A 108,582-nucleotide genomic window follows, 5' to 3' on the forward strand; every position below is an offset into this window, starting at 1 on the left:
GATGATTTTATATTGTCAACTTTAGCTTGTGTTCCAATACATTTGGGCTTGACTGTATGTCATTATTTATTAGTTAAATGTTTATGATTGCTTTTTGTAATGTCTGCACCTTCAAGTGTCAAAGTGTCAATGTAGTATATAGTTCATGAAATAAAAGTTTTAAATGCTACGGAATGGTCTATTTTTCTGATCCCCAAACTGATTTCTCAATTGTAACTCCTCCTTCTCAATAGTGTCTCATAGCAATGTCTCCTCATTTGCTCTATTATTTCTCCAAAGGAGAAACAAGTTATAAATGAGACTACACTCAAACATATCGGAGATCTCCACTAGGTCTCCCCTATTTCTCCAAAGGAGAAACAAGTTATAAATGAGACTATACTCAAACATATAGGAGATCTCCACTAGGTCTCCCCTATTTCTCCTGTGTCTCAAACGAATATCTCTTTTGTGGCTCCTTCTTGTCTCATTAATATATGTCTCACCTATTTCTCCTAAGGCCATTTTAGGAGAAAGAACTGAGACAAAAATGATACTTCAATGATCCTAAAATAATCCTTAAATGAGAATCTCAATTTTGGCTCCTGAGCAACAGAAGAGATACAAATGAGAAACAATTTTTTCCTCTGGGTTGGGAGCTGTACTAGAATCGCAGCGCGCTCCCGTCATCTAAATCGTTTAGTGTAAGGTGCCAATCTTAGCAGTTTTAAGTCCGTCGGAGGCAGTCTTTTTCTAGTTTTGCCGTTACGACAATATCAAACATTTTTGATATTATCGGAAGTCTTTTCAGTCGTGGCTCATGCAAATAGTGACGTGAACATTAAAAACCAATAGTAACCTCTCGCGAACACGAAAACAGGAAGGGGCAAAATAGGCGACAGCTGTAGCCTATATGATTATTTGTTATTTCATTTCTTATAATTTATTAGTCGGCTATTCTACGAGACAGAACAACTCTATCTGTTAGTGATGTCACACATCAAACAATGCTGCAGAAACGCGAAAAAATTACTTTGATATGAGTAGGCTATCATGTGAGTTCCTGTTAATGATGACGTGTAGCCTATTGCACGATTGAAATAATTTGAAGGAATCTAGCAGCAGTCTTGTAAATAGTGACCCACAGTCTTTGCAAAATCCTAATCTGAGACTGGCTTGTGACTAGACTGTGACTAAAAACTCAATGAATTGTCTTTAGATGTGAGAGGGTCTGAGACTGTAGTCTTTCAAAAATCTTTTCCAAATCTTTGCAAAGTCTGTCAATGTAAGGTAGGCTTAAGGTCCAGTGGACCGAACGGAAGGGGCGGAGACTTAGGTTCCCTAATCTATCGCACCCACTATTATACCAGCAGTCATACGTGTTTAATACTTAACTCAGTTCTAGAATAGTTCCTTCTTCTTTTAAACAGGCTAGGATTACGCCTTTGCCAAAGAAAAGTACACTTAATTCAACTGTGAAGAATTACAGACCTGTCTCCCTTCTTCCTTTCTTGACAAAGGTTTTGGAGAACGTGGTCTTTAAGCAATTGTGTGACTTCCTTTATCAGAGTAACCTACTAGACCCTATGCAGTCTAGTTTCAAAAGTGGTCATCAGTGATGGGCAGTAATGGTAATCCAATTACTCTTTTTAAAGTAACGAGTAAAGCAAGGGATTACAATAGCAAAAACAATTTTTACAATTTTTGCAAGCAGTCTGCGCTACTAAACCGTGATTTTTTGGTAAGAGAATTTGGTATTTTGCTTTGTGAGACCGTCTCGTGACAATGACGTATAGCAGTGCGACGTAGATGTAAACAACAGACATACGTGTGTAAGATGGAGATATGGAGTGCGGGAGAGAGCATGAACACGGAGCATTTAATTCATGGAAGTTCAGACATTTGAGTTTAACTCGATAAAAGATTTAGATAAAAAACATTAGCATCCGTTGTATATTCTGCGTGGGAAGAAAAATTTTGTCTACGCCGAAAAATTCCACCTCAAATCTGACCAAGCACCTAGCAGGCCGGCACAGGAATGTGAAACTTGTCGAGACACCCCCAGATCCCGACATGACCGCTGCAGCAACCTCCGAGGGCCCCTTTCCTCCTAAACAGGTGGAAATAGACTTAAAACATTGTTGACACATTGTTGAAAAAATACCGACCAAAAGTGGTGTTAAACTGCCGCTGAGACAGTCATTTGCAGGATACCTTCAGAGAGAATACGACATAATTATAAATAAATGGAGATTAATTTGAAGGCTTCACTCGGAGATGTAGAGTTTGTTTCCACAACTGCTGACATCTGGACGATGAATAATAAAAGTTTTATGGGAGTGACAGTTCACTGGATTAATTCCACTTTACAGTGCAACAAGGCCGTACCATGGGCAGTGTTGCCAGGCTTTACTAGGAAAACAAGCTACCTGGACCCTGAAAACAAGCCCAAAACATGCGACTGAAGGCTTCTGAAATGGCCAATGACAGAGACAGGTCGTCCGTGAGTTATTAAAAAGGCTGTTACGAGATCCCTTGATCGTTGTCAGAGCTACGTGTACGCTTGTGTTTGTGCGTGGTGAATAGGAATTGTGTGTATGTGGTGCAATAATATTGTATGAGGGCAAAGGGAGGCGGTATACGGAGCAAATTATAAACAAGTCACAACTCGAAAAAACAAGCCCAAAAACCAGCAATTTCTGATTTTTCCAAGCGACTTCACAAAAAAGCAAGCCCAAAGTCGCTTATAATAAGCGGAATTGGCAACCCTGATCACTACGCCCATGGTACGTTTTCAACTTACCTTGATCGTCAGAGCAGAGTGTAGTTCCAGGGCTGCCAAGTTTCAGAAAATGGCAAGCGTGAGTTCATGAAAATTTTTTGGACTGTCACACTCAAAGCGTGACATTTGGCAGCTCCGATTAGAGTCGATTTTTCAAGTGTGAACTTATCAAGAAAGAGGCAAATACATGTTACACAGCTCTGCAACAAGTATAGGACAATGATAGACTTAGCAGCCTTAACGACTTGGAAAATCAAGGAGAAACAGCTAATCAACAGTGAACAAAATGTAGCAAGCAGGAGAACGTTTTAAATCTAATTGTCGGGAGTCGGTGCTGTTGTGTTTGAGAGATAAGTTAGAGGCACCAAGACCCGCCCATTGCTTCTGATTTGTTTATATTGTGTGATGTCTTCCGTGGTTGGTGAGATTTAGGCACAAAGGACTGATGGATTGGTTATTGCTGTCTGTCAATCAGAGCTTGAACTACGGCAAGGCAATGACCAAAGTTTATCATCATGAAAAAAAATATATAGTGCACTGAATGTGGAAATATTTTGCGTGAGAAATGTCAAGTATGGCATGTGGTGTGAGAATGGGTCAAATTGCGTGACTGTCACGCTCAAAGCGTGAGACTTGGCAGCCCTGTAGTTCTGTCAAATCATCCTAGAAAAACGGTAGGTTTCATTTTTAGTTGGTCTTATTGCACTTTCTAACTTCAGAAGAGACACGTTTTAAATGGGAAAATTACCGAAAATCTTAGTCACTTTTAAGCATGATGCTAGCAGGCGAGATGCTAATGGTCTAATCCAATTCTATGATCTATGCTAGGCTGAAGCTAAAAGTTGTATCGCCAGACTCTCAGAATGGCTGGATGAACGGGAAAAGGTAAATATTGATTGTTTTGCTCGAGGGGAGGAGGAAAATTAGCTTATTTCCAAAAATGCCTGAATTTTCCTTTAACCCAGTCCTTCATAGACAATGGTTACTGTACTAGTGTTTGTCTAGCTAACAGAAAATAATAGTGTGTAAAACTGAGAAATAGGCTTTAACGCCAAGAGTGGCCTCCAAGGTTTCACATCACACATTGCACTCAGACTGCCAAGGATGTTGTAACCATTATTATTCACAAACTGAAAGTAGGTTCCATACATTAGAGTCAAAGAAAAGGTCTACAGCGTAACCGTTTTTATCGCGTTTAACCCCTTCCTTCAGTTGCAGCGTCCCCATTTGCTAACGCTGGTTCTTAAGGCTGGCTTACATTGCACGATTTTGGTCTGTTTTAACAGTCGCCGACTACTTTTCCAAAATCGGGCGCAAATCTTGCCAGTTGTACTAGAATCTCGGCGCGCTCCCGTCATCTAAATCGTTAAGTGTAAGGTGCCAATCTTAGCGGTTTTAAGTCCTTCGGAGTCAGTCTTTTTCTAGTTTTGCCGTTACGACAATATCAAACATGTTTGATATTATCGTAAGTCTTTTCAGTCGTGGCTCATGCAAATAGTGACGTGAACATTAAAAACCAATAGTGACCTCGGTCGACAAACACGAAAACGGAAGGGGCAAAATAGGCGACAGCTGTAGCCTGTATGATTATTTGTTATTTCATTTCTTATAATTTATTAGTCGGCTATTCTACGTGACAGAACAACTCTATATCTGTTAGTGATGTCACACTATCAAACAATGCTGCAGAAACGCGAAGAAATGACTTTGATATGAGTAGCCTATCATGTGAGTTCCTGTTGATGATGACGTATAGCCTAGTGCACGATGGAAATAATTTGAAGGAATCTAGCAGCAGTCTTGTAAATAGTGACCACAGTCTTTGCAAAATCCTAATCTGAGACTGGCCTGTGACTAGTCTGTGACTAAAAACTCAATGAATTGTCTTTAGATGTGAGAGGTTCTGAGACTGTAGTCTTTCAAAAATCTTTTCCAAATCTTTGCAAAGTCTGGCAATGTAAGGTAGGCTTTAGCTAACGCATTTCTACGGTAACATCAGTCTGACATCAACAACAGTCTTACTCACTCCACCGCACACCCAAGACAAGTCAATTAAAACGTCAGACTATTGATACACGTGTCCGTGTTGATAGAATAATTTTAGAAATAAAACTAACATTGCAACTCAATTATTTATTACATTTTGAGGGACTAGTTTCTCAATATCAATCCGCCACTGCCATACAGGGAACAAAGTAGGCTATTGCAATGCGATGCAAGGTTAGTTTTATTTCTAACATTGTTCTATCAACACAGGCATGTGCATTGATAGTCTGACGTTATCATTTATTTGTTTCGGGTGTTCTGTGGAGTGTTTTCAGTGGCAGGCTGGATGTTACCGTTGACTTGTGTTATCTCGGCACCTAGGTTAGCACGAGATGAACGCTGCAACTCAAGGAAGGGCAGAAATTCACTGAAAATGGTCTTCACCGACCTATATCACCCCGACTAAGTTAGAAATAAGGTCCTATGTCCAAAATTTCAAACTATTCCTTTAAAGGGATATTCCGCCATTTTTGGAAATACGCTCATTTTCCACCTCCCCTTGAGCGAAACAATCGATATTTACCTTGTTCCCGTTCATCCAGCCATTCTGTGAGTCTGGCGATACAACTTTTAGCTTCAGCCTAGCATAGATCATTAAATCGGATTAGACCATTAGCTTCTTGCCTGCTAGCAAGATTTCTTGTAATTTTCCCATTTAAAACGTGTCTCCTCAAGTTAGAGTCAAGTGCAATAAGACCAACTGAAAATGAAACCTGGCGTTTTTCTAGGCTGATTTGACGTGGAACTACACTCTCATCTGGCGTAATAATCAAGGCAACTTGCAAACTACTGGCACTACTTGCTTGTTGTCTATGGGGACTATTTTCAGATGCTGCGTACGATATCACTGCGCCTATGGTACGTTTGCAAGTTGCCTTGATTATTACGCCAGATGACAGTGTAGTTCCATGTTAAATCGGCATGGAAAAACGCCAGGTTTCATTTTCAGTTGGTCTTATTGCACTTTCTAACTTGAGAGGAGACACGTTTTAAATGGGAAAATGACCAGAAATCTTAGTCACTTTTAAACATGATGCTAGCAGGCGAGAAGCTAATGGTCTAATCCGATTCAATGATCTATGCTAGGCTGAAGCTAAAAGTTGTATCGCCAGACTCACAGAATGGCTGGATGAACGGGAACAAGGTAAATCTCGATTGTTTTGCTCGAGGGGAGGTGGAAAATGAGCGTATTTCCAAAAATGGCGGAATCAAAGCCATCGATATCTCAAAGTTGCAACACCTACCATTGACTCCCGTGTACAAACAATGGCGGCACATCCGGGAACTATTCCATTGAGAATGAATGAATATCTAATAAGACTTTTCTACATGATTTATAGTCGTGTGTATAATAATGCATTTTCATTGAGTAATATATGTATGTGGAAATGCAGTTTATAGTAATTTTCATCGAGTATTTACCGTAAATATTAATGCGATCGCTGCTGTCAATCTCGTAGTAAACCAGGGACCGAGGGAACTACTGAGTCTACCCACTAACCACGTGACCGCTCTAATCTGGCTTTAACATGGAAGTCAATGGCTGTCGCAACTTTGAGATATCGATGGCTTTGGGCGGAATATCCCTTTAAGAGCAGTGCCGTACCGGTGGCACAAAACTTGCATGCATGGTTTTTCCGCGCAGAGGCGCAAGGGGGAAGCGAGACAGCCGTCATTCAACCCGAAATAAGTCAAATAACCATCCCAATGACTCCGAAGCTGATTGGTTGAGGCAAATTAAGCTAAAAACATGTGCATAGTTTACCTTTAAAAATGAACATTTGTAAGATTATTCATGGGAGTGATGAGTTCATGGCCAAAAGCTGACCGTTTTTTCTTCCTCCGTCTCCATGGCTTTGCTTTGCTCGTCACTGTTTTTGTCTGTCTCACTGACAAGGCTCTGCCACTTTTCATCTGTCTGTCTGACATTTTTCTGTCTGTCATCATGCATATTCAGCTCGTCTTTCAGCAAGTTGTTTTGAACTTTGGCGTCCAGCCCGCTCTCCTGGCGTTCCATTGCCTTCCAAGTCTCCATTTCCTTTTTGTCCATTTGTCTGTCTCCGGTTCTCTCATCTTTTGAAGGAATGTCTCATTCGTCTTCAACGACTCAATCTGCTGTTGACACTGCAGTAGCTGTTCCTTAATTTTGCTGTTAATTTCCAGCTCCTTCATTTTGCTATTTAGCCATTTCTCTCTTGGAGTTCTCTTGCCCTCCAAGTGTCCATTTGTTGCTTCTGTCTCCAGTTTTCCATCTCCAGTTTACTCATCCTTTGGCGCAGTTTGTCATTTACCTTCTGAAATGATACAATGTGCTGTTGAGTCAACAACTGTTGTTCCTTCATTTTGATATGAATCTCCAGTGTCCATTCTTGTTTCTGTGTCCAGTTTTGCATGTTTCAATGCGTGCACTCACTGGCTCTGGTGCGCGGCGCAACTTTGATAGCACTTAGCTAGCCCAGGTCATTCATTAGGATCCAAACAGAGATTAAGTTAGAAGCGACCAAACACCTCCATGTTTTCCCTACACGAGTAGTCACAAGACCAAGGCTCAATCCCAATACTCTATCTTGCCCCTTCCCCTTCCCCTTGGTGTTGCGCGTTCATGTGAGATCAAGGGCCATCTCAATTCTCATTTTGATCGAGGGGGAGGGGTAAGGTTAAGGGTTAGATACCCCTTAAAACCAAGCAAGTATGCGGGCTCACTTGAAACCAAGTGGAACCCACAACACACGACGAAGCCGGCAACAATGGCGGCCAAAGCACCGAGGGAGTCCCACAAATGTAAGTATTTTGTCTTCAATAGTTGATTTTAAAATAACGACAGTCTTATTTTGTGCTGTATACAGTCGTATACATCTATATTGCAACCATGTTCATAAGTTTAACTTTTTTTGAAATTGCTAGTTTGACAGGTAACAGCTGTGATTGAATTAAGCATATAGGTCACTCGAGTCTGTAATTTACGCTGACTTTGAAACAGCTACAGGGTATTTTAGGCCAATGACCAATCTTCATTTATGTTATGCCATTTCAAACTACTTGTGGCATAACATAAAGCTAACGTTTGCTAGTTTAACCAACTTGTGTAGTCTTTAGGCCTATTCGGACGGGATTTTTTATGGGGTGACGTCAGGTTAAGTAATAATTACTAGGTAATGTAGTCCCGTCCGGACGCGCAATGTCAGTAAACATAATGGAGTATGTCGGTGACATTTACAGACACTTTTACCTTCCGTAAAACGTTGCGAACGTGACCCTCTGTAAAGATGTCTGTAATATTTCGTCACATCCTGATTTGAAAACATAACATGCTGTGCAGCTCCTAATAGGACGTTAGCTAGTTTGCCTAAAAGCTTGATATTGTTAGCCATTTCAAACTACTTATGGCATAACATAAAGCTAACGTTTGCTAGTTTAACCAACTTGTGTAGTCTTTCAAATCTGAAAATGCCGCATGTATATGGTATAAAATCCTCGCCAATAGTTTTGTGTCTGTAGACATATTTTGAGGTCGTAAAAATGTTTAGTGCACATGCAAAAATATTTTGTAGTTGTAATTTTTTTTTGTGCATGTAAAAAATATTCGTACATCTGCAAATCCGTTTTGTCACTGTGTGGAAAAAAGTTTTGTGAGTTTGCAAGCAGTTTTTGCACGCTCAGATTTTCCATTTGCAAGTGCGAATCTGTTTTCTACAGACACAAAACCTATCTGCGGGTACGAAACGAATTTACAAGAGTGCAAAACGTTTTTACCAATCGCCAAAAGTCATGTGACCTAAACAGCCAATCACAACACTGCTTACTGAACAGCCAGTCAGCCAATCGGCTCGCTTCGTTTGACGTGGAAAGTCAACAGATGTGATCATGCAAGTCCTATGTGCAAGTCTCATGGATAGTTTTAGCAGGCTACAGTGCATCATTATCTATAAACATTGTATTGCATGAGCACTAGTAACGTTAACAGTTTTAATCTAGCTAGCTAAGGATATTCCTAGCAAGGACGGAACAAATTTGTCTGTTTCTTGTACAGGGCAAAGGGAGAAATTAAACCTACCACAGGCTTTTAGGCGGCTCCTCCCGAGTGTTCACACTGGAGTCAGCTAATTGGCGACTGTTCTTTGAAATGTCAATGGCGAAACTCGCCAAACATCTCCGTCTCCGTCGCTTCAACATTTATTTATTCATTTGGTAAAATATTGGGAAAAACATATCCTGCTTTATCTACAGACAGGATAAATTAGGCTACACATTGGCTATGGCTAGCTGCCTGGTTAAGGTTACCCAAGCTTGCTCAAATAACCATTGACAACGTCTCATCCGTTTGAAAGTGCATTTATTGACTCTTGTTAGTTTAGAAATTCACGTGTGCTGTGCTTCACTGCCATCCATTCAGCATAGCATCCACAGACCACTCGACACCTATCAGAATCAGAAGGAAAAAGATGATAGTTAGATCAATATGTTCAACTGATACGGAAGGCTACTTATAAGTGAAACTGTAAATTATACACATAAGAAAGTGTAACTTACTGATAACCAAGGCAAGCCTAATTATAAATGAGACATATACTGTAACGTTAACCTAGCATGATGAACAGCCATAACTAACTTAGAACATTGATTTGACAACAGCAAGTAGCCTAGCTAGCTAGCATAATGTTACTTATCATACGTTGGCCCAACAAGCACAAAATGAGCTTGTAAGTTAGACAGCACGATGCACATAGACTGTAAACATGCCAGAATTTAATTTAGTACAATTTCACAATAAGACATTAACGTTAGATAAAGAAATGCCTGCTTACCATTAAGGTGGAGGAGCAGCCAACTTGACAGAGAGCTGAACACCGTAGCTTTGAGTGTTGTGAGAATTAAGCAAGTGAGGCGTTCAGTAAGCGGTGCTGGGATTGGCTGTTTAGGTCACATGACTTTAGGCGATTGCACGTGACTTTTGGCGATTGGTAAAAAAGTTTTGCACTCTTGTAAATTCGTTTCGTACCCGGAGATCTGTTTCGTGTCTGTAGAAAACAGATACGCACTTGCAAAGGGAAAATCTGTGCGTGCAAAAACCGTTTGCCAACCCACAAAACTTTTTTCCACACAGTGACAAAACGGATTTGCAGATATACGAATAATTTTTACATGCACAAAAAAAAAATTACAACTACAAAATATTTTTGCATGTGCACAAAACATTTTTACGACATCAAAATATGTCTACAGACACACATAACTATTGGCGAGGATTTTATACGATACACATACCTGACGCAAAGTATCACGTGCACGGAGACGAAGATGTGACGGCAGAACGTAAACGTAGTTACTCCTCCCATGTCAGGTAAAATGACAGAGATGTCTAGTCCCGTCCGAATTGGACATTTATAATACAGAGGTCATAGGATAAACCTGCATAACTCTGTCCCCCCATAAAACGAATCCCGTCTGAATAGGCCTTATGAGCAATATTGAGATGCCCATATTGCCAAACTGCAAAACAGGTTTTTTGTTTGTTGTTGTTGTTGTTTTTTTGGGGGGTGGGGGGGGGTTATACTTACTGAAATATTTATTTTATAAATATTTTTTTTTATTTAAGTAATTGTGACTACTGTGCCATATAGTAGCACACACACATGAACAGAAAGCTGGTAATTTATGTACAGAGTATGTGTGTCTATCTATCCAGATGACAGATCCAGATGATTTGTAGTTTGTCGGAGTGTGGAACCTCTCGTTGCATGGCACAGCACACACTGTTTGCACCTGTACTGTGTCTGACGACGACCTTTAGGGCGTCTACGATCAGAGCAAACGGCACAGTCTGGACGATCGTCAGCAGCATGGAGCCAGTGGCGCCCTGTAAGCCTCTGTGGCCTTTCTCCCCCCCTCTGCTGAAGGCCTTCCCCGTATTTTGTTTTCTCTCTGCCCTCAAGCAGAGAAGTGATTACATCCTGCACAAAGGCCTTCAGTGACTTGCGTGGACCGGCGGTCATGCTGCAGTAAATTATATGAGCATTGACCATGCTTATGCTGAGGATGGCGTTCACAATGCGATTGTGTCATTTCTTTGACCTACTTGTATGTGGAAAGAGGTAGGTTTTCATCCTCTGATCAGCAATTCTGCCCAATAGTCCTCAATCTCAGATTTATTTACCAACCCCATGCTCAAATGGAGTGCTAGGAAGGCTTTCATTTCAGATACAGTGATATCATACCATTCATGAAAACGGGAAATTGGCATCAGTTCATGAGAGGCTATGTACTGATGAGCATATCTATTTGTCTCCACTGTAATGTGATTCCTAAAATCATCAGACAGAAAGAGGAACAAAAACGCTATAGGCATTCATTGCTAAGCTCTGTGTCACCACGATATCCAGCTTGCTCATCAAAGGGCTTTATCCACTCTTCATACACTTCCTCATCTCTCCAGAAAACACAGCCATCATTATCATTGCAAGCCCTGTTCTGCCATCCCCTGTTGCCTCTCCCACGCACCCCTCTCCTATTGATACCGTGACCGCGAGTGGCTCTGCCTCTGCCCCCACTTACATTTAGAAAGTAGCTCTAGCCTACCTGCAGAAACTCCCGGCGATGGTTCACTGGAGTGTCCAGACCAGTGTCAGTCTCCTCGGTGTCTGAGGTGCCCGTGTTCTCCACATCAGTCACGTTTACCTCGGCTGATTCAATACCTGCCGGTACTGAGGTAGTTGCCAGCGAGCCTCCCCATATTTGCTGACCTAGCTCAGAGTACATCATTAATACTCGCCCATGCCCACTTCTACGCCTTCCCGGTACTTGGCTCGAATAGTTCTTAATTTTGTCACCACTATGTTTTTATTAATCATTCCCGGAGAATGAGGGAAATCTTTTTTGATCTTCTCCGCCTCCTCCTTGCTTGGATACGCCACCAGGAACGCCTCCATAATGTCACCATACTTTGTGAGAATTGACTCCCAATCCTTGACTAAGGCCGGGCCTGGCTTTGGCACGCAGAGGCACACAAGGCTTGCTTGCGGTCAAACGCCCCAGCCTGTGCTGCTGCTACTGGGGATTCGTTCGTTGTCCCACTGTGGACAACTCGATGGCTAGGCATTTGTCCTCAGAGAGCTCCAAGGAAGCGAGGATTACCTCTTGTCCCCTGCCTCTGTGCTCTTCCACCAACTGAAGGACAGTGGGCATGCCCTGATGCAGAGATTGTGGCTCTGGTGACAACAGCCATGCCATCCCACATTGAGTGCCCTTAAGCGCTTCCCGAAACCGATCCACATCCTCCTTGGTCACCTCTCTGGTAAGGGGGTTGTATGTGTCCTCCAGCTGCGGATACAGCTCTGCCACGGGCTGAGTAACTTTGGCAGAGGCAGGCTTTGGCAAGGGCTGCAGCATGGCTGCATTTGACATCCCCCACCGAACATCCACAGGAAGTGGCAAGAATACTGCCATCATCACGTAGGGAGATCTGATAAAACATGAGATGCATAGATTATTAATCCCATGACAAGAAAAGGCAAGTTAGTTTGTACATGTTTGTAGAAGGTTAGCATGTTTAAGTTACAAACAGCACGAAAGTAATATCTAGTGGTGGGCCGTTATCGGCGTTAACATGCGGCGTTAATCTATTCTCAAAATTCGGTCGGGAGCTGAGTCTATACCACGCAAGCTATGATCATTTTCACCTTGATATTTTAACGCCTGAAAAAATTGTAGGTCGCACTGGTGCACCTGACGCTGCTCGGCTGCTTTCTTTCACAGGTTTTCATTGTAGACATCATGCGTGCAACTTTACCAGTATTTAACAGTATAGAAGTAGCCCCCCTCTCCTTTGCCTGCTTTCTCTTGCTCTCCCTCTCCCTCGTGCGCTCAATGGACACCCGCCCCTCGACATGCACATTTAATCCAAATAAAACATTCACAATCGTGAAAGCAATGATGCATAGAAGTGATGCACGTCCTCGTTGCCGAAGCATACACTGATGGCAAGAGATGTCTTACTGAAGTCCTAAATCTCTAAATCTAACAAGTTAAGATTTTTTTTTAAACAAATCTTTTTGATGGAAACATGGTGCTAAATTCCCATAAACTTTGTTCGGTGAAAGGGTAGAACCGTCCATTTGTAAGCAAAATCAATAATTACAATCTTTTAGTTTGTTTACTGCTACCTAGCAACCACAACGTAAAGTCATTGAAGTAATAGTAGTCTCCTCTCAGCTAGTGATATCGTAAACCGTAGGGTAATGGGCTAGTGAGTAAGATACCAATGTCGGGATTATGAGTTTGAATCCCATACCAGGAGAGGTCATGACTTTATTTTTTCGTAAACCGAAAATAAAATATTGTGTTAGTTTGTACGAACGACTCTCTCTTCTCTTTGATGACGTTACCTGGCGGCAAATAAGATTTTCATCGTCCCGAGAGAACACAGGCGCAGTTGATTCCATTCTTTTTCTCATACTTCAGCTATGGAGTTCAGATAGGCAGAAAACTACTAAGCAGAAATCTCTCCTTACCTATACCTAGGAGTTCCGATAGGCAGAATCTCTCTTGAGTAACTTGTTCTCTATCCACACAAAACAGGGGTGTTTCTTGTGAAGTTCCACACTAGAAATTAACATATAAACGCTATAGCTACGAAAGGACCTTGGCCTCCACAAGGTATCTTATTATCACTACAAAGGGCAATGGTATGAACACAGACCATTTTCGCCTAGAACAGGAAAACATATTTACACTTATTTTACAGTTGTACAACTGAGACCCTCTTACTTCTGGGACTGGGACATTAAAAATGATACCAAACATATTATCATTTGTCATGAAACAGATACATTTCAGTTTTCAACATTAGTTCATCAGAGGAATGGAAAGGGGAAGTAGTGATGTGCCTGGCATGGGGGCTGGGAGCCCTGGCCATATGGCGGTCTCGAGGCAGTGGAGACAGTCAAATGTAAACAGGTAAACTGACCACAAAGGAACATCCAGCTGTGTGGTCGTCTCCCAAGCCTTACAGATGTAAACTTTAGAGAGGTCAGGATTCAAGGATGGAAAAATCAGCCTTATACTTTGAATTGTAAAGTGATAGAAAGTACGACTGGATATCTGTAACCTTTAAACGTACACTATGTAGTTTTTGCTCCCATCTAGTGGTTAAATTTGATTTTGCATGCACGCTCTAGCGCCACGCGTTTTTAAATGTGCGTTGCAAGATGGCTAGAACTACGGGAAGTTGAATGGGTCGAGATTCATTCAAGATGTCTTTTACCACTTCATCGAGTTTTCTTTCCAGTGATGATGTAAGCTATTCTAAAGTTCTTTGAATAATTTGTATGATCATGTATGAGTAATTACTCCTCGAGCAACATAGTGACTTACGTTGTCATGCTTATATTGTTTTTACATTAGCTTACTATCGTAATATTAGCATAGCAGCAGCTAACAACTTGACATGACAGTATAGGCTAATGCTTGTATTGCTCTAAAGGCATGAACTATGTCACTAAGTGCAGTGCTTGTCTGTAGGTTAAGTATTAACCGTCTTCACGCTGCTTCTCTGTGCACGCGAAATGCAAAAACGCGTTTTTCCCTAGCGGTAGTGTTTAGCGGTAGCGGTAGTGTTTTATGTCCCTCTCGGCAGTTCATATTTTTATATACACCGGAAAGACATGGAAGACTTCCTGTGAACGTCCCTTTCAATGTAAATGCCGGGAAGTAATTCTTCGGCCAGCAGGACGAGTCAGATCATTGGCATATGTTATTTTACACCAAAGAGGGTCTATTTATGAATGAAGACGTTGACTTGAGGTACTAAAACACTTAAAATCCTACATAATGTACCTTTAAGCACTTTTTCCTTAAAATACAGTATAAAGCTATTTGCATAACATCTGCACAAAGCATACCATCATGTACCATCCAGTAGCCATGTTTGCACAATAATTGCACAAAGCACTTTGGTCATGTACTGCAGTTTTGCACAACATAAGCACAAAGCACTTTTGGTCAACTTTATTTGCACAACACTATTTACTAAGAAAGCAGTCCTCACAGACTCCTCAGTCCAAAGAAATATGAAGTGGAATTGGCATTGATATTGTGTGCCACAGAAATATGTCATCATCCACCATTTCATATTAGGTTTTTACATTTTGTAAGACCTTTCATTTACATTTTCCTCAAAGTAATTTGTAGTACAGTATATCAGATAAATCGGTCAGATTCAAACAATGTATTTTTGTCATGGCAGTGTTTGAAGACTTTGATAGACTTTTATCAGTGCATAACATAGAATTAATTTATATAATACATAAGTTAGAAACCACGAACAACTGCTGTCCAAATCGATGCCCCGGTCCCACAGTACTAGGCCTACCAATTAAGAATGGAATACAAAAAGTGTGTCTATTCAAGAAATATCATATTACAATGTTGAGAAAGAAAACCATCCATACTATACACAGGACATGACAGAAATAGCATATAACAAACCAAAATAATAATAATAATAATAATAATATATCAACATATAAAAATGAAACTTGCATATTTATTTTCATGATAATTATAGACAACCTCTCTGGTCCCATAAAGGAGTTGTGGCCAAGTGTATGATGAAGCAGAGATATTTCTAAAGATATATACAAATATGTTTACGCTACACATGTTATAATGGTATGGAAAACAAAGTATTACATTTACCTCACACAACTTGACTTGAAATATGAACAGAGACAAAAACGATGTGTAACATAAAATAAAATGTGATAACATACAATATACAATCATTAATATCACACTGAAGATGATACATCATGAAAAGAAAACGACTTGTATGATATTTTAACAAGTATTTCATTTTGGCCAATGCTCTCCTCTGACTGAATTCATACTAATAGAAATATGCTGAATTATTATTATACAGTGAAACTAATTCTATACCACCTTCATCACAAAAATCAGAAAAAGTGACAGTCATATTTATATTATTCATATTCATATTCTCCATCGCACATCTGATTCTGACCTCTCTGTTGGGTCACATGATCTACTTTGATGGTGTCGTATACATCTGCAGTTCCTGTAATAAAAATACCATGTTTAGGCATCAACAATCAAATGTACAATACAGAAAGCAGGTGCAGATGTGTAAGTGTATAATGCATGTTCTTCTAAGCTGCAAATGAGTCATGAAACCTGTGCTAATGCCTGAAATGGGGAATTCCAGTGATTTTTCAAATATGTCTCTGTTTCTCCAGGTCACTGAATACTGTCAGTACAAATAAATAAAACCAATCTGTTCTACCTAACTTGAGCTGCTGCAGCCAACAGTTAAAGCTGCCAGACCACTACAGTGGTCGACAGTACTCTGTGACCTTGAGAAACAGAGACATATTTTAAAAATCGCTGGAATTCCCCAGAATTCAAGTTAACGTTTACACAATGTATTATGCAGAGAACAGATAATCTAAAGTATCCTATACATGATGGCAGATCTTTTCCTCTTGGGTTATAAAAAAAACATTTTAAAGCATTGGAAAGACACACAGGACACATCCATGCAGGTGTGGAAGGTATTGATGAAACATTATTTACATTTCTAAAACTGATAGTTTCGTTCCTTGATTATGATTGGCTGAATCGCGTTCGATGCCATTGTAAAATCCAATACAAACATACACCTTTAACGCTTTGCATCGGGCCTCTCGGGGCTTATTGCTTAGAAAACACAATGTGTGAGGACAAAGTGGCAAGACATACAGTATATGAATCAAACGTTTGGCAAATTATAAAGACCACACAGGAGAACCTTATGGAGAACAATGTATGAATGACTGTAGGGGTGTTAGTGTGACCAAGTGTTTGGGAGAGTATACAGTATGTGTGTTTGTGTGTCTATGTGGGTATGTGTGGAGGTGTTTGGTGTCATCCAGGTGTATGGAGTATGGAGTGTGCGTTGTACATGGGTGAATGTGAGTATGAATAATTGTGATTATTCCACTGCTCGGTTGAATTCCCCGTTGTCCTGCGTTCTATAAGGTATGCATTAACTTTCGATATACGCACGGCTTCGCGTCGGGCCGTATCACCGTCTAGAACGTGCATTAACTTTGAATAACCGCACAGCGTGTCGTCCATTATCCCTTACGTAACAATTGTGAGTAACAGAATGTCAATACCTAACCTGAGTAGGACTGTAAATTGATAAAGGTTAATGAGTCTGTACTGGTATAAGCAATTTCATGTATAAAATCAAATAAATATATTTAAAGGAGTCCTAGAATTCAAAACCACATTCACCTTGTTCCTGTTGAATTTAGGCTGCGAGCAGTGTCCAAAGGACAACACCAAAGACTTTACCGCGTCCCCCGCCTGCTTTCGTATGCAAATTGGGAAATAGAAACAGCCGTGTTGAAATGCTCCAATCTGAACAGAGCTCAGATAACACGTAATAGGCGCCCATCCCCCTTTAGATACACCCCCTCTCATTTGCATACCTTCGATTAATAATTCTTGTTAAACTGCTCTTACGATGCTAGTATCTAGATATGTGGTCTATGGCAGAGACGTTGTAATGCTAGCGTCATTACAGCTAACTTTGGAGAGTTACTATACTAAGAAATGTACTGATAAAACTTACCAATCTAACACATTCATTCTGTTGGGGAATCTGCTGCACTTCATCTTCGTCAGAACCTTCTTCTGACTCGGTTTATACATGTACGGCTGTATTCCTTATTTAAATCCATTGTTGATAGCTTTATCAAAGACTTTGGCTTTATTTACCAGCAGTAAACGTAGTTTCACTTTGCTCTAGCTTCAGACCGGTGGATTGAGCCAATCAACTTTCAGGACATATCGGCCAATAGACCAATCAGCGCGCATCTCATTTGAATATTCATGAACTTGCTGAGTGGGCGGGAAAAACAAACTGTTTCATTGCAAGGCTTATTTATGACCTTGTATTAGGCGATCTAGCAGTGCTCCTGGGGCGTTTTCAGCCCCACAAATTTACATACACTGTAAAAAATTTACTGTAAAATTTACAGTAACTTACTGGCAACAATTGGCCAGTAAGTTACTGTGAATACCTTTTACAGTAAAGGTACTGTATTTCCATTTACAGTATTTATATATTCACTGTAAAATGAAAAACAATTAAATACTGTGATTTCAGTCGTATTTACAGTAACTTACTGGCCAATTGTTGCCAGTAAGTTACTGTGAAAACCTTTTACAGTAAAGGTGCTGTATTTCCATTTACAGTAACTTACTGGCCAATTGTTGCCAGTAAGTTACTGTGAATACCTTTTACAGTTAAGGCACTGTATTTCCATTTACAGTAACTTACTGGCCAATTGTTGCCAGTAAGTTACTGTGAAAACCTTTTACAGTAAAGGTGCTGTATTTCCATTTACGGTAACTTACTGGCCAATTGTTGCCAGTAAGTTACTGTGAATACTTTTTACAGTAAAGGTACCGCATTTTCATTTACAGTATTTTATGTATTCGCTGTAAAGTGAAAAACAATTGATTTTAAATTAAGATTTATTTATTTTTTGTTGTATTTACAGTATTGGTTGTTTCCCTGTAGAAGCTAGGTCAGTTAAATACTGTGAATTCAATTGAACTTACATTAGCAATCATTAATAGAATAACTCATATTCCAAAATATTTCAGTTAACTGCAGACAATAAAACAATTTTAACTTTTGTTATTTATTTAAGACATTTCAAATGTATGACTGAAGTGGATGTTGACAGACAACAGTAGACATGGTTTGAACACAACCACAACCTTATCTGATTTGACACAGATAAGGGGGTTAAACGCGCAGCGTGTGTAAGTGCAGTATGGCAACTGGCAAGTCTATGTAATGTAGTATAAGGAGTTGTGTGTGTACAGGATGCGGAGTAAAGAAACTCATCCCCAGTCTGTTTTGTGGGTGTTCCCTCAGTCTGCCACGTGGGAACAGAGACGTCTGCTTGACCTCAGTGGTTTAAACAGTCCGTGGTCAGAGCGTGAAATGTCTTTTGAAATACTTTTGGGCCGTTGTTGTACTCTTCTGGTATAGGTATCCTGCAGGGTAGGGAGAGGTGCTCTGATGGTACCTTTCGCAGTAAATGTCAAGTGTCTGAAAAAGAGAAAGAAAGCATACATTACAATTGACCCCGTTCATGAATATACAGTAATTAATGCAAACTACTCCGGTTGTGTGACAAATAAAAGCAAACCCACACTAGTCAGGTGCAATAGATAGAAGTAATGCAGATGTGTACAATACACCACCATAGCAACGTTTGGGAGTTCACTTTGATATGTCCAGTGTTTTTTGTTTTTTTTAAGGGGACATCTCGAAGTGACCCTACACTTCTGAACAGAAGTATGTCTATAGGCCTATTCGGACGGGATTAGTTTTATGGGGTGACATCAGGTAAAGTAATAATTACCAGGTAATGTAGTCCCGTCCGGACGCGCCATGTCAGTAAACATAACGGAGGATGTCGGTGACATTTACAGACACTTTTACCTTCCGTAAAACGGTCCGGAGAAATTACCTTAGGTAAAATTAATCCCGTGCGAACGCGACCCTCTGTAAAGATGTCTGTAATATTTCGTCACATCCTGATTTGAAAACAATTCCACTGAATGTCTGAATGAAAACATAACATGCTGTGCAGCTCCTAATAGGACGTTAGCTAGTTTGCCTATTAGCTTGATATTGTTAGCCATTTCAAACTACTTATGGCATAACATAAAGCTAACGTTTGCTAGTTTAACCAACTTGTGTAGGTTGTAAACATAGGTTGTAAATCTGAAAATGCCGCACGTACCTGACGCAAAGTATCACGTGCACGGCGACGAAGATGTGACGGCAGAACGTAAACGTAGTTACTCCTCCCATGTCAGGTAAAATAACAGAGATGTTTAGTCCCGTCCGAATTGGACATTTATATTACAGAGGTCATATGATAAACCTGCATTACTCTACGTCCCCCCATAAAACTAATCCCGTCCGAATAGGCCTTATGTGATATCATACCTAATCTCATAATTGCCTGCGGCAACTCTGCCTTCATGCGAACACCACTTTTCTGATGCCTAACATACTGTAGGCCATCTCCCATCTGACTTGCAATAGCAGCCTCTGGCTCCAGGCTGGGACTTCTGGATGGCTCCTAAAAAGAATAAACAGCAATTGCCATATCATTTGTTAATAAACAGCAATTGCCATACAAAACAAATCATAGCTTTAAAAAATAAGCAAGGCAATCAGATGTAGAAATAGAAATGATAATTACCTTGCCATGAGGCACCCTTGCCACCCTTGTCACCATCTATGTTACTTCTTGATATCAGTTTATTTATGAACATAAATAAAACACAAACACTTACACCATGTTGAGGGCAGCAGCCATGGCTAACAGACATCATCAGGGTAGTGCCATCAGGTAGTGCCATCCGGGTAGACCGACTTCGCCCTGGACAGTTGTTGACAGTTGAGCCCACAAAGTCATAACAGACACATGAAAGGAGGGGATAAACTAAACAGTTACAGACACAAATACAGTACATGCACACATATTAAATGCTATATGCGTGTGTCTCTATTTGGTGAGTGAACTCACTTGCAGGCTTGGAACTTCTTCCTTATGGAAGTGACACACATTTGGAACATTCCAAAATGCACACAGCCTAAGTGTCTCTGACACAGCGTTCTCAGGGCAGCAGTCCTCACACCACCTACTAAAAGAGGGAACAGAAAGAGGCTTACATTAGTTAATACATTGCAAAACACACAGAACATGAAAAGACCATCACTGAAGCACTACTACACTCACATGCATCTTAAATAAACACATGCCTCAAAGTAAGTCACCAAACATTGGGCAAATGAAGGCTATAAAATATACCATTTAGCCAAACACTACCCTTCACAAACTAAAGATCCCTTTACTTATCGGCATGATATTTCTGGTAATTGAAATTCCCCAAATGCTCCCCTTTCACATCCACTATATGACGGATCTATGAGCATGACTATGCAAAACTACAGTTCCTAAATTAGGGGTGAGATAACCTACACATCAGCCTACTTCATTAATTTGTTTTACTGGTCCTCTTTCCAGTTATAGCAACACTACATATTATGCATCAACACTACATGTATTAAGTTTAATGTTAACTAACTACCCATGCCCCATGGAGTTTGCAAAGTAATGTTACTAACTAGCTGCTAACGTTAACAACTTTCACCTGTGTCTGTCTGCTAGCTAACTTCAGCCTTCAGCCCGCATGGTAACAGCCACTTTAAGCTAAGCTACTTGCGTCTGATATTTCATTCAAACTAAAACTCTACATTCATAACGACATATCAGACTGAATTATTGCTAGATATGATATTGACTATCATTCGAAAAATCCCACTGGATGGTTAAGTTAGTTACTGGAAAAGTTAACATTAACAGCTAACATCGCTAACGCTAGCGACGTTAGCTCGCTAGTTCTAGCTATCGATATGTGCTATGCTGATTCTAACATGACAATAATGGCTTTGGTTAACATTTCATTGTGAAAACAATACATTTCTAATAAATTCCCGTTTTCAATTGGCATACAAAAGTACTGTAATTCTTACCTTGAATATGATGTTTGTACAGAGTTGAAGATTGCAGTCAGATTCATGATTTAAAAGTGACGGTTAATGGTTGAAGTGAAGTCACTCTGGCTGGAGTTGAAAAGTCAGGGGTGGGGGGTGGGAATTACTGCGTGTGCGCATGCGCTTATCAAGAGGCGATAAGCAGCCGTTAAAAACAATCGTGGAAAATTATTGGGCTGAAATGTGTTATGCTTGCTCAATAGTGTGATCAAAGCCTTAATTCTTGACATCAAATTGACTTTCTCAACCGTCTCTGGTATGTCATTATGAGTTAAAAGAAAGATAAGATTAAAAAAGGGAAAACACAGTAGGCTAGTTTACTTAACTATTTATAGTAGCCTAGGCTACTAGTGGCTATATTGTGATTTGTTTACAGTAGTGTTTTGACTACTGTAATTTCTACGGTAACACTTACTACTGTAATTGTAGTTTACAGTAGAGGTACCGCATTTCCATTTACAGTATTTTATGTATTCACTGTGAAATGAAAACCAATTAAATACTGTGATTTCAGTAGTTTTACAGTAACTTACTGCCCAATTGTTGCCAGCAAGTTACTGTGAATACTTTTTACAGTAAAGGTACCGCATTTCCATTTACAGTATTTTATGCATTCACTGTAAAATGAAAACCAATTAAATACTGTGATTTCAGTAGTATTTACAGTAACTTACTGGCCAATTGTTGAAAAGAAAAAATACAGTAGTTTACTTTACTATTTACAGTACTATAGTGGCTATACTGTGTTTGTTTTACAGTAGTGCTTTGACTACTGTAATGTCTACAGTAACACTTGGACTACTGTAATTGTAGGGGCGTTACTGTAAATTTCACATCATTCTACTGTAAAAAGCATATACAGTAGTGCTACTGTGAAATTTCCTGTAAATAACTGTGAATTTCACAGCCATTTTTTACAGTGTATGACATTATTTAGGCTCAAAGATCAATTTGTAATGGTCAAAAAATGCGTTCTATGACTCCTTTAAAAAAAACCGCCAGAATTCTCCATAAATACATTAGCTTCTCAGACTCCTGTTTGGAGCAAAGCCATAACCCTGTCGACAGCATGCATACTACAGATCCCAGTAAGATGGATAAACCAACCTCTCTGCAGTGGCATGTACTCAGCCTGATCCCCTTCTCTTGATTGAATCTGGTCCTGGGTTGAACTCTGATTGGTGCTTTGCTGTTGCCCATCACTAGAGGGAGACATAGAAATATACTATTCTGAGCAGAGGCATGGTGCAAATACTTAGTACTTAGCCAAAGGCATCGGTTATGTATGTAAATTAGGTGAACCATGTTGTAGAAAACTCACAGTAAAATCCTGGAGCACTGAACACCTGGAATAGGGAAGAACCAGTGGTTGATAAAAACGAGGAAATTAGTAATCTTCTGTTGCATATTGATGATTGTATTTTTTTTTAAGAATGCTTTGTCTCATGTTAAATCCATACTCTGTTGTCTAGTGGCAGCTTGGGGTTTCCCAGTCCTTGTTTTAAAAAGTAATCTATCAAACCTGCATCTAACTAATGACTCATTATGTTATATTATAATATGCATACTATTACCTTTAAGCTTTTTGGATAGACACAGCAGTACGAATAGAGTGGAGAGTATAACGACCAGACCCAACCCGACTCCGATGCCTACTGCAAGCATCCTAGAGGAGGCTTAATGACATTAAAGAACAAGATTACCTCACACATATCAACACACACAATCTTTAAATGTAGTTTTCTGTTGAGGTTGGGTGAAAAAAACTGAGGATGCATTTCAGTAAGTATTTCCCTGAACTCTAAACAGCAACCTGTTTTTACCTCTGACTGTAATCCAGGTCTTTGGTGACTTTGCTTGATATGATCTCTGACACCAATATGACCCCTCATGTTCCTTTGAGACTGAATGGATGGTCATCTCTCCGTCTGACGTCTGATTCAGGGGCGAGTCGTCTTTGTAGAAGTCTCCTCTGAAGTGTAAGGGTCGTTGGCGGTGAATGCAGCGCAGGGTCAGAGGGTCTCCCTCCAGCACTGGGTGGGCAGGACTCTCCAGGATCACATCATCATCTGTATGAACCAACCAACAACATTAACAACTACCACTGAAGCATTATTGGAAGCATACCTGAACAGCATCTGATGCAGTATAAACTGACATTCAAAAGATGTCCCCTGTAAGTTAATCGTCAGTGACACTGAGTGATTGAAAAGGTTCACTACGATTGATAATGAGATAATGACAAAAGTGGGCTTGATTGAAAATGCCTACCTTGCACTGTGATGTTGACAGGGTTACTCTTGCTCCCCAACTGATCCTGACACCAGTAAACCCCACAGTCAGAAGTGTCCAGGTCGGCCAGAGTACAGGTGCTTTCTTTCATATCAGGACATGTTGATATTCTTTCTGATCTAAACTTGACCACATCCCATCTAGCAGAGTTCTCCTGCATTGTGCAGGTCAGTGTGAGAGACTCAGAGGAGAGGTGTTGATTTCTGTTGGGACTGATAACCAGAGACGCAGGAGGGGACTGGCCTGGATCAAGAAAAATGGAGAGATAATTGAGAGACATACTCAACCATCTCTATCACATTATGTAACAAACTTCACAGGTGTTTAAACTTAAGGTTTTCAACTTCTCAACACAGAGAATTGTTTTAAATGCCCTTGTACACAAACAAGACTTTTTATATCTCATTTGAAAGACTGTTCCTTACCAATGACCCAGAGAGGCTGAGGACTGCTGAACTCTGTGTGAATGGCTGGCTCTCCTCTCTCTGCTCTGCACACATAAACCCCTGTGTGTCTAAGAGCAACAGGGCTGAGAGTGTAGGAGCCTCCAGCTCTTCTGGTGCTCTCTGAAATTACTTCTTCACAGCGTGTGAGATCCTTACACATGCTAGAGGACACAGTGTCACTGTGAGGAATCATTTTGTACCAGTGGAATCTCCAGCCTGTAGTGGAGCCTATAACCGCACAGCTCAGAGTCACTGAGTCTCCCTCAGTCAGCCAAGACTCCCTGTTGATCTTGAGATCTGCTTTCCCTGCTTGGCAGACGTTAAGAGTTAATGGTACATAATTCAAATGTGCATTACTTTGTACAGATGTAATGGATATATTTTGAGATTCTTAAAATAAAAAAAATTGAATGGTAGCCTAGCATTTTTTTTACCTGATACAACTTTAATACTGACAGATTCAGTGGTGCTGAAGAGAATATTTTTGTGTGTTCCTTTACAGGTGTAGTTAGTTTCCCCAGTGCCAGACTCAATGGCAAATGTATACTCCTGTACAGAACTAAGCAATGGGCTTGTGAGTCCGTTTTTATACCAGCTGTAGTCCCAGTTGCTATCTCCCCCACATTGGATCTCACATCGAAGAGAAACATTTTCTCCCAAGAAAAACTCTGTCGAGTTTGGTTTAATGATGATTGATATTTTTGGTTTGTCTATTCATAAGAATAGATACACAGATGAATGGATCACCCCTCCATAAACCAGCAACCATAGACACATGAAAATGGTATGACAATTTTAAAATGTCACAAAATGTATTTTAAGACTTAACACACAACATTTGAAACAACAAATGCCACTGACCTGTGACACTGACCCAGACACCATTGCTGTACGGTGTGGAAAAAGGGTCTCCTCTCCCAGCTTTGCACCAGTACTGTCCTCCATCAGAGACTTTAACAGAGCTGATGCTGTAGGAGTCTCCATCAGTCTGGTTCACAGGATCAGAGGTCTGTGTGTCTCTGTACCAGTAGAACACCAAACCAGAGGAAACACCCAACTCACATCTCAGAGTCACTGAGTCTCCTGTGAGGAGCTGGTGGTCTGGACTTAAAGTGAGTTTGGGCTCTGATGCTAAATAAAGACAAGATGAATAAATGGTTATGGTTATACTCTGTGGTTGAGCAATGTCTATCTCTCTGTTTGTTCACATATACAAAACAAAGATTATTATTAGATTATTGAATGTGATACAATATAGCCAAAATGGACATCAATAACAATGAGTAATTATGATTTAGGAATAACATATGCCTGGACTCACATTTTACATGGAGTGTGACACGCCTACTTTTGTCTGATAATATGGGCCTGTCTCTCCTCTCCCCCTGGCACCAGTACTGCCCCCCATCAGACTCAACAGCTGCATTTATGTTGAAAGTGTTTCCTTCAGACTCAAACACTAGATTAGGACTCCAGTCTTTGTACCATTTAAAAGTCCAGTCACTGTAAGATTGTATTACGCACTTAAGCGTGACTGTCTCTCCAGGTAACACCACACTCTGGGGCTGAATAAACAGTGTAGCTGTAAGTGTACGTAGAGCTGTGAAAATAAGGCACAGAAGAAAATTGGTTTGCCTTCACCGGGTCAGTATCCGAGTGGGATTACACATCTCTAGGCCAGACCCATCTGGTCTCCATTCACATTCTATATTTTGTTTGGCTGTTTATGTCTCAATGTCTTTAGACTGCGCAGTCTAACAAACTCAGGTCCAGACCAAACAGTCAAGTGTGAATGCGCCTTTATAGTTTGGCTTTGGCTAAAACAATAATCTATCCAAAAATAAACAATAAAAAAGAAAACAATTAAATGAGAAATCTCTCACAATGCAGTCTCAGATCAAATGGTACTCTAGAGCGTGATGATATGGAGCTGGTCTTCCTCCTTCCCACACATGTGTACCTAGCCTGATGAAACTCTGCCACTTCTTTGATGGTTAATGTGTTCTCATCGAATTCTGACATGCTGAGGTAGTTATACCAGTCATGAAAGCTATCTGAGTATTCTGCCCAATATCTATAATGGCCGCTGGGTCTAATGTTCCATCTGTATGTCCAGACATTTTGATGCCCCATCTCACACTTCAGAATAACTGTCTCTCCAATGAAGACAGGACCATGTGGCTCTACAGTCACTAAAGGTGTGGGCATGTCTGAAAGAAACAATATAAAAAAACCTTCAATCACATACCGAAATACATTTTACCAGAACTCGGTAAGGTCCAAACACTCAAAACAGTTGATAACAAATATTTTAATCTATGAGACCACTGACCTAATGAAGTGATTGATAAGGCATCACTGCGCTGGGACGTCTGCGGACTACTGATCCGGTGCCCCTCACATCCATACTGGTGCTGAGCAGGATTATCGGGGAGAGTGACAGTGATGGTTTGATTGCTCTCAGAGGGAATAGCGGTGCCATTATTGTACCAGGTATACTGAAACCAATCTGTGTATTTTTGAAAATGACACCTGAGGGTGACTATGTCTCTAACATAGTATGGAGGCTGAGGAGATATTACTGATACCTCTGCTTTTGGTAGAACTGTGAAAAAAGAGAGCTTCATTGTTACAAATGTTCATATATGAATTAATCTATCTAATCTTTCTTAATTTCTTTAAATCTACCTGTCTAAATATTTGTCTGAAAATGCAGCATATAGAGAATCAAACACATTTTCAACTTTTTACCTTCAGTATCCACAGAGTCCATTTGTGTGGTTATTACTACAATGTAAAATGAGTGAATTACAGTACAGTATATATCACATCCACAATAATTGGCCTCCCCACCCCAACCCTTTAAACCTCTACAGTAAAACCACCATAAAGAGCATGGACCAGTGCACATGACCCCAGTCACTTAACCTTCTTCACACTACTCCCATTAGGCTACAGACATACAGTAGGCCCAGTGTGTAGTGGCAAAATAGGGTGATGAACTACAGTATAAATTCTGCAGTATGAATGACGTTGCATGGCTAGATGAGGAAGCACACATACGTGGGTGCATATGTAGGCTAAGCGTGCATTCAGTTGGTCTACTCTCGCCATTTCACAGTAAGTTATTTTGATGAAAGCTGTGAATGTGCGTGTAGCCTGAATACACACAGGCCTGGCTTGATCTCTTATCTTAGATTTCTTAATTCTGCTTTAGTGAAATACCCCTCAGATCTTGTTCCCTTTTTTCATTGAGAGAAGGCGGTAATTGCACTTCTTGGCCACTGTCGTTTAAAGCAGTGCTGAGAAACTCCTACATTTTGACAAGATGAAATAAGATGTCTGTAACCTCCAATTCAACAAACTCAAGCATATTAACATTGAAAAATGGGTAAATCCATTGTTTCCATCATAAGCATCCTAGAGATCACGCAAGAGAATCTGGAAACCAATTTTCTGCATGTGATATATGCTTATATGTCATTTTGTACAAAAAATCACTATATGATTTATATGGTATGTGGTATATGAATAGTATAAACCGTGGCCTACTGGTTAGGGCTTTGAGCTTATAACTGGAGAGTTGCCGGTTCGATCCCCGAACAGTCCACGGCTGCCCTTGAGCAAGGCACCTAATGCCTTACTGCTTCCTGACCGCTGCTGGTTGGGCATGCAGCTCACTGCTCTGTTTGTGAGTGATTCACCTCACTGTGTGTCCATGCTGTGTCTGTTCACTAATTAGGTTAAATGCAGATACTGAATTTCCCTCACAGGATCAAAGAAAGTATAGGCAAACGCAAAGACAACAGCAGCATTTTTGCAGGCCTACCATATAACATTGTTTCTTTATCAAAACAACAGAAGCAATATCAAAATAACACTTTTACTCACAGAGAAGTAAAGAGACAAGAGTGATCTCCATGGTGTCCTATTTCTGAGTGAGTCAGAGTTGATGACAGTTGGTCATTAGGTCACACCCACAAAGAGAAGTGTTTTTAGAAAACTAGTGGTGCACTACTGCTTTTCCAGCCAAATTTCTGTTAGGTTGTTGACCTCAGCATTCAGGGTGATACATTTACTATTTAGAAAAGACTATTGAAATAAACACAATTTTGTGCAAGCTGTTCACAGGGTTCCATGCCTAGCCAATGACATACAGTAGATGACATAGGTAGCATACATTCACATTGAGATTTGTGGCAAGAGATAAACAGGTAATCCTGGAGCTATTTATCAGATGGAATAAAATATACTGTAATAAATGTGTTAAGATGAAAAGAATGATCTTTTAGACTGGCACCACTTTTGCCAAATTGAACTTATATTATATTATATGAACATATATTCACTAGGGCTGGGACTCGATTAAAAAAATTAATCTAATTAATTAGAGGCTTTGTAATTAATTAATCGAAATTAATCGCATTTTAATTGTATATAAATATATGACCTGAGAACAGTGAGAAGTATTTTTTTTTCACATGGATTTTTAGTATAGCCTACTATTGGATAATGACTGAATACATAGGCCTAAGCTTAAGCAACAAAAATATTGTTTATTAATAAGTCCAACAGACCAGTGCAATTTTTGCCATAAAGTGTAGCAATACCATATTTAGAAATAGTACATTTTCAGAAATTCATGTAGCCTATAGATAGGTAGACCTTCTGTAAACTATAATACTGTGATATCCTGTTAATTGTGTCACCTGTTACCTTGAGTTGAGTTCATGAAATTGTTGTGTCCCTTTAAGGGGAACTCGGGGGCGGAGTTTACGTGTGTGCGTGTGTGCTTGTATGCGGTTCTGAGTGTGAAGTTTCTTTTAGGTCTATGAAAGTTGGACATGGAATTAGGTGCGGTGGATTACTGTTATAAGCGTGAGTTGTGGCTATAACAGCAACTCGGTTGCTATTTGTTTAATAAATAAAGCTCAGAGGTTTCCCTCAAGTGTCTGGAGTAGGCCTATCACAATACTTTGTCCACGCTAGCAGCTAGCTGCTTTATGTTTTGCACTGAGGTGATACCTGCGGTGATACGTCCTTGTTGCATAGGTTGCACACAACCATGCTCTTATCTACGCTTCCATCCGTTCGTTTTTTGTAACATTTCCCATCCACGGGGCCAACCAACGCGGTCACATCAGCTTCTTTGTTCATGTTCACTGTGCCACTGTGGTTTGTTTTGTCTGAACCGAACTCATGCGCGTTACTTGGTGCTCCAGTATAATCGGTCCGTCTGAAACTCATCCAGTGAGAAACGTTCCGCGGTGCAAAAATAAATAGGCATACGATTAAAATGCGTCAATTTTTTTAACGCATTAATGTTTGTGTAATTAATTAATCGTAATTAACGCGCTAAAGTCCCGGCCCTAATATTCACATACAGTATGTAAATTAGGCACTAAATACGTAATACACAAGATGTTTATTGACAAATAAGACACTTAATGAAATGTGTTTACAGGGGAAATGTTGGATTTCTATTTGTATCTCTTAAAATTCTTCATGACATGGTTTAGCCAACAACATTACCAAAAGATGCAAGTTAGCAACTTTTTTCTAGTGGATTGGTATTGCATTTTTACATGCTTTATAAGTCCAACTCTGAGACACATACTGTACAACACTTCACAAGGGGGTCAGCCCTATCCTACAGCCCGATGTTCCCACATTTCTAAGATGAAAATTGTGAAAATTAGGCCCTATGTTCCCACAACCATATGTTCCCACAGTCCTATGCTCTGTCAAGACTTTTCTAATTTCAAAGATAGGGTTGCCCCAGGGCTCCCTTGTAAAAGAGATTCAATTGTCTCAATGGGTTATCACCTGGTAAAATAAAGGATAAATGAAAATAAAAAAAGGGTTAGGGTTGGGGTTAAGTTGGTTAGGGGTGTGACTACCAAATTGGTAGAAATGGGGATAAAAACTTTTAAGAGTGCGCCGGGAAAAAATTCTACAGTAGGTCGCACTGGTGCAACTGACGCTGCTCGGGCGAAAGCATATATTTCTTTCACGAGTTTTCATTGTAGACTGCATGCAACCTTACCTGGACCGCTTTCTCTCGCTCTCCCTCATTCAATCGTGAAAGCAGTGATGCAAAGAAGACGACTAGCTAAATTATTATTAAATCCGGTTAGCATCTTTAGCGTGCTGCACAAATTTGATTAAAACTCTTGCATTCAAGTTGACTGATCATCTTACCAATGTTTTTAAACTCCAAGACTCAAAAGAGCCTGTCCCAAGGACAAAAAGTATTATCCTACCTCATCATCAATTCTTGATAAATAATGTATAGCCTATATATATATATTTATACAGTATATTGTGTTTCAAATAAAGACAAGCTTTTTGTCATTCACATTATATGCAAGGAGAGCGATAAAAAGGTGACCTTTTGGCGTTAAAAAATAGCTAGGCGCACCAGTGCAACCAACGCAAAAAGTTAGTCTTGAGCCCTGTTCACAAGTGTGCTCAGTTAGTCAGCTACAGTGTGGCTTTTGCAATAATAACCCAGGCTCTTTCACTTCTCTTTTTCCCTAATTGCACTGTGAAACAGGATGTGGTGTCTTCATCATGCCATGTGAACCAAATGTGACAAGAAGCATACAGCTCTCTTCCTTTCTCTTTTTACTTTTCACTTATTTGACTTATTTCAGCCAGAAGGCATTAGTTTAGGGAATGGCATGAAATTAACCACTTATAGTATACAGCATATCCACTAGCCACTGCTAGCTGCACAGCATTGCTGATGTGCGATTGCAGGGAGCCCGTGCTGCTCTCCCCCTGACACCAGAGGGCGCTGTCCTCTCCAGCTGCCCCCTTGAAAACATTCTCACTTTTTGCTGTATAGAGAATGGGAATGTGACGTCGCGGACATTTCGCGGTTGCGCCGCGGTGGCGTCTGGGATACATACGTGAGGCCACTTGTACGCTGCTGCCAATGCTGTACCATTGTAAACATCGTAAAACATTGCTAACTCGCTGTTTCTAACACTGTTTTTCACACATCATGGGACGAACCTGTTGTGTTGTTGGATGTAACGTCCGTGCCCACGATCGTCAGGTAAAAAAAATCAACAACGGAGTGTCTTTGTATTACTTTCAGGGTCTCACGTCCACTCTCCAGACGGTCTGTCATAGGGATCCATGTTACCGATCAAAGATATCTTTTCTATATAACGTTTCCTCGCGTCTGGCAGGAGCTTGTCTCTGTACGGTCCATTACTACTTCTACTACTAGTTTTTAGCATAGTAGCCTAAATGTTTACATCTAGTGTTACTGTTTTGGCTAGCCGATCTTGTTCGAAATATCATAGGTTTCCATAGGATTCTTGTTTATAATTCGCGCCGCGGCCTCACCTAATGGAGGAAAACACCCTTTTTGTCCCAGAATGCACTGCGCCGCTAACTTCCGTTCCCATTCTCTATAGAGAGCCGAAGTCACGCCCTTCTACTTCCGGTCTATGGGACCTATTTTACGATTTTTTATGCATGGGAGTCAATGGAAAGATAACAATTATTTTTTGGTCCCGTTCGAGTTGGACCGTGCATTTCACATATGATGTGTGGGAATTTAAAAGATAATTTTTCACATTAATAAAGTTCTGTTTTTCATTAGACTTTAAAAGTTATCTAAGTTTTGTGCGAATCCGTTCAGTGGACTACATTTCTCGTCTCAAACGATGCACGTCACCAACTGAGCCACCAACTAGCAAACGAGAGGCTGGCTAGTTAGCTAGCTATTATGCTAGTTAACGGTTACATCTTGCTGCCAGCTAAGTCACTTAACAGTAGTGTTTGTACAGTCTATGAATGAGATACAACTTATCTGATGTGTTTAATCCTCTGACTCATGATATTTTCATCGGCAAGGGGGAAGCTCAAATAAGACCTGTTGCTGGCAGGTTGCTGGCGCCCGTGGCTGTGAATTGGTCTAACGTCACTAACGCGACTGATGTGTTTGTAGTCGTTGGAAACACGATCTTTCATAATGTTGTAATTCACTAGTTACGACATACTTTTCAAATGTCTTTACATGAAAAATTGTCATTAAAATTGACAAACATCATATGGGTAATTCAAGGCACAAGACAATCGGGACCAGAAAATAATTTATATTTCTCCATTGACTGCCATTGAAAAAAAATCCAAAGATAGGTCCCATGGAGGCAATCGGAAGGGGCGGGACTTCGGCTCTCTGTTCCTTTTGAACCACTTGTATCTCCAGCCAATGTAGTACTTCACCAGGCAGGTAAATTTGACGGTCTCACCGCTGAACACAGGATTTATTGGCTCAACTGTCAGCCTAGCTTGTGACAGCACTGTGGAGAGTGAGCATATATTCTATAACAATATAGACTATAGCATGAAACAGCATAAAGCACAACATAAAAAACAAAACATTTAAAGGTTAAAGTATTTATTTAAAGCCCCCCTGAATAGAATTACCTTAAAATAACATTTCAAAACACAATGTGATGGCAATTAGGAGTTATGTGTATGCTTTGTTGCAAAAGACACTTATGGGTCATTCCACGTCAATTCAACCATGGGCCACGCACTTACGTCTCAAAAAATTCTGAAAAAATGACCTGGTGTACCTATTTTACTCAGGAGACACACTGTAAAATTAACTTTATGTAAGATCAACACTTTTTTTATTGACCCTTTTTTTTATTATTATTGACACTTCTTTTTGCAGCATGGCATCTACGGATTGCCAGTCACATGATAGCTAGGCCTCCCAAGCCCAGTCCGTGCATTGTCATCAGCCTGAGGACACAAAGAATCTTTCCCCAGATGCATCTCAAAATCAAATGCAATCCCGTCAGTTGTTGCAAGGAAAACATTATTCATCCCAACAGGATTTGGCTTCAGTGGCACATACCTGCTGAAATAGATAAGCACCAGTGAAAGGAACCATTTGCTCATCAATGGAGACATGTTCTGGCCGTGCCTGGAGCAAACAGCCTCTTCTGACTCTCCATGAAAGGCCTGACCTTCCAGAAACTTGCTTGCCTCTGGTCCTCTGTTACGTCTCCATCCACCACGACTGAGGCACTGCCTAAGTTTAAAAAAACCTGTCCCTCTTCATCTTCACACACGTCAGTAAACCAACTGTATACTGTCTACATGGTATTATGTCTTTTGTCCTGTCTATACTTTGTATATCACATTGTACTGGTTTTTGCACTTCTGGTTAGACGCAAATGGCATTTATTTGCCTTTGTACTCTGCACAATGACAATAAAGTTTAATCTAATCTAATCCAATCTAAAGGGACATTTCAGCACTGTTTACATGGACAGTACTCCTTAAGGAACTACTTGAGAGCAGTGCTTGTGCATTGACTCTCTGCTAGCTTTATTTGGGACAATTCATTCATTATTCATTTATTCAACCTTTATTTGAAAAGTATGTTAAAAATGAACATTTGTAAGATTATTCATGGGGGACTTGATAACGCGTGACTGACACGCGTTACACTGAAACCAATGTAATGCTCAAACATATTTTATTTGTTTATTTGGCTTTAAGGTAAAACATCAAATATAGCTGTCACTTGATAACACAGATGAATTTGGAAGACCAATTTCTCGAAAAAATAATCAGAAGGAATCCATAATGATGACATTGCTCTCAGGTCTGCCTACTTCAGAACACCTTTGTTCATCATTGCTGCCACTTCTGCCAAAGCCTTCAGTCTCTCCTCCTCCAGTCTCTGAATCAGTGTGGCTTTCTTTCTTTCTTCATCCCTCATCTCTTTCTCTTTCTCTGTTTTCTGCCTGTCCATCTCCAGTTGTTTTACTGCTTTCTCTTTTCTTTTCTCAGCGGCTATTTGTTTGTTGGTCTTTTTCTTCCGCTTCATTGAGGTCTCCATTGCTGCCTTTGAACCATCGTGTGGCTGATTTTTGCCCATGTCTGTTTTAGAGGATTATAATCTTATATTATTAATCTTATTGATCTTATTATTATTGAACAACATAGAATACAAGGTTAGCTTTTTCTAAGTCTCTGGGAGATACAGTAACATTGCAAATGGAACAGAAGACAGAAGTTAATAATACTGTGTGAAGTCAACTCAAACAACTCAACTCAAACAATAGTCTGTGAGGTTACCTTGTAAGGATGGCAAACACTTGGCTGACACATTTCCCACAATGGGAGAGGGGTGATCTGTGTAAGAAAATGAATGTAAATATGCACTCCATGTGTGACAGATTAATTTAGATTTAATATACATTTTCTCAGAGTTGTTAATTACCATGTAAAGGTGACTTGAGAGTGTTCTCTACGTTAGCTATAGCTGGCTTTTCCATGGCCAAAAGCTGACAGGTTTTTCCTCCTCCGTCTCCATGGCTTTGCTCGTCCTCAGTGATTTTGTCTGTCTCACTGGCAAAGCCCTGCCACTTTTCATCCATCTGTCTGCCATGTTGCTGTCGGTCACCATGCATGTTAAGCTTGTCTTTCAGGAGGTTCATATGAACTTCGGTGTTCAGAACTCCATGTTGTTCCTCTGTCCGTCTCTCCTGTCGTTCCTTTTCCTTCCAAGTCTCCATTTCCATTTTCTGTGTCTGTTTATCTGTCTCCAGTTCTCTCATCTTCTGAAGGAATGTCTCATTCATCGTCTGCAATGATTCGATCTGCTGTTGACATTGCAGTAGCTGTTCCTTCATTTTGCTGTTCATTTCCAGCTCCTTCCTTTGGTTGCATTTAGCCATCTCTCTCTCTTGGAGTTCTCTTGCCCTCCAAGTGTCCATCTGCTGTTTCTGCCTCCAATTTTCCATCTCCAGTTTGCTCATCCTTTGGCGCAGTTTGTCATTCATCTTCTGCAAGGATACAATCTGCTGTTGAGTCAATAACCGTTGTTCTTTCATTTTAATTTGAATCTCCAGTGTACTTTCCCGTTTCTGTGTCCAGTTTTCGGCCTCCAGTTTTCTAATCCTTTGAAGAAGTCTCTCGATCATCTTCTGAAAGGATGCAATTTCCTGTTGGCTTGAGCATTGTTGTTCTTTCATTTTAATATTAATTTTCAATTCCCTTTCCCTGCAGGCCTTCATCTCCTGATTCATAATGAGGTTCCCTGTCTCCAATTGTCTCAACCTCTGAGACATCTCCTCATTAATGGAGTGAAGTGAGGTTATCTGCTGTCCAGATACCTGCTCCAACATGTTCATCCTCCTCTCCAGCTCCAACATGTTTGATTGATGGACACGTTCCACCTCCCTCCTTGTCTCCATGTCCTGTTGGAGATGCTGGTTTTCTCTCTCCAGCTTCAACATGTCTGACTGATGGACACGTTCCGTCCCCTTCCTTGTCTCCATGTCCTGTTTGAGACGCTGGTTTTCTCTCTCCAGCTGTCTCATCCTCTGAGTGAGGTTCTCCATCTGAACAAACTCCATCCGCTTTTGACCTAATAATAGGCCTATAGGATCCTCAATTTTCATCATTTCCAGCCCTTCCTTTTGTTGGAGTTCCCTCACTACTTTCTCCAGTGAGGAGATGTCCTCCAGTGCAGCTGCGTGTTTCCTCACTTGAAGATTCATCTCTGCCGCTCGGGCTCTGTCCCATACGTGAAGCATGCTTCACGCGTCAGGAAGAGCAACTTTCACTGTTGAGCTGTATTGCTGTTAAAGAAAATTGGACATTTAAGAAAACGATCTACTCACCCACGTTACTTACGTTATTCGTATTACGTTACTCACGTTATACATTTAATTATGTTTTATTTTGGAACTGTTCTCCTTATAAAGTTGAGTTAGTTATAGTTCATATTATTTGTACTGTGTCCATAGAAGTCCATGTATAATTTGGATCTACAATATATCCATCACTTCAGAAACACCACAACTTTAACAGAAAAATAGCCAAAAGAACCTGACACCAACTCATGAAATGGAAAGAAAAAAATGTTACCTTACCTTAATAATCCAGAGAAGTCAGAGATCAACTTTGGCTAATTCTGTCAAGTTTCAAAACAGTATAATGTTTGACAATGCTGCTAGATGTAATTAAAATAAATTAAATACATTTTGTAGAGAGCTGATGAAGCTACTTACCTGTGCTGTGTATTCTGAAGTGAATTTGTATTTTGCTCCTCTGCACTTATAATGTAGAATCAGTGTGATGTCATAATAGCAGCATTGTTGTGATGTCATTACTTCAGCATGCAGAACAATCTGATGTTAAAAGCACAATGGGGTTCATACAGTACAGTCATTGCTGATATTTAGGATTTAGATATTTTGATAACTGAAAAACAGGTTTTTCATAGCACTCTAATGACTTCTCACACAAGCATTAATGTGAGTAAATTCTGAAATGTATTAATTCAAAAAGTGTTAACACAGACATAAACACACACAAAAAAAACATTATTTTTTATTAACATGTTCGAGCCTGACAGCGTATTTTGTTGACAGTGCATGCACACTGTAGCCAGAGTCCAGCTTAAGTTAATCAGTGCAAGATAGCTAGATTCGTATCAAAGGTTGCATGTGATTGGTTTATTCAGTTTCATTTCACCAGAGAAGGCTCGGGTCCCCAGCTTGACCCAGCTTCCCATACTTACATTTCCGCCGAACTCGGGCCCTAAAGTTGAGATGACAGATCTCTGACTCTGATCTATGAGTCCCTGCCGCTTAGGATAAGCATTTGCTAAATCCCTCTCACTTTAATGTTAATTTACATTCTAAAATTCTCCATGTACGTAATGCACCACAGTAAATGCAACAGTATTTCCCCCAGTATTTCGTCCCTTAATTAATGTTTATATCGTGTTATAGTGAAATAATGATGGGCTGAAGTGTCACATTTTGTGTCACATAGTGGTGGAATTTTGAGAAACCCAATGCATTTTTATACAGGTGCATTTTTTAGCTGTCTCCAGTATCTTAACAAAATGACGACTGGGCCTCTTTGAGCAGGGTGAAGACACTGATGGAAATGTAGGCCTACAAAACATTTCATTCTTTACTTATTTTTTATCCATGTATTTATCCAATGGGACATTTCAGCACTGTTTATGTGGACAGCGCTCCATACTGCTTGAGTAATTGCTTGTGCATTGACTGTCTGCTAGCTTTTTTGGGACAATTCATTCATTATTCATTTATATTCAAGCTTTATTTATTCAGAAGAAAAGTACTGTACGTTAAAGATGAAAATTTGTAAGATTATTCACAGGGAAGCATTGTAGCTGCTAAACTGCCAATCATCATTGTCTAATGTTTGCTCCAGCAGAGTCCAGCTTGACTCCTTTTTATGGATTTGATTCTGACTTCTGATGTTTTGGGGGACCTGATAACGTGTGACATTTCACACAATGACCGGTGTAACACTGAAACCAATGTAATGCTCAAACATGTTTTATTTGTTGTGTATTTGGCTTCAAGGTAAAACATTAAATCTGTAAGAAAGAATAATGATGACATTTCTCTCAGTTCTGCCTACTTCACAACACCTTTTTTCATCATTGCTGCCACATCTGCCAAAGCCTTCAGTCTCTCCTCCTCCAGTCTCTGAATCAGTATGGCTTTTTTTCTTGCCTCATCCCTCATCTCTTTCTCTTTCTCTGTTTTCTGCCTGTCCATCTCCAGTTGTTGTACTGCTTTCTCTTTCCTTTTCTCAGCGGCTTTTTGTCTGTTGGTCTTTTTCTTCGGCTTCACTGAGGTCTCCGTTCTTGCCTCTGAACCGTCATTTGGCTGATTTTTACCCCCGTCTATTTATAACACATGAAGTTATCAAATTATTTGCGTGCATTGGTATGCCATAACAGTATGTATCTTGAGCAACATAGAAGACATGATTTTACAAGGTTAGCCTAATCACTGGAGAGGTTTCTGGGAAATAGGGGGGTCTACAGTATACAAATGAAACAGAAAACTGAACTTCAGTAGCGGATGGATAAATGAATAATATTGTGTGAAGACAACTCAAACAATACTCTGTGAGGTTACCTTGTAAGGATGGCAAACACTTTGCTGTCACATTTCCCACAATGGCAGAGGAGTGATCTGTGTAAGAAAAAAATAATTAAATACACTCCACGTGACTGATTAACTAAGATTTAAATGGATACTTTTTCTCAGAGTTGTCAATTACCTCCATGTACAGGTGACTTGAGGAGAGTGTTCTCTGCGTTTGGTCGAGCTGTCTCTTCCATGGCCAAAAGCTGACAGGTTTTTCCTCCTCCATCTCCATGGCTTTGCTCGTCCTCAGTGATTTTGTCTGTCTCACTGGCAAAGCCCTGCCACTTTTTATCCATCTGTCTGCCATTTTGCTGTCGGTCACCATGCATGTTAAGTTTGTCTTTCAGCAAGTTCATATGAACTTCGGTGTCCAGCACTTTATGTTGTTCCTCTGTCCGTCTCTCCTGTCGTTCCCTTGCCTTCCAAGTCTCCATTTCCTTTTTCTGTGTCTTGTTATCTGTCTCTAGTTCTCTAATCTTTTGAAGGAATGTCTCATTCATGGTCTTCAATGATTCAACCTGCTGTTGACACTGCAGTAGCTGTTCCTTAATCTTGCTGTTCATCTCCAGCTCCTTCATTTTGTTACATTTTGCCATCTCTCTCTCTTGGAGTTCTCTTGCCCTCCAAGAATCCATCTGTTGTTTGTGCCACCAGTTCTCCATCTCCAGTTTACTCATCCTTTTGTGCAGTTTGTCATTTATCTTCTGCAATGATACAATTTGCTGTTGAGTCAACTGTTTTTCTTTCATTTTAATTTGAATCTCCAGTGCCCTTTCTTGTTTGTGCATCCAGTTTTCGGCCTCCAGTTTTCTAATCCTTTGAAGAAGTTTCTCGTTCATCTTCTGATAGGATGCAATTTCCTGTTGGCTCAAGAAATGTTGTTCTTTCATTTGAATATTCATTTTCAATTCCCTTTCCCTGAAGGCCTTCATCTCCTGATTCATATTGAGGTTCCCTGTCTCCAATTGCCTCAACCTCTGAGACATCTCCTCATTAATGGAGTGAAGTGAGGTTATCTGCTGTCCAGATACCTGCTCCAACATGTTCATCCTCCTTTCCAGCTCCAACATGTTTGATTGATGGACACGTTCCACCTCCCTCCTTGTCTCCATGTCCTGTTGGAGATGCTGGTTTTCTCTCTCCAGCTTCAACATGTCTGACTGATGGACACGTTCCGTCTCCTTCCTTGTCTCCATGTCCTGTTTGAGATGCTGGTTCTCTCTCTCCAGCTGTCTCATCCTCTGAGTCAGGTTCTCCATCTGAACAAACTCCATCCGCTTTTGACCTAATAATAGGCCTATAGGATCCTCAATTTTCATCATTTCCAGCCCTTCCTTTTGTTGGAGTTCCCTCACTACTTTCTCCAGTGAGGAGATATCCTCCAGTGCAGCTGCGTGTTTCCTCACTTGAAGATTCATCTCTGCCGCTCGGGCTCTGTCCCATACGTGAAGCATCGACATGCTTCACGCGTCAGGAAGAGCAGCTTTCACTGTTGAGCTGTAGCCTAATGCTGTTAAAGAAAATTGGACATTTAATTAAATGATCTACTCACCCACTTTACTTGTTGTTTTTTCTAAAACATTATACATTTAATTATGTTTTATTTTGTAACTGTTCTCCAAGTTGAGTTAGTTATAGTTTATATTAGGCCTATGTGTAGCCTGTGTCGAAACTGTCCATAAAAAAGTCCATTTTAGCTATTTTCGCAAGGGACATATATGCACAGTAAAATAATGTCTTAATTGGGATCTACAATGTAGCTTATCCATCACACCACACATACCACAACTTAGCAGAAAACAAACAAACAAAAAAAGAACGGTCATGCACCAACTCATGAAAAGAAAAAAAAAATTCACCTCACCTTAATATTCCACAGAAGTCAGAGATAAATTTTGCCTTATTCTGTCGAGTTTCAAAACAGTATAATGTTTGACAATGCTGCTTAATGTAATTGAAATAAATTAAATACATTTTGAAGAGAGCTAATGAAGCTACTTACCTGTGCTGTGTATTCTGAAGTGAATTTGTATTTTGTCCCTCTGCACTTATAATGCAGAATCAGCATGATGTCATAATGGTAGCATTGTTGTGATGTCATTACTTCAACCTGCAGAAAGATCTTATGTTAGAAACACTCATAGGCCTACCACAGACATAATATGCACTCACTGAATTGTGCTAACGTCCCTAAATGAATAATGTGTTAGTGAAATATAGGTTTCATATTTTGTGTCCATTGCGTGTTGTGAGGCAAAATTATATGTGCCATGGAATTTTGAGGAACCCAATGCATTTTTATACTGGTGCATTTCTAGCTTTCTCCAGTAGGCTAGCTTCAGTTATTCACAGAACATTTTAAATCCATACCTCTGATAGGCCTAAATAAACAATAAACAAGGGATAGGAGATTATGGATTTAAAACATGTCCACAAAAGGTTGTGTGTGACTTGAAGAAAGGGTAACCTATTTTGGATTTCACATGAAACTTTGGTTTTCTAAGTGATAGGCCTAGGCCTACTTATTTTATTCAAAATATGATCAAAGAATTCCGCGGCACCCCTGAACTGGGTTCACCTCGGGAGGCCCTGCTGAAGAATTCGAACGATAGAGGCGCTATTTCATTTCCTTTTGCTTCAACACAAGCTTGCAGTCGTCTTGCTTCTCATTTTAAATTTGTTGGTTGTGTGATGTTACCAGGGAAGTTTGTTATGATGCCTCCAAGGTAATATCTTGTTAGTAACATTGTCGCTAGCCAGCGTGTAAAAACTTTTTCCAATGTTGATTATTTGAGCAAAATGTAGATATGTGTCTCTCTTATCCATGAACCTTCAGTAGACTACCGCATGTCAGCTTGGTGTGCACTTTCCTATTGTTAGCCATGCTGCTTAAAAGTCTATTAGCCACTTCGATGAATTAGCTTGTGTTAAGTGAACGATGCTTTCCCCTTTTTTTGTTATTTTTAGAAACACTGATGCTCTGTATATTAGCTATGTGTTTGCATGCGTTCAGATGTTACTGAAGTCATAATCCAGTTCCTTTTCGATGCTTAAGGCACTAAATCTGTACAGCAAGTAATATATTGCTCCGACGTGTTGTTTTCCTACAGCTGGAGTTAAACCTTCCATTTTCTACTCCTTGGAATTCAAAGTTGCACGTTTGAATAGAAACCGCTCCAATTTAAACGAAGGTGTCGCATTTGTTATAGTTGGGGATGAGCTTGGCCACTGTTCAAACCCACATCTCCTGTGATGGAGAACAGTTGGATCCTGCCCATGCACCTCGCCCTTTTCTTTTGCTGGGGTTATTTTTCTTATGGCTTCAGGAACACAGACTCTGGCAAAAGTGGCAGATCAGGCACACATAAACATTTAAAAAGTAAAGCAGTGAAAATCGCATCCTATAAGATAATGCCCATTATGAATAACTAAAGTTTATTTAGTGGAAAGACAAATGTAGGCTATAAGCAAATTTACCTGAACTGACAGTAAAAAGGACTATTATAGCCTAACTACTGAACTACACACAACTTTTTGCATAGGACCTACAGGAGTCCAATGGCCTGGTAGTCATTCATGGCACCATGTTACTTACACACTTGCACTGATAAAATGGAGATGACATTCACTCTGTTGTCAAAGTCAGAAATTAAATTCCATAGAAACATAATGGATGAAAACCAGAAAAGCTTGCCTGAGTTGCATTCATATGAGTCAAGTTTGTTGTTTGTTGTTTTCATGTAGCGTGAAATAGAATTTGAAATAGAGTAGACTATGATGCAACGGCATTAGCAGCTTGTGTGCCAGCCAGGCAGGTAACAAAACGCTTAGATGTGTTTTTATTACTGACAGTTCAATTCCAAATGCCCAATGAAAAGGTGGATATTATCCAAACATGTGGGACGAAAGGTCAAAATAGACAGTTGGCCTATAACGATATAGGACTCAAGGTTGCCTACTCCTGCAAAATGTTTTCCTTTTAAGATGCAGAATATTCCCATGAGAGCAGCAAGAAATGATCTATGTTCACAGAAAAATAGTTGCAAAATTAGTGAGATTTACTATATGGAAACAAGTAAGAGCATTGCCAAAAATCTATCCTGTTGTTACCCCTGCAAAATTGTGTGCCCATGAGTAGCATACAATAGTTTTGTGAGACAGGGACCAGAAAATTCATGCCACACATATTTCTACTTATCCATGCCACATTATAGTCCGTGAGCCAGAGGGGTTGGTCGTTACCGAAAAGGTGGCAAAGGCTACCATACCTTTTCTGAAAGCCTGGAATCTCAGCTTTTCAATGATGTATGATGGCCATCTGACAAGAGTAGCTGTTTTGAGTTATGACGCATAATGTAAACTAAGGTTGAAGAAATAATGCGTATAAATCAAGCAGAACACTGAAATATCTTATTTTGTTATGTTTGGTATCATTTTAAAGGGGAGACTCTGAGCTTTCATTTAAATCCTTTTGTGAACATTTTGGATAAGTACAGCCAACCTTGGAGCTCTTCAAACCTTTAATCACACACATTTTCCTGCCATTTCCCTGCCATCTGTTGTCTTTTAATCCTGTGGCACCTGGGAGCATCAAAGAAACAAAATCCAAACACTGAAATACTGGCATGACCCTAAGGATTCAGAAAATGTATCATTTACCCATATTATCTGATTTGGAGGGGATGATTTTCCGTCTTATATCAGACATGGCGTTTTTTCAAAGACATAAACAGTAGTGTACTATTACCCTTAAGGTTAATTTGTTGATATGTTGAGTTGAAAGTCTGAGGTAAATATATTTGAAATAATAATTATTGATACAGATCATTTTGAAAAAGTTGTTATACAGTGCAACACACTGACATGAGGAGTGACACAGTCCCTCTTGAATGAGCAGGACAGAAACTCAAGTACTGCTTGTGGACCAATGGAGACATTGAACCAGTCTATGGAGAGCTGCAAGTCACCATCTTGGTCCAGTCTAGACCACCCATGCTCAACTGGGGAAGGAACTTCAGGGTTGTTCTCGAGGCATCTTCTCCAGATAGCACCTTGATAGTTAGCTCTGAGACCGTGCTTCCTGAGAGAATCCGAGCATGGAGCTAACTGCCAGGATTCTACGCCTTTCTTTGCACAAAAAAAGTGCATACTTCATTTCATTGATGTTGGTGATTCTGGACTTGGAGCTGTACATTTGACATGTGAACTCCTTTAAGGCTGCATACAACGCAGGTGTCATTGCCCAGTCTGCCCCAACCTTCTGAAAGGTCTCACAGAAGTTTTCGGGCTGACTTTAAAATGGCCTGCAAATGCACTTACAGTATCGCAGTCTGTGTATACGTGTATTTTCTTGCCTGAGAACAAGGCATTCATTTTTTAATATAAATTCCAAGAAAGTGGAGACCTGATATAAATGATATGTGGTGGATATGTATTAAGGACCTTTTTAACTATCTAAAAATGCTGAGAATGCTGAATAACAACTTTTTCAAAATGATCTGTATCAATAATTATTATTTCAAATATATTTACCTCAGACTTTCAACTCAACATATCAACAAATTAGCCTAGGGTAATAGTACACTACTGTTTATGTCTTTGAAAAAACGCCATCTCTGATACAAGACTGTAAATCACCCCCTCCAAATCAGATAATATGGGTAAATGATACATTTCCTGAATCCTTAGGGTCATGCCAGTATTTCAGTGTTTGGATTTTGTTTCTCTGATGCTCCCAGGTGCCACAGGATTAAAAGACAAAAAATGGCAGGGAAATGGTAGGAAAATGTGTGTGATTAAAGGTTTGAAGAGCTCCAGGGTTGGCTGTACTTATCCAAAATGTTCACGAAAGGATTTAAATGAAAGCTCAGAGTCTCCCCTTTAAAATGATACCAAACATAACAAAATAAAATATTCCAGTGTTCTGCTTGATTTATACACATTATTTCTTTAACCTTAGTTTACATTATGTGTCATAACTCAAAACAGCTACTCTTGTCAGATGGCCATCATACATCATTGAAAAGCTGAGATTCCAAGCTTTCAGAAAAGGTATGGTAGCCTTTGCCACCTTTTCGGTAACGGTTTCCATAATTTGAGGCCCTGGCTCACGGTCTATTAGATTGTTAAATAAATAAAACCATGTTACGAGAATAAAGGTTCATTTTTATTTGATATCAAAAACTGAACTCAACACTAAATTGTTGTTAGTATTTAATATGCATATAATATGTTTTTCCACTTGAGATGAGATTGTCAGGTGCTCTTAAAAAGATAATCACTGTATGTTCACCACAGGATAAACACGGTATTGCATCCTCATTGAAGAGCACTTAGGCACCTTCATTGGGATTATGGTTTAAGAACCTTCCCAACTGCATAGCCATGGAAACACTAGCATAATGTCAACAAGGGGAAAATCCAGAGCTTTTGCACACTAGGGGACAATTTACTTAATACTTTGAGAATAATCTACCCACAAGTCTACTAAGTACCTGTTCCATATTATTGGATTGTTTCACGTAAAAATCAGGTTTTTTTTTGTTGTTGTTGTTCTTCCCTTTTCTTTTCCTTTCACTTAAATATTGATGTTTGTGTATATAAGCATGTGTGTGTGTGTATGTGTGTGTACAGTATATATGTGTGTACATATGTGTAGATCCTGATAAGAGATACAGTATGTGCATTGTCGGTTATGTGCGTGGTGTTAATGGTGTGTCAATTTTGAAAGAAAAAAAAATCCAATAAATATCTTTCAAAAGGAAGAAAGTGAATGAGGGGGAAATATTGTGCTAAATCATATCCCTCAGTGACAATAATGCTGACTTTGTCATGATTTAAGTCACAATTTAGCCAAAATTGTACACAGGTAGGCTTTTTAATATTTCAGAATATATTTAATTTAATTATGGTGTATCTTACCCCTTGCATTTTCCAGGAGACTGTATGCTGAGGGTAGACACATGGAGACCAGGAGTCTTTACAGCATATGACTGGCTTTCCGTGACTTTAGAATGAATGAAAATGGGGGAAATGATTTGCCACTCAAGCGGCAGTCTGGCAGCAAGAAGCAGCACGTGGCCTCTTCTGGCTGTACTGACCATAGACCAGAGAAGCCCCCAGAGAGGCCCGTGCAGATAGACCAAAAACATCTCACCAACTCCGTAGAATTAGCCCAGCGTGAGCAAAAGGAAGAAAACGCGTCGAATACTTTTGATCCAAAGCCACCAGCTCAGGCCAGGCCGTCCTCTGTGACCGTTCCCTTCGAGCGTGTCCGAGGGAGGCGGTTGAAGACGAGTCAGGAGAGTTTGACCGACTCCGCTCCTCCGACAGCTACCTTCAAAGGCTCCCTTAAAGAGGGCCTGACCGATCGCTCCTCTTCCGTTAATGTCCCTGCCGCGCTGACCAACGGACCAAGCCATGCAGGACAGCTGGAGCATGTGGTCTCTCCGTTGTCTCCGTTCCGCGACCGCTGCCATAGTTTGCCCGTGACGCAGAGGAAGCACCGGTCCGTGGCCGACCAGCACTTCAGACACTCGAGACTAATTCTGTCCCCTCTGCAGCCCAGTAAAATGCCTCCAAGCCTGGAGTGCAATATGGCGTCTATGTCTTTAAGGACTGCTAATCAGATTGACAGGGATTGCATGGATTACAAAGGACTGGATAGGCTACACAGGAACTTAAGTGATAGCCGGCTACTGGAGACCATGGTGTCCGACAGCTCGTCCGTCAATTCCATGAAGTCTAACTTCAGTGTGCTGAACCCCATCACACCCAAGGATGTGAGGAACAGGTAGGCTGCGTTTACTTTTCATGCTGAAGAATTCAGTGCAGACCAGCTGTATCTGATGAATGGGGCTTAGTGTTTAGTGGCGGACCGTGCCTACCCGAGCCACTGTTATCCTGTGTGCTTCAGTGTGAAGAACTCAAGCAAATTGAATCAATACAAATTCTTGTACTAACAAACAACACATTTTATTATTAGATACTGTTAAGTCACCTGGAAACAGGGACTAGGCACAGTACTATGTGTGTGTGTGTGTGTGTGTGTGTGTGTGTATGACGGCCTATCCACTGTCTCCAGGAGCTTTCTGGAGGGCAGTGTTCTGGGGCATGGCGCTCTCCTTGGAGCAGAGGAGCTGGACCGCTACTTTCCCGAGAGGCATGTGGGAATCTACATTGCTACATGGAACATGCAGGGAGAGAAGGTGACTTCTCCAAACCCCATACTACCCCCCCCCCCCCCCTGTTCCTCTGTTTTATATTCAGTCCAATTCAATCATGGCTGTGGCTGCCACCAACAAAGATTTTTGTCTTTGGGAACGTTTAGCATGGATGTATATTTTGTAATCATATAGTATATAGATAGTATGCAGTGACAGTCTACTATATTCTATTATCGTGTTGCATATATATTCATGTTGTTAAGGCGGTATTTTTATGTTTAATTGTCCCACCAATATATGAGAGGAGTTTAAAGTATTAACGTCAAAATACTTAAGATGCTTGATCATTTAGCATTTTCACTTCAGTATGGTTTTGTATGATATACAGTATTATAAAACCACTGCTAGGAATGATACCTTATTATTTGTGATAGTTTTGTTTAGACTTCTGAGCAAACTAAATGTGGTGGAAACGTTCAAGAATACGAATGAATCCTCCACTCTAAAATAAATGTTTTTGAAAGCAAGCTAATTTGGTACTATTTCCTACTGTCCCCCATTTCCATGCTTAGGGACTTCCAAACAACCTGGATGATCTGTTGCTACCGACAGACACAGAATTTGCACAAGATTTCTACATCATTGGTATTCAAGAAGGGTGTCCTGATAGGCAAGTTTGAAACAGAATTGTATATGCATACCTTGACTTTCATTATCGTGCGTTTTGTGTCAGTCGTTTAATGAACGTGCATTTTTTTTGTGTGGAACAGAAGAGAGTGGGAAATTCGTCTTCAGGAAACCCTCGGACCTTATTACGTTATGCTCTACGCAGCTGCTCACGGTGTTCTCTATCTCACTGTATTCGTGCGAAGGGATCTCATCTGGTTCTGCTCAGGTGAGTGGATTGAAAATGTACTCCGTTAAGAGCAAAGTGAGAAGAAAGAATTACTATGTATGTCTAAAGCGGTTCAATTTCTTTTAAATAAAATTTCACTTTTTTTGGACCACTTTGTGGCCTTTGACACAGGATTTCCCATTCAAAGATGTGTTGATTGTGTTACTGTGATTGTGTCCTTACAGAGGTGGAGCATGCCACAGTTACAACTCGCATCATATCTCAGATTAAGACCAAAGGAGCTGTGGGTATTGGCTTCACTTTCTTTGGAACCTCGTTTCTCTTCATTACGTCCCACTTTACTTGTGAGTAGAATGAACGTTTTGTTATCGTTAATATTAACATCTAAGTGCATCTGTGCTAATGTGTCCCTTGAGAGGTTTAATACTGATGTATGTGACATTCACATTTCAAAGGAGCTATATGCAACAAATTTAGAGAAATCTTTATAGGCAATATATTGTTAATCGGCAGTCATCAAACACAGCTCAAGGCAGCTATTTTGGGAAAAGGCTTCTTTCTATCTAATGAATGAAGAGACTTGTAACTGCCTTAAAAGCCTATAGCTGGAAATAATCTGTTTGCAAATCTGATATGGACAGCAAACATTTCCTACAATGAGCATTTGTACACTGTGCACGGACTTAATTTCCCTAAGCGCCTGTCACCGTGGCAATGGTGTAAATAAACATTCAGGTGAGCTGAAACATGAGTTATGTCTTTTCACACCATGTGAATGCCTATTTATAACACAGGGAAGGTTACAGATCTGATGTCCAGTATTCTTAAATATTGAATATCCTTAAAGAGTGGAGAATTTAGCTTGTGTGCTGACTACTAGTAAGAGTTATATAAAGTAATGCTGCACTTCATGTGTTACAGTGTTGTGGAATTTAATTTCTATGGATGTTGTTCTGCTTATGTTGCAGCGGGCGATTCCAAAGTTTATGAGCGGATACTTGACTACAACAAGATTATTGAGGCCTTGGCTCTTCCAAAAGTCCTGCCAGACACTAATCCATATCGCTCTGTTTCCTGTAAGTTGCTGTGCCCTTTCAGTTTCCCATCAATACATAAAAGTACTCCAAATACCATTCTGCATTTACTTTTCATCAGATAGGCTAGGTGGACTTCTGTGGGGCAAGTGGAAAAAAAGAACAAATCTGACAGATAGTTCCGATTTAGGGTTCTGGGTCTACATCTAATACCCTCAAAATTTTAAACATACAAGGCTACTTGGCTACTGCTTCTACCCTCTCTGGTATAACCACTGTTATCAGGCCCTCAATGAAAAGATTCTAGCGTGTATAGCGCTCCATGATCTTTGGTTTGTACCCACAATGAAATACCATCAACACAACACTAGACAACACAGTCGCACTTTAAACACATTCCATGGTGTGGTGTAGCAGCATTTCGTCAATAGTAGCTCAGCCACACCAGCTTTGCACAAATAGATGATGTTATAATAATTAGAGTGTCAAAATGTATTAGTTTATTAATTTATTAGTTACATTGCTATGTCATTTTCTTACACCTGGACTGATTATTAATTACTCTCTCTCTTTCTCTGTCTCTGTCTCTCTCTCTCTCTCTCAGCGGATGTAACAACACGGTTCGATGAGGTGTTTTGGTTTGGGGATTTTAACTTCCGACTAAATAAAGACCGGTATGGAGTGGAGGCCGTCCTGAAACAGAACGGGGGCCAAACCATGGAGTCCCTTCTACAGCACGACCAGCTTCTCAAGGAGATGAACGACGGTAGGTACAGATTATCTGGGACAGTGGTTCTCAAACTTTTTTACAATGAGTACTACCATTATGACCAGCATTAAAATACAGTAGTATAGGCCAATTTAAATTTGACATTTTATATACATTTCATTATAGTATTAATATAATTTGAAGTGATTATTTCATCTTCATGAAACAATATCCAAAAAATACCACAGTTTGAGAACCACTGATCTAGGAGATCTGATTCATACACATCTACAGATGATTTAAAGAGAGGACTGATATAGTGCAAGTCTGTTTTTACACAGGGGCCATCTTTAAAGGCTTCCAAGAGGGACCCATCAATTTTCTGCCCACGTACAAGTTTGACGTCGGTTGTGACATTTATGACAGCACCTCAAAACAACGGACACCCTCCTACACAGTGAGAAAGCCAGAAGAAAAAAATATATTTTCCATGTTTTCCAGATCTTCATATAACACTATGTGAGACTCACACTATCTCTCTCTCTCTCTCTCTCTCTCTCCCTCCCTCCCTCTTTCTCTCTCTCCCACCTCCCTCCCTCTCTCTCTCTCACTCACTCTCTCTCACTCAAAGGATCGGATACTATTCCGGAGTAGGCAGAATGATGACATTAAAGTAGTCAGGTATACTGCCTGTGCAACTATCAAGACCTCGGACCACCGACCAGTGATCGGGATGTTCCAGGTCAAAGTTCGTCCTGGCAGAGACAAGTAAGTGAAGCGTGTTTCCCCTCCCCCCCATGTGCTCTATAAACAGGCCTTTCTCAAAGCTAAACTTAAATAATCACACTGGCACTTTAGGGTGGTGATAACTTGCAGACTGCTAAATTTAGCAGTACAGGTGTATAGGAAACATCAGTCTTATATAGTTTCTTGATGAATTGAAAGGTACAATTCCTATATATTGGCAAGTGTCTGGTTTGGAGTGTCTGGTATGGAGTTTATCCAAATACTTTATTGTCCGTGCTCCGGCTCCAAAAATAGTTCTAATCTTAGTTTTGGCATCTCCTCTTGCCAAGCAACACTCGACAGCCAAGTTAAGTAAGAGAGGCTATACAGTATGTACAATCATTGTCTATACATTACATTAAAGTGAATTCATCCTAGTCCATTTTCTGTCACTATGAATTAATGTATTTTCAAAATGTTTTGCCTGCATTTGGGTCTGGCCTCGGACCATTGAATATTTTGAAAACACTGCCCTGAATCTGGCAGATGGCAACTAAACCAATCACAACGCAGAGATGTGTTTTGAATCAACGCGGGCGGGGCAGAGGGCTCTGGGGCGGGTTTTTGAGGGAGCGTTGGCCTATAGGCACAGACACGGTTTGAAAGACAACGGGTTGTGCTCATCAACAATGTTCCGTTGTATCCATTCATCGAGGCCAGACTAAATTAGACATCCAATCCATTTAGGCTGGTTTATCAGGCTAGTAATATAGCCTTGCTTGGACCATTCTTTTTTATATATTTTTTTTTTCAAGTATATTTTTGGGGCATTTTTTTTATGCCTTTTATTGACAGTGACAGTGGAGTGTGACAGGAAGTGAATGGGAGAGAGAGCAGGGGTGGGATCCGGAAAGGACCATGGGGCGGGAATCGAACTCGGGTCGCAGGCGTGCAGTGGGTGTTTCCCAGAATATCACCACTCATGGAATAGCTCGTCCAATCAGATATGAATAAATGGTTAGACCGGACATAACTATTGTTTAACATTCCATTATGTGTCTGTGTGCAGCATCCCACTGGGGGCGGGGCAGTTTGACAGGAGCTTGTACCTGGAGGGCATCCGCAGAAGGATATCCCGGGAACTGCAGAGGCAGGAGGCCATGAAAAACCAACACAGCAGCACCGTCTGTAGCATCTCCTGAAAAAGCTCCAGGTGCTCCTGTACGGACCTGAGACCAAGCAATTTATACACGAGGACACAGGACTCTTCTGCTGGTCAGTCTCGTGGAGTGTGACGTCGGAGCGCCTGGCGTCCAGGTTACCCCGAGAGAGGCTGGAGGAGAGGCAGAAGGACGGCTTCAGGGTCGAGCGCAGATGCACTGCTGTGAAGATGACATGCTCTGCTGTTACTTCGAAGTTAACAAAGAGTTTTTGATCATTTTCGAACACAACTTACTTTGCGGCACTCATTAAGAAGGAACATTGTCTTACATATCTATTTGCATACCTATGTGCACACACAGTCTTTTATATCTACTTGCCTGTTTTATACAATTGACTTTGAGGTCACACCGACACATAATATTTTTCTTTTAAACAGCAGCTTTGTATGGCCTTATCATAATTTAAAGACAACTTTGAGTTTAAACATATGCTGTGGCAAGGTCTATGCCATGTACTGTACTCACTCACAGGATAATTATGGTGAGTTCAACCCATATCTTTAAAAAAAAAAAAAAAAAAAAAAAAAAGCATATTTGTGTTTAAAAAATAAAATAAAAATTACTTATGAATAATCCAATAATTCAAACACAAAAAATAGTGCTGTGCTTGAGTGTGGACTTAATCAGAGCAAATAGCAAAAGTGTTAATGATGGCTAAGTGCACTTTTCAAAGCCAAAAAGCTTTGACGGTTATAAATGCAATGAAATCTTCAAATAGAATGTCAGATTTACTCTACTGTTCTACGTCTCTACGTACTACTCAGCCATTACTTACAGGCAACTTCCAAGAAAATGTCACAAGATATTTCAGACATTTTCCAAGGGAACTCACAATAAAACCCAGAGAGGCCTGAGGTACACATATAAATATATATATATAAAATACATATGTTTACATAATTTATCATGCTTCCAGGAGTTTGCATTAACGACTTGATGCAGCTACATGTTTGTTGGTGTTCTAGCCACATGTAAGACAATTAGCCCTCTGCTAAATTAAAAAATGACAGGAGTTTGCAACATTTGAATATAGAATTCATGGGTTTCATCAGGTCCCTTTCCACAGGTGTATTAATCAAGCACCATGCAGTCTGCATTGATAATCAAGGTCCTTGATTTTATACACCTGTGGAAAGGGACCTGATGAAACCCATGAATAGTCAGACATGAAGTGCAATATATTTGTCCTTTTGTATTTTCATTTTTTTTTCTTGAAGGTATAGACAACTTTCCCCATTGAAGTTAATATGAAGACGGCAGCAAGAAAAATAATGTTTGTGTTCCACTCTGAGTTTTAGTTATCATGTCTTGGTATCTATCAGTGTAAAAGGTCTAAGTATTTTTTTTTAAAAAAAAACATCTCAGATTCTAAGGTTTTAAAAGGCCATCTACTTAAATAAATGGGTAACCTCAATAAACATCCATTTATTACAGCCTATGTAATGACTGACTGCAGTCTTTGAGAAACCATACTTAAGATACTGAATACATATGAACTCCAACATATTACAGTACTGTACTGAAGAAATGTGTTTGGGCGAAGGCACAATTGTGAACCTTCAAGGGAGAAATTAATTGCCTTAAACCATTCTGTAACTCTCAGTAATTAATGTTTCAACGTTATAAATGATGAGATTGTCCCTCTTTTCTTCTGTTAAAAGCCAACCATAGATCATGTTTGAAAGTGCTTCAAGTTGTTCTATGGTTTTCATACTAAGTCTGTTTATACACTGTAACATGGTCCTTATTTAAATAAATGTTTTACATTGTAAATATTTTTATCATTTTGCTTTTTTTTTTGTACACATTATTCATGTAGCCGGTCCCTTTCTAGACTGTCTCAACAGAAAATTAAGTGAGAATGACTTCAGTCATCACACTGGAGTTTTCTTCAAAATGGGCAGTTTCAAAAGTTTTTCGTCAACATGTCCTGCTTTCTCCAAACCATAATGTAATTTTGATACCTTTAGTTGAATATAATTCGAAGGCCATTTGAAACACTTACACTAAAACCAGTTGTTGACACTGCAGTGTGCACCAATAAACCGCAGTATCATCGAAGCCTCCACTTTTCTTGATTTATGATCTATCAGCCATTCTTGCTTCACCGCAGAATGGTTGTGACCCGTATGCATTTAAATCTTTGCATCTACAATAGGTGTACAGAAATGAGTCACATTTATTTGGACAAGCAACAAATAACAGTTTACCCAACTTCCAATGTGCTGCACGCACACATAGGGACAATATTCCTTGCCCTACACGGACCAACGACTATAAGGAACAAGGTAGTGGCGTAGTTTGCAGTCCATTCTATTTTTCTCAGACACAGATTTTAGGCCTTATTCCGACGTGGCAATAAAAATGATGCTCAGCAACTTCCTACCAAAGAAACACAGTTGGTGAAAAGGTAACTGAACACAGGTAAGTGCATGTGTGGTCTACATCTGTCAGTATCAGGTTTCACCAAGTTCAAGACAACAGCAACATCACCAACTGATCGGAAAGTTGCTGCCTTTTTTCGAGAGTTCAATGAGAGGCTGACACAGCCATGTTGACCATTTCTGATGGGCAGTATTCAGACCGTATCCAATTGTGCAATATAAATACATATTTAAAAGACTAAATACACACATTTTACATTTATCTCTTGTACAACATCTTACAGTAGTGTTTAAATTGAATATCGACCACCTGTTTAGTCTGGGATGCAATCACATGAAGCTGTGTATTCAAACAACTAACCGACTATTCTGATGTGTAAAATGTAAGAACATGTTACTTTATATAGCCAGTACTAAATTGCATTAAAAATTCTAATGCAAAATTGATATGAAACCCTGAAAGACGGCATTGAACAGGCAAACCTCTGCACCAATCTGATTCAAGGGTTTTGGGACATTGTGGTACACACTTCCCAAATGTCAAGGATTGCTACATAGAAAGTTGCCATACATCATTTTTATGAACACATATCACATAACACATTTTTTTGTATCTTCAGATCTTCACTAATTACCTATATGCTCAAGATTTGTAGCAATAGGATTATCATTGAGTGTAGTGACCAATTAATCCAAAGATTACGCAACAGTACTCTGGTGCAGGCATGGTCAGTGCATAGTTGTATACTGTCAAACTTGTGTGATTTGCCATATCGGAACAGAGCAATGAGTTTATGATATTCATGTTGTCAACAGCAAAAATAAACATTTTAAATGGAGAATGGAGAATATTTCATATTCTGAAACAGGTGTAAGTATGTACAGTAAGGTGTTTTGTAATCTGGAAACTCATACTTCTGACTGTACAAATGTGGCAATTTTACATACGGCTACTGCTGTAATGTCTAGCTGAAAAGTGCAGCACTCAGGTAGAGCTATTATTGAGCGGACTCAAATCCATAATAGATATTCCGTTTTCTGTTGTGTGGGGAGAATTGATCTTGAGCTAATTTTTGATCATGCCAGTCTCGATCGATCTGACAAGTCTACAAACACGGATAGACCAGGTGGTTCTCTGAAACCATGAATATAAGGTTTATCACATCAAAATGCAATATGTAATAAGAAAACAACAGAAACAAGTCTGCTTGAAAGTCCAGTTTGCAAGTGCCCAGTCTGTATACCAAAGCATAGTCAGTCTATCGGAAGAGTCGATACATTCGGGGCAGGCGTCCATCTTTGCTGGAGAGGGCTGCTTGTATGTGCTCGTATGAGGGCATTTCTGTCAGGTCACCTAGAGCGGCCACAGCTGGTTTAGCTCGCAGCATCTTCGCGGTCACTCTCTTGATATCGTTTGCTGTAACATCACCTGAACAAAATAGCATATACAATTAATGTACACAGATGAATAGTTATCTTTAACAAAAACTAAAAATAAGCAAGCTGCTGATTGCAAGATTGCCTCCAAGTATACAATCGCATATTGTCATCGATACTCACTAATTAACTGACACAGCTCATGAGGCAACTTTCTCTTGCCAGTGGCTAGAACTTGCCGTCCAACATCTTCAAAAATGACTGGACGTGACTCCAAATTCATCATCAGCATGGATTTAAGCTGTGTTTTCGCTCTTTCCAGCTCCATCTTAATATTGATTGAATTCAAATGGTTAGTGCCATTATCACTGAACACTGTAAGTTTGAGAATAATTGTGGATGTGTGCTCACCTCTCCTGCTGTTCCAGCCATCTGAATGAACTCTCGGGTTATAATCTCAACCATCTCCCGCACCTTGAAAAATTATGAATTACGTTAATATAGCTATGCTATTAAATAGTCAAACCACCCAAACATCCAACAGTTTACATGATCAATTAACAAGGCAACTGATTTTACCATCGAGTCATCAAACCAAACGTTAACATACGGTTTAAAAGTCTGTAGGAGTTTTAGTCATTTCATCTGAAACCAAATTGAGGTCATAATTCTACCTGTCTGGGGTCTGCACTGGCGTGAATGCATAAGAGTCCGCTGTCCTCATAGCTGTGATGGTAAGAAGTAGCATTGTACATCCAGTGATGTCTGTAAAGAATTGCAAAACAGAACAGGTTTGGCATAAATATTTCTGAATTTGTCCTGTATAGCAGGCCATAAAATAAAGCCATTTTGTGATCCATTGCAACCCTACAATACACACTCTTCACTAAGTTCTATTGAGGTCTTTGAAAATATTCCACAACATGCGGCATTTGTACACTTGTGTTGAGCGGTGACGTTTTACCTGTTCAGCACATTCAGGTAGAGACGAGTAAACATGCCTTTTCCAGGCCCACCAGCAGAGAAGGAGCCTCCACCACCCATCATCATGTTGAGGACCGCAAAGGGAATGAAGTCATCCTCCTGCCACCCATAACAATAACACAAAGGGGGGTCATTGAATCCAATTGGTCCAGATAATAAGTCCATGTTTACACACGCATCTTTGGTGTGCTTTCTGCTCATTCTACTTCCATATGTATGTGAAGATCTGTTAGCTGTGTGGTGATCTATTCCAGCAATGCTGTATCTAGGCTATACACAGTCTTCCCGCCCCCCTTGTCATTGTCAATGCACTTGTCATTTCTATACACACACAATTCTTTATCAATAAAATGGGTCCCATTGTTGGATCCCCACAACCATTTATTTTTCTCAAACCAACTAAAGACAATTCCAATCATTTCTCTTGAGGTTTCTCATTTCCTCGCCTCTCAAGGTCACCGAGTACTGTTAGCAAGAAAAAACAAAAATAGCTAGCAGCTAATCCAACCAGGCAGCTACAGCACTACACTCTGGGGGCATGTCCGTGTACATGCCCACAGTGAGTGTAGAACTGTAAAGGATTTCCCCTTTAATGTGCGCAGAAGAGAAGTCTCAGAAGCTAAACTCACCAGAAATGAGCAACTCTCCAATCCAATCATGATGTGTGTTAGCTCAGGGATAGGAGTGGGACCAAGGCTCACATCAGACATGTCTTTATCCATCTGTCAAAACAATCGTAGAGTTACAGATTATATTACAATATACTGTATATTATGAAGTAATTATTTGCTCTTTTTAACAACAACTCCATAATGTCATACTGAAATCTAGATTGTGATTTGGTTCAGTAGACCCTAAAGTTCTTGTGCATGACCTAACGACTTCATTGGGCATCCTCTTTGAAAAAACGTAGAAAGTTGAGGTGCTATGAATTAAAGTGCTATCTTTAAAAAACATTAAAAAAATGTTTTTCGTAAAAACAGTTCCAGCACTCTTATACTCCCAATTTTTCCTGGAGAACATGACACTTTCTGGATGATTCTAAACTTCTGACTGGTAGCATATACTTTATATGAATCTGGCGCAACACAAAACCTCATGGCATAAACCATAAGGTTGTGTGTCAACTATATAAACTCAGCAGCATACCTTGATTATTCCACCCGTGTACTGAGCTACTGAGAGGTCCACGTTGCCTGATGTGCTGGCTCCCCAAACAGGCTTCATATCCAGCAGGTACTTCATGGCGCATTCCACCAGCTGCTCGTGCTCGATTCCCACCCCGGCCAGGACCATACGCTCGGGGCAGTAGTAGCTGCGGAGGTAGGAGTGGAGTAGCGCACGGTCGATCTTGTCCACATTCTCCACAGGACAGAAGCGAGGCAAGCCAACGGTGTTTCCACGATACGCAGCCTGTATCCAAAAACAATTAATCAGCCGTGGTTAATAGCAGTGGTTTTCTACTCATAAGCACGGGATGGTGATTGGAACAGAACAGAATGGACAGAAAAGAATGATAAAGAATTTCTGGATCTTCTTTAAAAAGATGACTTACCGCATGGATCATTTCTGTCAGCAGAGGCTCGGGGTCTGGCCTCATGTTCAAGTCCTCAAGTTCAAAACGTACAGCCATCCTTGTCATCTCAATTTCCTCATCTGAGGAAACACAGAATTTCTGAACCACCTAAACAAAATCATGTGTAATCCACGTTTGAAATGTTCAGTTTAAGTAAGGTTTGCACGAGAGTAGAAATCATACCTGCACATACACACATCAGAACAGAGCATTTGCCAAACATTCACAACTCACCTAGCAAGCGTGGCTGCAGAACAGCATCTGCAAGAAGGCTGACAACAGTATCCAAACCCTTCACCTCCGCAGACACAGCATACATAGTGGTGTCTCTGCAGGCAAATACACACAAACAAAAACTACATGTAGAGGCGCCTTCAACAGGCTGTATTACATAAACAAATGAACTGTTCTACTCAATACCTGGACGTTTGACAGTCACATATCCCACCATGCTTCTCAAGGGTCAATAGAATTTCGTCCTTACTTCCATATTGTGCTGTGGACTGAAGTAAACATACATTTGGAAATGTACCAAAATATTTGAATACCCCCCTAGCCACTCAACACCCAATCAACTTAACTGATTATGACATACACAGAGGAGACACTTACAGAAAAGGCAAGCTTCTCCAAAAAGTGTGAGATCCCACTGGGGTGTCTAACTTCATGTCTTGATCCAGAGTTGACTAATACTGATAAAAGAGGGAGACACAATATATTAAAGATGATAATAAAACTTTAACACACACACACACACACACACACACACACACACACACACACAATAAAGAATACACTTACTTCCAACTGTACAGAATTGTCCGAATTTATTTTGTGATGCTACTTTAAGACCATTTTCAAGAGTTGTGATCTTTGTTTCGTACTGTTCTTGCCCGTCCACAGCAGCAAATACTGGCTTAGGGATTCCAGGTAAGGGGGCAGAAAGTGACACATTTGGATAACCATTGCTGCTGCCACTGCTATATTGCCTACATGCGGCAAAGCCAAACCTGTAAAATTGCAACCATATGATTATCTTGAAATGAAATGAAAATGTATTTACATTCAAAAGTTTCAAGTTGCATGTGACATTAACAATAAGCCGATACATTTACTTTACGAGTAATAAAAGCTATGTTTATTAACGTGACAGTATAGCATTAGTTGTTAGCTATTGCTATAGCAGTCTATAAAACCAGCAAATGAAAAGCGGAACAGAAACGACAACCCCTATATCAATTATTCATTCACACACCGTCTGATAGACAGTCAATTAAAGTATGCACTATCATTATCCATCAACCAAATAGTCATAACTGGCTTGTTACCTCTGTACTCGTCCCCAGGCTCTAAATCTTGACATGTGGGACGCCATATTGAAAGTACTAGCCTTTGCAAAGTTACGGCAAATGTCTATGGTTCATCCAGACCTTCAACCCGGAACATATTTGCGGTTTCGGATTTCGCCGATGCCTGGTCGCCCCCTTGTGATCAGGCTCGTGATAGACGTCCTGAGAAAGAGCCCAGATTAAATTGCAAGAAGATATTTTCTGTTCCGAAAAAAAGTTATGGAATGGTAGCATTTTACTACAATGTTTGTTGTCACTGAACCTGTCAAATGTGGGCATTTGACAACCCCTCACTTGGGCATAATGCTTCTACTTACAAGTCACAGAATGATGGCAGGCAGCTTTTTCTAAGTAGCCTATGTGATATTGTCAAATTGTCATCCTATTCATTATATTTTTTCATCTTCATTGTGACAGTCAAATTAATAATGATAATAATAATAATAATAATGAAAAAAAAAAAAAAAAAAAACAGGAATTGCTCAGGAACTGTAGGATAGGTCATTGTATGCAGATCTTCTTGCAGATGCTGTTCTGCATGATATCCTGCACAGTATTGTTCATTTTGTTTACAGTGTTTACATAATTGCCTTAACTTACAACGTTAATGTGATATTCTATACATCTGAAAAGATTTAATTAATCAAAAAGTAGTGATAAAACATTATAGAAAGAGATTTAGAAAATACAGGTACTTGACCCAAACTTTATTTTAAAAAGGCAACAACACATTTATTACTTTATTTGTTGATATGGATGGACATTGGACACATAACATGTGATATTTCAATACTGTAATTTGCTCATAAAGTGCAGATGGGTAATCCTCAATAATGAAGTCTAGTTGTCTCATGAGTTTCTGTCTCCAACCACACAGCAGTGTTTTGTATTTGCAGGGCCTCTCTTCTCTTGATTAGTAGGTTGCACTGCTTAGTTTCTACAGTACAATTTGTAATGGAAAATGTTACTCTCAGAATTGGGCTGTTTTGTTACAGCATTTTGTTCAAGTATAGTCTGTATCTGGGGCATTCTATGAAACGGGTGCCTTTTCCACTAATATGCCGTTTTCAAAATATAACATTTACGTGGTAATATTTCAGATGTGAATGTAATGTCGGTCAACCTGGACACACGGAAATGGCCACGTAGTTGTGAAAAATGGTTAAAAAATAGTGGTACTCTTAAGAAAAGTATTTTCTTGCAGATCATGTCATCTACATCCTCTTTAGAAACTCACTTTGCTTCTAGTTTGCGTATCTCTTACTGTACGTACACACCACCGGCGACTTGAGCTTCCAAGAAGCTCTGGATCATATGGTACCCATTTCAGAATGACCCGTCTACTCTTTTACTACTGAGGATCAAAGGTAAAAGACCATTTTGAATACTTTTGTGCACATGTACTGTAGTTCCTCTATACTGGTCTCAATCAAAAAAGAATACCATACATAATACATCACAAAACGAATCCAATAATGGACCACAAATACATTTTAAGTTAGAAAGAATATGAACATAGGTCTGGGTCTATGTTCATCTTCTAGATTAATTCTGAAAGAGGCCATCATGGCTTTACACATTTTTCTTCTGTTTACTGACTAGAAATATTTTCTCACAATACAATCAGGTTGCAAATAAAGGCCACATATATTAACTGATAAACAAAGTGAAATGAATTGTAATTGGTTTATCAAAATTCCTCTGTACCCATAATGCAAATCCCCGAGAGTTTCCATGTGCATTGTCTTCTATGTTGTAGTTCTCCTATATTTTCGAATTGTTTTAAAACAATAAACAGACAGGAATGTATGCTTTTGGGGCATGTTTTAATACGCAACTAGTTTTGCAGAATCCTCTTTGAATGCCACTAAAGGTGCACACGAAGAGAAAACACCTCTCCCAAGGACAAAAGTCCTCTTCTATGATTATTACGGTCTGCAATTTGGATCCGCTCCCAAATTGTCCCCAAGTTTCATGAAAATCAGCATGGCGTGTTTGCATAATCCTCCTGACAGACAAACTAACAAACAAAACCATAACCGAAAGCGTCTCTGGCAGAGCTAATTAGATTAGACAGTACATGATCATAAGAAGGATAAATAAATACACCTGGTATTCCAAATAGCTGCCCGGATGATTTCCCCCTGCAGTTCTGTGGCCACATTGTACGATCCCATGGAAATGTAAGTAAAATACTTGCATGCATTCAAAGATAGTTAGTGTACCCATTTAAAACTGCTTATTGCTGCTTTAAATTAGGATGTACTAGGCGTAGCAAAATGAAGAGAATGTATGTTAAATGAATGCAAAGAAATTCATGCAAAAGTATGATGACATTAATGTAAAAGCATGACATGGCATTAATGTAAACGCCTGATATGCCATTAATGTCCTGTACTACTCTAAGCAATAATTGTAGAAACACAACCAGCCGGAGAGTAGAGGAATTTATCTGACTAGACGGCTGCAAAACAAATCACAGATTACGTAAAAAGACAACAAACAATGGTGTTGGTATTGATAATTCAGGTAAGGATGATGTCATGGTTTGGTTGATTAAAAAACAAAACAAAAATAAAAACATAAATAAAGAGCTTTGGCAGCCCTTAATACGACTGAGAGTTCTGCCTTTTGTAAAACCTATGGTTTGGGTGGGAAACTCTGTCTGAACCCCACTGGACACTGCTCCAAAGGACCACAGTTTTGTCTTTTAGAATGATTTCAGGCCACCGTCTCCTCTGTGTCCATAATATACTGAGATGCATTGTGGGGACTCCTCTCATAGCGGTCCATGACGTTGTGAAGCACAGATGAGATGAGGTGATAATTCCGTAGGGATCTGACCTCATCTCACCCATCACTTTCAATCCAGCGTATACAGTACATCCACATTCAGACTGCCTTATCACCCTACTCCAAACACTCCAAAAGGATTACAGCGGTCTCACAGATGAGCGAACCTCGGGGCTTGAGGCTTGTCCATTCCTTACACTCATTGAGTTCTCACAGGTAGACATTCACTTTGGCAGGCACCTGTTTGCAACCTGTGCTGGAAAACCGGTGTTGTTCACTGGATGTTGGACATATGGCTCTGCTCACCTCCTCAGCCACGTCCACGCGGTGGCATTCCCCTCGCTGGCACAACTCCCGCTGGGCACAGCGCTTCACATGGTGCTGGCACAATGGCAGGAAAGGCACGAAGCTGCTGATCAACTTCTGAGAAATGATCCTGGATTGGTAGAAGCCAGCTGAAAGGGGAACACAGTAATAATTTCAATCAATGTTTATAGACTTAAAAAGGTGAGTCACTAAAAATGCCATATACGGAGGAAATGCTATAGCATTACATCACATATCACTAGCATTGTGACTGTGGCCATTGATAAGTATAATAAATGGACTCAAACACTACAACTTGACAGTTGGTTTGTGGTGCGCCGAGTAAATCTTAGGTGCTGTTCTTATGGTCGCATCACAATTTCTATCACACACTTGCATACAAATAATTTACGCATTTCCGGTTACGCCCAAGTTACGAGTATTCTCACCTACGCACTCCAATCACACCCACACTGCTTAACCTTAAAATTAAGGCAGCCTTGTGATAGAGGTGTAGCCTGGCATAGCCCTCCGTAAGCTTTCACTCAAGTTTCATTTCCCTACGATATTAGTACGAGGGTTTGGTATGACCAGGCTAATAGAGGTGTTATATGTGTAAAATGGAAGCAGACTGAGTCACAACCACAGTCATCTATCGCAAAAAGGTGGAACATGGACTCACTTAAAATCCACAGAAATTTGACTTTGATTTCATAAAAACGTGTTGCCCACAATAGCATAATTTGTAAAGTGGTAAAACATGCACAATATTTGCAGCCTACAATCTGGAGAATGTTGGAATTGTGTGAGTTTTTTGCCCTTACTGTTGTTCGTGTTGAAGGCGGCATCAGCGAGGGGCTCCATCAGGTCCTGCAGTTGTATCTCCTCTCTGTCACGGCCCGCCTTGCGCATCTCCATGGCAACACTGTTAATAACCTCCTGCCCTGTAGAGCTGCAGAAAGTAAACACAGCCAGTTAGCTGGCTGAAATGTGGACCTACTTCAAAGTGACTATAAAACTAAACATATGACCATGCAAATTATTATTAGCTAGCTAATAATTACAAATGGTAAAAGCTAATGAAGCCAACAGTATTATTTTCTTGTTAAACAATAGTCAAGTATAAAATAAATAAATAATGATGTTATTAAAGAGCTCCTCAGAATTCTGTGGAAAGTTCCATTGAATTGACAAGGTATTTCCGGAGGTCTGATATTCTTTATAATTATCAATGGACAAAATGTATAACCCCTGACAGGCCGATTTTGCATAGTGTCTGCCCACAATTGAGGTACATTTGTACCATTAAAAACACTGAGCTTTTCCTATACCAAATTTTATTCAATACTTTGATGTTCTTTATTAAAAAGGACATGTGACTGACCTGATAAAAACATAGATGGCTTTGCGATAATTGGTTTGGTAGACGACATGTGATGGGCCAAGAAAGGGCTCAATAACATCAATCAACCCAGAGGGCATCCTCTCCATCTCGTCAAAAATAAAGATGGAGCGTGCGCAGGTAGTGAGGTTCCCCTCTATCCAGCGTTTTAGGTTAAACTGAGTGTGAAGGGGGGGAAAAGATTTACAATAACATTAATTACAATATTCATTATGAAACATTTACGCTAATTTGAACAGTAAGAAAATGATGCAGCATAAATCAAGCAATCTTTTCACTAATATTTAATATTTTTAACAGAGGAGATAAAAGTATTACCCTGTACTGATACAGCTTCTCAGGTAAAGGGAAGTGGAGAGTTGGCACAAACTGGTGGATGTAGGGGCTACCCATGGCCGTGCCATACAGATGTCTCGCCAGCATTGAACTGACAAGGCTCTTGCCTGTTCCTGATGCACCATGGAAGGAGAGAACCAGGGGTCGGTCGGGAGTTTCCTTTGATAGAAAATGTGATACTCCTTCTGAAACAATGTCCTGAGCCAGATGCTGCCCATACAAGTTCCTGTAGAGATCCCATTCTAGCCCTGGAATTACACAAACACAAATTTGTAGTTCCAGCAAAGCATGATTTCACGAAATAATACTACAAAACAAACTATGTGGCATTGACAGAGGCTGCTGTTGACATGTTTAGCAATTCAGTTGCTACACAATAGCATGTGTCAACCCTACACCCATAGACAGTCCTACACCCTGCACCCTAGCTGCCACATCCTGAATACGAACGCGGAATTTATGAATCAGAGTAGCATAGGTAGGATGAGTGTTTTAAAACTCAGCATATGGTCCTGACACTTCCAGTTTAACATGAAGTTGTCGGTTTCTCTCGAAGAACTATGTAGTTGTAAAAAAACATACAGAACAGGATTGAATGGTAACTCACTTCAGTCAACTTTGGCACTTCATAAATAGCAACCACTCCCCATTTTTGTTGTCAGTCGTATGCTAAGATCACTTACCTTGTATATTCGGTTTGTAGTCACATTCGCAATTGTCTGAGATCTTGCAATAAATTGTTTTCATCTCAAAACCACAAACCAAGGCATTGATATTGCACCATATCACCAATACTATAACGTTAAGGACACTTGGTATCCTCTGAACTGCTACTTCCATGTTATGGTTTTCGTAGACCAAGCAGCTATAACGTTAACCTCAATTTTGTTGTACTTCTAAGATCTTGTATGGAATTACAAGCAGTGGTGTAACCACCCAAGTCCATAGAGTCATTATAAAGTCTCTGGCTTCATTATAGAGTCTCTGGCTTCATTACGAAGTCTATATTCGTCAAGGATCATGGACGTTAACGTTAGCACAATTATTTCCATGTTATCCACTGAGCGGCATCTGAGTTTCCACCATAGGTTTCCACAAGAGACAGAGCGATTCCATATGGCATCATTGCAACGTTGCTTGCATGAAGACAAAGTCCTTTTCTCTCATCTGACTGAGCAATCTCTGATCTGATATTCAGTCTCTGATCATCAGAGCAGTGTGGCAAAGTACATGTCTGACGATAGCCAGCTAGCAACTTGCTGCTAGCCGTATGAACTTCCGGTCACATTTAGCCGACAATATACCAAAATAAAAGTCACCAGTTAGATTTAGTAATTCTATCTTATGCCTATAAAATACATACATAGACATATAATAACTACAGCCGAGTAATATCATATTATACAAAATAGCAACCCTGTACTATTAAAACATTACAGGCAAACATTGGGTGTAAAACCATTTTTTACCATTCAATGTTTAAATGTGTTTGAGGACGCTTTAGATTTGGGTCCAAGTTACCACGATAAAGTCACAACGTCAGACCTGGTCAAATTGATCCCATTTCCACCCCATACAGAAGAAATGTAATGCTGATGGTTAGATGTAGTTTCTTTAATCAAGGCCTATGATAGTCTTTACATTGACAACTGTGCACAGTGTGAGGGATGGAATGAATGGGGGTTTAGACATCAAACATCAAAGTTTGTGCCTGTGCTGAGCTAAACAAATGTTTTGATCTCGTTACCAGCATGTAGGCTACGTAGAGAAACCATAGACTGTATATATAGACCTGGACAGTGTGGCTGCATTCAGCAGTGTTCTATGGAATTGAAGCAACCGCGGCGACGCCATCTTGCAGCCAGTTTGAAGTACGCTTGCGCAGTAGGATTGGACGCATGCGCAGTGATGAGGAGGTCGGAGCAGACACGCCCACACAACGAGTGAAACACGCCCCTCACCGCACCGCGTCGACGCGCTGGCTGAGAAGCTACGGTATCGTTGACAGTTCGTTCGTGTGCCTAGGTTTACGTTGGTGAACTTTCTCTGGTAAGTGTAACGTATGTAACACAAACCTCTTGTCTGTTAGTGAAATACACAGCTTATATTTTATATTGTAGCCACCAGTTTACTAGCTAATAACTTCATTTAAATAACGTAGGCTATGTTAGGCTATATTAACGTTGTCAGCTCAAAAGCCTTGCCAAGCACATCAGACATTAGCAGCTAGCTGCTATCGTTTACGTTAGCATAGAAGCTAACGTTAGTAGCGATAGCTAGTTGGTTAAGTTAAGACTAACGTTAGCACACAGACGCTGACAATGTTATGTTTGGCTCGGCCTATTTTGTTTTGCCGTTATCAAAAGGCTGTTTTAATATGCCACCTCAACATGGAGAGTGAATCTATGTGTTTGGCGTAGCTGCTAGTTAATTTTAAACACAGCCTGCCTGTTGTCGTGCCCATTGGCAGAGTAATGAAATGTCCGCATTGAAAAACAAACGAATACGTTACTGCTAGTTTTGCATGCTTAGTATGCTTACCAGTATGTGTTAACAGTAAAGGATCAGCTATAAAACTTTGCCTTTTCTTGTAGGTGGCATTTCCCATGTCCTTTCTCCAGTCCCCGGACGTCCATCTCATCCACTTTGACAGGAACAACCTCAGACATGTCGAGCGTGATATTGAAAGGTGTAGATTGCCTGAACAGTGTAGGACACTTGCTATGTTCATGATCATGAACATATTGTATCATATTTTAAACTTGCAGTATATCCCTGAACTCAAACTTAAACTATTCTCATTTGCCCTCATTGTAAAGGTTGCTGGACTCTGTGTGCATTGGAAACTGACAATAAAAATGAAAAACTTAATGTTTACTTGCTATCAAAACCATTGTTATTCAAACGTTGACATGGTCACATTATATATGGGTCATGGTTATAGAATTTAACATGATATAACATGAACAAGTTCAAATTACCAGTAAACAGTTTTAAATGGTTGGTAAGCCTACATTAAGCAAAAATAATGATGATACAAAATATCCACAAATGACCATGTTTTATTGTGTTTGCCAAGGGGTGAGGGGGGGTTAGTCATTAACTTAGAGAGATTTCAGCTCTGGTGGCAGCAGCGTTGTACACCTTCAGCTCTGGCGATGGTGGCGTAGACCTTCAGCTCTGGTGATGGTGGTGGTGTAGACCTTCAGCTCTGGTGATGGTGGTGGTGTAGACCTTCAGCTCTGGCGATGGTGGTGGTGTAGACCTTCAGCTCTGGCGATGGTGGCGTGGACCTTCAGCTCTGGTGATGGCGGTGGTGGTGCAGGAGGGAGGCGGAAGACAAAATACCCCCTTCCTGCACCACCACCGCCATGTGAAAAAACATACATAAAATCAAAACTTCCAGGAGGTATTACAGTTGTATAGCATTACAGACAACATAAAAAAAAGTTCTAAGTTTGTGTTATGCCATGAAACTTACTTTACACGTCTTACTTTCTCATCCTCTTTTAATATTTCTCCACAATCTCAACCATGACATCATTCTTTCGTTTTAATGTCTTGGGTGACACAAAAATGTAACTGCTCACTACTGACAAGCCACATTTTGATCTGATGTATTAGCAGCCACCATTTCACATTCCTTCTCATTTGCAGCACTTGACAAAGAAAGGATAAGAAAATAACCACTTGCCTTTCTACTAGCAGGTCTCTTCACCAGGTGGTCAGGAAGGGAGAACACAGTTGGTACTGCAGTGCAAGTCAGACGATTCCCCTTAACATAATGAATTGGGTATTCATGAAATGGGTTGAGTTGGAATTTACATCACCACACAGTGTTGGTCAGGAAAATGATTGGCTTACATAGGTATCAATGGTGAATTCATGGTCTTCAAAATGAAGACTACAGAGATGAGATGACTTGCTGGGCTCCCAGTCTTGTCGTCTTATGTTCACCAGCCATCGTCTCAGTCTGTCTGCATGCTGCACACCTAAAGGAAAACTGTAAAAAAAAAAAAAAAAACATTCATATGTCAAGCGGTTGTGAAGGGGCATAGTGTATTTATTACAACCATTACATATGCCTGACATTCTGTATACAAAGGCCAAAAACATTTAACTCATAATGCCTCCGAGCTGCTGATGACTGGGGCTGTAATGCCATGCTTTGATGTCTGGCGAGGCTGCTGGTTAATCCGTTCACATTTATTAATTCAGTCAGTCGTTGTATGACATTCATTTGACTACTACTAGGCTATACGTTCAAGAAACGTAGCTACGGAATCGCTGAATGCCGAGGTAGCACAGCTACATTAACTCGGTAGCATAAAGTTAGCTAAGTTAGACAGCCTTCATCGGAAAAACGGCTGTCATAACCATAGGGTCATTACATAGTGTTAACATATTTAATCTCATTAAATATAACCAAGAACTATTAATGTTAAAGTTTGCAATACACCACGTACACGGCTTCGTCTAAGAACTATCACAACATTGTTAAATAAACGAGCAGCTAAACTGACAACAAGGCTAAGATAAATACCTGGTAACGTAATGTAGCTAGCACCCGGTAACCTAACGTCAGCTAACTGGACCGCTATTCCTGGCACAATCAGACACATTGATATACTAATAACTACAACCATTCTTGTACCTAATCCTTTTAAGGATGTCTGACACAGATGACTGTAAAATTAAATTACCTTGCTAAAGTAAACGGCTAAGCGATCCCTAGAAGACTTCATAGCCTACATACTGTAAGTTAGCAAGCTAATATTAAGTTAATATTCACTTACCGAAAAAAACTGCACAGAGCTTCTCTGGGATGGCCCGTTAGTACAACCAACAGCACAGCACGACATGACTGTCAATGTATAAAGTGTAATAACAGCAAATAAAACAAATATGATAAGTTGCCTGACGAACGAACACCACCACAGCTGAGCCTACAGCTACTCCACGGACTGAACGGCTGCAAGCGGCTGACGCTGCGGTCACGCACTGTCAATCAACGCCCGTTTTAGATTTGTTGAAATAACTTTAAAAAAAATAATTTCACAGAGAAAAGAAAAATGGTGTGTATTGAAGCACATTGAAAACTGTTTTTTCGAATAACTTGTTGTAAATATAACATTAGTTTTAGGTGAGAAAAGTGACACGGAAAGTTGGCTACTTGGCCATTGAAATACATGGGGATGGGCGGAGCTACGAATTGTACTGCAGCCAGCCACCAGGGGGCTCTGGACTAGCGGTTGCTTCAATTCCAACGGACGACACACTGTCCAGGTCTATATATACAGTCTATGAGAGAAACAGTCATCTAGGCAGCCTTTCCGGTTCCTTGCATGTCATTCCTGCTGCTGCCCGAGGGCCTACTCACACATCATGAAACATTAATTCCTCTTTCATCAAGCATCTTCCTTCATATTTTGTAAAAAAAAAAAAAAGTGTTATTATGGTTGTTGTTGGACACTAGTTCTAGTTCTATTCCTTTTTTCTTTTCTTTTCTTTTCTTTCCCATGGCTACGTCATGGCTTGTAACCCTTAGCAACGTTGTCATGTGTACAAGTCAGAGAGAACTTCAGAGTTGCTGTCGAGGATGGCTCCAAATAAGAAGAACGGCAAGAAGAACGGAGATAAACCAACAAAGAAGGAAACCATGGGATTTTTTGACAAGTCTTTGGATGATGCTCCAATAGAAGGAGGCAAAGAGTTCTATCGCGCTCAAATAAGAGACCTAGAAGAACGACTGGAAAAGTATGCTGTGATTTTCTTTTCATCTGTAAATTAGGCTAGTTGGGCCCTACTGTTAACATGGCGTAAAGTTGAGAAACTCCTGTGAAAATCGATAACGTTACCCAACAAACGCAACGTTCAGTCTCATTTTCCATGGGTTTAGGTGAAATATCCAAAACACGTTATTCTACCGTTTCCAGTTCACTTTCAACCATAGACTAGTCTAGTGGCACCTGTTGGCATGCTGACTGCAGGAATGTCTTCCAATGGACATTCCTGCAGTCAGCATGCAAACAGGTGCCACTATAGTGCTTTTCTCATTTTCATACATCTTTGTTTTTTTTTGCATTAGGCTATTGATATTGCATTGACATTATTGTTTATTATTGTTATCTCCCTTATTGTATTGATTTATTTGCAAGTGGCATAAATAACTATCTTAATGTTTCAGAACTTCTGCAATGATTAGTTGATGAAAATGTATGAATTATACCAGAGAGGGTTAAAGCGGATCTTTGATTATACTATGGAACTTAAAAAGAATCAGTTGTGAGATAAACATTCTGACTAGCCTTTCTTATTATTTCACTGGCTTCAGCACCCCACACACAACTACCACAACACATCCAAGTATTGACTATTGGTGATAGTGAAAGTCTTCTTACCACACACACACACACCCACCCACCCACACACACACACACACACACACACACACACACACATGCACACACACTCTCTCTCTCTCTCTCTCTCTCTCTCTCTCTCTCTCTCTCTCTCTCTCTCTCTCTCTCTCTCTCTCTCTCTCTCTCTCTCACACACACACACACAGTGCACGCGCGCACACACACACATACATTTTTTTTGTAGTCTTAGTTGTCCATTGTTTTAGTCTGGTGTTTACAAAGAGTTTGGTGTTTATACACGGTCCTGGCTCTGTGAATAGGAAACAAACTGACTCAGAACAAGCCATAAATTGTTCTGGACAATAAACTTTTCAGGAGCAGTGTCATTTGATTGACTTCTGCTCAGATAGCAACAACCTTTCACCAGAAACGTGGATAGGACCTTTCCCCCAATTAGTATAGTAATAGCATTGTATGTTACTGGTAGACAGTATTCTGATGCTGATTTGCATCAGAATATTGCGACAAGGTCATCTGATTTAATTTTAACAGCTCCACATATTTTGTTTCTTTCCTTAGGTACCAGCATAAATGTGATGATTTGGAGGTTCGAGAGAAAGATTTCTCCTCAAAATATAGTCATGCAGAGAAAGAAAAGAGAGACATGGTCCTTTACTTGAAACGAGCTGTGGCACAGAAGGAGGATGAACTGTCTGATCTCTCTGAACGACTGATTTCCCTCAACCAAGCCAAGGATGCAGAGAAGGAGACCTTTGAGCTGCAACTGAGTCAACTTCGTCAAGAATTCCAGGAGGTCAAAGATAAACTTACTTCAGAGAACATGGCCCTTGGTAAAGCTCTATCGATTCAGAGATGGCAGACTCTTTGCTGTCTCAGGAATGTAGTAAGCTGACACATATATCCAGAGTAACTCATAAAACACAGAATAAATACAGAACAATTTCATAAATGGATATACAACACCATATTTAATCATATAAACGATGAGAAGAACACTCATATAATTATAATTATGATAATTGTTGGGGGGGGGGGGGGGGGTTCAAAGTGCAGGTCTCGACTGATGTCAAATGGTATTTATCAATTGACAGATTAGGTCAGCCACAAGTTTGTAATGTTAAACGTGATGTGAATTTCTTCCACAGTGTAAATGTTTGTATTTTTTGGCTCCACACAGAGCATGCATTGAATCAAGTTTCCATGTGTGCTATTTCTATCGTAGCTGGAAAGCTGGCGGCACTGGAGGAGTTCCGGGCCCAGAAAGAGGACCTGGTGGTACAGGTAACCTCCCTGGAGGGCCAGCTGGAGGGTCAAAAGCAGGAGCACCAGGCAATCATCTACAACTTGGAAAGAAAGTCTGTGCTGGACAATGACAGGTTGAGACTTTTTTTTTTTTTTTTTTTTTTTTTTTTAATCAAAATGGAAATGGCATTCAAAATATGCACTTTCATGGGGGGTATTCTAAGTTCATGGTTTAATGACAAACCTGGGTAAGTTAACTCAACAAGAGGGCGAATTTTGTTAGGAGAATAAAACCGTACAGCTTTTCTATTACGAGGTTGACCACTAACTCCGAGTTAACTTACCCAGGTTTGTCACTAAACCACATACTTGGAATACCCCCATGAGCAGTACATGATGTTTGTTTCGAGTGTTTACCTTGAATGTTTATACCAGTGAATGTTCTTGTGACGCCCATAAATTAAGGTAAGTCACTGAGCAGTTGAATGGAGAAGTAAAGTAAATTAAGCCTAAAACCGGAATGTGGTTTCAGGCTGAAGAAGGAGATGCAGCAGCACGTCGCAGCCGTGGCAGCGGAGTTTAGACGTGTCTCCGACAGGAAGATGCCAGAGACCACTATGAGGGCCATCTATGAGAATGTGTCAGTGACAGCGCAGCTCAAGCAGCTCTCAGACAAGAGCAAGGACCTGTTGGACGAGAATGAGGCGCTGAGGGAAAAGGAGAAAACACTCCAGCGGGAAGTGAAGGTGCTTGAGCCGCTTCTTGAGGAGATGACGAGGAAGAGTCTGACCAACGCAAAGGTATGACAAGGTCTAATCAACTGATGAGGTCTAATGTCATTCTTTCCTTAATGCTTATTTCTTAGGGCTGTAGACAACAATAAGAACAATATCTTGGTGAAACCAAACAAAACTTAATCAAGCTTAAGCTTTAGCACATTGATTTAAAAATGAAATGCTAACACTCTTATATAGGTCATTTTCTCCATCTTTATTTGGCCCTAGAATATCATGAAGTTACTATCACAATTATAAGGAACATAAATGCCTCATCTTTTATTCTGATAGCCTACAGTAGTATTTGTTATTATTATTGTTATGAACAATAAATTATGCTGTTTACTTTGTTACTTTGTTGTTAAAATGTCTTTGTTATTTTAACAATGCAATTGTCTTTGGTTATACTGTAGGTGGTCTATCAGCTCAAAGAAAAGTGTAAACAGATGAATGCTGAGGTGGCGGCAGCTGAGAGAATCCACCAGGAGAATGAGCAATTGCAAAATGATCATTCTACCTTACAAAATGAGATGAAACTCTTAAGGTATGATCTGAAATCATATCCGTACTTGACGCGGGGGTCCTGTTTTTATTGGTGTTCCTGGCTGTTCCATAAGGGTGTAGGTCTTCACTGATCTCTGGAATTGATTTGAATACAATTCAAGGTTAATGATTAAACCATAGAAGAACATAGATTATTCATGCATCAACCAATTTCCCCTTCAGACTATAAATACATATTCTCAAAAATGGGTGGCATTGCATAAGAGTCATCTCCTTTTTCAAATAATATTACAGTCTCCCCACATGGCACTCCTGGTAGATGAGTAAGCAATGTTATATACAGTATATTCACCTTTTAGTGAATTAACTTTATACACTAAGGAAAATTTAACACACGCACATGTCATCATACATACTGTACCTAAATTTGGGCTACTGTCAAGACTTGACTGTTTTGTCAATGACTGTAATTGACAATATGATTCAAAACCCTGTTCTGTATTTGTGCGCATGCATGTGTGTGTGTAGACAGAATCTAACTACAGGACAGAAGTCATATGAGGAGTGCCACGCTGAGGCAGACAAACTGTCTAAGGAGCTCGCTCTGGAACGGACACTCCGGGAACAACTGGAGAATATTTTGCAAGATGCTGCTACAGCGTTGAAAGACATCTTAAAGGTATTACCAGACTTAATGAATAATGATGGTTGATATAAGGTGTTATGTATAATATACTGTATACAGCTCTTTCCCCTAAGTGTATGTGAATGAATAGTAATCATTTTAGAATGATTGACCAGAGCTCACAAACACACTACTTCCTCAGACTACCTATCATGAAGGGATGAATAATCATAATCAGAGAATGAGAGAGCTTTATGACTATTGCTTAAGGCATAGTTGTTTATAAACATGTTTTTATAAACGTTAACTTTATGGTTGAATTTGGTTTAGAAACACCACATTTACATTTATTAGAAACACACAATTTAAGACAATGCAACTTAATCAATGGTGCGCATAGTCATTACATCGCTGTTACCTCTAAAACCTGACAGGAGGTACCACAGATGGATGACTCGGAGGTGAAGGCTCTGGCTCGCCGCAGCCAGATGCTGCAGAAACTACTGGCTGTGCTGGACAGTGCCGCAGCGCTGGGGAGAGGCCCTGTCCTCTCAGAGTTCCTCAGAGACGGAAAAGATATCCATCAGCTTGAGCCAGGCATTGCAAGGTAGTCTGGCCATCTATTAATTAAGCAATATGGCACTGTGAAAGTAGTGTTGCTAACAGATGTTGCCATGGCTGTGATTCGGCCGTAGGCCCGAGTTATGAATGATTGATGATTAATTAGTCAATGATTACCCAGATAAACCACAATATCAAAGAGCCAGGCTCATCAGTATGGCAGGTAGAGCGCATCCTCTACTAATTTTACTGTTCAGTCATAAGCCTCTGAGAGGGCTTTGTGCAGTCCTTTGGCAGGGGGACCATAGACCACTTCAGTTAATGGCTTTCCTTAACCGTAAGCTTCTGCCGAGGGACTGTTGTCACTCTATGAGGGAAAAGAAATGCCTGGCCATTAAGTGGGTTTGAGTTCATTTAAATATAATTTGGTGGGGCTTAAATTTGTGTTAGAGACTGCCTGGCCACAGGGCGTTGCTTTGGCTGGAGTGGATGGACTTCAGTTTGGTGAACTGATATGGAATGGCCCTGTATCAAACGGCAACTCTGTGCCAGTGATTAATAGGGCCAGTGCACATATTCTATCATAAAAACCTTAATATACTTTGATAGACGGCCTTATCATAGCTCAGACTGCATGACGATTACCCACATTTACTCTGCTCTTTGATGTCTGCAGGCAGGGTTTTTTCTCTCCTCAGTTAAAGGCTACTCCTTGCTTCTCCCACTTCAAGACCGGTGACCTTGGTATTGTTCCAGCGCTCAAAAGTAATCCCTGCTCCTCAAAAATGGATTCTCTCCCCAAGACCACTCCCTCGTCCCTGCCCAAGTGAGTTGTGTGAATAAACTGCAAAGGTTCAGCCTGGCGCTCAGGTAGAGATAAAGTTTGTGAACGGTGCTCTTGGGGTTGGAGAACATTCCAATGATACAAAGAATTCTTAAAAATTGCACAAGCCAACATGTTCCGACCCAAAGTGGTCTTCTTCAGGACAATGCCAAAAGTGAGTTGTGTGAATATATGAAATATAGGCAAAACTAAACAGTGTTTATTTACATGAGACAATGCAAAGAGTGCTGAGTAGTAGAGGATCATCAACAGTAACTAGATGAGACATGGGAATAAAAAAACACAGCACTCTTCCACTGAATTGATACCACATGTAGTAGAAAGTGGTATTACAAGAATTTCCACCTGACACAAGCTGGTTTGCATTCTATCTTCAGTAGATATCCGGGCAACACAGACCATAGGCATGACATTACATAAAAACAGTTGTTTCTTGTTTCTTCCTGACCCACACACCCAAGATGTGTTTACCTGGTGTCAAGCCCTGATAATAAATTGACCTTCATATTCATATTCCTACTGCCCACATTTTTAAAAATAACTTGTTCACAACAGGTTTTAACACATACCCATTATGTTTCATATAGATATTGTTCATCAAGGGTTAGGTTAGAGTCAAAAGTCTGCATGCATCCAAAGTACAAAGTAACAATGTAGCTTGCCAAATTTCATGACATACGCTGTACTATGCCATTTGAAAGTTTGTGAACCATAAAAATATGTGATGCCATCTGGGAAACCCATCATATGGTGCAATTTTACCAACGTATGATTCCATCTGATACCATCTTAGCAACATCCAAGATTTTGGGAGGATAGTATCCAGGATTTTAGGACAGTGTCGAGAATGTACAGTATCAATTGGCGCTGTGTGACAATAGCTGCCCCCCCCCCCCCCATCAGTTGGTTTGATTGGTCTGAAAATTGTGTAATGTCACTTTGTATCAGGAAAAAACAGGAGTGTAAGAAAAAGGGATTCCAAGAGCAGCTGTGCAAAGGCTCCTCTCAAGTCTAACTCCAGAGGGTTTCGTGGCACCACAAATCACTACTGGTAACAAGATCTTCATCAGGTCCAGCACAGTGATGCTTTTCAGAGGACCTCCAATGTGCTCTGATACATATCTCAACAGACATGAAACCAAGACACTGAAATACAATATTTTGAACGGCATGTTACTTGTTCATTGTCTTGTTTTACACCTACTGTAACAGTTCATTAATAATAGCCTGAATTCATGACTTAATTAAGACCTACTTCTTTCCTTCCTTTGTCCAGTGTTTTTGCAGGCAGTCACATACTTCTGTTTCCCTCAGTCACTTCCTGTCCAAACACTGGTACTGGTACAAATACTGTTGCTTCTTAATTACTTAAACATGCATAGTGGCGTCTCCTAAGGATTCTGTTCGTGTTGCACAGCACTTGTAATGACGTTTTGAGCCTGTTAAAAGGTACAATGGGCTATTTGCACGTACGGCTCGTTTGTTTTTCGGTGGAGCCAGGTGTGTTTGAACCTGCCGCTATATTTAATGTAATTAGTTTCGTGCAATTAGCCCATGGCTTTGTAACCGCCTCGCTGCACTAGCAGGACAACTCAAGCTATGTACAGTAGGTTAAAAATTATTAATAATTTAAAAAGTCCCTGATTAAAGTCCCTTTAAGCCTGACATCTGAGTCCAGCTTTGTTGGTCCAACTGTTGTGAAATAGTCCTGGTCTCCAATTGCAATTCAACTTCCGATATCAAAATACTGTTCTTCTCAATCTATTATCTCACCTTATTTCATAATTAATGAAATTTATTTTAATTTGTTAATTAAACCACGTGGAATACTTATTTCCAATGCACAATGCAGCTCATATTGATGCTTATGATTACGTACATTTGACAAAATGCTCACTTTTTACACTTCAATACTATATGAGACTATATAGCTACACAGCCTCATATACCCAGTCACCTTACACCACCAAAATGATGTCCATAGAAACGTGTGCCTCTATTTAAAAAGATAGAGCATCAAATAGTTTCGGTGATCACCAAATGCACAATGACATTTGTGTGTGTGAGAGATCATATGTCTGGGTTAATATGTGTATGTATTTTCAGAGGAATAAATGTCCATACATTGCCAATGTTACAAACAATGTAACATCACAAATGCAACGTCCAACGTAACATGAGAAATATGTTCCATGTAGTCCATTAAGTGGACTACATTTTTTTAAGGTTTCTTAGATCAAGGCATAATATGTTTGCTTCAACATTTGTAATCGTACATGGTTATACACCATCCTAAGTTCAAACAGTCCTACAAAGCCATCTTTGGGGTCCAAGCGGTCACAGAAACATACTATTAACACATTGTGGGTGTTGTGTTCAACTAAACTACTGTAGAGGTGGACAGTTAATTAAATGTGCACTACTTAAAACCAAAGACTGGCTATGGATTCAGGTATCTTGATCGCATGGCTAACAGAATCAGCTGGATCTACACAGGAAGACAGAGGAAGGCCTCCTGTTCACTAGCTAGCTACATCACCTAACTGAATAAAAACTTGGAGAGACAACATTAGGGTAGCACTGTTTGATCCTTTATTATATGTCAAGAAACTCCACAATGAAACAAAGGATATACATTAAATTATAAAGATTACATCCTGGGATGTATGGAGTGGATAATCTTGGTGAACACAAGAGGACAGAAAGCTCATATCTTAACAGAATGGACAAAAAGACCCCTGTTGTTTCCGAGGCATGTTTTTTAAAAATTATTTATTTACCCTAATGTTGTTATTATTTCACTTTTTTTTTAAAAAAAGAAAATCTTTTTTTTTGTGCCAGGGCTGTCTGAACACTCCTCACACATAAATACACACACCAAAATAAAATAAAATAAAATAAAATAAAATGAAGGATACTTTGCACTGCAGTATTTCACATTTCAATGAAATCTACATGTGAATGTATTTTATTATTCTTTTCTCAGGAGAAAACCTGTTCCTAAAACTATTACATACCATGTGAGACAAAACAAAAGTTTAAAAGGGTTGATTTAGATTTTCTGAAATTCAATCATGATTAAATGACGTACCTTAATAATGTTCTGTAATACTACTGTATGGAGAAACACTATTTTCATCCAACAAACTGAAAGGTTTTTTTTTTTTTTTATCTTTTATATTTTTGGACATGTGGCAATCATAGGGGTTTTTTTTGTTTCCTGAGAATCCATATGATGCAACTGATTACTACATATTTATGTATGTAGGTCTATATTCTACCATAGGGAGTCTTTCATGAACTGTGCAAGCAACCACTTCTTAGATAAAGTTACAATGACAATGGGGCATTGACACACAAATAATTATGGAAATTAAGTTGCATGTTTCTTGTTATCACATTACAACGTCCGCGGAAAATAATTACAAATGGGTCGAGAAAAAAAAATGCACAAGCCAATTTACGCTCTGTAAAGTATTGAACGCAAATAAATTTGGCAGAATTAATGTTTTACATGGATTCAAAAACAGGGAATAAGAGTGAGACCTAGCTACATGCAATGCGAACAATGCAACCCAACCCAACATTGACTCAGAAGCCCTTTGCTTGCACAGCTGATGAAGGCCTGTTGTATAAATATCCCGTTTCTCAAAGAACTCTGCACTACATTGGAACTTTACATACTTTAATGTCGACACACTCGCACACACACACACACACACACACACACACACACACACACACACACACACAAAGGGTAACTGTTGCATGTTTCATGGTATCTGATAGCATCACAACATGCCCTGCACACCAATCTACTGAAAACTGAAAGGTTTCTGCAGAAGTGCTAAAGAAAAATTATGCTGTATTTGTGAAGCAGATATGTTAAGGGGGGTAAGGGAAGGGGGGGCAGATGAATGGAACGGCAGGGAAGAAAAGTATCCAGCTTAAACTACATGCAGTAACATTACTAACACCCCCAACATGTAATCATTTTAAGGCCCAAGTTCATCACCTAACAACTTTGCATATGTGCTACATTTGATGTTTTGCATATGTCAACAACATTTTGAGACTACCCGCAACCTATAATATTCAGCATGAGTGTGTATTCTCAATTATAATCTGTCTCAGAAAACATAGAGGTTAAACAAAAAAAGCAAATATTTTAATTTGTCTACTTTATCCTTTAATTTATTGTCCAATTGCATCAATCCTGGTGTGTGTATATTCATGCATTTGAATGTTGGTGTGGGGGGTGTTTGTGTCTGTGTGTGTGTGTGTGTGTGTGGGGGGGGGGGGGGGGGGGGGGGGGTCTATGGGCTTAAAACAAACCATTTTTTTAGTGTTTTAAATATTCCTCAAACTCAGGAATCAACTTAAAAATAAGCTCTGCAACACCAAATCTATCTAGTGTATGATCTTAAAAATAATTTTTATTTAGACCATTTTTTTTCTTTGTAAAAAATAATTCACAAGTACCCATTCTTAAAGGAAATAGTTTTTTTTCCACAACTTTTTTTTTTCTGTAACTTATTGTTAGTCATTTGTTTCCCATAAATTTAGACCTATTTTTGTATTATTATTAATTTAAGAGGAAAAAAGAGCATCACAAAAATAATAATTACACATTTGTTAAAAAAAAAAAAAAAAAAAGCTTGCACATGTAAGGGAAGTTGCACACACTCTATGCCACCAGAGCAAAAAAGGGCATTGACTAGAATCAACAGCAATTTGTGCATGAAATGTCCATGCCCTCAAATCTTCAAAAAGAGCAAAAGAGGATAACTTGTTAAACTGTAGTGGCAAATTGGGGATTTTGGAAGGGAGGGCAAATGTCTGAAGAACATGCACAAAACCTTAAATGATTAACAGCTTTCTAGTTTTCAAAACCATAAGAGACTTTTGAGGAAAAAATGTATGATGTTGTAAAGTCTCATCAGACTGCCCGTAATGCTTTGACGTTCTGGTCAAAGTGGACTATTTCACCGAAACGAACTATGAACAAACACTAAATAAATGCCCCATATAACTCCATCAAAAGATATATCTTACAAATTCCTTTTTCTACTAAGTTTCTTTTTTTATGTTGTCAAACACACAAGGTCAGTGAGGTTGTGTGAACAGAGTTAAAGGACAAATATGATGTGGAGACATGAGAGGATTCAGTCTTGTCTTCACTCCAGCAGTTTTTCACACTGAAGTTGGTTCGTCACATGCTGCTGCTACCTGCTTAAGACAGATACACGTAAAAATATTGGTCAACACAATAATCATGTAATATCCTACACTAATAAAAAAGCAATATTACACCATTGTCAGCTAAGGGAGAGTGAGCAACGACATCTACCAGTATTAAAGCTGCCGTCGGCAGAAAAATTCGTAGTCTAAAGTCGGAAAATTCAAACTGATACAACTTTCAGGTCCCTCCCCCAACCTCTACCAAGCTCAGAGCAGCAGAGTAGCAGCGGCTGGATAGCAGCCTGTGCACAAGCTGTGACTGACAGTTAGCGATTCCTCCCGCCTAACGTGATAGCTTAAACAAAATCGATTTTTGCAAGAATGAGTACAGGCTTTAGAGGGAGCTAGAGAATTTGGGATTTTTCCTAAACAGCCTATTTAATATTCTACCTCCAGAATCCCAGTTCAAGCTAATATGACTAAAACAAATGCTGCCGACGGCAGCTTTAAATACATCTTCTGTGTAGAGGCCTTAGGGCCCTATGAAATCTGTTTTCTTTTCTTTTCATCACAAAATATCCAGAAATCATTATATCATGATTTTTGATCACGATTCAGTTATATCACAATTCTTTTTCATATGTTTTTTTTTTTTTAATCGTTATATGAGCACAGTGCCACTTTATGTATGACAATGGCTGTTGTATGACAGTAATGGGACAAATGAGCAACAGTGCCTCATCTACTACGTCAGCTGAGCACGCTTAGGTCGCCAGTTAGGCAGATGTCCCGTTAACACACAGGAAAAATGCATATTATTTACATGCCGTTTGGCCTTTCATGAAATGAAAATTGAAATGAAGATATTATATTACATTGTATCACTGAAACAATTATTTCTGAAAACTCTGGCCAAAGTGAATATGTGTGAAAACTCACATTCACTCGCATCAAGGGAAAACAACGTTTTTGCAAATTTGTGACATGTTGTTTCCTTCTTTGTTTGAAATCTCTGATTGGCCACCTGTTTGCTCAAGGGGTTTGCAACATTCTTACCCTGTTGTTTTTAGCGTCCATGTGAATGAAATTATGTTTAAAAATAAAGGGGAGAAAATATCCTGTGTAGCCTGCCCTGCTATGTATCACGATTCTCCAAAACCTCGATTCGGTTCTTCGATCGTTTTTTACTATCAATTTATTCCTTGTGTGTTATTTTTCTTTTGGCCTTTTCCTATTCCGTTTTGAGGGGGCTTTTATTTTAAAAGCCCTTTTTATTTTGAGGTTGTAAACAGAACAAATAATAAACATAGACGTGAACATAGTGAAATGAAACAACACAGAATGATAACTGGATTGTTTGTGTACAAATGTATTTTTCAACTGGCTGCAGCCTAAAATTAGAAGAGTGTTGGCACCGCAGTTCAACACAATAGCAGGCATGCAAACTGGTCAGGGGTGAAAAAGGTGAGACTCTTCTCCGACCCCCCCCCCCCATGGAAACAAATCTTCCAAAGTGTGAGGGACCCGCTTTCTTTCTTACTATCTCTCTCTTTCTGTGTGCTTATGTACTTATTATGTATTTATTACACATTTCTGATGATTTCATAGGCCTAATGGACACTTAAACTACCAGAATAAGGAAAAGTCTGAATATTTCTTGGACCAAAACAGGTAATCAATAATCTTGCTTGAGACACACACTATTTCAAACTAATATTATTAGGCCTATATAAAATAGGGTAGGCTTTAATTTTTCAAATTGTTTTAAAACGTTTTAATATGCAGCCTAGGCTACTACATATTGTGTTTTCTAGGCTATATTGTGCTAGTGTGTTTAACAAACCAATAAAGTTATGTGAACTGTCTTCATATTACATGTTAAACTGTAGAATACCTGTAGGCGCAGACTAGGCTACTGATCAGGGTCCTCCTGTAACTCGACAATCAAATGTACATTTAATTTACGCATGGCTTACGAACTCGTAATGATCCGGGTGTTAATGAAAATTGTTGCAAGTCACACACATAACTCAAACGGTTACGTGCGTTACGTGTGGTCTGAAGCAGTCGCAACTTTTTTTTGGCTACTTTACTATAGCGAATCATTTGAGTTGCATATCTTTTGCGTAGGCTTTGCGTAAGGTCTACGCAGTGTGCTTCGCGTGACAGGGCCCACTTTTCTAAAAGACAGCATTATCATGTCAATCAACTACGTCTCTGGACAAAACGAACCAGCCCAGTTTATGAGCATTTAATTCAACTGTCACATTAGCCTTTGATATACTGATAAAGTCTGCCTATTTGCTTCACCTTTTGCCGATCTAGATGGTTCAAACTGCACGCATTCTTCATCAAAATAACTCGTTATATGTCTACATGTCTAATTTCGCTAAACTTTCATCATTAGAAGAAAACAACCTATGCTATGTTGCTACTCTAATCTCAGCGTCTTTTTCTAATAGAAGTTGAAAGTTTTAACTAGCCCACCTGTGAAATCCCTCTGCATTTATTCCACCTGACATCTCAGACGCATCTATCTGCGCTCACAACAGAGGCTATACTTGGCGTGCGCATTCTGTTCGCGTTGCGTCTTTGTCAACAATTCGCTTCCACTAATGTTTATTAAACGCATAGGGGCTACATTCACGCATCCCTTGCTGATCAGACACGTTTTAAATGCGGCTCTAGAAACACCTCAAGATGCGTTAGCGTCTGCGCATGATTTCTAAACTCAGTTGTAAATTCAATTCACCTTGACCCCCCCCCCCCCCCCCCCCAAATATTTTCTCATCGGATCTGCACGAACCATGTAAGTCACCTATTTTTGATTCAAAACGGCGAATTTCGCCGAAAGGTGAGGAGTTTGCATGCCTGCAATAGTGTGTGTTTTTGCTTCTTGGCATACATGCTAGATGTGACATTGGAGGTGTGACTATATCGTTGATTCTACCTCAGAGTTCGAAGTTCGAGATTGAGATGTAATCTAGATCGCGTGTATAAAATCACTCCAACCTTAGTGGCCATACAGGTCCCCAATTTTTAAATTGAGTTTATTACACAGCTCTTCATAATGCTGCAGAATGCTCTATTCACTTGAATGGGCCTTCCCAACATTTGGAGGTCTGATATTTCTCGATAACAGACCATTGCTACTGTAAGTAGTAGAACCGCTGTCAATGAAAATGGGTTTTGTGCTTCTTATTTATGCCTTTTATTAGTCTGGTTTTCACCATACTAAGCTCAATATTGTAAGATTGAACATTAGTCTGGGGAGGCTGCGCTTTGTTTCTACTGCACTTCGCATCGCTTAAGTTTCGTTATCGTCACGTCACCGGCCAATAGCGTGCCAGGACTAGAGTATGGCCGTTGATGATTGGGGCCAAAGGTTCTGGCAGTAAACAGAGGAGATAGATCTGCTGGTTTCCGGCCTGAGCTGCCGGGCGAAATTCAAATTCCCCGGAAGTTCAGGCAGGGTTCACCCAGCCTAGTCTTTTATATCACTCTGCAAGTATTCCGGTCACTTCTTGCAATGGACCTTCATTCAAAAGGGAAAGCAGACAGTTCATCAGCTGTATTCTAAAGAGTGTTTGATTCAAGTTCAGCGTGTGCAAACTATTTGTTTCTCAGCAAAAGCCATGATGAAACGGTGAATCAACAGTCTATGTGGAGTTTATGTTTTCGTTTTGGCAAGTAGCCGTGTAATAAGCGGGATAATGTATAGAATGCCAGGTCATTATCGGGAAATAGGTCCCTTCAGGGCGGAACAAGACCGGTTTGCCCTGTTGGGACCCATTTCCCGATAATGACCCGCATTGATACATTATCCCTTACATAACGATGGTGGGACAGTGAAGCTAACTTATCTAATGTGCATTGATTTGACTTACCTGTGCACTGTGACCCAGAGAATAGAGGGGATATGAGAGAACTCTGCCACAAGCAATCATCCTGCTGTGAATCATTCCTCTCATCATCCGTGTCATTCAAATTATATGACTGCTAGGAAAGAGCAGAGAGAGAGTACTAAGTAACATGTAAAGTTGTCATTCAAAGACTTGCAAAACCTTGCCTGCCTACCTACCTATGTTATGTAGACAAAGCCTGTAAAGTTTACAGTGAAGTAAACTGATGTCTGCAACCCGCCAGTAATAAAACATAAAAATAAAATAGTAATTTGTTTTACTCGCCAATCCACTTTCCCTATTTTGAGAGCGGGGGAAACAGTCTCTGTTCACGTGTCAGGTCAGGTGCATGGTTGTTCTCATGCTTTTACCGTGTTTTGAGCCTAACAATCATTCCCTTTAAGAGCTGTTGATATGTGCTGATATTTTGGCAAATGAGTGCATCTTTGCAGAAGGGCTTGCATGCAAGACTGTGTATGCAACAGCAGGAATCCACTTCCAAAAGTAATACTTACCCCTAAAATATTGAAATGACTGAATAGAAATTCATTCAAGCACACCAAGCACAGTTGTGTTGGTTGCCTGGGATTCGTTGCTAAGGTCTTACCAATTGTTACATTTTGTGACCGTACGCTTTCAAAATAGTTATAGCATATGCTACTCGTACAGTATTTTCCCTAAGAATTTTCTTTTAGCAGTGGTGTGGTTACACGGATGACCCTCAATGTTTAGCATAAGAAAAAAACATTTCTTTCTTCACTGTTAGTAGTATTGGTAAAATTGTATTATTTACATTTAATTTATTTCAACCTAATAACCCATGTACAGACAAGTGTCATTTAAGATACCATTTAGACTTAAAACAATTCTTACCTCATGCAACATTTCAAGGTCAAATGTTGTCCCGCCTTCGTGGGGAAGCACAAGGCCACCGGCTGAATATCCAAATGCCTCTCCACTATCGCAGGGCTCCTCCTTATGACCTTGATCACTGGAGGACAGTTGTGCTGGTGCCTCCACCGTCATGGGTGCTATAGTTGCTGCAGACACCAGGTGACTGTCAGCATAATTTTGCTCAGGTACCGACAAAAGTGCACCGGACCCCTCCTGCGAATCTAATGAAGTCTGGGCACTCTTTTCCATACCAGATTTTTTTAACCTGGGCAAAAATTTCCCAGATTCTAGTTCCGACTTTCCGTAATAAGGTCCTTCACACTCAGCATCCTCCTCTAGGGGTTTGAGGTCTGCCTGTGGGTCATCAAACACATTGGCCTGAACCAGAGTAGGAAGACTATGCTCATCTTTTTCAGACTCTATATCGGACTCACTGCCTCCACCAGGAGACAATTCTGAAGTGGAAATTGGTCGAAAGTGAGTCCTTGGGGATATGCGTATGGCGCGGTACTGAGTCTGATTAATGCCATACAGCCGGGAAGAGAAGATGTCATTCTCTGAGTCTGAGCAAAGAATTGACTTCGGTTTGAAGCCTGGGCTTAACGATGTCATTTCGTTGGGCTCAAAACAGCACTCCACGTGGAGTACTTGAGATAAAGGATTGTTCAGGTCAAATGATGAGAATGAGTAATCCTGGTCTGGTTCATCCCTATAGAGACCTGAACAGGTTCCAATTAAATCTTCATGGAAGATAAAAGAAAACCCCTTGGTCAATCTTTCTCTTTTTACCGCATGCTCATTCTGACCAAAGGAGACCAGCGGTCTCCATAGCGGCTTGTGACCAGGTGCAAAGCAGTTTCCTGCATTCATGAACACATCAGTGCCTGCAATAGTCACAACGTCTGAGGCTGCAGCAGCAGCACACTGCAGCAGGCCTTGGGCATTGCCTGATGGAACAGCAGCCCAGTCATGGTCACCTCCAAAAGACCTGAGTTCACCATACACTCCCCCCAGGATAAATGATGTGCTGTCTTTGTCTGAACTCGTGTCCCAGGGCTTCAAAGGGGTCATATAGTCACCACTATCTGTTTTGGACAGCTTATTTTTAGCCAATTCTTGACCTTCTGCTTCCTCTTCCCACAGGTGATACACCGAACACTGCACTGCTTTCTTCTGTGCAGTCTGTAGATGTGCAGCACCAGTCAGCTTCATGTCCTGACAACCACAGTGGTAGTTCCGTACATCCTCCAAGAACTGCCCCTGATAATGAGGCTTCTCCTCTTCCTTGTGTGAAGGATCTCCAACAGCTGTCCAAATGTCCTTATCTATCCCTGAGGTGTAGTCTTTGTTCTGTTGATTTGCATCATCATATATGCCAGTGTCATACTGCTCACTCTCTGTCTCTAATGGTATACCACAAATTGATTCCAGTTTGGATATTGTTTTTGAAACGGTATGTGTTGCCTTTTCTTGTGGTACTTCAGCATCCTTCAAAAACTCAAGGAGATCTTCCTCCAGATAAGTTGCTGGAATATAAGGTATTACAGATGTTATCTCCTCACCAGCAATCTGAGCCAACTCCTCTGACGGAACATTTACTTGCTCATTGTCTGAGCGAGTCTCCTCTGAGTGAGACCAAGGGCTGCAAGTTCGTGTTGAAAGATTAGAACAATATTCAGTTCCATCAAAGGCACTATTTTTGGTCCAAATGAGCAAACGAGACTGCTTGTTGTCACCATGTGGATCGAGACTGCTACTTGTCTTCGGAGTTGTGGTGTTTTCAGGACAACCAGTAGCAGAGTCACATGGAAAACAAGTGGGGCTATCACACTGCAGCTCGAAAAGCGAGAAACAGCTGGTATTCAGATGTGGACCATCACAGCTGGATTCTGGAGCATTGCATTCCTCAGACAACTCACTCAAATTAAACATTGTACTATCAAATACTGGGGAGAGCTGAACAGGGGAGTCCCCAACAAAACTTTCTCGTTCCACATCATCTGAACTGGACGATGAGTAACATTCACAGACTTGAGCAATACTTTCAAAATCTTTCCAGAGGAACCCATCAGTTCCAGATGCTCCCAGTGACTCCGTATTTATTGCACTTTTCCCATGCAGCTGAAGGCCATCTAACACTAAACATTCTGCCTCAAATTCTCTCTGCTCTCTGCTTTTTTGGCGAATCATGTTTAGGATTCGACTCTCTTGGACTGAGTCTGAGGCACATGGATCCAATATGGATGGATAAATATCGACTTCATAGAAGTCAGTGAATTCAGACAGATGTTCATCATCTAAATCTCGGCTATCCTCGTGTGGTGGGCTGAATGAGGTCCTATTGAATTCAACAGGTTGCTCACTGCTCTCACCTGGCAATTCAACAAAGTGCCCATCAACAAAAGTCCCTGCTGCAAGATAAGTCCTCTGGAAGTTAGCACTGGCCAAACAAATCCCTTGCATTCGCTCCGTCAACCTGTCCATATCTCCAGACAAATTAGATCCACTAGGAGATTCAGAGTTGTTCCTATAAGTTGTCTCAAGTTTGCTTTTTCTACAGCTGACAGGGACTAAATATTCTGTCAGGGGTTCTGTGTACCATAGTGGTTCTTCTACATACTCTTTTTTGTTTCTCCTATCATATAGTGTCTCCTTCAACTCCATTCCACAAGCCTCCTTTTTTATCTCTTTAAGAGACCTCTTTCCCTTTTTTGGACAGATTGGTAGCTGCTGCTTGGAAGGACCTGCCATAGCACTTTTCCGCTCTTCCTTGTCAAAGGCCTTAAAGGACAGTTTCACTTGCCCTTGGCTTCGAATTTTCTTGCTTCTGGTTGTACCTCTTTCACGGGATTTATGCCTAATCTGGAGGGTTTTGCTGGTAGGTCTTTTCGGGTCACCCTGATTACTGCTGGAGCTGGAACCTGCTTCGCTGGAGCCAGAGGAGCAGGATCGGGGGCGATATTTGCCCTCCGACCAACTCCGAGCTTGCCTCTTACTGTGAGAGGCTCGCTCTTCTCCATGTTGTCTGTTCTCTTTCTCTTTCTTGTTACGCCTGTGTGGAATCCTTTCTCCAATTACTGATGTGATGGCGGTACTGGTGACAGAGGTCTTTGAGGTTTCACCCTTGGAGGCCTCACCATCACTCCAACAATCTTTAGGTGCAGAGGTGTCAGTGCTGGTGTTTGGGGCAGCCGAAGAAGATGTGCAGGATTTATCCTTGTTCCACACAGTCATTATCTCCTGAAGACAAACGGATTTCTCGGAAAGTGGTGGAAAGGCTTCATTGTACCTAACACAAAGGAAAACAAATACCAATTAAATAAATGAAGATCACATTGGGAACAAACACACATATTCTACACACTGAAAACACACACACACACACACACACACACACACACACACATAATAGATGTTGCATCAAATACCAAATATTTTCTGTCACTGATGGACATTTTTAAAAAGGTTGGAAAAATTTGAAAAACTAGTTGACTACTAAAAATCAGTAGTTGTGAAAATATTTTTTGTTTCACATTCTGCAGATACAACAATTAAAGCAACACCATGGCTTTGCTCTCAGGGTCCCCAGGGTCTGTCACGGTTACACCAGAAACAAGTTAGACATACAGTATAGACTATCTAGACAAATCGAGGCTGCTCAAAGCCTTAACTTAGGGTGTTAAATTATGTGGTAGGCTACTATGATAGCAGTTATGCGATACATTTGTAAAACTAGACTTTCAGCTCAGATCTGTGCACATTCTCGGTATTGGGGTGATGTTGGTCAATCCTGAAGTGGAGATGTACAAGACCGATTACTTATTTAAAAACGATTACTTCCGCATTTATGAGCAATAGCGTAATCTAGGGTGGTCATTTAATCGATGGTCACCAGTAAGCTATGGTATTCACGTCCATAGTATTTGCACGCCCAAAATGTTTGGAGAGGCAGAGCTCTTGTAAGATATGACAGAATTTTACACGTGATAACTTTGTTTTTCAAGATAATTGTTTGGTCAGTAGCTATAGGCGTAGATTTACACGTTTGAGCTACAGTACAACTTAGCACACATAAACATCTCCCGAGCAGTTTTGGTTGGCAGCATGACACCAAGGTGACAGAGCCACGCTAAAACAGAGCCACTTTCGTATGACAGCATATTTGAGCAACGCCAACCCACTGAGCTAGGATACCCCACAGGGGATACACGTTCATTTGTTGATAAGCTGAACTCTGCAGAAGGAGATCTCACGTCTTGGGCAAACTCAGACTGCCTGCGTTGCGTGTGAAATGTCTATCCCAGGTATAGTGGCATACATTTCAGCATATCATATGAATATAGTTTCATGGGTTTCATTTTTTTCAGACGCCAAAAGATCGCATAGCTCATGTTTATAAGCCAGCATCACTATAGGCTACTGTTTAGTGTTTACAGAATGGATATGTAATTCAATTGTTTGTGTGGTAGGCTAGGTATTATAATAGCTATAAGACGCTATCTGCAAAGTAGAAAAGTCGATTTGCATTATAGCCTGTGGCAAGACACTTTCACCAGAAAAGTAAATACCGGTAAACAAACATGACTCAATCATTAGGTTAGCCTAAAATATCATTTTGTCTGTCTAATCGTGATTTACTTTCAAGAATGTAGGCTAGCCCCTACCAAACGTGTACGGCACGCCGTTTAGGCATAGGCTTAGGCTAGTTTGGGCTCTCACTGTATTTGAGGAAGTGGTGGGGGAAGTATATGCTGTAAAGCAGTCAAATTTTGTAGTTCTTTTTGTGCCCGGGTTCCCATCTGAAATCCAAAGTTCCGTAGTGCCAGTAAAAGCGATACAGACACCGTCAGGCTATGGCTACACAAACCTATTGTGAATTGATGTACCATCACAAGGGTCTTGGAAATGTATTACTAAGGTTGAAAAACGACATGATGTTGCTTTAAGAATGCAGCATGCTATTTATTGATGGGAACTTACATTTCCAGTTGGTCTTTCAAGGATGGTGATACAGCCAGTTCTGGTGATAGAACTCCTTCAGATTTTTTGCTCGTCTGCCGCCCTCGCTCTTCAAAAAACGGGAAATCAGATAGATTTGTTAAAACAACAAGTATCTTTAGTGGCTAAAAATTATTTCAATCAAAGTTTTGGGAGATAGAGGCACATACCTTTTTGCTTGTTTTGCAATTCCTTTAGTCTGGAACAGAGCTCCTCGACAAGACTCTCAATTCCAGAGTTCTGCAAAAAAAGAACAAATAATTAGTAATGAATACAGCTCTGGATTGGAGTTCCCATTGTGATTGATTATTTTCACTCTAGTAGGCTACTTCAGCCCATTAGAATCCAGTGGGTAGTCATCACAAAAGTGTGATGAAAAGATAAACAGCTGATTTGTTCAGTAGTAGATGTGCCTGTCAGTAGCATAACCTATCATATTGCAGACATCTGTGTTAACATGATGCACATATTCTCTCTCTCGCTCTCTCTCTCTCTCTCTCTCTCTCACAAAAACATGTGCTTTATCAACAGATGCCTTCTCAATAGATTCTGAAACTAGTTCAGGCTTCAACATTTGTTTTGGCACAGCATATCAGTAGATGACCGTCAGCAACCTGCAGTATCAGTATAGTAGGCCTATGATGGAGCAACAGGGCTGTGAGAGAAGGAGAAGTGATTCTACAGACAGTAAGACAGATTTTTTTCTCACGCAATTCAATAGGAACAGGAAAATGACCACACTGCATGTAATGCCATTGTTGCAATTTTGACTTCAACTGAAACAAGGCCAGCAACACTTTCTAAACACTCTGACGTAAACATTGCAAAAGTGATAGAATTTCAAAAGAAAACAACATCTAGTCTATATAATATTCTACACCAACAGCCAGATGTTTGATCACCGGATACTAAAGAAGAATTCCTTTTTCAGATTTTTTATTTTTATTTCTCGAGTACTGTCGATGCTGCAGTCAACAGCTAGAGCAGCAAGGCATCTACAGTGTTCCACTCTGAGGCATATTTATAATACCTGAACAGCCTGAACAACTAAAAAAGATCCCGTGTTAGTCATCACATAAATGTGACTGAAAGTACTTAATCTCACCTCATCAGATGCAGAACGCAGACACTGCACAGCTGCTTGTTTCTTCATCTCCTCCAGACTCACATCCGCCCCCCCCTTCCTCCGACTCCTGGTCCACTTCTTCCCTGCTCCCTTTTCCCAGCCCAAAAAGATGTCATTCTCCTGAAAGGAATTCAAAAAGAGAAATCAGAAGAAATGGCACAGTATAGCCGTATGCCATAGTGAGAGCGAGATGTCAGTCACCTCCACAGCTTCTTTTCTCAAGCCGTCTGCCATTTATTTGCTTTAAAACTGCAGAATGTACACGCCGATAAATTCATTATACTCAATAGCAGGCTCTACAGACTTTAGTTACAACCTTACATTCAGATTTAAGGATGACATGACCATTCAAAGATGTCCTTTGTATTCTAAGTAACATGTTTTATGCATAAAAAGCATGATTTAATGCAAATAAATGCATAAATCCATAACATCCAATTATGTTGGGCTTGTTAAATTAATTTACTCCAATGAAATGTATTCTTTAAATATAAGAATAGGTTAGTTTAACAGCAGACCACTTGTGCACAACCCCTATGATACTGTAGGTCTACCACCTACAAATTCTGATTGTACCAAAGAGAAAATTCAAAGGATGTCCTCGTCAGTTGTACAAGCCAGTTAGGAATGAATCTGTACGAGTAGTTCTTGCATAAGATCCATGGCTATTTTGCTGTTGTAAGATAAAGCAAAGTTGAAGTCTTTCTTAAAGTCACTCTGCATTAAGTTTTAAACTTTATTTTAACATAAGCTGTATACTGACAATGAACTCCCTTAAAATATTTTAATTTCTCATGAAGGACTTTCATTATATACTGTACAATGCCACACATATGGACATTTCCTGTTATGTTGCATCAGCTCTTGCAATAAAGGGTTAAGTGCAGACACAACAGGGTTTGGTAACAGTAGAGCAAAGTTAGAAAATAGAAAGGGTAAGTTTATGTCGGCCTATTATGCATGTCAGATTTGTATTAAGGGTCCTATGTTTTCATCATAGATTTTTGTGCCCTGTGGCTACAAGTTTTTTTGCTTATTAATCTCTTTCTTTCTCTCTCTCTCTCTCTCTCACACACACACACACACACACACACGCTTACCTGGTCTTGCAGGTCGTAGTCATAACTGTCATGCAAGAGGAGACTGAGCACATAGCGGGTATAGATCACAGCATCAATCCCACATTTTTCTAGCTCCTGACCCAGCCAGTTCTGCACTGGCCCCAGCGACTGCAGCAAAGACATCTCTGAGCAAGGTCTGAGGAGAGCAGGAGGCAGAGTGGGACTCAACAAACTTCTGGGAGGGGGTGGATGCTTGCCACTTAAGGGACGCATGGGGGCCTAGGTGGCAGCCATCCTAAGCAGGAGTGGCATGATGACGGATGCAGGACGGGACAGTTGCAGGAGTGCAAAAATGTCAGATGGGAGATGGTGGCTTCACTCGAGGAGGGGGCAGAGGGCTACATAAAGGATCAGTGTTTTCCCCCGCCTTGTCTTGGGTTATTCAGTACCCATTGCTGAGTGCGTGTAACTTGTATTTGTGAGTTGTAGTGATGACAGGGGGATGACCAAATTGAGCTCAATATCAGTCGCAGAGGTACATGGTGAAATGGGGTTCACCACTTGTTCAACCTGGTTGAAAGACACAAAAACACAAAAACAAAGCACAAACAAATGTCGGCATCAGTACAAATTGTGTCATATCAATATCAGGAAAACATGGCTGACTCTGAAGAAACAAAACAGTTCCCTGCACTCACTATCCTATATAAAAGTCTGTGTCAGTTAGCCTAACAGATGGGTAATGTGACAGAACATGCCACTTTCAGTATGCCTAAAAACACCAGTCACGAGTGATACATTCCATAAAGATGACGTAGGGCAAACAAACTATATAGACAGTTAATCCTCTCAGGCACCAGCCTCAGGATGCTTTTGAAGGCTAAACCTCAGATGCAACACAACACAAGGACTCCTTCATGGGATTATCAGTACTATATGGTAGCCTACATTGAAGAACAATTCATGCCCACTTATAATTTACACGCATGCACTCAATGAGTGACATGCATTTAGCCTTTTATGCATCCTTTTGTTAAAAGTCATAGATGAGAATGTCTCATGAATTTTGTAATCTTAAATTAGGCCTATATCATTTTGAATCGTCTGTAATGGTCTCACTGCACAAGCAGGTAGGCCAGCTAACAGCAGTTGTGGCTGCGGTTATGGCTATTGGATTAATGAAAAAGGTGTAGCCTACAACTGTCGTTGGTTTGCCTCCCCGTCACTCACAGAGGAATGGCAAGGGTTGGCCTTACAAGGTAGCATACAGGGGGGCTTTACTGTAGTCTGCTCCAGTCTGAAAACCAATAGCACTTATCCGAACATAAATATGAATGTACGGACGGGCCAACCTACTGATCTAACGTTACAATGTATTAATTAAATCTGACTAAACAACGTTTTCGGGTTATCGCTAGTCTAGCCAAAAATCTGCTCAATTATCCAACCAGTGTTAGATATTGGCTACCGTTAGCTCTTTAGCTATATGTGTTCACATCCAGTTTCCATTAGATAACGTCAACCAGACAACATTAACGTAGCCGCCAGTAAACCAGTGAAGTGTTCAGTAAACACAAGCTTGACAAAATAGCAGCGGCATATATAATTTGCACTTAAGTATTATTACCATATACCTGGAAGTTATACTGATCTGATGCACACTGGTTTTATTGCTAGAACTCAAAACGTTGTCATTCTAAAGGACACCAGGCGACATAACGTTAACGTTAGCTTCTGAGCTAACACAAGACCTACGACATGCTAACACTTTAGCATAAGCTAACGATAATGTTACAGTTAACTAGCATGTCAAATTCACAAATACATATTGATTTAAAAAACGTGAATTAAGTCAATTAAGCAAGTAAAACATCTATGCCAGCTGTGAAACAGATCTAACGTTAATGTTAATTCCGAAGTATCGCCATTTAATGTTGACGTAGCTAGCAGCTACTTGACATTCCATGGCTAAGTTAACGTTACTTTGCGTCATAAGTGACCGGTAAGGTTAGCGATAACATTCATTTTAATCGTTACAACCAACGTCACAGCATAATTACGATGAAAATATGAGCAACTATGGAGATAACAGCTTGTCATTCAACGAAACACTTTACATTTCAGTCAATGTTGTTATGGCCGGTGAGTTGACGTAAATGTTAACCACAATTCAGCTAGACTGCCATTGTTGCTGAAGATGACAAGCAAGGATAACAGTCAGAATCTAACCTAACGTTTAACTTTAGTGTGAATTTACACAGCCAATGACCACTTCGTTTAACTAGCAGGCTAACATTAAAGTGAATTGTGGCTTCGTGATGACCGTTCAACGTGACAGTAACGATATTAGTTCGTAAACACTGCGGTAGTTAGGGCTAGAGAGCTAAGGCTAACGCTAGCATCAACGTAACGTTGCAAAGTGCTGTAACGTCGACGTTAACGCTGACACAGTATACTCGGACATCTGTCAACGGGTCACATTTAACTAATATAACGTAACATTAATAGTGATTAATGTCAATGTATGCAGATCATTATTAGGATACTACTTTCTTACTTACAATTTAACGTAACATTGAGTAACTCCTCTCAGTTCTGGACTGCCAGGAACAACGTTAGCGTTCCGTTAACGTTAAATTGCATAACTTAACGTTGAACCTCTTTTGCAAGGTATTCTGACGCAGTTCAGATTGTGGCCAGATGACCGTTCACCAGCGTGATAGATTTAATCCATTAACGGCAACGTTACCGTTAATGGCCCATTGCTAGCGTAGGAGATCCCTTAATCTACGTTAGTACGTTAGCGTGACGCTATTTGCGATCACCGCTGAAGCTAACACTGGCCTAATGGGCTCCTGGTAAAATTCCAGAGTTTTCCGGAAGACATGATAGTTGTTGCAGCGAGGGACAGGGAAAACACATCGTCTATGTTTACAATGCAAAGGCGAATATCCACAGTAAACATGAACACTGTCTGTCAGCTAGGGTTAAATTTTGTTACGCTGATACTGTCATGAGCTAACGCAAGGAGGAGTGGCCGCCCGACTGCCCAAAACCGGGACATAGCGAACAGCTAGCTGTTGCCGTAGCTAAGTCAGCAAACCAGCTAATACTTGAACTGGCTAGTTCCCTGCAGTGACACTTGACATTAGGCCACAAACAATTTGGCAGCAATAATAACAGAACAAAACAATAACAGTATCGTGCACACCGCCATAAGTAATACAAACAAAATAAGTTATGTTTAATATCAATGCCTCGTCAACCTACAGTAACTGAAAACAGTAACGTTAACTTACAGAAGGGGAAAAGGGAGTAGTTCACGTCGCTTCTTTCCCGCTGCCGTGCCCTTCCGAGCTCGAGCTACGGAATCCGTCTGCTTCACATACCATGAGCGCAGAGCGGCGACCGCTGATTGAACCATAGATTGAGAATTAGAATGTCCAGTGTCTGTCGATAGGTCTGATATGATAGAGCACTCGAACGTATTTACTAGGTCATGGTTTCTGTATTTTTTCCAATTCCCGACAGTATCGCGGTTATGTTGTTGTTCCCGAGTCTAATGCATAGGTTGGAGATATTACTAGGCCGGCTACAGAGGCAACCAGGCGAAATGCTACTGTCCCAGCATTAGGGTTTATTCCTCCGCAAACTATTGCATCAGAAGGTTAAGTAGTGCGTTTACCAACATTAAATATGAATGACCTACTTTAGAGAGATCACATTTTTTATTGTGCCTGTCAGCTTATTAATGCAATGACTCGACAACAATAAAACTTGATTTAAAATCATGGACGACATGGTGGAAAGATAACACCGCTATTCAATCAGTTGAAACTAATTATGGGCTATGAATTTGGTTTGATAGAACCACTGTTTTGATACCACATTAGAGGGAGAAAGTTAACAAATGGAATAACGGTACAAAACAGCTGAGATAGGCCTTCAATATTGTCACAAAGGGCGACTATACATAGGCTACCCTTGACAAATTTATTTTAGATTTATAGTGCATTTTTATTTGGCCACAAATCAGACTGGAAATAGGCTACAGAGATTTTGAGGGTTTTTTTTTTTTTTTTTTTTTTTAATTCTAGGTTCTAAATATTTGTATTAGAAATAGCATTTTCACAATTACGCATACCCTTTCAAAATAATGCAAGGGGAAACACATATTTCCCACCACAGTAATGGTTGCAATAATTGCCCAAATGTTTTTTAGGACCGGTCTAGACTCTAAAATGTTGCTATTGTTTTCAGTTTTTTTCTACTACCATGCTTGAATGTGGGGGTGGTTTCCTTGGAGATAAATGCTTCTCCTTTCTTTTCCCAATCTAAATCCAAATAATTGAATTTGTTACATCCAACCACAGAGTTGATCACCACCATAATCTTTCTTCTGTGTCTATGTCCAGGTAGGCTTTTGCAAAGGTAAGGAATATTGTGCGTATGCTTGATTTGGAGAGGACTACTGCTACCTGGTCAACATCCATGGATCTGAAGTGGTCAATTCTGTGGTCAACAACTCCACAATGCACAAAGAAGATAAGGGTATGTGTCCTCTTATCTAGCCATGGGGTAGACAAGGGGCATTGCTGGCTGCATTCATAGTGATATGCAAGCAGTTCGCTCCTTTGAGGTCAAAAGGTCAATGCGGTTTTGCATTTACACAATTTGCATAAAATGTCACGTTTTACTTTATTTCCCCGATATGCAGATAGCATTGTATTGCGGTTGCCAGCACTGCTTACAGAAGACAACTGCATCAATGAGTTACTGCATCAATGATGTGAGTACAGAGAGTGACTTGTGCAACAGCATGTACTTGTGGTGCAAAGGTTTATTCCTGTTTATTCCTGTTAATTCTCTCATTATATTTCCCATGGAATATGTCTAACTTTGAAAATATGTGGAATTTTGCAGCCCTAGTTGTGCAATGCGCTAATGCATGCCTTTTTTGCTTGTTTGCAGAACCACACAAACAGCGTTTAGAAGACTGCTGACCTGGCCAGCATTCTTACCAATGGACACTTACGAATTGTGAACTGAAGATGAAGTCAGCAACATGGCGTTGGTGTTTGACAACATTGTGGGTTAACAGCTAATAATAAGTGGTTTGTTATGTGATGATGCCAGTAGGTGGCAGAACAGGATACACTATAGACATGTTAAAAGAGGAGATGAAGGTGAAAAGGGAAACTTGTGAAATTCTATCCTGCTGAAGATTGATACCAGAAACTTTATGGACCTTGGTGATAACCATCCTGCCTTCATTTGTATGACAGATCAAATTCAAACTTGAAGATCATCAAATGTCTGACTGTTGCCTCCATTTAAATGCTTTAGATTACTGCAGTGTATGCAACCAACTAATGCTTAGTAATAATGGAATGCACTTATAATACAGTAGCTGTGACCCCTGAATGCTTCTTATTATGGTCATCTTTATTTTTGTTCTTTTCTCTTGTATCCCTCTAGCAATCCCCCTCCAGTCTGAGCAACTACATCATCTCCCGCAGCTGCAGTGCAAGCCAATGCTACGCGTGTGTCTGTTGTGCTGTTACCGCCACTCAGTCATCAGCATCATCCCCATACCGCCCCATGCAGTCTGCAGGCTATACTCTCCCCCGTAAGTGCAGTGTACTCAGTGTCTCTTTGTGTGAGTATGAAGAGATCCATTTTAAGGGACTATGGTATGGTCTACTCCACAGTATCAAGCTGAGTGTAATTCATTTAAAAACTTTTGCCGGGTCCCATGTAGTGAGCAAGCAGAGTGTGCGAAGTGTCCAGTGGATCAGTAGTTTTATTACAGTATTATGGACTGACAAAGTGTATTGTTGACATAGAAAATAATAATAATTATAATTAAATGACTATATAGTGGAGAGTCATATTATAAAAGTGAATTGGTTGTTTTTCAACCCATTTCTTTGGTAGATTTAACTCAGTCTTGATGCCAGTTTTACTCAGGTTGAAAACATAACCCAACATGCTGTGTCGAACTCAAAATCCAACCTAGATCGAATTGACCCACCCAGTATTATTTTCCATCAAGCAGTTTTTAGTGTTGTCTGTCTTAGCAACTTAGCGTCTTAATTTATGGATGATTTATGAATGCTTTAAACTATTCAAGCTCAACCAAAGTTGTTAACAAGAGCACTGTATAGTAACACAAACCATGACGCAAATCGGCCTGTTTCCATTTCCTGTTACTGACCTTCAAGTCATATCCACAAAAACCACGGGTCTGCATGGTGCCTTTATGTTAAGTATGTCTACAACTAAATACCAAGACACAAGATTGGTGGTGTTTTTTTGTTAAAAAAAAAGAACAATAGTTATGTCACATACAGTAAGACCAAAAGACAAAAATACTTTTTCTAGTTTATTAGAGGCACAGTCTGTGACATTTTTGTTTGGAGGACAGGCTGCCCCCACTCAACCAGCTTTCAGAGCCTGGGCTGCCTACAGACATTTTTTTATACAGTGTAGGCTACTCATGGAACGGGCAGCTAGTAGTCATGAGGTGATTACTGCTGAATTTGACAAAAAATATATGGGTGCATACAATCGCTGATGGCACCTTTAAGCACACTCTTTAATACTGTAGTAACAGGGCAATACTTGCTCCTCGCACTTCAAAGTAAACTTTCAAGTTTGTTCACTGAATGTCGACTATCATTAAGTAGGCTATACTAAACAGAAAGCTAAATCATTTTTGAAGAACACAATAAAATCAAGCAGCATCTTAATTTTGTCAGCTTTCAGATTAAAACATATCAAATTAAAGAAGTTGATTGATTAAATGAAGAATTAATAATGATAAAGAGTTGTATGGAGCAATTACATCACAAAGAAATTGAACAATAAAAAAAAAATGCAACAATCCTATACCCTTTCTGTACACTGTAATATCCGGATATAGGACTCCTCCCCCATGGTTCTGCTCAAAGTTTTTTCCTTTTAAAAGGAAGAACATTTTCCCTTACCCCTGTCACCTGCTGGCTCTCGCGAGTTTCAGTTCAAACCAAGCTCCGTGAAGTACCTTGAAGCATATTATGGCGTTTAAATTAATTGAATCGGTTGCATTTTGTTGTGCAGTGTGTGACTGATTGAAAGCGAACATTGATTTGACTACACAAGTTGTGTTGTTTAAAGGCAAAATTAGCCTTTGCTGTGTGTTTTAAGTGTTTTGAGAGTGTTTCAGTCTTTTGCAAGAAAAAATTGTGTTGAGTGATTCTGTTTAGACCGGTGTGTTAACTGTTTTGATGACATGGTGTCAGAGTTGACGCAAGCGTTAAGGCAATCGAGAAAAACTGTAATGCTGGGTCTATGTCAGTTCAAACCATGCTCTGTGTGAATTGAAACGGTTACTTTTACAGCATGTTGTATCCCTTAATTGCCTCAAGAATGACTATGAGATTATTCAATAGGAACACAGTTTAACCATAAGATGGCAAAAACAAATAATGTAGGCTATGGAATATTTCTTCTGTGATGTTGAATCCTTTTCAGCCATCCTCCTCATCTCTCCGATGATCAAAGTAAGCTTCATACACAGGAACCTGACACTAAGAGAGAGAGAAAAACATATATATGTGTTGGGTTCATTGTGCTCTCGGCTAAAGAACATTTTAAAAATAACTGACCAAATCATATTCTATATAGTCGAGGTCATAAAGTTTAAATATACACTTTGGCTAAATGTAAAGTCAGCTTTTCACACTCACAGTTTCACTTTTCATTCAACGGTATATACCCTGAGTATTGTATTTTGATGATACAAAACTCCAACTACCATCATTCCAAAATAATTATATTTATTTTATTCTCAGAGGGTCAGGAGTTTACATACAATTGTTTCGTGTAAATATATAGATGTTAATGTAGGGTGCATTCGTAAATTCAATCTGACACTGAAAATAGAATTAAGCTCTTAAGTTTGAAGAAGACAAGCATTCTAACTCCCCGTTATTTGGGCTTATAGGCTAGCCTTCGGTTTGCAATATGGATGCCACTACAACACTTGTGATAGGATTTATATGTGAAAGTTTCAGTGTGCTCTGAGCGATCCAAGTGGCAATTTAGGAAGGCACCCTTAATCAAATGGGGTAGCCCTCCATAAAGTTCACACAACACAGCAGATATTTAAGCCCATTCTTCCTGCAGATGTTGTGTAAATGAGTCAGGTGTGGACCTCTTTGCAGGAACCTGCTTTTAGTTCCACATATCATCAGTTGGATCAAGGACAGAGCTTTTTGATTGTCGCTTCAAAGGTTAGTCTTTGCCTAAAATATTTTTATTCCATTTTGGAGTTATGATCTCTGTCTTTCGGCTGTTTTAAGAATAATTTCAAAACATCAGCATGACCCCACCACTGTTTTTTCTCTTTTTTTTCCCCAGGGGAGGATGCGCTTCCGGTGATTGTTTCTGAATATGAATGTAATTTGTGTTATTGATTCAAATTGATGCTCCTACATCCGTCTATCATACATATCAGAGCATATCACTTATGTTTGGCAAATTCGTCATTATAATAGCAATGTGCCGAGGCACATACGTCTGGACTTTAAAGGGAATGAGAGATGGGACTCTCATTGATTGGTTGCATGATGCTACACCAAAAACACACATGATTAGTGAAGGAAATTAAGGCTATATAACCTATTTGAACCTCATGTGCCTATTGTTAAACAGACAAACGTAGATTTGGACATGCCCTAAATTAACTTGCACTTAAGATCTACACTTTGGGGGGAATGATTTTAAAAGATGCTCCCGAAATAGCACAGTAGCTACCTGGCTGTTAGATGCACAATGTGTGTACTGAGCTTACCCACTGCGTTGAACCCCTGGAGGAGTTAGAGTTGGACTCAATTTCTTCTCCATGCTCCTCGCTTTCGTTGGGTGCTTCTCTGATCACATTATTTCCTTCATGCACAAGACAAATATGACAATATGAATACTGAACACTGTATTATTAGCTCTTTATGCAAATCGCTTAAATTTAATTTTACAATTTGTGAGAGAATCTTAACCAGCTGCTGACCTGCTCTCTTTAATCTGCAGATAACCAAAGGAGCGCTGATCACCAGTAGACCCACAACAACAGCCAAAGACACTGTGAGTTGGAGTGGAAGCCCAGAGTCTCCAGCATCCACTTGGTTTCCAGCATCCGCTTGGTTTTCAGCATCCGCTTGGTTTTCAGCACCCCCTTGGCTCTCAGTGGAGGCTGCAGGGAAAAGTCAGATCAATTGAACGCAGCTCCTATTTAAACTGTCAATGAGAGGATGTAGCCTATAGGTGAGGGGTGGGGGGAAGTGAATTTTATTTTTCATTATTTAACGTGTTAGCATTTTATTTGAGTTAACATCTTTTTAACAGTGAGCTGGTGGTTACCACATTTAAAGTTTTAAGATTAAATTGGTTTAACAACAAAAAGTGCTTCTGGTGAAGCAAAGAAAATGAAATGCAGAGAATCAAGCTTCTGTTTTGTAGGCAGTGCCTGAAATAACAAGGGTGAAAATAGAAGAGGAATAATGTAGAAAAATGCTTTAAGGTATATGTTTGTTTATGCTCTTTGATTGTTTGACTATGTTAATTAGAAAAAAACTCACTTTTAGTTTGTGAATTCACTGTTAATTGTGTTCCTTTTCCCAAGTATTCTTCGAGTTTTGGTATGTCGTGGAAAAATTTACAAACATATAAACCTGAATCATTACTAGATATATTGTGAATGGCCAGGGCTGATGAGTAGTTTTGAGATGAGATATTTATCCTATTGAAGATAGTGGAATCCTTGTCAATCTTTTTTTCATCTTTCTGCCAGCTTTTTTTAAGTCCGTTGACTTTTTCCCCATTCCACGTGCAGTTGATTTGTGCAGTCTCTCCCTTGGACAGAATCAGATTGTGTGGTGATTGTAAAACTTTGAGGTCCCCAGTAGTGCCTGCAAGAAAATACACTGCAAATACATAAAAGATGGTATAGTTTAGTTTAAATGTGGCATTAGTTTTTCAGTGTTTGGCATTCATATAAAATGCAGCAGTGAGTCTACATGTATTTGTATATTTATTGCAATAAACATTTAGAATTGCTGTGCCCTTGAAGAATTACAAGCATGTTATGGGCAGGTAACAGAGAATCTGGTTGAACTTTTCAACATAGCACCAGCCTACAGCAGCAGTTCTCAAACATACTGGTAGGCTACCACTGGTGGTACGCAGACTCTCTCTAGTGATACTCCTGGAGTCTCCAAGATGTTTTTTTCATAAACTTTAAAAATGAAATAATCATGTCAAATTATATCAAAATATGTATAATAATAAAAATCCTTAACCACACAATCACTGAAGTTTGCAAAATCAATGTATAAACTGCAGCTAATAGTTGAGAAATGATGTATGTATTTTTTGGATATTTTTAACAAGAAATATATTACATAATTCCTCTGTCCAAATGCAGTGGTTTTGTGACTTTTGTTATTATACACTGTGCAGGAGTGTGATAATGCCAGTTAATAAAAGTGGCTTTGATTATGAATAGTGATAACTGTTTCCTTATTGAAATTAAACACATTTCATTTAGGCTATTATAGTGACATTAGTAATGACACTATTTTTACATTGCCATTCAAATGTTTGGGGTCACTTAGATATGTCCACCACTCTCCATATTCTTCTAGGCTATGTAGGCCTATATCTTGAATTTGGAGCTGATCTTTGGTCTTTGTCCTCCTTTTGGAGGAAATTGGCTCCAATCAAGCACAGTCCATAGGGTGATATTGTGTTGCAAACTGTCAATATACTGTAATCACTTGACAAGTCAAACACTCCTCCAGCATTTTGACTTTATCTGAATGCTTTTTGAGATTTTTGTTTTTCAATGTATTTTTTGCCTATGTTAAGATTTCCTTTCTATTGGTCAGTCTTGTCAAATATGTCTGGAAAGCTATATACCCTCTTCCTCGTCACCTCTTCTTGATGTTGACACACTGGTCTTTTGCGGGTAATATTCAGCAAAACTCACAGTTTAGGACCTACGAGGCGCCTGTCTCTCATACTATTCACTTGTACAATTTGTCCTCTTGTCCAGGTGTCCCCTCTGAGGACAAGAGGACAAATAAAAGAGGCCTCCATCTCTTTCTATTCTATTTTAAACTGGGAAAGGAAGTAGCGCACACCGTGTTGTATGACCATAGCCATTTCTCAGAATAAAAATAAATTGACAGATTTCAGAAAGTTGTTGGTTTACAACCATTTTGTTTGATACTCGTAATGGTCAACTGATTTTTTAAAGATCATAAAACAATGTATTTTAAGTGTCATTTATTAGAACTATAGAATAACGTTGCAACTCAAACATTTGGGGTCACTTATCCATCCCACAGTGTGTCTTACATGGTGCTTTGTGCTTTGGGTCACTGTCCTCTTTTTATGATAATAATAATAATAATAATAATACATTTTATTCATAAAGTGCCTTTCAAGACACCCAAGGCCGCTTCACAAAAGGAATTTAAATATACAGACAATTTCCAAACACAAAAATAATATGTCATGTGCATACATGAAATCAAACAAAACAAAATGCCAAATGGAGAGGCATACTCCTCAGCATTCCCGTAAGCATAGACATCAAGCACAACAAGAGGCCATTTAAGCGCTATACACAAAGAGGAAAATGAGAGGGAATTGGCTCCAATCAAGCTTCATCCACGAGCTGGTTTCACATTCTTCTTCAAGATTCATTTGCTCAAATGTCCCACTTTATCACTAACAATATACCCAACTCATCACATTCCCTTCACAATACTTGACGTATGGAGTCAAACACACATTGTTGATTGTGTCGCATGAATATCCTTTGTGATCTGTGCACCTACAGTATATCAGATTTGTCTATCCATAACATTTATTTTTGTCTTCTATGAAACTGACTGTTCTTTTCCCCAAAATTATATATATTGGTTAGTCTGAGATATGGCCTTTTCTTTACAACTCTGTCTAGAAAGCCAACATCCTGAAGTCACCTCTTCAGTTGATGTTGACATACTGTGTTTTGCGGGTGCTATTGAACAAAACCTCCCAACCGCTGCGTTCCTCAGATAGACGACGTCTAGCTCTGCCACCAGTACACCCAGGCCAATTCAAACTTTTCTCATCTGTTGTTCCTCATTGGTGGAACGAGCTACCAGTTCCTACTCTAGCAGGGACATCCTTCTCCATCTTCAAAAAAATCCTGTAGACCAAGCTCTTCGGGGCAGCCGTGGACTACTGGTTAGGGCATCGGGCTTGTAACCTGAGGGTTGCCAGTTCAATCCCTGACCAGTCCACAGCTGAAGTGCCCTTGAGCAAGACACCTAACCCCTCACTACTCCCCGAGCGCCTCTGGTTGGGCAGGCAGCTCACTGCTCTGGGTTCTGTGATTCACCTCACTGTGTGTTCACTGTGTGCATGTGTGTTCACTAATTCGGTTAAATTGGGTTAAATGCAGAGAACTGAATTTCCCTCACGGGATCAAAAAAGTATTCTATTCTATTCTATTCTATTCCTTATACTGTAGCACTACTTACAACTAGCCTGGCTAATTCTAGCACCTGACTCTTGACTCTATGGAAGTAGCTGGTGCTCTAACTTGTTCTTATTGTACTTTACATTTTAAATTGTTTACATTAAAAAAAAAAAACATTTTAGAATTTTTGGGAGCATTGTTTCAAAAAGTTTTTAACAGTTTACCATGTTGTAAGTCGCTTTGGCTAAACATGCGTCAGCCAAATGTAATGTAATGTAATGTAATGCATAAAACTGCAGCTGATGACCAGTGAAGTGTCAGTCTCTCAAACTAGACACTCGTGCGTACAATTTGTCCTCTCACCCAGTTGTGCACTGTGGCTTCAGTTTACACTCCTCTGTGAAGGAAGTAGCACACAGTACTGTATGGCATCTTCAGTTCCTGCCCATTTTTTTCATACAAAATTACTGATTTCTCATCATAAGAATATTGACAGGTCTCAGAAGAAAGGCCATTTTGTTTGATGCACCAGATGTTTTAACTGATTTTTAAAAAGGCCAGCTGTGTTGCTTTTTTCATCAGAGCAACAATTTTCAGACTCACTAACATAATAATCCCAAAAGGGTCCTCTAATGATCAGTTGGCCTTTTAAAATTATAAACTTGGATTAGCAAACACAGCTGAACACTGAGGTTGATAATGATGGGCCTCGCTATGCTTAGGTCGACACTGTATCAGAAATGAAATAGGCCATGTTCTGCTACAAAAGTCATTACATTGTCAATGTCTCCGCTGTATTTTTGCATTCTGTATTAATGCTCACAAAATTAATTTCCCCCTCAAAAGCTGACAAATTTCAAGTGACCCCCAACATTTGAACGGTAACGCACATCACTTCACAAAGTAATCCACTGTCTTGTGCATTTTTGCACATCTGTAGAGATGCATCGGCTAGACTCACCTTGAGCAAACAGACAGAACAGGAGCCAGCAGCACTGGTCATGCAGGAGGTTCATCATTGAGAACTGAGATCTGTGGCCTGTGGTGTTTATGCTGTACACACAACATCATTTCCTCCTGAACTTCCTGTAACCAGACGACACCTCTTGTTTCCGAGAAATACAAGTTAACAGAGTGACATTCACACAAGCTCACATATTGCACTTGCTTCATAAACAACATGTGAAAAGAGAAGTCTGAATTTTCCCATATGTGATATATTGCATCAAGACACCATGGCGTGGGGGTTTTGTTTTGTAGTGTTTTCTAATTCATTTTTGAATTGCTGCTGTTTTTGAGTACTCAATTCATAATGAAACAACAAACATATACAAAGGTCAAACCGAGCGTTAGAAGATTAAATGGCCTTTTTAAGTTACTTCACACTTGCATGACATTTCTTTTCTTTGGACATTTTCAGGCATCGATACTAGAGTCACTAGCGCACCTGTACATACCGGCCGTGGTCTCAGTCCCACATGACTGATGTCCAATTTTGGCCCCAGTGGGGCACCACCACTTTGTACTGGCTGGTCTTAACCGGATGAGCAGTTAAAGTTTCAACATCACTCCTGGCCATTAGGACAGTGTGGAATGGCACTTAGCTATGTCAATGGCAAAAAAAATGTAGGCCAAATATCACACACACACACACACACACACACACACACACACACAAACACATACACAGTGTAGGTCCTCTGTGCGTGTGTGTGTGTGTGTATGTGTGTGTGTGTGTGTGTAGGTTTTCTGTGTGTGTGTGTGTGTGTGCTTGTGCATGAGTGTGTGCGCTTGTGCATGTGCATGTGTGTGTGCGCTTGTGATTGTTTGTGTATGTGTGTGTGTGTAGGTCCTTTGTGTGTGCGTGTGCATGTGCGCTTGTGATTGTGTGTGTGTGTGTTTGTGTGTAAGTATGCGTGTACGCTTGTGATTGTTTGTGTGTGTGTGTGTGTGTGTGTGTGCGCGCGCGTGCACATGTGCATGTGCGCTTGTGAGTGTGCATGTGCGTGTGCGTGTGCATGTGCATGAGCTTGTGCATGAGCGTGTTTGTGGTCTGAAAATACTGCCCTGTCTTTGTAAATGGAAAACAAAACTGTGACAAAACCCATGCCTATAGACCAAGCAGCCCACTTTTTCAGCCAATTGGCTGCATTGCTTCATGAACACTGAAGAAGCGTGCAGCTGGCCTAGAAGAGATATCAAAGACTTTGGTTTGGGGGCTGTAGAGAGACTAGAGTCTAGACACCACAGGCAATTCTGTCTCAGGTCCTTTACAACACAAGACAATAATGTCAGCCTACAGCAAATATAGGCCTACATAACAATCCAGAGATAAATTATTTGCTATATAGAACCATGCAGGCTTTTAAGAACCTTAGGGGTTCCTTTGGTTCTATATAGCAACTTTTTTTCTACAGATGTTTAAGATGTTTAAGATTCTAATTTTCATATACAGTAATGTTATGTCATGCATCATGATTTCATTCACTGCATTACATAATTATACGCTGTTTTATATTGTCAAATCAAATTAAGGATACTTTTGAAAAAATTAAATAGATAATAAAATAAACTCAGTCTACAACATCTGAATGAATGGATTATCCTTCACATATGCTTCAATGTGTGACGGTAGTCATTGACTACAGAGCTTTGCAATGGACAGCCCATTTAATCTTCTTACTGATCCAACCTGTCATGCCATTTTTATTCGCTAGAGTCCCCTTCAGATTAACAACAAACAAGACACCATATCAATCAATGCTCTACAGTGCTAATTAGATTAGACACTTCCCCTTTTACTGACACCACTCTTCCTCATTAAATTATCAACATGAACATACCAGAGCAAAACAAATAAGTAAGTCAGTGTTTTAGGAAATATCTGTTGAGTCAGCATGAAATTCTTAACATAAGTCATATGGCGCTTTGTGCATACTGGAAACCTGCTACCATGTCAAATAAACAAGATTACAAATAGATTTTCTTTGTTTTCTGTAGTTTGCTTCTATGAGGCAGAGACGCACACCTCTGACCTCAGCCTCACATGAAGGGGGGAGGGAGACGGCTACAGATTAGCCTACTAGTGATTAGACTCATCAGCTAAGCAGTGGACACACTGTCTGCGCCCAGGAAAGCTGCCTCATGGACGCCATCGTTCAGCGATCGGATGACCTGTGCAATGTAGAGAAGAGAAAACGTCTCCTCTGAAGACTGAAGGCAGAATCAAAAGGTAAAATGTTTCCTTTTTTGTTTTCTCTCTTGATTCTTTATTCTGGTTAATCATTTTCAGGTTACTAACACTAAACACAATATGCACCATACCTTATAGATGGTACCCAGAATTGAAGGTGTAAAATAAATAAATAAATAAATAAATAAAGACGTAAAAGTGTTGATGAGTACACATATTGCTAATGAGGATGATACCATGTGATTGTTTTAGTGTTAAAAGTTGGTGAATAAACTCTTTTGAGCGGTGGATGAACTTCTGACATTTCAGAGGGGTATAGATTGTGTTGACTTATGCTTAGCCTCCTCTGCCCTACAGCCCTGGTTATGGCTCTATTTAGAGAGGTTTGCTAGCTTGTGCACTAGATAGCAGAGATACCAGTGGTGGTCTGTGAGGTTTTGAGGCTCTGAAAAAGAAAAGATTTCACAGCACACGTCTGCTTTGTTGTGCAAAATGGCAGCATGCAATAATCTGAACTCAAGACCGCAAATAGTGACACTTAGGCCTACAAAAAGCCATCATCCAGTGCCCTTTTTTAGTTATGTAGGAAATTCCACTTAATTCCCCCAAATATAGTCTAGTTTTCCCAAAGGTCCTTAACAACGGTCACCCTTAGATCTACAAGGATAACATCGGTGGATTAGCTGTGTTTTGGTTCAAACATGTACTCATTCTACTTAAGAAAACAGAGCAGCATTCCCTAAATCAGTGTTTTTCAACCACTGTTCCGTGGCAGAGTGTGCTGTGAGAGATCATCAGGTGTGCCCCTGGGAAATTGGCCAATTTCACTTAAAGCCTATCTAACCTTACACTGACAGACTTTGACAAGATCTTTTAAAGATTGTGGTCTTTTAATTAATGCCCCTCATTCAAGCTTTACTCAAAAGACTACAATCTTTCATTAAAATGTACCTTGGCTCAAGAAAGGTTGAAAAACACTGCCCTATAAATGACAGATGGGTAGAGAGAGGTTGCTAGCTTGTGCACTAGATGCATGCCTCCATGGCAGAGATACCAGCGGTGGTCTGTGGTCTTGAGACGCTCTGTTAAAAAGGATATGATACCACTGCTTTTTACAGGCCTAGTTGTGCTGCATACACTAACCAGGACTTGAGACCACAACTGAAAATGGTGACACGCAAAAAGCCAACATGCAGTCAGAACAAGCCTCTCTCTCTGAGACAAACTTATTCTGTTTGAGTTATGGAAATTCCACGTTAGTTTTCCTAAAAGTCAATAAGAAAATAAGTGGAGTTACCATGAGATCTATAAGAGATCTATAAGATACTGTTCTTCCATGAAAGGTTAGAAAGATGAGTGTTTTTACACTATCCCACATTTGGGCCATTGTCATGA

General features: G+C 40.0%; 7 protein-coding genes and 3 long non-coding RNA genes across 16 annotated transcripts; 3 read left to right on the forward strand and 7 right to left on the reverse strand.

The window, feature by feature from the left end:
- Positions 1–14,810: 14,810 nt before the first annotated feature.
- Positions 14,811–28,110, reverse strand: LOC134060554 (Fc receptor-like protein 5). Its single transcript, XM_062517285.1, has 14 exons — positions 28,088–28,110; positions 26,948–26,983; positions 26,529–26,801; positions 26,080–26,406; positions 25,518–25,796; positions 25,058–25,327; positions 24,631–24,906; positions 24,176–24,502; positions 23,730–23,993; positions 23,282–23,527; positions 23,033–23,134; positions 22,780–22,804; positions 22,566–22,660; positions 14,811–15,878 (listed from the first exon to the last, which is right to left on the reverse strand). Exons 2-14 carry the CDS (start codon positions 26,967–26,969, stop codon positions 15,784–15,786), a joined length of 2,601 nt encoding a protein of 866 aa, XP_062373269.1. The 5' UTR covers positions 26,970–26,983; positions 28,088–28,110; the 3' UTR covers positions 14,811–15,783.
- On the reverse strand, positions 18,643–20,274 carry LOC134060320 (uncharacterized). The gene is made up of 3 exons (XR_009935162.1): positions 20,195–20,274; positions 19,842–19,977; positions 18,643–18,932 (listed from the first exon to the last, which is right to left on the reverse strand). It is a non-coding gene; the product is annotated as an uncharacterized LOC134060320 (long non-coding RNA).
- A 12,738-nt stretch (positions 28,111–40,848) lies between the features above and the next one.
- On the forward strand, positions 40,849–52,913 carry inpp5e (inositol polyphosphate-5-phosphatase E). Its single transcript, XM_062516159.1, has 11 exons — positions 40,849–40,892; positions 45,104–45,958; positions 46,250–46,373; positions 46,904–47,001; positions 47,102–47,226; positions 47,412–47,531; positions 48,156–48,263; positions 48,826–48,987; positions 49,272–49,387; positions 49,562–49,698; positions 50,726–52,913. The coding sequence occupies exons 2-11, from the start codon at positions 45,180–45,182 to the stop codon at positions 50,856–50,858; spliced, it is 1,902 nt and encodes a 633-aa protein (XP_062372143.1). The 5' UTR covers positions 40,849–40,892; positions 45,104–45,179; the 3' UTR covers positions 50,859–52,913.
- Positions 52,914–53,040: 127 nt separating this feature from the next.
- pmpca (peptidase, mitochondrial processing subunit alpha) lies at positions 53,041–58,605 on the reverse strand. Its single transcript, XM_062516160.1, has 13 exons — positions 58,529–58,605; positions 58,002–58,210; positions 57,813–57,892; positions 57,621–57,703; positions 57,435–57,529; positions 57,180–57,280; positions 56,774–57,037; positions 56,254–56,346; positions 55,605–55,723; positions 55,315–55,405; positions 55,052–55,114; positions 54,824–54,968; positions 53,041–54,692 (listed from the first exon to the last, which is right to left on the reverse strand). Exons 1-13 carry the CDS (start codon positions 58,573–58,575, stop codon positions 54,523–54,525), a joined length of 1,560 nt encoding a protein of 519 aa, XP_062372144.1. The 5' UTR covers positions 58,576–58,605; the 3' UTR covers positions 53,041–54,522.
- Positions 58,606–59,241: 636 nt separating this feature from the next.
- On the reverse strand, positions 59,242–64,660 carry tor2a (torsin family 2, member A). Its single transcript, XM_062516815.1, has 5 exons — positions 64,070–64,660; positions 63,369–63,634; positions 63,033–63,208; positions 62,473–62,600; positions 59,242–61,797 (listed from the first exon to the last, which is right to left on the reverse strand). Exons 1-5 carry the CDS (start codon positions 64,224–64,226, stop codon positions 61,553–61,555), a joined length of 972 nt encoding a protein of 323 aa, XP_062372799.1. The 5' UTR covers positions 64,227–64,660; the 3' UTR covers positions 59,242–61,552.
- Positions 64,661–66,771: 2,111 nt separating this feature from the next.
- LOC134059968 (uncharacterized) lies at positions 66,772–68,325 on the reverse strand. Of its 2 annotated transcripts, none has more exons than XR_009935101.1 (3): positions 68,183–68,325; positions 67,251–67,370; positions 66,772–67,161 (listed from the first exon to the last, which is right to left on the reverse strand). It is a non-coding gene; the product is annotated as an uncharacterized LOC134059968 (long non-coding RNA). The 2 variants fall into 2 exon arrangements; XR_009935100.1 differs by having other exon boundaries at positions 67,251–67,389.
- A 646-nt stretch (positions 68,326–68,971) lies between these two features.
- cfap157 (cilia and flagella associated protein 157) lies at positions 68,972–75,514 on the forward strand. Of its 2 annotated transcripts, XM_062516540.1 has the most exons (9): positions 68,972–69,143; positions 70,328–70,599; positions 70,992–71,145; positions 71,544–71,811; positions 72,201–72,331; positions 72,820–72,970; positions 73,351–73,523; positions 74,154–74,303; positions 75,270–75,514. In XM_062516540.1, the coding sequence occupies exons 1-9, from the start codon at positions 68,986–68,988 to the stop codon at positions 75,334–75,336; spliced, it is 1,524 nt and encodes a 507-aa protein (XP_062372524.1). In that variant the 5' UTR covers positions 68,972–68,985; the 3' UTR covers positions 75,337–75,514. The 2 variants fall into 2 exon arrangements, with proteins under 2 accessions (XP_062372524.1, XP_062372525.1); XM_062516541.1 differs by lacking the exon at positions 75,270–75,514 and having other exon boundaries at positions 74,176–74,300.
- A 1,376-nt stretch (positions 75,515–76,890) lies between these two features.
- On the reverse strand, positions 76,891–95,091 carry kiaa0232 (KIAA0232 ortholog). Of its 5 annotated transcripts, none has more exons than XM_062515869.1 (8): positions 94,783–95,091; positions 91,523–92,053; positions 90,402–90,542; positions 89,467–89,536; positions 89,279–89,366; positions 84,278–87,587; positions 83,390–83,498; positions 76,891–79,553 (listed from the first exon to the last, which is right to left on the reverse strand). In XM_062515869.1, exons 2-8 carry the CDS (start codon positions 91,754–91,756, stop codon positions 79,534–79,536), a joined length of 3,972 nt encoding a protein of 1,323 aa, XP_062371853.1. In that variant the 5' UTR covers positions 91,757–92,053; positions 94,783–95,091; the 3' UTR covers positions 76,891–79,533. The 5 variants fall into 5 exon arrangements, with proteins under 5 accessions (XP_062371853.1, XP_062371852.1, XP_062371850.1 ...); XM_062515868.1 differs by having other exon boundaries at positions 76,891–79,550; positions 83,390–83,501; XM_062515866.1 differs by having other exon boundaries at positions 83,390–83,501.
- A 766-nt stretch (positions 95,092–95,857) lies between these two features.
- On the forward strand, positions 95,858–97,102 carry LOC134059456 (uncharacterized). The gene is made up of 4 exons (XR_009935056.1): positions 95,858–96,034; positions 96,201–96,272; positions 96,455–96,572; positions 96,962–97,102. It is a non-coding gene; the product is annotated as an uncharacterized LOC134059456 (long non-coding RNA).
- Positions 97,103–97,861: 759 nt separating this feature from the next.
- Positions 97,862–105,010, reverse strand: LOC134060555 (uncharacterized). The gene is made up of 5 exons (XM_062517286.1): positions 104,956–105,010; positions 101,101–101,445; positions 100,533–100,715; positions 100,320–100,414; positions 97,862–99,054 (listed from the first exon to the last, which is right to left on the reverse strand). Exons 1-5 carry the CDS (start codon positions 105,008–105,010, stop codon positions 98,995–98,997), a joined length of 738 nt encoding a protein of 245 aa, XP_062373270.1. The 3' UTR covers positions 97,862–98,994.
- Between the last annotated feature and the right edge of the window lie 3,572 nt (positions 105,011–108,582).

Source organism: Sardina pilchardus, chromosome 16 (assembly GCF_963854185.1).
Source record: "Sardina pilchardus chromosome 16, fSarPil1.1, whole genome shotgun sequence".
Classification (NCBI taxonomy): Eukaryota; Metazoa; Chordata; class Actinopteri; order Clupeiformes; family Clupeidae; genus Sardina; species Sardina pilchardus.

Bases quoted from the DNA above. Each gene is read 5' to 3' on its own strand.
- LOC134060554 (XM_062517285.1), bottom strand. From the start codon at position 26,969: ATGGACTCTGTGGATACTGAAG. The intron at 26,802-26,947 runs GTAAAAAGTTGA...CTTTTTTCACAG, and splicing joins GGACTCTGTGGATACTGAAG to TTCTACCAAAAGCAGAGGTA. The intron at 22,805-23,032 runs GTAATAGTATGC...TCCCTATTCCAG, and splicing joins TCTATCCAAAAAGCTTAAAG to GTGTTCAGTGCTCCAGGATT.
- inpp5e (XM_062516159.1), top strand. From the start codon at position 45,180: ATGAATGAAAATGGGGGAAATGATTTGCCACTCAAGCGGCAGTCTGGC. The intron at 47,532-48,155 runs GTGAGTAGAATG...CTTATGTTGCAG, and splicing joins CATTACGTCCCACTTTACTT to CGGGCGATTCCAAAGTTTAT. The intron at 49,699-50,725 runs GTAAGTGAAGCG...GTCTGTGTGCAG, and splicing joins GTTCGTCCTGGCAGAGACAA to CATCCCACTGGGGGCGGGGC.
- pmpca (XM_062516160.1), bottom strand. From the start codon at position 58,575: ATGGCGTCCCACATGTCAAGATTTAGAGCCTGGGGACGAGTACAGAG. The intron at 57,281-57,434 runs GTGAGTTGTGAA...GTGTTTCCTCAG, and splicing joins TCTGCAGCCACGCTTGCTAG to ATGAGGAAATTGAGATGACA. The intron at 54,693-54,823 runs GTGAGTATCGAT...TATTTTGTTCAG, and splicing joins TGAGCTGTGTCAGTTAATTA to GTGATGTTACAGCAAACGAT.
- tor2a (XM_062516815.1), bottom strand. From the start codon at position 64,226: ATGGAAGTAGCAGTTCAGAGGATACCAAGTGTCCTTAACGTTATAGTA. The intron at 62,601-63,032 runs GTCAGTCACATG...TACTTTCTGCAG, and splicing joins GCCATCTATGTTTTTATCAG to CTCTACAGGGCAGGAGGTTA. The intron at 61,798-62,472 runs GTAAGGGCAAAA...TTCCCCTTTCAG, and splicing joins CGCCTTCAACACGAACAACA to CTGGCTTCTACCAATCCAGG.
- cfap157 (XM_062516540.1), top strand. From the start codon at position 68,986: ATGGCTCCAAATAAGAAGAACGGCAAGAAGAACGGAGATAAACCAACA. The intron at 69,144-70,327 runs GTATGCTGTGAT...TTCTTTCCTTAG, and splicing joins CTAGAAGAACGACTGGAAAA to GTACCAGCATAAATGTGATG. The intron at 71,146-71,543 runs GTTGAGACTTTT...ATGTGGTTTCAG, and splicing joins TCTGTGCTGGACAATGACAG to GCTGAAGAAGGAGATGCAGC.
- kiaa0232 (XM_062515866.1), bottom strand. From the start codon at position 91,756: ATGCGTCCCTTAAGTGGCAAGCATCCACCCCCTCCCAGAAGTTTGTTG. The intron at 83,502-84,277 runs GTAAGAATTGTT...GCTCTTTCCTAG, and splicing joins ACCTTGAAATGTTGCATGAG to CAGTCATATAATTTGAATGA. The intron at 79,554-83,389 runs GTAAGTCAAATC...ATCTGTCTTAAG, and splicing joins CTCTGGGTCACAGTGCACAG to CAGGTAGCAGCAGCATGTGA.
- LOC134060555 (XM_062517286.1), bottom strand. From the start codon at position 105,010: ATGAACCTCCTGCATGACCAGTGCTGCTGGCTCCTGTTCTGTCTGTTT. The intron at 100,415-100,532 runs GTCAGCAGCTGG...TTGTGCATGAAG, and splicing joins CTGCAGATTAAAGAGAGCAG to GAAATAATGTGATCAGAGAA. The intron at 99,055-100,319 runs GTAAGCTCAGTA...TCTCTCTCTTAG, and splicing joins CCAGGGGTTCAACGCAGTGG to TGTCAGGTTCCTGTGTATGA.